This window comes from Notolepis coatsorum, assembly GCF_963971535.1.
Source record: "Notolepis coatsorum genome assembly, chromosome: 3".
NCBI lineage: Eukaryota > Metazoa > Chordata > Actinopteri > Aulopiformes > Paralepididae > Notolepis > Notolepis coatsorum.
In genome coordinates, this window is record NC_140167.1 from 197,049,700 (window position 1) to 197,193,878 (window position 144,179).

General features: G+C 44.2%; 1 protein-coding gene across 1 annotated transcript; it reads right to left on the reverse strand.

Moving 5' to 3' along the window:
• Nucleotides 1-9,241: 9,241 nt before the first annotated feature.
• il1rl2 (interleukin 1 receptor-like 2) lies at nt 9,242-119,518 on the reverse strand. The gene is made up of 11 exons (XM_084311041.1): nt 119,382-119,518; nt 55,273-55,474; nt 54,156-54,318; nt 52,855-53,014; nt 51,858-51,920; nt 51,588-51,714; nt 50,509-50,651; nt 47,438-47,581; nt 20,373-20,537; nt 14,301-14,507; nt 9,242-10,505 (listed from the first exon to the last, which is right to left on the reverse strand). Exons 1-11 carry the CDS (start codon nt 119,446-119,448, stop codon nt 10,285-10,287), a joined length of 1,662 nt encoding a protein of 553 aa, XP_084167167.1. The 5' UTR covers nt 119,449-119,518; the 3' UTR covers nt 9,242-10,284.
• Nucleotides 119,519-144,179: the final 24,661 nt, after the last annotated feature.

The following is a 144,179-nucleotide window of genomic DNA, read 5'->3' on the forward strand; positions in this document are numbered from 1 at the left end:
AGATTGCAGAATGGGTACAATACAGTACGGCTCAATACATACAATTGTTAAGGGGATGCAGACCTGAGAAAGACGTTTGTCTTGTTTCCATCAGGGTCCCCCATTTTCAATTCATATAGACATATATGACATACATGACATACAGATAGTCAGTACTGCTACATCTATACATTTATGACATACCAGATTTGCAAATACAGTACTGTTTGTGATACAGAAGGAGTCAAGAAAAGGGAGTATATACATTTGACGTAGAAACTGTACATTGGAGGAGGTTGGGTGGGGGGGGTTGGGTACATTGGGATATTGACAACCATACTGGGTAATTTACATTGGAGGTGGTTGGGGGGGGGGGGGGGGGGGGGGGGGGGCGGGGGGCACACTGTATAAACAAGTAACACTGTACATTGAGGGGGGGGGGGAGGAGACACTGTACAAACAAACACAATTGTACATTGAACTATTGACAAAACCATACTAGGTAAATGACTGTACATTGGAGGGGGTTGGAATGATTGGGTTAGGATATTTACAGGGGCCAGTGTTGAATTGCAGTCTCCCGTAGGTGTCCCTTGAGAGAGGTTTTGAAAGTGGGTAGTGATCCACATTCCTTTACAGCTTTGGGTAGGGCGTTCCACATTGATGTGGCATAATTGCGAAACGTGTTTAGTCCCTTATTTGAGCCGAATCTGGGTTTAACATGATTTGTGGAGCTCCCTCTGGTGTTGTGATCGTGGTATTCACTGACCTTTGGGAAGTATTTTGACATGTACATGGGTACCTTGGTCGTGTAGTGTATCTTGTAGACCAGGCCCATTGCAAGTTGTTGTACTCTGTCGTCTACTCTAAGCCATCCTAGGTTGTCGAAGTGGGCAGGGGTGAGGTGGGTTCTAGGAGTAAGGTCAAGCAGTAGTCTGACCAGTTTGTTTTGAGATGTTTGTAATTTTGTTTTTAGCGCCTTTAAGGTGCTTTGGTACCATGAGGTGCAAGCATAGTCGTAGTACCCCTGAATGAGTGCTCCTGCCAGAGTCTTCAGGGTGTTCTTGTTTACCAGAGAGGAGATCCGGTACAAGAATCGAGTTCGTTGGTTGACTTTTTTTATTACATTGGATGCCATTTTGTCACAGGAGAGATTAGCCTCTAGGATGGACCCCAGGTAGGTAATTTCATCTTTCCTTGTGACAATATTGTCACCCACTGTAACTGAGAAGCCGTCGGTCTTGCTGAGTTTGTTATTTGAACCGAAGAGAATGGACTCTGTTTTGCCCATGTGTAATGATAGTTTGTTATCAGCGAGCCATATGCAGATTCTGCCTAGTTCCGAGCTGAGGGTTTTTTCAACCTGTAACTTGTTCTTGTCAGAGACCAGCAGGGCTGAGTCGTCCGCAAACAGGAACAAGTTGCAGTCACAAGCTGACGACATGTCATTTGCATAAATTAGGAACAGTAGCGGTCCTAGTATGCTTCCTTGTGGAACACCACAGCTCACTGTGAGGGGGGGGGATAGGGTACCGTTTACCTCCACCATCTGTTCCCTCCCCTCAAGGTAGGATTGCATCCAGCTCACTGATAGACTATCAAAACCAATTGCTTTTAGCTTGTCAATCAGAATGGAGTGATTGACCGTGTCGGGGCAATATTCGGCCCGTGGGAACAGTTACGGGTTAATACAATGTTCAGAGTGCAGAGGGGAAAATATGCTGAGTGTTTTCCTCTCAGCCCCGTTTTAAACTTTTAGGGTGTGGCAGTCAGCTCGAATCTGATTGGCTAGGATCGGATTTGGACTCTATAATGCTGGAAGCCTGGAGAAAGAGACCTACCATCTGCCTCCTCTCCTGCTGCAGTGAGCATAGTGAGGCTGACAGTGTGTTAGAGGGAGTGAGAAGGAGAAGAGGGAGACATTTAAAAAAATAATAATAATAATTATAACACACAGATGAAAAAGAATGTAAACTATATATATTTATTTTTTATTTTTTTTCCATATTTCATATTTGATATTAATTCATATTTTAATATTAGGGAGGCATGGCTTCCGTTGGCTTCCATAAGGATTCGCCACTGCGCGGTACACACCTGCCGCAGCGCGCGCACACACACGCGCAGTACTGTATATGAATGAATGAATGACATAATATATAAAGCCTACGGCGGGCGTAATGAATGAACGCAGTATGGCTTATTATTCCATAATTAAGCCTATAGGCTACTGTTCATTCGTAGGCGCACACAAGACTTGTTATGGAATATTAATGCAGTCTATTTCCACCGATTAGCTTTAGTTCTTATTTATTTATCCACTGTCATTTCAGTGTTGGTGTATAGGCTAGTGTATTTCAATATACATTTAATTGATTAATGATATATTCGAAGGAATGCAGGTTTATAGCTATATCAACCCCCTCCAATGTACAGTAAATGACCAAGTCTGGTTTTGTCAATATTCCAATGTACAGTTTTGCTTGTACAGTGTAAGTCTATCCCCCACACACCCCTCCTACCCAACCTCCTCCAACAGTTTCTACGTCAAATGTACTCTCTTTTCTGGACTCTTTTTGTATCACAAACAGTACTGTATTTGCAAATCTGGTATGTCATAAATGTATAGATGTAGCAGTACTGTCTATCTGTGTCGTGTGTGTCATACAGTACTGTATATGTTATGATGAATTGAAAATGGGGGACCCTGATGTAAACAAGACGAAATTCTTTCTCTGGTCTGCATCCCCTTATGTAATTGAGCTGTACTGTACTGTACCCATTCTGCAATCTGTTAATAAAGTTTTCAATCAATCAATCAATCAATCAATCAAACAAAGGTCTGTCCCATTGTATACCAATCAATGGGATACATTGCATGTTGACCTGCATTCTTTCAAATGTATATAATTAATCATTAAAACAGATGTGTAACAAATAAGAAATACAAATTCCACAGAAGGCATTAAATTATTATTATTTTCAATCATTTCACAATAATTGCATAATTGTGTTTGAATATCTGAGTAATTAAAGTAATTATACATTTGTCCAAAATAGCTGGTTCAGATATGGTTAATCCAGCTGCCCTGTGATCAGATGAATCCATATTATTTATTTTTCCGACATCAAATGCGTAATTTCTTATCGTACAAATATTGTCATATTTATTTTAATTATGATTAAGTAATTAATTCCAAGGAGGCCTGTAGCGTTGACGTGAAGGAATCACTATGAGAACACAGTCTGTCAAGTTATAATAACATTTTAAATTAGTCAATCAATCATGAGATTTGATCGTGGGCTGAGAGCATATTTAAGTGTGCTCCTCAGCACTCTTAAATCTGCTCTCAGCCACGATCAAATAAGATCTCAGGAAAGTTTGGGGACTCCCACTCCCAGCCCTAATATGTCTTAAATGGGCCGAAATCTGGCTAAGACGAAATATTTTGTCGTAACTTCGTTCGGGAATGAGACCCAAATTGTTCCTTATTTTACAATATGTCTGCCATTCAGATGAACTGCCAGACTTAATTGCTGCCACTTTTGCTTTATCTCTCTCACCCATACATTTCTTTAGCTCCTCATCCATCCACAGTGCAGGAGTAGTGCACTAACGGTCCTGACAGTTTGCTTCCTGACAGGGGCATGTTTATCAATAACTGGAAGCAGCAATTTCATGAATACATCAAGTGCAGCATCTGGTTCCCTCTCTTTACACACATCTGACCAACAAATGTTTTTTTTTTCATATTTAAAGTTTTTATTTTTCACAAGCAAGACAATACATACATGACAAGACAAACTAAGACAAAAATAATAATAATAAGAGACTCCAAGGTAATCTCCCCAGCCAGCCAAAGCAAGGTTATTATTACTTCCCATAGCTGGGAACCATTTTTTATTTACTTTCATCATCATATCTGATGTATAATGTTACGTCTTGCAAGTGTGTATTAAACTATGTTCTGCCCAAACCTCTTGGTCACTTTATGGCCAGATGCTACTGTGTGAACATGATGTATCTGTCTGTAAACTGTCCTTTCATTGTGGCCACGGTGAAATAAACGTTTCTATTATTAATAATGACTCAGAATGATTTATAAATGGCTCATCGTTTTGTCCTTTAATATTTCCCATTACAAGTGTTACAAAGGTTCAGTAGTACACAAACATTCAAGATAGTGATCTAATAAAGTTCCAGGGACCTTGAAGGCCATCGGGCCTATCACTCTCTTGAAGAGATAGAGCAGCCTGTTCCATTGATATCAAGTCCATGAAGTCCTTGCGCCACTGCTCCAAACTGAAGCAGTTCGGTCCGCGTTCTTTCCAGTTCATTAAAATAATCTGTTTGCATGCTAGAAAAGCCAGTGCTACAATATTATTTACAATCTTTGCTTGAGCAGTGTCCATTTTTACGCCCAATATACAAGTTATAGGGCAAGGATTAATGTCAATTTGGAGAGTAACTGACAGGTCCTCAGCAATGTCCAACCAAAATTGCCTAACAAGCAGGCAGCGCCACAGCAAGTGCATGAGCGTACCCTCTACTCCACACCTATGCCAGCACAATTTGGATAGGGTGTGATTAATTGTATTCAATGTACAGGGCGTTATATAGGCCCTGTGTAGTATCTTTAATTGTAAAATTTTATATCTAACACATTTTGATATTTTAGTACTATTCCTAAGTGCTGCTTCCCATTGTGTTTCAGATATGGGTATACCCATGTCTCGCTCCCATTGGACTTTAGTTTGGGTATTGGTATCAGGAGTGGTTGAACATGATAGTTTATACATTGCAGAGACAATGCCTTTCCTGCCTGTAATTCCCCTTAATGTCTCTTCCAAGACTCTGTTTGTTCCTATAGCTATGCCTTTAGACAACAATGATTTAATAACTGATTGTATTTGTAAATAAGATACAAATTCTGTGTCTTTCAGCCCAAACTGTGTTTTAAGTTCATTAAAAGGTAGCATATTTCCACTTTCGATCACTTGCCCCACCTGTGTTATTATTATGTTGTTGCCATATATTATTTTTAAGGGTTTTACCTCCTGCAGAGAGCAACAGGTTTTTCCATAATGGACATGATGGTAAGGAATATCCACTAATGGCGGCTGAGTGGCGCAGTGGGCAAGGCGCTCGCCACTAATGCAGGAGATGCTGGTATCGAGCCCAGCTCTCGGCGTTGCTACCGGCTTGGCCGGTCGTCATACTAACACAATTGGCAGTGTTAGGGGTGGGAAAGCCGGTGGGTGGGGATTGGACGTTGTGGACAGCGACTCCTACAGGTCGGTTGGTGCGCCTGTACAGCAGAATCAGGAAGTATCGGGGGCAGCGTGAGCCTCCCACGCGTTACTCCTCACCACTGAGAGATTGCGCTGTTCAGGTGAAAAGATGCGACAGCTGCCTCCTCGTGTACCGGAGGGGACACGTGATGCAAGGCATGGTCCTCACTGCAGCCGACCAGTGGAGGCACAGTCTAGCAACGTTCGAGACAGGGGAGGGGAGAATTGAAGGGAGAATTGGCGAGGCGAAATTGGGATGGGAGAAAAATAGAAAATAAGGAGAAAAGGTGGATAAAACAAAAAAAGGAATATCCACTAAAGGTCAGGCGTTTATGTTTATGTAAGATTTTCACAATTTCACATGAAAATTCTAAAAGCGGATTGTCCAGTCTGGGAGTGATTTTTGGGTTATACCACAACATTGAAAGAGATACATCTTTGTTATGTTCTTCTATAATTTGTTCTTCAAGCCATTCCCAGCTGCCAATCTGTCTCACACTATTGTAAGCCCACTGCAAGGGGTATCTTGAGTTATATGTTATGTAATACTGGTGGATATCTGGTAGTCCTATTCCTCCACTACTTCTCGGTTTTATGTTTTTTTTTAAATTATTTTTTAAACACACATATAAACAAACATGACAACACACGATAAGATACACAAGCATTAATATACAGTGTATATCCAACGAAATTACCATTTATACCAATGTCTTATACAGGATATACCCCTAATACCTGTTATCTAAAAACCTACACACATATGCTCCAGCTCGAACCCCCCCCCCCCCCCCTCCCGGACCCCTCTTTGGATAGTACCTCCATTATCCCCCGCTCCTAACCAGACACTACCATTATAAGCTAGCTTTTATTCTCTCCACCACTTCTAACCACATTGACATTTTGGATTCATTGAGACCCAGAATTCTTGCTGTAGATATTTCTTGATAAATCACATCGAGATATGTAAGAAACCAAACTTTCTGGCACATTTTTTCCGGTTGAAACCAGCATGATGTGATCAGCTTTTTAGCTACTGTGATACCCGATAAAACCAATCTCTTTAGCTGTGGATTTACTGCAAACTCAAAAACATCATTCAATAGTAATACAGAGGGGTGTACAGGTATATTCCAAGATACGAGTTTTGATAATTGTTGGGTCACATCTTTCCAGAATGTCTTAACTGGTGGGCAGTCCCAATACATGTGCATAAATGTCCCTTCATCCCAATTTGTACATTGGGAGCATTTGGAGTCTTGTTTAAGACCCATTCTGTTCAGTCTTATATGAGTCAAGTATGTCCTGTGAATATAGTTAAGATTGATTTGTTGATGGTCCGGGTTCCTTGATGTAAGTCGGACATTTGCCCAGGCTCCTTGCCAATCAAAGTCACTTTCCAGGTCTGGTATATCCCTCCTCCAGACAGAGTCTAGTTGGAGGGTTTCATACGAGGACGTTAGTAATTGATGATACAAATCTGAAACAAAACCTCTCGATGTCTCTCTTTCATAGAAGAATTTGTGGTATCTGTGGTGTTCAATTGGTATGTCTAATGGAACACCGTGAGACTTCAAACATAGCCGTAACTGTATGTAAAAAAGCAATGTGGACTTGAGATTACATTTTTTGCATATTTCTCCATAACTACAAAAACCCTGTTTGTTAAAAACGTCCCCTAATGAGTGTATGCCTTGCTCTTCCCATATAGGGAATCTTATAAGTCGTTTTTCAATTAAGAGTGCATTGTTATTGAATAAGGGAGTATGATTGTGCCATTTATGTGGGTTAGGATATTTTTTTTGTGTTTCACGCCATATCCGGATCGCATGGGTAATTATGGGGCCAAATTTCCGTTCACAGTGTTTGATTGGTAGTTTAGTGTATGCTATGTCCTTCAGTCTATGTGGGGCTACTATGTTTTCTTCTAATTTTCTCCAGGATACGAATGCTTGGGGATCAAACCATGTTGTCAATGGTCTTAATGTGTACGCCTTAAAATAGTGGAAAAAATCTGGAAATGCCATGCCACCGTCTGCTTTATTTCTCTGTGCGGTGGATCTTTTTATACGTGGTGGTTTGTTATTCCAAATAAATTTGTATGTGGAGGAGTGTAATCTTTTCCAGTAACCCTCTGGAGGGGGTAACGGTAGCATTGAACTGAAGAAGTTGATTCTAGGTAGTACATCCATCTTAACTATTGATATCCGTGCCTGTACTGAGTTTTTAAGTTTTGCCCACCTATCAAGGTCGTCTTTGATTTTGTTTTGGATTTTTGTGTAATTGTGCTTCACCGTTTGTCTTATGGTGGGGAATATTTCCACTCCCAAGCATCTAAAATGTTTTACCATAGGTATCTCTCCTGGGAGGGTTATATCTTTTTTGCAGGGGTGTTAAGTGGAAGGAAAGCCGACTTCGGCCAATTTATCTTAAATCCCGATAAATCACCAAAGTTCTCAATCAACTTGAGCAGATGAGGCAATGTGGTGTTGGGGTTTTGCATGAACAATATTACGTCGTCCGCATATAAACAAATTTTATGTTGTGTGCCCTTGATTACGATTGGTTCTATGGATTGGGATTGTCTTATATATTGTGCTAAAGGCTCTAATGATAGATCGAATAGTCTGGCTGAGCGTGATACCGGAAAGATTTTGGAGATGATCGTTAATAGTCATCAGCAAACAGGCTGGCCTTATACTCACAACTACCAATACGAATACCACTGATTTCCTTATGAGCACGTATAGCACAGGCAAGTGGTTCGAGGGAAAGAATAAAAATGTGCGGTGAAACCGGACATCCTTGGCGGGTAGATCGATAGATGGAATGGATTAGACCTTATACCATTTGTTCTGACTGACGTAACCGGTTCATGGTAAAGTGCCTTTATCCAGTTCATGAGAACCGGTCCAAATCCGTATTTAGGAAGTACATAAAACAGATATTTCCACTCTACTCGATCAAAGGCTTTCTCAGCATCCAGCGATATTGCCATCGCTGGATGCTGGGAAGCCCCCGCCCTTGACATAACATGCATTAGCCTCCTCATGTTATTTGAAGCTAAGCGACCCTGTACAAAGCCGGCCTGATCAATATGAATCAATGAGGCTATAACATTTTCCAATCGCCCTCCAAGGACTTTCGCAAACAACTTATAATCATTATTTAAAATACTCAAATGTCTGAGATTGCACATTTGCAAGTGATCCTTGCCAGGTTTTGGAATCAATGAAATAGTAGCTTGCCGCATGGTTAGCGGCATGGATTGATTAGCCACTATATCTAAACAGCAATATTAGAAGTGGTGTAAGAGTGACTTGGAAACACTTAAGAAATTCACTATAGCCATCATCACCCGGCGTTTTACCGGTTGAGAGGGATTTGATAGCCGATTTAATTTCATTTTCCAGGATAGGTGCATCCAATGATTCCCTTTCTTCTTCAGAGGGTTGGGAGATTTATATCTCTGAAAATGTTTTCCATTTCCTCTTCACTCGTACAACATTCTGATTTATACAGTGTGCTATAACATTTTGTGAATGCTTGATTCATTTGAAGTTGATCACAAATCAAAGAGCCATCTTCATCATATATCAACTTCAACTTCAAACTTCACTTTATTTTCCTTTCGGAACTTAATTTGTGCAGTGGTTGAAAGACAAACATACATATATAAAAAAACACCAACTACATTAAAACTACAGTACTTAAAGCATGATATATTAAAAACCATGTGGAGCAGTTCTATATGTATATAAATAATAAATAATAGTAGTACAGGTACATAGTATATGTCCATCAGGTGGAAGGGGGAGTCTATTTTAAGTAGTCCAAAGTCCTTGGGGGGGGGGGGGGGGGGGGGGGGGGCAGTCCGGCCTCCACCAGACCTAGGTGTTCAGCAGTCTGATGGAGGTTGGCACGAAGCTACCTACTGTAAGCCCCTTTTGTTCAATGATGAAGCACTGTATCGACAGCCTGAGGGCATTCGTTTGTAATGGGTGTGAAGGGTGTGTGTGTGTTATCTTCAACTATTTGGGAGGCCTTTTTAACTGTCCGTTTCTTGTGGATGCTGCTGAGTGGCTCCTGGTCCTTCCCAATTATCTTGCCGCTGATCTTAACGACCCTGTCGAGAGGTTTCCGGTTGATGGCACGCATCACTCCAAACCATGATGTGATGTTAAAGGACATTATCGATTCCACAAAGGAGTTGTAGAAAGCCTGCAGGATTGATGGTCGCACCTGAAGCTTCCTCATCTTCCTGAGGAAGAACAGTCGCTGTTGGCACTTAGAGTGGATGTTATCTGTGTTGGTCTTGAAGGTGAGCTTATGGTCGATGGTGGTGCCAAGATATTTATACTCCTCAACGCGCTCTATTTTCTGGCCATTTATCTCCAGAGCTGGGGGAGTTGTGGGGTCACGCCTGAAGTCCACCAGTTTATATATGCTAGAGATTGATTGACGGTTGACGATTTCCTTGCTGCTTCAGTCTGAGAGAAACCATTTTACCAGCCTTATCGCCAGATTCATAATATTTTCGACGCAACTGAAAGAGGGCAAATGCATTTTCCTCATGTAGAATTGCTTGTAATTCTGTTTTTATAACCAGCACTGCGTTTTTTTTTTCTAAATTTAGAACTAGTTCCAACAAATGTTTTTAACATCATCCACATACGAATGACAGCAGAATTACTTATGATCTCTTAAACACTATTTTAGGCCCAGCTTTTGGGACTTTGGCTTTCCTGGATATAGCTACTAGATTATGATCACTGAATCCAATGGATACAGCTTTTGAGCACAGTTCCCCACACAAATTATCCAGGTGTTGACTATCAGATCTTGGTGGCCTGTAACAACATCCCAGCAACAAAGGTTTTAAATGAGGTGTGATCTCGCCCCAACACACACACACGCACGCACGCATGCACACACACAGTGATGTTAACTGTCACTTTTTATAACCAAGAGACTTGCCCAAGAATCCACACCCAAAATACAAATCCAAATTCTTTAGAAGGGCAAATCCAGTGGCTCAGAGGTTGTTTTGACAGTCACGGGTGTCCCTCCAGGAACAGAAGGCATGTGGTACCTCAGGCACTTCCAGAAGTGTCTGTTCTGAAGCCCCCTGCTAAGATCCGTGTTCCCAGAGGCGTTCCTCCACCTCAGGGCTCCCTGCTTCTTCTTGATGTAACGTAGTGACTCTGGCAGGCCACCGTAGTCCACCAGGCCACCTGTGTACGTCGGGGATCAAATCAATGGTAATCAAGTTTCAAGTTTCAAGTTTCTTTAATAGTTGTCATACAGAAGTACAGAATACTTTTATACAAAATACTTCTTACTGTTACGCTCCAGAGACTGTGCTAGACAAGATAAGTATGAAATAAAATAGTATAGCATGTAAAATAGAAGTAAAAATAGAGGTCACAGTGTTCAGTATAGACATATGTACAATGTTCGATGCAGAATAGAAGTAACTGAGTTACCATACAATATACTATGCAATGTACTAATATACAATACTATATAGTGCAAAGCAGAAATGGGATGAGGTACAATTTAGGTACAATTTACAGTAAGGTGTACGAGTTGTAGTGCAAATCCTTTACCAATAAATATAAAGTGTGTTTAGGTGATCTAAAGTGTGGAGAGTGGGTGCTGCAGTGTGTTGTTTGTTTAAAGTGAGTGTGTGCGTGTGGGTGTGTGTGCTGTGTGCATTTGATGGTTGTTGCATAGTGTTTATTGTTCATTGAGCAGCCTGATGGCCTGGGGATAGAAGCTTCTTCCGAGTCTTTCTGTGCTCGCCTTAAGACTCCGGTATCGCTTGCCTGACCGCAGCAGTTCAAAGAGGCAGTTGTTCAGTTGGGTGGCTGGAGTCCTTGATGATTCTCTTAGCCTTACCCATGCACCGCTTGTTGTAAATGTTACTAGCTACTAGATTATGATCACTGAATCCAATGGATACAGCTTTTGAGCACAGTTCCCCACACAAATTATCCAGGTGTTATTTATTTGTGTTATTATTGAATTTTATTCACAATGCCCTTTTATTGCTCCTGTTATGTACCGTTTTCAATAGAGACCTACTGACAAAGAGAGACCTACTGACAAAGAGAGACTTACTGACAAAGAGAGACAAAGGAGAGTGTTGTTTGTTGCTGTTCCGTTAGGGTTAGTAAGATAAGAATGCGTCTGAATAATTTACCCATCTCAAGCTCTGCCCTCTTTTCGTGATACTAGTGGTCTGCAAGGGCCTTGAAATTAAGCCTGTGCCCAGCCCGAGCCCATGACATTCAGGCCCTGCCCGACAATAAGCCCGATGCAACGTTGGAAACGGGATATGATGTGCTGCCAATGCATTAAACCTATGGAGTCGCTCACCTTGTTTGCAGGGCTATAACTATTTAAATATTATAGCTATATATATGCAATACTATGGCTCATTTGGCATCGAGTATCTATCGTTCAAGATGTGAAAAAGGAATATTTTTCCATCCATACATTCCCGCTTTATACCGTGGTGAATATAAGTATGGATTTAGAGCGGTTTAGGGTAATTCCTGGAAGGCCAGTAATAGGCTGCGACGCATATTATACTTAATCCATTGGCATTTCGTCCCTATACACGCTACAATAAAAAATTCAAATGCATATGATCGGTATATTATGGTCCATCATGCATGCATGAAAGGGGGGGGGGGTCGTTTCTGATTAATTGATTGTCAATAACAGCATTTGTTAGTACAACAGCATATGCTGATCAGGGCGATGGCTATGAAAAAAATGCACAACCAAGCTGAAATTGACGTTAAATTGCTCTTACCTGTGGCCGGTGAGATTACAAAAAGAATATTCCAATTATTTGATTGCCATCTGCTAGATCGTATGTCCATTTGGCCCATGCCATAACCCCCCACAGCATAATGAATCTGGTGTCCCGAAAGCGATTCAATGCGATCGGGTATACCCCTCGGTCCACGTTTCTCAAAAACTCCGCCCGGAGGAATTTCAATGATACACAGAGCCATACACAAAGTCAGAAAGGAAGTGCGACATCAGCCGCATACCACCAGGCGGCGGTATTGGACCTTTGCGATCTCAGACACATTGCATATGGTACCACAGCCATCCTGGGTGATTTATGAATGGAAATAGCGAATAAAAGAAATAACGATCCAATAACGTATTGTGGTTGGCTTTGATTGATTGATTGATTGAAAACTTTATTAACAGATTGCAGAATGGGTACAATACAGTACAGCTCAATACACACAATTGTTAAGGGGATGCAGACCAGAGAAAGACTTTCGTCTTGTTTACATCAGGGTCCCCCATTTTCAATTCATCAGGACATATATGACATACATGACATACAGATAGACAGTACTGCTACATCTATACATTTATGACGTACCAGATTTGCAAATACAGTACTGTTTGTGATACAAAAAGAGTCAAGAAAAGGGAGTATATACATTTGACGTAGAAACTGTACATTGGAGGAGGTTGGGTGGGGTTGTGTGGGGGGGGGGTTGGGTACATTGGGATATTGACAACCATACTAGGGTAATTTACATTAGAGGTGGTTGGGGGGGGGGGGAGAAACACTGTATAAACAAGCAAAACTGTACATTGGGGGGGACACACACTGTACAAACAAGCACAATTGTACATTGGAATATTGACAAAACCATACTAGGTAAATTACTGTACATTGGAGGGGGTTGGGTTAGGACATTTACAGGGGCCAGTTTCGAATTGCAGTCTCCCGTAGGTGTCCCTTGAGAGTGGTTTTGAAAGTGGGTAGTGATTCACATTCCTTTACAGTTTTGGGTAGGGCGTTCCACATTGATGTGGCATAATTGCGAAACGTGTTTAGTCCCTTGTTTGAGCCGAATCTGGGTTTAACATGATTTGTGGAGCTCCCTCTGGTGTTGTGATCGTGGTATTCACTGACCTTTGGGAAGTATTTTGACATGTACATGGGTACCTTGGTCGTGTAGTGTATCTTGTAGACCAGGCCCATTGCAAGTTGCTGTACTCTGTCGTCTACTCTAAGCCATCCTAGGTTGTCAAAGTGGGCAGGGGTGAGGTGGGTTCTAGGAGTAAGGTCAAGCAGTAGTCTGACCAGTTTGTTTTGAGATGTTTGTAATTTTGTTTTTAGCGCCTTTGAGGTGCTTTGGTACCATGAGGTGCAAGCATAGTCGTAGTACCCTTCTCCTGCCAGAGTCTTCAGGGTATTCTTGTTTACCAGAGAGGCGATCCGGTACAAGAATCGAGTTCGTTGGTTGACTTTTTTTATTACATTGGATGCCATTTTGTCACAGGAGAGATTAGCCTCTAGGATGGAACCCAGGTAGGTAATTTCATCTTTCCTTGTGACAATATTGTCACCCACTGTAACTGAGAAGCCGTCGGTCTTGCTGAGTTTGTTATTTGAACCGAAGAGAATGGACTCTGTTTTGCCCATGTGTAATGATAGTTTGTTATCAGCAAGCCATATGCAGATTTTGCCTAGTTCCGAGCTGAGGGTTTTTTCAACCTGTAACTTGTTCTTGTCAGAGACCAGCAGGGCTGAGTCGTCCGCAAACAGGAACAAGTTGCAGTCACAAGCTGACGACATGTCATTTGCATAAATTAGGAACAGTAGCGGTCCTAGTATGCTTCCTTGTGGAACACCACAGCTCACTGTGAGGGGAGGGGATAGGGTACCGTTTACCTCCACCATCTGTTCCCTCCCCTCAAGGTAGGATTGCATCCAGCTCACTGATAGACTATCAAAACCAATTGCTTTTAGCTTGTCAATCAGAATGGAGTGATTGACAGTGTCGAAGGCCTTTTGTAGATCCAGCATGACCATGCCGCAGTATTTGCCCGCGTCCACCTCTTGTTTGATGTGGTCGTTCAAATAGAGAAGGCATATTGGCGTTATTCGATTGGTGGACAAACACGTATTAAATCACTGTTGGCGGCCATTGAGTTAAGCATAGAATAGATCAATAAGCAGGAAAAAGGAAATATGCAATCACCTGTTTCTACCAGGATCACACGGGGGCCATTTTGGGTCAAAGCATCATATAGGCCTATCCTCTGCTCATAGCCCAGTTGATTTCTGGTGTGTTGTAATGATAATGCCTCCTCCATTTTGGGGTCCGTGGAAGATTTGGTTGAGGCTGACAGGACAATGATCAGTCTGCGGCTCTGAGGGACCATCTCAGCAATGACATCATGCATTGCTGTAAACATGAATGATTTGATTCAGCCGCATGTAGGTGTTAAAAGGTGATATTGATGCATGTAGCTGTTTAAAGGTTATATATTGAAGCATGTAGTTCTTTAAAGGTTATATTGAAGCATGTAGCTGTTTATAGGATATATTGAAGCATGTAGTTCTTTAAATGTTATATCGAAGCATGTAGTGGTTTAAATGTTATATTGAAGCATGCAGCTGTTTAAAGGTTATATTGAAGCATGTGGATGTTTAAAGGTTATATTGAAGCATGTAGCTGGTTAAATGTTATATTGAAGCATGTAGCCGTTTAAAGGTTATATTGAAGCATGTAGCTGTTTAAAGGTTATATTGAAGCATGTATCTTTTTAAATGTTATATTGAAGCATGTAGCTGTTTAAAGGTTATATTGAAGCATGTAGCTGCTTCAATGTTATATTGAAGCATGTAGCTGTTTAACTCATTCAACGCCAGACCCGATGATAGTCAGGTTAACTAGCCAACCGTTCAGCGGCAATCACGAGTATAGTCGGGTTTTAATCGTTATTTCTTTTATTAGCGATATCCATTAATTTTCATCCATCCAGCCTGATGTTATCATTGGGAATGGGTCTGAGCTCACAAAAGGGCAAATACCGCCGCCTACGCCTTCCAGCTGGTATTGCACTCCATTAGAAATTGTGTAGTTTATTTTCTGGGACGATCCGAGCCGTGTGGGCGGGTTTAAATACTCAGACGAGGCAGGCCTTTACAACGATGGCATGGTACACTAACCCCGCCCGCCCGTTCATGTGTAACGCTCAGTAATGTGGGACGGACCTCCACAAGCAGTATTTGGAATGGCGATCAGATAATTGGATTATTTATTTTGCATTACATCAGATACCAGGTAAGGACTCTATATATAAAATCTTGCGTTGATCTGATATTTCTTTCTACCCCGATCAAAGCTGTGTGTGTGGACTCTGTCCATGCCGTTTACCGCATGCGCCCCGCGGTCGAAGCAACATCCCATATATACACGAGGAGACATAATAATAATAATCTAGCGTTGATTTCAGGAAGATTCGATAATCAGGCGAAAAATGACAACGTTTTTAGTGTATTCCACTAAAGGGCTATTATCGCGTCTTTTCCTGGAATTACTCAGAAGCACCCAAACTATATTCAAAAAGGAAAAAAACGGATATAAAACGGAAATGTACAGATGAAAAAACATTACTTTTTGTACATGTTGACTGGAAGCAACTCACTGACAATCGACAGGTGTATTAGACCCATAGCTATAATATAAGATATATTTTAAGCACTCGCAAATCTCGCAGTCCCCCCATTGATTAAAGCGATGGCGTAATAGCACCCTCTGGCGCATTAAGCGATGGCGCAGAATGAGTTAAAGGTTATATTGAAGCATGTAGCTGTTTAAAGGTTATATTGAAGCATGTGGATGTTTAAAGGTTATATTGAAGCATGTATCTTTTTAAATGTTATATTGAAGCATGTAGCTGTTTAAATGTTATTGAAGCATGTAGCTGTTTAAAGGTTATATTGAAGCATGTAGCTGTTTAACGGTTATATTGAAGCATGTAGCTGTTTAAACAAACACTCACCTTAGCACTCGAGGGTCGAGGGTCAGAGAAAGAGTTTGACACAATTGGCAGACGTCATGAAGATGCGGGGGCATACTCTCGGGCAGCCGGGGTCAGATCCGGGCTCAACCTGAGAGTCGACTCTGCTACCAACACACCGGGGAGACAACCACGCCCCTATGTTTACCTTAACAGGAGGTGATTGCTCCCTGAACCCACTAAGAAACCCCAGAAACATAACTGCGTGTATACACAGGCTATACAATGCAGTTCAAGCGTTTCAGGTTTAAAAAGGGTTAACCCAGGCCAACAGGTCATTGAGGGCAAGGCCCGACCTGGGCCTGGTGGACCGGGACCTACACAGGGATGTATAGAGGAGTTGACAGAAGCAGCCTCCCTGACAGCCCCCTCCCACCCCCGGTTTAGCAGGGAGGGGAGGGGTGAAAACAAATGGAGAAGGACCAACCCCCTAACATCGTGAAAAAGGTACAACACAGTATGGACCAATGCACGCCACTGTTAACACTTTGATTGCCCAACCCGAGTTTTCTCGGGTTTACCCCCCGCGGGTTGAATGCCCACTCACGAGAATTCTTGTTTTTTTTTTTTTTTTTTTATTTATTTATTAGCGATCTGAAATCATATTTCATCAACCAAGTCTACCGTTGGAAAATCAGCCACTCCAGGCGCTCAGATGTGAAAAAAGCGCCCCCTATCGTCTCCCAGATGGTAATTCAGCCTTTTGGATGGGATTCAATGAAAATGAATGAGAAACTGAGAGAATCGATTTTCAGCGTGCGCCACTAGCGTGCACACGTACACATATACTATCGATAATCTAGCGTTTATTTTAAAACGATTCATAAATAGGCTGCAAAATGACAACGTTCTAGAATATTCCAGTAAAGGGCGATTATCATAGAATGTCTTCTTTTTTCCGTGAAACCGAGTGCTTTTCAAAATGCTATCAAACGGAAATGAACCGATAAAAAAACAATCTGCTTCGACAATGTTGACTGGAAATGGGTCATTGATAATGCGACGGGCAGATTAGACACATAGCCATAATTTTTAACATAGATTAGGCGATATTAACGTTAACATTGGAGTGGATGTGGGCATTCAAGCACTAAATCGTGCGCCCCCTGCTGGCACTGAAAGTGTTAAGGGAAACTCGTGGTGGCATCTATATGACACACACATTCATGACATCAACCCCTGTGATGTCCGGCCCGACCTGGCAAAAGCACAGAGTCCTTCGGGGTACCAGAACCTGTCTGCGCCCCGGTGGACAACGGGTTAACTGATCTGGTCCGGCGCGACCAGGACCAGTCCCGTGCCCTAGTCACGCCGCCGCCCCCAGTCCTAAGAGGGGGGTAGGTACGCGTGTCGATCCAAAACATCACAGAGGGCGCCACCAAGACGGTCAGTACGCGAACGCACTACTCCTGGTGGCCCACCCAATGGGCGTGAGACCCCCCTGCCAATGTTTTGATCTACTCCGTCATCTCACCCCGGAGATGTACGTGAGCCACCGAGTCTAACCCAGTGCACTGGCGCTCGGTAGAGACAAAAATCTCCATCCCAACCGACCGCATAAAAAAACGCTGTTTTTATGATGTTGGGCAACTAAGGCGCGCCGGACCCACAAAGCATATTCAATCATTGAAAAAACACCCTGGGCCAGTGGGCCAGCGCTGATCGGTCTCGTAAGACCATACGCTGATTCATAAAACAGCGCATATGCTCGCAAAGAACCCGAGAACAGTGACGGCGAATTTCTAACAAGAAATAGCCTCAGAACGTTTCCCCTTGCTGTCTGGGACGAGCAGCAGGGAGCCGGTCTACAAAAGACACAAACACAGGTCCTCACATGACGAGCCTGGGAATAACAACCGCGTCAATTCTGCACTTTACTGTAGGTAAGAGGGGAAGACAGCGATTCTCCCGGAGAGACCTCAACATGAGTAAACAATTGAAAAAGGTTCATGTAACAATTGGACTAAGACTCTCTGAGGAGGAGGCTCTGAAACTCTGAGGAGGCTCTCTCACTGAGAGGGAGGTTCTGAAACACAGAGGAAGCTCTGAAACTTCCTGAGGAGGAGGCTCTGACCCAATATACACTACTGGTAGGGAGCAGAGTAGAAGACAAATTGTCTCTACTGCATTGCATCACCTATCCTTTAAAATGACAGCGGTCTGTAGTACAGGCCCTGTAACTCACGGACATGTCTCTTGGCCAGCAAGAAAAAGCGCCTGTGAGGTTTTCAAATGGCCGGGGGAAACCCCACCTATCCTGATTTGGTGTGGGAGACAGGTCATATGCCACATTGCTAAGCTATACACAATAGCGACCAACACAATTTTCAAAGAAAAGTTCACAACACTCCAAGCAAGAAACGCAACCCCAGCATTTGTAGCTGTGAGTTCACATAGCACACGTCGTATCCCCCAAAATGCAGTGAAGTAACACGTTTTGTTAAACAAAAAACATTGTTATTAACCAAAAACATTCGGGGGGCGGAGGAAGAGTGGGGCATAGTGTAATGTCCTCCCTGACCTGACCCCCGGACGCAGAATGAATGGCCGCAACAAATGGCTGGTCCACCATGTTGACGAGGCCTCTTGCTGGCGGGGCCAGAATTTGCGACGACTGGAGCTTCGCTCCGGCGTTTCGCCCACATCCTGCAGCCGGTCATGGTGCAGGCCGACGACATCTTCTGCCAGAGATGACGCCGAGTCAGAGTGCTCAGGGCCCGCTACTTCCCCACGGCTAACGCCAACGGTTTAGCACAAGCTAACAGCTAACTCCAGGTTGACGGTTAGCACCAAGCTAACGTTTCTAGCCTTCATAGGCCCACCGTCGGCACTGACCAACGGCCAGCTACGGGCTAATAGCTAGCTCTTACCGGCCTACCGATAGCTACCGGCTAACGCAGCAGCAAGCTAACGGCTAGCACTCACGGGCCCACTGTTTAGCTAACGGCTACTACTACTGAAGCTGTGTAATGTGAGGAATAGCGTTGCAGGCCTGACCACTTCAGACAGCCAACTGTCTCTTCTTCAGCCCACTCTTAAGAAAAAAGGGGGCAGACAACATCCGTCCCTCTCACAGAACGGTGTTACCAGAGCTACAGTGGCATCGGCAGCAAGCTCCGTTTTATGCGGGCTGCTGCCGTCTTGAGCTCTGGGATATTCCCCTAACGAAACACCAAGCTTGCATCCTCTGCGCCGGGAGCTTCACTCGTCTTGAAGGCGGGGCATCGTCCAGCGCGGTAGCAGAGGGCATCCCTCTTCAGAGACCCGGGACTCAAACCCTAGACTCGAAATCGGGGCCCCAGGAAAACAAAGCTCGTACTCTCTGAGGAGGAGCACTGCGTTAATGTGGGGCATCAAACAAGAATCCCCTCCATACCGCTATGGAGAGGTAACGAAGGGATTCCTGCTCGGAGCCGGCTGTTGAGCGGGGACGCAAGCTGTGCAGCTGCCCCCGCGCAACTCTCTCTGACACACCTGAGGCTCGCGTCACAAAACACCACCCGCCCTAGAGAGACCGTCAGCTCTCCCACAGCCAACCGCCTCTCGAGGCATAGTATCCAGCTGCACAGCCGGAGCACAACGCCAGCGGGGGAACTGCTCAGCGACGTGCACCCCAAATGCGAAGCGCCGGTGGAGGTCAGAATGGATCATCATCCTCTAGACTCTCCGGTGGTGACGACATTATCCTTTCTTTCTCCCGTAAATTAGTGAGAGAGGGAGAAACAAAAGACAATGCCAACACAGCTCCTATAACTAACTAACTACTTTATCACTAAACTTAAAGCGGTGCTTTACACGGGCTTCGGTGGTGAAAGTAGGGAAGGAGCTGTAGTATGGCCATGACCGCGCTTATATAGGAGAGGATGTGGGAGTGGTCAGGCAGGTGGGCAGGTGCGTACACGTGGTGAAAGTTTTCATTATAGAATATGATTAAAGGGATAGTTCCAATAGAGCAAAGCGTAAGCTTTATACGAAATATAACATTTAAACAGCTACATGCTTCAATATAACCTTTAAACAGCTACATGCTTCAATATAACCTTTAAACAGCTACTTAAACAGCTACATGCTTCAATATAACATTTAAACAGCTACTGTACATGCTTCAATATATCCTTTAAACAGCTACATGCTTCAATATAACATTTAAACAGCTAAGCTTGTGTGTGTGTGTGTGTGTGTGTGTGTGTGTGTGCGCGTGTGTGTGTGTGTGTGTGCGTGCGCGCGCGCGTGTGTGTGTGTACCTTCCCCTGGAGAGTCATCCCTTCCTCTGATGTAGAGCCTGTAGCCATGCTGTCTCTCCAGCATCCCAGGCAGAACCTGGAGGGCAAAGGTTTCTGCCTCTGGTGAGCTCAGCTCATTACCATGGAGATAGCTCACATAGGCATCATACAGTTTCCCATCCTGAACTGTAGAATAGAATAGAATAGAATACATCAGGCGGCACAGTGGTGTAGTGGTTAACACTGTCACCTAGAACACGCCCTCTTTTTGAGAGTTCGGTTTGAATTTGACAGCGCGTGGAAGCTTTGAGTTTGATAGTGAGATAGTTGGTTAAAGTGAGTATAGAGTAAGTAGTAGAGTGTTATATTGTTTTTTGTATAGTGTAGTTTCCCCCAACGGCTTTTAGCTGTTTGGGGGAAATTGACGTTTGTCTCGAGGCTCGGACGGGAAATCATGGCAACAAACATTTCGAACGGCGGGCGGATTCCGAGACAGACGGATGAAATGAATGAATGAAAATATGAGTTAAGATTAACAGTTGAGGTGGACATTGAGGGGCCTGATAGAGTCACAATGATGGAGCTTTTGAGGGCGATAAAGTCGGAGTGTGGGACCGTCATTGGATGTCGATACAAGACGCCCAAGAAGTATGAAATCATGTTGATGGATGAGAAGGTGAAGGAGAAACTGATGGACGGTTTTAAAATCAAGGACAGTAGGATAATGGCAACAGAACTGTCGAACGATGAGGTTGTCGTCTCTTTTTTGGGTCTGCCTTTATACATAACGGATGAGGACATTCTCGAGAAACGGAAGCAATGGGGAGCGGCGGCGGTAACGCAGATCAAGAGAAGGACGTGGCCTGGAACTGACATTATAGACGGCACAAGGTTCGTAAAAGTGAAGTTCACTGAGTATGTCAAATCCCTGCCATATTCGACCCGGTTTGAGACTCAACAGGGGATGGAACACTTTAGAGTGATTCATAATAGGCAGGTGAGAGTTTGTAGGCTGTGTCTTCAGCCTGGTCACGTCCTGAGAGATTGCCCGGACTTTAAATGCCACAAATGTGCCCAGCAAGGACACTATGCTAGAGAGTGTGACACTGAACAAAAGTGCAGGGGATGTGATGAAAAGTATGCGCAGTGTACAGATGAAGCTTTTAGTTTTCCTGGGCGCTTTGCCGCGACGTGCGCACGGTTATATCACGTCGTGGAAATGAATTAGGAACCCAGGCTGCTGTTCTATTTTATGCCGCCAGGAGGCGCAAAGTCATTAGACGGACGCTACAACGTCCTACACAGTATACTGTATAACGATCTGTATATGTTTTGTTGTCTAAAATAAATACCATACCATATGTCTAAAGCAATGTTGCTGAATAAAATAATTAACCAGTTAAAACCTGTCGATTGCTAGTGGAGGTTCATATAAGGGATATATAATGGATATTTTTTGTCTAGTACCGTGGTCTAGTGGTTAATGCCCATTCCTTTCAAGCCGACGCCCCGGGTTTGGATCCCACCGGGTCTAATATATATATTTTTTTTTTATTATTTATAAAATGAAATTGCCCGCAACGATGTGCATAATACAATAGTAATAATATATAATAAGAATCCAACCAATAGAGCGACATTGTGCAATAAACAAGTAAACAAAGTAGGGCATATTTTACAGTAGGGCACTTTGAAACAACCAATCACGTTGCGCGATAGCACGAGCGATGCATAGTCAGGAAGTAATGTTAGAGCTGAGTTCACTCATTCCGAACGGCGAAATGTAAAATGCTACCCACCCAGGATTGTTGCGTTTCGTTATAAAAACTATGCGGTGATAAACAAAAAACGAATCGCAGTATGGAGATGCAATCATGCAACGTCCAACTTCGTTCGACACTTGAACTAAGAAGGTGCACAAAGATCGGTAAGTGAATGAACGAATGAATGAAAACTTTATTTAACAGATTGCAGAATGGGTACAATACAGTACAGCTCAATATACACAATTGTTAAGGGGATGCAGACCAGAGAAAGACTTTCGTCTTGTTTACATCAGGGTCCCCCATAGTAACTTGGCTTGCTACTGTACAGGAGCTACAGTTAAATCAATGAGCCATCGACAGTGTGCTAACGTTATCATATACTCTCTTTTTTAGACTCTTTTTGTATCACAAACAGTACTGTATTTGTAAATCTGGTATGTCATAAATGTATAGATGTAGCAGTACTGTATCTGTATGTCATGTATGTCATGTTATGATGAATTGAAAATGGGGGACCCTGATGTAAACAAGACGAAAGTCTTTCTCTGGTCTGCATCCCTTTAACAATTGTGTTTATTGAGCTGTACTGTACCCATTCTGCAATCTGTTAATTTTCTTTCAATCAATCAATCAATCAATCAATCAATCAATCAATCAATCATTACATCCAAGATACACGGCTGCTGTAGTCTTGTCTTATAAAATACATAAATAATCAGCAATGTCTCGCTTGATGAATGGCCAGCAGTAGCCTAATTAATATTAATAAAAGTATTATCATTTTAATAATTGCGAAACGTGTTTAGTCCCTTGTTTGAGCCGAATCTGGGTTGAACATGATTTGTGGAACTCCCTCTGGTGTTGTGGTCGTGGTATTCACTGACCTTTGGGAAGTATTTCGACATGTACATGGGTATCTTAGTGGTGTAGTGTACAGTATCTTGTAGACCAGGCCCATTGCAAGTTGCTGTACTCTGTCGTCTACTCTAAGCCATCCTAGGTAGTCAAAGTGGGCAGGGGTGAGGTGGGTTCTAGGAGTAAGGTCAAGCAGTAGTCTGACCAGTTTGTTTTGTGATGTTTGTAATTTAGTTTTTAGCGCTTTTGAGGTGCTTTGGTACCATGAGGTGCAAGCATAGTCGTAGTACCCTTGAATGAGTGCTCCTGCCAGAGTCTTCAGGGTATTCTTGTTTACCAGAGAGGAGATCCGGTACAAGAATCTTGTTCGTTGGTTGACTTTTTTTTATTACATTGGTTGCCATTTTGTCACAGGAAAGATTTGCCTCTAGGATGGAACCCAGGTAGGTAATTTCATCTTTCCTTGTGACAATATTGTCACCCACTGTAACAGAGAAGCCGTTGGCCTTGCTGAGTTTGTTATTTGATCCAAGAGAGAGAGAGAGAACTCGCATGGGGGACCCTGATGTAAACGAGACGAAAGTCTTTCTCTGGTCTGCATCCCCTTAACAATTGTGTGTATTGAGCCGTACTGTATTGTACCCATTCTGCAATCTGTTAATAACGTTTTCATTCATTCATTCAGGAGCAAAGGTCAATGACCAAACAGACTACATACCATCTGTATTCCCTTCAACATCACAGTCTACACCATCTACGTCAACAAACATCAGTCGCCATGAGCGGCGTGAAAAAAGGACAGTGATGCAGCCAAGGAGGATGGTGACCAACAGACCTGGCCAGTGCTTCAGCACTTGTTTTCTTTCTTGCACACAGAGAAGACAAGGAGCACCATAATCTCACCCATAGATCAGCTATTTATCACCCTTGTCAAACTGCGTCACGACATGTCCTTTGACCTCATCTCCCACATCAGAGGTGTGTCAAAGGCAACAGTCAGTGATGTGCCCAACGGATCATTTCAGTGAGTGAGCGATTCGATACACGCTCACGGCAATGAACCGATTCACTGATTCGACTCACGGTTCAGTGGCGCTTCCGGATCCCGCTGCGAATCAAAAACTATAAAAAAATTTGGCAGATGTTATACATACAATTACATACAATTATACATACAATTGTTAAGGGGATGCAAACCAGAGAAAGACTTTCATCTTGTTTACATCAGGATCCCCCTGTTTACATCAGTAATCATCGGTAACATTTAGAATTGATTTCAAGGTCCTCCTCCTTATATACAAAGTATAAACATTGCGATCATCTACTATTTGATTTGATTTGATTTTATTAGGGATCCCCATTAGCTGGTGCGATAGCAACCAGCTAGTCTTCCTGGGGTCCACGCACAAAAAAACACAAAAACAATCACCATTACAAAAAAACAAAATTATTAAAAGTCAGTACACACAATGCATAATGAACCTACTTTAACAATTAATAGCTAAAATTACATTAGTGTAAAACAAAAACAAAAAACCACTTTACAGTGTTAAAAACAATTTAAAAACAATTTAAGATTCTTTTTAAAAGTGAATCTACTGTAAATGCAGCAGAGGTTCCGAGGCAGGCCATTCCACAGAGTTAATGCTCTAAAAATAAAAGATCTCCCCAGAGCGCTGGTTCTAGGACCTGGCAATTCAAGCTGCCCACTACTGGAACCTCTAGTGTAATGCTCGTGCACAGTATTACTAAAAACAATCTGATTATGTATAAAAACAGGAGTCTTACTGCTCATGACCAACTTGAACAGCACAAGTATATTAAAAGACAATCTATTTTCAACGTTAAGCCAAGAGAGGCGGGCATGCATACGGCTCACATTAGACCATAGTGAGCAGCCCAGTACCAACCGTGCTGCCCTGTTCTGGACCACCTGGAGCTTCCTGAGGTCACCACTGGCAGCAGATGACCACATCGCAGAGCAATAGTCAAGATGACATAAAACTAAACTTTGCACTATCTGACATAAAAGGGGACGGGCAACAAAAGAAGCACATTTCCTGGAAATACCAATTGCTCTTCCCATTTTTAAAACAATATAATTAATATGCTGAGACCAAGACAGAGTGCAATCCAGCATCACTCCAAGGAGTTTAGTACTTTCAACTTGTTGAACTGCTGAATTACACAAGTTTAAATGAAGCTTTGGATTTGTAGATAACCTGTGCCTTGTTCCCAGCACAATACATTTAGTCTTGGAGATATTAAGGACAAGTCTATTACATACTACCCAGTCATGCACAACTTTAAGTTCTCTACTCAAAACTTCATTAAGTACATTGCATGATGGTGCCGCGTAATACAATGTTGAATCATCTGCATAAAGAACTGTTGTAGCACATTTGGTAGCCCAAGATAGGTCATTCGTAAATACAGAGAAGAGCAAAGGTCCTAGGCAACTTCCTTGCGGCACGCCACACTCTAGACCTCTGCTACTGGACAGGCTGCCATTTAGATACACCTTCTGTGATCTAGAGGACAAATAACTTAGTATCCACTTTAAAGCAGAAGAGTTAAAACCATAACATTTAAGTTTATCAACCAGTAGAGAATGGTCCAGCACATCAAATGCAGCACTAAAATCTAACAGCACAGCTCCCACCAACATAGAGTTATCTATAGCTTTAAGCCAGTCATCAGTCATCTGTATCAAGGCAGTAGAAGTAGAGTGACCAGCTCTATAGGCATGTTGAGAATCTGTTGCAAGCTTGTTTGAAACAAAATACTCTTGAATTTGTGAATGCACCAACTTTTCCATGATTTTGCTCAAGACAGGTAAAATACTTATAGGTCTAGAATTTCCCTCATTAAAAGCAGATTTGGTATCCTTAGGTAAAGGAAAAACCTTAGCCTCCTTCCACATCTTTGGAAATAGACCCACATCCAAACATCTATTCATAATATGACATATAGGAGATGCTATAATACCAGCAGTCATTCTCAGCACTTTACTATCCAGGTTATCTAGGCCTGCTAACTTACTATCAGGAAGAGAGCGGAGTAACCGCTCCACCTCACTGACTTCAGCCTGATGAAATTCAAATTCATACATTTTGTCTTTCATTATAATATACTTAATACAGTCATTTGTTTTCAGGTTGTTTGACATATTCATAGCATGCCTTAGTTTAGATACTTTACCCACATAATATTAATTAAAATGATTTGCAATCTCACCTGGTTTCGTGAGAACAAATCCATTTGATTCCACTAAGGGTGTGCACACAGTTGTCTTTCGACCCATCATTTCATTAAAAACATTCCATATTTGTTTGCTATCATTTCTCGCATCATATAACCTTTGTTTAAAATAGTCCCTTTTTTTTTTCCTTGTTTAGTTTTGTCACCTGATTGCGTAAAGCACAGTATTTATGCCTGTCATCAATTGAACCAGAACTAACTGAGGCTTTTTTGGCCATGTCTCTCTCTTTCATTAGGGTCCTGAGACTGCTGTCAAGCCATGGGGCAGATCTATTCTTGACCGTGAATTTTTTTAAAGGAGCATACTTGTTTACAACACTCATATATCTTGACATAAATAAATCCAGGGCAGCTTCAGGGTCATCCTCACTACACACCATGTTCCAATCTATACTGGATATTTCATCAATAAATGAATCTTCATTAAATCTTTTATAGGACCGTGTTAATATGATTTTAGCTTTAAGTTTTGGAACCCTTGTCTTTCTAGTGACAGCTATTATATTGTGGTCACTGAACCCTACAGGGACAGAGACAGCCTTAGAGCTTAGACAGAGACAACCTACTATTGAAGGTTCCGAGTCACAGTCTAAAGAAAATCAGTGATGCAGCCTTTGCTAACTATGCACCAAAGTTATGGAACACACTATGGACATTAGGGAAGCTAGATCTCTTAATATTTTCAGAAATAAGCTAAAAACGTACCTCTTCACCATAGCCTTCTAATACACCCCGCTGTTGATTGTACTGTAGCACTATTTTACTCTGGCCATTCTATTGCATAATTTTACTATCTATTCTACTATTCTATTATTGCACTGTATTATTGGTGTGCAAACCAGTCAACTTACAAAAAAGAGCCTGTTGGAGGATTTCAACAAGATAAATGCGACAACATTGCAAAATATTTCACTATAATATTTCAAAGTGAAGTAAAAAATATTATAATAATTATTTGATCATGTTAAATAAGTGTGACTGACTGAGTCCACATTACAGTTCTACTTTTGTTTTGATGTGAAAAGTGATGCTGCATAAGAGGACTGCATTTAGCACTGACTGAGAAAGTACATATTACAGTTCTACTTTGCATTGCATGTAATTTAGAATACAGGCAAATAAAAGTAATTTAGTTTAAAGTACAATCTTGGCTGTCTTTTTCTCTCAACGCTTCAATAGGTAGATGACTAAATGTAAATGTAATATCAATTTTAACAGATTGCAGAATGGGTACAGTACAGTCCAGCTCAATACATACAATTGTTAAGGGGGTGCAGACCTGAGAAATACTTTCGTCTTGTTTACATCAGGGTCCCCCAACAATTAGCATTTCAATGGTGTGTGGGGGGGTTGCCAATCCAATGTCACACCTACACAGGTTAGTCACTACCCCCCTGTTGGGACGTAGTGCCAGTCTAAGTGAGAGAAGCTCTCTCATTTCATGGAAGAGTAGAAGACAACCAACAGTTGCACTTTCTACCTGCGAGGCAGGATACATGGCCTTAGCATCAGCCATACAGGAGTGTATGTATTTGCAACAGCTACTCAAGGGTATTGATGGATGTCAGTATGCACAAACCAAGGTTTATGATGATAACCAAGGAGCTATTGCACTAGCCAGGAATCCTGTAAACAGGCAAAGATGTAAACATATTGATATAAAATATCACTTCATAAGAGAAACTGTGAATAGTGGGAGGATATGTTTGGAATATTGTCCTACTGACAACATGATTGCTGATGTGATGACAAAACCAGCCACTAAGCTACAACTGAAGAAGTTTGCTCAGTATTTGTTTGGCACTTAGTTAGAGTGAAAGAAAAGCATGGATGTGCCAATATGTTTTTTTTGTTGTTGTTGTTTATTTTGTATTGAAGGCCAAAGAGGGAGAATATATATATATATATATTTGTTTTGTACCACAATAAGCTAAGTTCGAGTGGGGGTGTTAAATATATTATTATTATTATGTGCGCCCTTGCTCATTTGTGTTCTACAGAGGGCGATGTAGTAAATCCAGTATGTGACGTCACTGACGTTTCCTTTCCATTCCTGTTCCGGTCTATTATTTGTGAATGATTGTTGTTGATATATATCTCGGCACCGCAAGGAGAAGAAGAAGAAGGTTGACATAGGCAAAGTGTTCATCAACATCTCCATCGGCCTGTGCATCTTCAGCCTCGTCTGGTTCTTCTATGCCCTCTACATGCGCTCTGCCCTAGCTAAACAGGTGGTGACAATCCACCCCTCACCTCCTGTGCTTGACGCCAACAGCACCATGTTTGGGAAAATGTATGCCGCAATTCATATCTTACAAGAGATGCATTGATGTATGTGCAGGCTATTCTGCCTCCGTCTGATCAGTATGTAAAAATCACAAAGTTGGGGATATGGATGGGAATATAATTCACTGATTAAAAGAAAAACCAAAAAAAGAAGCAAAACTCATTCTGTCTCTAGTATTATTTGTTCACGCCAACTGTTTTGGAGATGAGGGTGGAAGTAATTTGGCAGTATGTTTTTATGGGGGGGGGGGCATTCATTCTGTGTTTATTGTGTCATACTGGGGAATAATATTAATATTATGTCCTATTGGGGACATAATTTATAATTCTGAGCAATTCAATCGTTTTTTTTATGGAGAGGACGTCTGACAGGGGTGGGTGGGGGACACTGTACAACTGTACAAACAACACTGTACATTGCAGACCAGAGAAAGACTTTCGTCTTGTTTACATCAGGGTCCCCCCCCTTATCTGTCACCATAGTACATCTGTGATCCTCGAACCGCACGTTTTGCATACTGCGATTCGTTTTTTGTTTATCACCGCATATTTTTTATAACGAAACGCAACAATCCTGGGTAGCATTTTACATTTCGCCGTTCGGAATGAGTGAACTCAGCTCTAACATTACTTCCTGACTGTGCACCGCTCGTGCTATCGCGCAACGTGATTGGTTGTTTCAAAGTGCCCTACTGTAAAATATGCCCTACTTTGTTTACTTGTTTATTGCACAATGTCGCTCTATTGGTTGGATTCTTATTATATATTATTACTATTGTATTATGCACATCGTTGCGGGCAATTTCATTTTATAAATAATAAAAAAAAAATATATATATTAGACCCAGTGGGAATCGAACCCCGGGCGTCAGATTGAAAGGAATAACCTTAAACCACTAGACCACGGTACTAGACAAAATATATCAATTATAAAGAGAGCCCACCTGGCACTACACAAAATATACACATTGACTGCTAATTCGACAGGTCTTAACGGTTTAATTATTTTATTCAGCAACATTGCGTACACAAACTTATTGTTACCAAGAAGCATTACACTAACGCTTTCTTTTGATGAAATGAATGGACAAGAGAGCCGTACGTCGGCCATCTAATGAAGTTAGATTTGACACGTTTTAATATATACACTTTGACTGCTGAATTGACACGTTTAACTTATTCATTCTTTAATTCAGCAACATTCATTCATGCAGTCTGTAGACATACTGTAGGACGTTGTAGCATCCTATGAATGAAGTCACCAGCTGTAATGGAATTGAATGGAACTCGAGCTTAGTCCAGCGCGGAGCTCCTCCAATGAATGAACAAAAAGCCGGCGCGTCGGGCAGTTGTCACCAGCTGTATGAGAGCGCCCCCGCTGGTCATTGTTAACATTAACCATGCCAAACGACGTCATAACGGCAGGCAAACAGCTGTTCCTGGACTTTTCCCGGCTGTATCTGTACATGCAGCGATGGAGGGCGACGAGGCGGCATTGCGTATCTAGAAGCGTGCAGCGAAAGAGACGCGGTAGAGGGACCGTCTACATGCGCGGAGGAGAGGAAGAAGAGGGAAGAGTCTATAGGAGACTCAGAGGGGTTGCCAGGGACCGGGGAAGAGGTGGGGGCTACATCAGAGGACTCTGAGGAGATGGACACCAGCCCATCTGCTATCAACCTACTGAAAAGAAAATCAAGAGAGGACAGAGGTGCTAAAGGGAGGTGTATTAAGAAGGTATGATAAGGTTATATAGGATAATCAATATATTTTTCGTCATGTGTGCTGCCATCACTGTAACATCGCTTAATGTGAATGGACTGAGGAACAAAACAAAAATTGAGCAGGTTATATCGATTTTTAATACGGATATAGTGATGCTGCAGGAAACGTGGTGGACGGAAAATATAATGAATGATGTGAAAAGAAAATGGACTGATGTATTATATGTAAATCATAGTACAGAGCGATCATGTGGTGTAGCAGTATTATTTAAAAAAGACGTAGTGGAAAATATAAAGGTAATATATGAGGACGCAGAAGGGAGGGTGATTATATTAGAATTTGAACATCAGGGAGTGTTGTTTAGATTAGGGAATATATATTCGCCCAATGCAGAGAAAATTAGGATGTTTTTTTTTGAAGGGCTAAAGGTGCACATGAAGGGGAATTGTTTGTTTGTCGGTGACTTTAACACTTTGCGAAGTAGGTTAGATACTACGAGTAAGATTTTCAAGTGTGACACAGCTAGAAATACACTAACAGAAATAATGTCTGGTGTGGATCTAGTGGATATGTGGAGAGAGGAGAATTCTGGGAAAAGAGGGTTTACAAGGAAACAAGTGGTGGCGGGCTGCTTAAGGCAAAGCCGGATTGATCTATGTCTGGTTAAACGGGAAATACGGAATTACATTAACAATATAGAACATAAGTAAAAAAAATTTAGTGACCATGCGGCTGTGTGTTTTGATTTAGGAATAGAAATACAAGGGAGAGATGGGGGTGTGTGGTGTTTAAATACAAGTGTACTGAGTGAGGAGAAATATCAAAAAAAGATATATGGGTATGTGAAAGCTGAAATGGAAAACCCAATGTTTAATGAAAATGTGGGTATGTGGTGGGAACAAGTTAAAATGAATGTAAAAAAGATAAGTATAAGATATACAAAGGCCAGAAATTATAAAAACAAAAGAGAAGAATGGGAATTAAAAGGTTTGCTAGCGGAAGAAGAGGAAAAATTTAAAGAAAATCCAGAACACAGTGCAGAGAAGTATACAGAGCTAGAGGCAAAGTGGGCAGAGAATGAAAGAAGAAAGTGCATGGGAGCAATAATGAGGAGCAAGGCGAAATATGCCCTTGAAGGAGAAAGGAGCACCTCGTTTTTTCTAGGCCTAGAAAAAAGTAAACAGAGAAGGACATACATAAGAGAGCTAGAAAACGAAAAAGGGGAAAAAGTTAATGACTTAGTTGGAATATTGGATACAGTGGAATCTTTTTATAAAATTTTTTACAAGAGTGAAGGAGTGGATATTGAATGTGTAAACAATGTACTGGAAACTGTGGAAATGAGATTAGATGAAGGGGATAGAGTGATGTGTGATGGTGAAATCACTGAAAAAGAAGTGAGGGAAGCGATTCAGGGCTTGCAGACTAACAAAAGTCCTGGGCTTGATGGTTTGTCAGGAGAATTTTACAGGGCTTTTGTTGGTCTGCTAGCACCTATTTTGTTGAAAGTGTACAGAGAAATAGAGAGGAATGGTGAGTGTAATGAAGCAATGACCACTGGTGTCTTGACAATTTTATTTAAAAACAAAGGGTGTAAAACAAAGTTAGAAGGATATAGGCCTATAAGTTTGTTGAATTCCGATTATAAGGTGCTTACCAAAATTCTGGCCAACAGGGTCAAGAAAGTAATTGGGAGCATAGTGGCGCCAACCCAGGCCTACAGTGTTCCGGGTAGGGACATCACAGAAACTGTAAGAACGATTAAGGATGTAGTAAATTATGTAAATTATAATAATGATGATTGTGCAGTACTCAGTGTGGACTTTAACAAGGCTTTTGACCGGGTTGAGAATTTTTTCCTGATCAGGGTCATGGAGGTTTTTGGTTTTGGGGAGAGGATGGTCAACTGGGTACGTGTTTTGTATAAAGATGCAAAAAGCTGTGTGAAATGTAACGGGTGTATTACAGATGTGTTTAGGGGGGAGCGGTCTGTTAGGCAAGGGTGTCCTCTTTCAGCTTTGCTCTATGCGATTTCCGCAGAGCCTATGGCCACATACATAAAAAGTAAAAAGGAAATAATTGGAATAGGAATACCCTACGGGGAGCAGAGTTTGATCCACCAATATGCGGATGACACTACCTTTACGGTGAGAGACATGGAGAGCATACATAGAATTATGAAGTGCTTAGAGATATATGGTAAGGCATCTGGAGCCAAAATTAATGTTGATAAGACTGAGTTATTGTGTGTAGGTAAAATAAAAATGAGTGATTGTGTGGTTCCGCTGAAAAAAGCAGAGGGGCACATAATGATATTGGGTGTGTGGATAGGGATAGAGGAGAAAATTTTTACGTGGGTAGGTATAATTAATAAGATTAAACAGGTGCTCCAATTTTGGAAGCAACGCACACCAAAATTGAAGGGTAAGGTTGTGGTGATAAATAGCTTATTGATGTCTAAACTGACATATGTGTTAGGTGCCTTGGATATGCCAGAGGCAATAGAAAATGAGATTAATAGGGTTGTGGCAGACTTTCTGTGGTGGGGGAAGTCACCAAAAATCGCCCACAAAGTCTTAATAGGTAAGTGTAATGAGGGTGGTTTGAATTTAATTGACATAAAGGTAAAGAAGAAAACTGTAAGATTGAAATGTGTACAGAAATATATTTACGATGAGACCAAATACGGATGGGAGTGGTTTTTTAAAGAGAGCCTAGAGAAGGTAGGTAGGTGTGGTGACAATAGCTTATTTATGGGCTTTAAGCCTTTAATGATGGAAAATATACCGGAGATATATAGAGAGGTATTACAGGTTTGGGCAGAGTACCTGCCCAACATTGTATATGATTGTGTGGGACTGGATATGGTTTTAAATCAGCCAGTATTCCTGAACCCCAGGATATAATAATAATAATAATAATAATAATAATAATAATAATAATAATATAATAATGCAGGACCTGTTGCAGAGGTTGCCACAATAACAATGTATTGTATAGTAAAATCTTCCTGAGAGCAGGGATGACACAGATAAAGGATTTTGTATATGAGTATGTGCCAGGTTTTCTCCCGGTGCAGGCCATTTATGACAATGTAATCGAGGTAGATGATGAATATCGTTTTGCAACTGTCGTGTCAAACTTTGAAAAAATTTAAACTGGCTTGCCGAAGGAATGGAGAGAGATAATAGAGAGAGAGAGTGTGTGGAGAATAGGAGCTGTAGTCTTCCAGAATTAAAGGTAGGAAAGGGGGATGAGCAGAAAGGTTTGGAAAGTGTGAGGAGTAAAGATATTTATAGATTTTTTGTAACAAAAGAAAGAAGGGTGCCAGCATCGGAACAGGTGTGGGAGAAAGTGTTTCCGGGGTTGGTGGGAGGATCAATATGGGAAAATGTGAATATAAAGTTTAATAATATCGAATGTGATCATAATGATTTCATGGTAAGACAGAATAGGGTCTATACAAAAACAGTGTTACATCATATAGATACACAGATAAGTAGAACATGCGATGTGTGCAAATTAAAAGATGAACGTTTTATGCACATGTTCATTGAGTGTGAATGCAGAGCTGAAAGAGGGCATGAGGGCGAGCTGGGGAATAATCAAATAAACAGATTGGAAGAGATATTTTTTGTTTGGTGCATTAGATGGAAAGAAGGAGGAGAAAAATCTCATCAATTATGTATTGAGTCATGCCAGGTATGCGGTTGTCTTGAGAAGGCGAATTGCTTTTTCTGAGCAGAGAAAGGTGGAAGTATGGCCAATCTTTTTGAATTTAATGAAAAAGGATGTTATGTTGACAGAGAAATGGCTGAGTAAGGAGATATTTAAGAGATGGTTCATTAACAGTGGTAAATGTGTTAAGTTTGGAAAAGGTAAAGTAGAGTTTGGTTTTGGATAGGTTTTTTTTGGTTTTGTTTGGGTGGGATAGGGGAGGTTTTTTGGTTATGCTTGATTTGTTTAGGAAATAAGTATATATAACACTGTTTTCTTTGTGGCTTGTTCTGTTTTTGTTGGTTGATTTAGGGAATCGCAAAAGAAGGGGGTGGGCTATGCCTGGGAAATGTGAGTAAGACATTTAAATAATATAGTGTGTATATATATAGAAAATGCATAAAATGTAAACTGATAATTTTTTGATAATAAAAAGATTTAAAAAAAAAACACTGTCGCCTCACAGCTAGAAGTCCTGGGTTCGATTCCCGCTTGTGAACCGGGTTGCCGCATTGCCAGGTGGGGTATCTCCCGGACCTTTCTGTGTGGAGTTTGCATATTCTCCCAATGATTGCAAGGGTTTCCCCTCCCAATAAGATAAACCCCATGGAAAAACATACAGAACAGAACGCTAACGCTGTCGCGTCCCTGAAGAAGACGGGCAGGAGCACTTGGTTTGGTCCCTGGGTGTGGCCCACGCCGCAGCTCTTGTCTGCTCCCGGCTATACTTGGGGGGAAGGACGACGGGGTGTGTCAAGTGCAGACAATTCATCGGCGACTCAATGCATGTGTGTTCGTTCCTGTGTGTCGCCCATCTCGCATGTGTGTGTGTGTATCTGCATGACAAATAAAGACTTCTTCTTCTTCTTCTTCATCTTCATCATCAAGACAGAGGCTTCTCAGTTAGGCCGGGGTTCCCAAAGTTTTCAGGCCGCGACCCCCGAAATAACAGTGTCAGAGAGCCGCGACCCCCACTATTATAGGGGTGGTATATTAAAAAAAATTTTAAAAAATATTTTTTATTTTTGTTTATGGTTGAAACATGCAAATGTTCAAACGCACACGCACTAATAAGCATTGGAGGCTTTTAACTAGGGCCGGACTGGAGAAATCAGTCAGGCCAGGAAATATAGTGCGAAATATAGCCCAAAAAAATTAAACACAAAAAGTTAAATATTTGCAATATATCAAATGCAAAGTAGATTTTTCTGGGGGGCATTATTACAGTCTAGCATGTGTCAATGATTAGCAACAACACTGGTTTTGATGGATTTTTTGTTTTTTCTTTGTGTGTGTGAGCGTGAGAGAGAGAGAGATAGTTCTCCAACTTGAGTGAGTTTAGACTGCGTTACCCTCTGTTGCAGTGATCTCCTGGTTGTTCCCCACCTATGTTATCTAACTCTCACGCCGCTGCAACTAGAAACACTGGCCTGGCCTGCTTCTAAGTTCAGTGGCCTGACTGCATGATTTTTCTTATATATATATTTTTTTAAATCAATACATTCTGGAAATCATCTCGCGACCCCCACTTTGGGAACCACTGAGTTAGGGCACCTGTGCTTTGGAATAAACACATTTAAATGTCTTTTAAATCATATTTCAAGGTGCTATAGATAAAGCACTTTATAAAGCACAGGCTTTTAGAAAGGTGTAGAATAAAAGTATCGCTTTTCCCCCAAGGAAATAATAGATTTTAGAATTGATCATTGATCAAAAATATTGGCTGGTCCAAAATGAATGTTGTTATTTACATGTTGCGTGCATGTATCCCCCCCCCCCCCTACCTCCCATTTCCCCTCGAATGATTGTGTGGGACTGGATATGGTTTTAAATCAGCCAGTATTCCTGAACCCCAGGATATAATAATAATAATAATAATAATAATAATAATAATAATAATAATAATAATAATAATAATAATAATAATAATAATAATAATATAATAATGCAGGACCTGTTGCAGAGGTTGCCACAATAACAATGTATTGTATAGTAAAATCTTCCTGAGAGCAGGGATGACACAGATAAAGGATTTTGTATATGAGTATGTGCCAGGTTTTCTCCCGGTGCAGGCCATTTATGACAATGTAATCGAGGTAGATGATGAATATCGTTTTGCAACTGTCGTGTCAAACTTTGAAAAAATTTAAACTGGCTTGCCGAAGGAATGGAGAGAGATAATAGAGAGAGAGTGTGTGGAGAATAGGAGCTGTAGTCTTCCAGAATTAAAGGTAGGAAAGGGGGATGAGCAGAAGGGTTTGGAAAGTGTGAGGAGTAAAGATATTTATAGATTTTTTGTAACAAAAGAAAGAAGGGTGCCAGCATCGGAACAGGTGTGGGAGAAAGTGTTTCCGGGGTTGGTGGGAGGATCAATATGGGAAAATGTGAATATAAAGTTTAATAATATCGAATGTGATCATAATGATTTCATGGTAAGACAGAATAGGGTCTATACAAAAACAGTGTTACATCATATAGATACACAGATAAGTAGAACATGCGATGTGTGCAAATTAAAAGATGAAAGTTTTATGCACATGTTCATTGAGTGTGAATGCAGAGCTGAAAGAGGGCATGAGGGCGAGCTGGGGAATAATCAAATAAACAGATTGGAAGAGATATTTTTTGTTTGGTGCATTAGATGGAAAGAAGGAGGAGAAAAATCTCATCAATTATGTATTGAGTCATGCCAGGTATGCGGTTGTCTTGAGAAGGCGAATTGCTTTTTCTGAGCAGAGAAAGGTGGAAGTATGGCCAATCTTTTTGAATTTAATGAAAAAGGATGTTATGTTGACAGAGAAATGGCTGAGTAAGGAGATATTTAAGAGATGGTTCATTAACAGTGGTAAATGTGTTAAGTTTGGAAAAGGTAAAGTAGAGTTTGGTTTTGGATAGGTTTTTTTTGGTTTTGTTTGGGTGGGATAGGGGAGGTTTTTTGGTTATGCTTGATTTGTTTAGGAAATAAGTATATATAACACTGTTTTCTTTGTGGCTTGTTCTGTTTTTGTTGGTTGATTTAGGGAATCGCAAAAGAAGGGGGTGGGCTATGCCTGGGAAATGTGAGTAAGACATTTAAATAATATAGTGTGTATATATATAGAAAATGCATAAAATGTAAACTGATAATTTTTTGATAATAAAAAGATTAAAAAAAAAAACACTGTCGCCTCACAGCTAGAAGTCCTGGGTTCGATTCCCGCTTGTGAACCGGGTTGCCGCATTGCCAGGTGGGGTATCTCCCGGACCTTTCTGTGTGGAGTTTGCATATTCTCCCAATGATTGCAAGGGTTTCCCCTCCCAATAAGATAAACCCCATGGAAAAACATACAGAACAGAACGCTAACGCTGTCGCGTCCCTGAAGAAGACGGGCAGGAGCACTTGGTTTGGTCCCTGGGTGTGGCCCACGCCGCAGCTCTTGTCTGCTCCCGGCTATACTTGGGGGGAAGGACGACGGGGTGTGTCAAGTGCAGACAATTCATCGGCGACTCAATGCATGTGTGTTCGTTCCTGTGTGTCGCCCATCTCGCATGTGTGTGTGTGTATCTGCATGACAAATAAAGACTTCTTCTTCTTCTTCTTCATCTTCATCATCAAGACAGAGGCTTCTCAGTTAGGCCGGGGTTCCCAAAGTTTTCAGGCCGCGACCCCCGAAATAACAGTGTCAGAGAGCCGCGACCCCCACTATTATAGGGGTGGTATATTAAAAAAAAATTTAAAAAAGATTTTTTATTTTTGTTTATGGTTGAAACATGCAAATGTTCAAACGCACACGCACTAATAAGCATTGGAGGCTTTTAACTAGGGCCGGACTGGAGAAATCAGTCAGGCCAGGAAATATAGTGCGAAATATAGCCCAAAAAAATTAAACACAAAAAGTTAAATATTTGCAATATATCAAATGCAAAGTAGATTTTTCTGGGGGGCATTATTACAGTCTAGCATGTGTCAATGATTAGCAACAACACTGGTTTTGATGGATTTTTTGTTTTTTCTTTGTGTGTGTGAGCGTGAGAGAGAGAGAGATAGTTCTCCAACTTGAGTGAGTTTAGACTGCGTTACCCTCTGTTGCAGTGATCTCCTGGTTGTTCCCCACCTATGTTATCTAACTCTCACGCCGCTGCAACTAGAAACACTGGCCTGGCCTGCTTCTAAGTTCAGTGGCCTGACTGCATGATTTTTCTTATATATATATTTTTTTAAATCAATACATTCTGGAAATCATCTCGCGACCCCCACTTTGGGAACCACTGAGTTAGGGCACCTGTGCTTTGGAATAAACACATTTAAATGTCTTTTAAATTATATTTCAAGGTGCTATAGATAAAGCACTTTATAAAGCACAGGCTTTTAGAAAGGTGTAGAATAAAAGTATCGCTTTTCCCCCAAGGAAATAATAGATTTTAGAATTGATCATTGATCAAAAATATTGGCTGGTCCAAAATGAATGTTGTTATTTACATGTTGCGTGCATGTATCCCCCCCCCCCCTACCTCCCATTTCCCCATGTGGAATGCCCCTGATTGGATAAAGGTGTTGCTAGTTGAGACATGCTGGTGCTCTAGTGGGACATCTATTGGCTCAATGTTATATAGCACCTTTAAAGACATGTAGCAACAACAGTACAACATATAACTTTTCATACAATTCCTTTATTTCCCCCTTCCAGCTGTATATAGTACTTGCATACACCAAATGCAAATATTAAACGAAATAGCATCCTAAACACACACAAAAGAAACTATATACAGTGTAACTGTTTTGAAGAGTGTTCTACACATAAAGTGTATTATCATTTGTGTTAAATCTGCACATGTGAAATGAGCATCCCACTACTAGAAGCACGCCATTTTCCCTTTTTGGGCGACAGTGGCTCAGGAGGTAGAGTGGCCGCCTGGTCGTCGGAAGGTTCCTGGTTCGATTCCTGCTCCTCCCGGGCCGCGTGTCGAAGTGTCCTTGAGCAAGACACATAACTCCTAATGTCTCCTGGGCCCTATTCCCCGTACCTGGTTCAACTAAGTCGATCAAAAGTCCCATTAGCCAGATTCAATTAACCCGATGTTTGAAACCAGGCTTTCCCTGTTCCCTCGAACGTTGATTCACTCTCGTTAATTCGAACCAGACTTGATACTCAGGATAATTGCGCGCGGCCGCCTCACCTGAAAAGACAGCAGGTGTCGATCGCAGAAATCCTGATTTTCTAACGGCATTGATTGATTGAAAACTTTATTAACAGATTGCAGAATGGGTACAATACAGTACGGCTCAATCGCCTTGCCGACAGGCTTTCTCTTCACCTAGGTAACACAGAGGCAGTACTATTAGGCTCCAAGCCCAAACTCAGGAAAGCACGGGAGTTTAACATCCAGTTAGGAGCTGTAACCCTAAAACAGCAAAAAAAAAGCGAAGTATCTAGGCTTTATGATAGACGGAAGCCTAGATGGGGAGGCTATGGCCTCCCAAGTACTGGGCAAAGTCAACGCCCGCACCAGGTACCTAGCTAGGAAAGCCAACCTCCTTGGCAGAGATAGCCTCAGGCTACTATCAAATAGCCTAGTACTCTGCCAATTTGACTATGGTAGCGTGTTGTGGTTCGAGGGCCTGACAGTGACCATAAAAAAGAAGCTTCAGGTTTCCCAAAAAAAGCTGGTAAGGGTGGTAATGGGTCTTGGCCCTCGCACCCACATAGGGAGGAGTCACTTTCAGGAGCTAAACTGGCTTCCTGTGGAGGCCAGAGTTACCCAGCTCAGACTGAACATAGTGCACAATATTATAAATCAAAGGTCCCCTAGATACCTCCAGAACTACTTCACCCCGGTCAACGAATCCCACAACCACAGAACTAGAGCAAGCATAGCAAACCTGAAGCCTGCTTCTTTCCGATCCAAACTGGGCCAGTGCTCCCTTACTTTCTCTGGAGCCCAGGATTGGAACAAGCTGCCTATCCCCATCAAGCAGAGCTTGAGCCTCCACAGCGTCAGGAAGTGGCTCATGGACAGAATAGAGGAATAGCCCCCTATAGTTTGAATGGGTTTCCAACCAGTTTTTAGTTATTGTGGGGTATACAATTTTAGCGATAGGTTAGTCTTATAATGTTTTAAATGTATGTGTTTTGTGTTATTGTCGTGTTTTTGTTGTGGCCTAACAGCCCTGGGACCATGACGGAAATAAGGGTTTTACTCTTTCTCATGTTATCCTTTGGATCCTTGTTGTGTGTTTTTAATCCATTAATAAAATCAATCAATCAATCAGACAAGTTATATATCGTATTTGCTTATCGCGTCCCGCTCTGAGCCTTATGAGATACCCCTTATCTCCTATGATACTTACTGTATCCCCAACGAACAACTACATGCACCCACACATGTATGGGGCCCCGCCCCTATGGAGGCGTAGCCCATATAACCATGACTCTGGTCACCAAACACCCTTCCTCTATTTTCGTTCCAGCGTACTGGCTGCGTGCACCATACGTAACTAGCAGGATGAAAAAGATCAGAGTCATAATGTTGAAAGCTTACCGGAGGTTGCTGGCCCCTGGCATCTTCGACGCATGTTTTCGGCGACACGACGGGCCTATGTTGATGTTCCTCGTCTGATGATGTTGTGTGTTGGCGCCGGGGGCAGGATGGTTTGGTGAACGTTCACTGCAGGGAACGGTTTCCAAGCTGTCTTGGGCGTGCTACTAAACATCTAATGCTATGCTACATGCTATCGCTAATGCCGCATGCTATCACTACTGCTAACTGCTACGCTGTTCTAATGTCTCCGCCGTGAGATGTTGTCACTTCTCCCTCCTCTTGCCCGGTTCATCAATGAAGGTCAGTCGGTAGCTGTTGTGGTATTACTGCAGGATGGGACTTAACGGCGGGTTATGGCTCAGCTGGCTAGTTCCTATCCACATTGGCGTCGGGTAGTGGGGCTATGGGTCCAGCCGACATGGTAAACATGTTGCGTGTCTGTGCGCAGGCGGTTGTTGATCTGGGTCCCACATCGCCTCATGCTAGGCTGTAGTGGTATAGGGGCAGGGCACAGACGCGAGGCCCCCCACCCCCTGAGGCGGCCCTGTGTAGTGGGCTATTGTTTCGTTCTGTCACTCTGCTATGAGAAGGTCTGTCTTGCTACAGTTTTCTCTCCTCTCAACCATTCATACTGACGGTCAATCGGTATACTGGGGGAGTAGTGCGGGGGGGGGCTTTGTTTCCCTTTTTTGGTAAATGGGCTAAGCTAGGGCTGGTGTGCTGTTGTGAATATTTTGAATGAAGGCGGGACTAGTTCGCTCTGGTCCGCCTCCCCTTAACGTTGTGTGTATGGGTTTGCTCATTCTACAGTATTTTGTGGTTTAGTTCTTTTATTCATTTAACCCTTTCATGGTGCACACCACAGTGGAGGTTGCTGTTTGCAACCACCACTGGTGCTCCGTGTTAACATCAGTCCTTTGGTTTTGACATATTGAAACAGTGCCCCGCCCGGCCGACGCCATGGGTGGGTCGGCCTGGCGAGTGGCTGGTGGGCTGTTAAAGCTTGTACCGCCACGGTATGGAATTGGCAACGATTAGAACTGTGTTCGAATTGCTGTTTTTTTCTATTAAAAAAATTGTGTCTGGTGGCGGGGCCTTGAGGGCCAGCCGACGTCGACACATTGCGCGAGGTTGTTGACGTTATTAGCTTTGACCCAGCCGCAAGCTATAACCGCTCAGGGTTCCCCTCTCCGCAGGGGATTTTGGTCTTCTGCTGGAGCGCGGGCGGTATTGTCCTAGGCCCTACACCGCCTCACACCGCGCAGCCAGAAGAAGAGAGAGCACGGCCTCGTCAGCGGCGATGACGAGGCCCTCGACAGGCGGCCATGTTTTCCCCCGCCGGAGGTATCCTGGGCGTTGATTCGACAGGTGTCCACAAGGCCGACAGCCTTGGCGGCCGAGGGATCGGCCATGTAGGATGGGTTCGGCTTGAACAAACAAGCCGTCACCGTCCTGCCGCGAGCAGCCCGCTCTCCGATCACTCCCTTCCCCAACACCAGCGGAAAAAGTGGGCTCTGATTGTTTCCTTTGGCTGCGGGCCGCGTGCCTTCGTTGATGCGCGGGCGGCCCCCCTTTCGCTTCTCATGGGGACAGGGGCTGACACCCAGTTGATGGCTGAGCCTGGGTCTGTCCATGAGAATGTTGTGCTGTCAAGCGGCTCCCACACCTTGAGCTGTGTTGGTTGAGCCTGGTGTTACGTCTGTCAACTTAAGTGTTGTCAGCAGGGGGGCTCGAAACCTTTTGAGGCACACAGTGCGGGCTTCCCCGGCCTCGCCTTCGCCAGGCCAGGTATCATGTTGGTGCCTCCCACTCCTGAAATATTGGCAAGTGGTCGCAGGCACACGTGATTTGGGGTGGTAGTAATATCACTGCAGGGCTACGGTGTGTAGGAACCCATGGGGGCCTTACACCTTGCATGTCCGGCTGCAGAACAACTCCTCAGCATGTTCTGGAGGGGTGTTCAGTGGGGGGGCTTTTTTCATCGGAAGCCCCCCGTATCAGACCGGCCCTTTCTGTCAGGGTTCCCCCTTGGGTGCGATTGCCTCGTGGGTGGTGTCAGGGTCAGATGTTCCGACACGGAACGCGCTGCTCGCACGGTTCCAGGGTTGGCTACGCACAGCGGGGGGACCGGGCCAACTATCTACAGTTCCTGGCGGACCTGCGCCACGTGACGGCGGGTGCGTTGGGAGTGTCATCACATATGACTACGGCAGTACCATATGTCGAGGTGGATGGAGAGAACGCTGAGGCGGGGACTTGTGTTTACACAACCCCACCCGTTTTCAGGTTTGGTACAGACCCTATTGTCAGGGTCTCCAGCAGTGACAGCTCTGGTCAACGAGATTCAATCTCTGTGGACGAAGCAAGCCATCGTCGTGGCGTTCTCCTCCCGGTGTTCTCTGCCTGAGAAGTCGGGAGGGAGGGGTGTAAGACCCAGGCTGGACCTGTCCCATGGGAAGGTTCAGCATTTTTTGGATCGTCTCCTACCTGTTGAACACTGTCAGGTGGGGGTCTGGTTCTCCTCCATAGACCTGTAGGATGCGTATGCGCATCTCCGATCTTCCATCCTAGGGCTTACCTACGCTTCCTTTGCAGGGTTAGCGTATGAGTACCAGAGGCTGCCGTTCGGTTTTCTCTGGCTCCCCGCATCTTCACCAAGTGCGTGGAGGCCGCACTGGGGCCTCTGCGTCGTCAGGGGTTACGGAGTGTTCTGCCCTGATGACGTTCTGGTCCTTCGCGGTCAAGGTGGATCGTCAGGTCTCGTACCAGGCAGGTCTCTACCAGCCTGGGGTTGCTGTAGACTGGATGTAGAGTACTCCTCTTCCCAGTCAACGGTTGGAGGGCTATGGGCATCCATCTCAGAGCGTGTTGTCAACACTCTCGGGAGGTTCCGTCCTAGGACGGTTACGGCGCTGTCTCACGTCGCGTTTTCACCGACGCCTCCCTCGCTGGTGACGCGTCGGGCCAACGCAGTAGGGGGCAGCTGGCAAACCATGCTGCCCGGTCTGCGCTACGTTCAATGTGTTGGTGTTGAAAGCGGTCCTTCTGGTCCACAAATGGTGTTGATCAGGACGGACGATACAACGTCAGTGTCGTGTATCGACAGACAGGGAGGAGTACGCTCCCCCTGTCTGCACCAGGCGGCGGGCGGCTGGCTATGGGCGTCCTCCATCTGCGCGGCCTGAGGGCTCCCCACATCCCCGGCAGGGAGAATGTGGGTGCAGGTGTACTGTCGCGGGGCGGTCTTCATCCTGACGGGTGAGGATTATGTCTGGACATGGCCAGGCAGGTCTGGGACCGATGCCGTGCCGCCAGGGATTCTTCCCCATACATCTGTTAGGTCAGTTGTTTGGACGGGTACGTTGAGGGGCGCAGGTTCTTGATCCTGATGGTGTTACCATCTGGAATGCGCATGCTCCCTCCACTGTCGCGCTTACGCGGGCAGATGACGTATGTTCCAAGTGTGGTGTAAGGCAGGGGGCCGGGACTCAGTCTCCTGCCCCCTGGATGCTGTCCTTAGTTACCTCCAGTCTCTCCTTGATAGACTGCCGGCTTCGACGGTGAGGGTATATGCAGCAGCTATATCCTCCTATCATGAGGGGTTTGAGGGGATGTCTTGTTCAGCCACCCTCTTGTGAAGCGTTTCCTGCTTGGCGCTCGACGCGTTAAGCCGGTGCAACGCTCCTTGGCTCCGACTTGGGATCTTCAATTGGTCCTCGGTCGGTTGTCCTTGGCCCCGTTTGAGCCGCTCGAGCAGGCGCCGTTGGGACAGCTGTCCTTCAAGACCGCGTTCCTACTGGCTGTCACTTCCGCTAAACGCGTAGGTGAGCTCTGTGCTCTCTCGGTACGTCCAGAGTGCCTGTCTTTTCGGACCGATTGCGGTGCCACTCTGCGACCTAATCCTGCTTTCGTGCCTAAGAATATCCGGAGTTCCTTCCGCTCCCGGGATATTGTGGTTCAGGCGTTTCGTCCTCCTCCTCACACTAGTGAGTTAGATGCGGGCCTTCACCTGTCATGTCCAGTCCGTGCTTTGGGGATTTACCTCAGCCGTACTCAGGACTTCAGGGTTACCGACCAGCTTTTTGTCTGTTACGGTGGGGCTCGTGCTGGTAAGGCACTGTCGAAGCAGCGCCTGTCCCATTGATTGTGCGAGGGCATTACCCTCTGCTACACGTTGGCTGGGCAGGATGCCCCTGGGGGCGTCAGGGCGCACTCCACTCGTGGAGTGGCTGCTTCTGCCGCTCTCCTGGGTGGGGCCTCGGTGGAGGACATCTGTGCTGCAGCTTCATGGTCCTCCCCGGGTCCCTTTGTAAGGTTTTACCTCATGGACATGACCGGGGGTTCTGTCTCCCAGGCGGTTCTGGGGTCTGTGGCCTTTCCTGCTTCCCGTCCTTGGTCGGGTAGCAGGAGTGTATGGGTATGGGCCACAGTGTGTTGAGTCACACATGGTTCCGCCTGTACGGTGTGTTCAAGGGGTTCTGGTTCCCTCTTGTTCGCATTCAGGTGGAGTTGACTGCGCCCCCCCTTCATTAGGAAGGATGGGGTGACAGGGCTCCCCGCACCCCTTGATGTGGGCTTACGGGTCCTCAGGGGGTACATCTGTCGGGTCTCGCGTCCGCTCTTCCCCATATCTCATAAGGCTCAGAGCGGGACGCGATAAGCAAATACGATATATAATGATAGGTTATATAGATAACCTAGTTATATTAGTATTGGCTGAGCGTCCCGCTCTGCGCGGCCCTGAGTTCCCTCTTGAGGGATCTTTTCCTGGAACGGGATTTGGCGAGGAAGGGTGTTTGGTGACCAGAGTCATGGTTATATGGGCTACTCCTCCATAGGGGCGGGGCCCCATACAGGTGTGGGTGCATGTAGTTGTTCGTTGGGGATACAGTAGGTATCATAGGAGATAAGGGGTATCTCATAAGGCTCAGAGCGGGACGCTCAGCCAATACTAATATAACTAGGTTATCTACATAACCTATCGTTAAATGCATATCTATAGGCACATTTTAAGTCCCTCATTACCCCAATCAATCAGATTATATTTAGTAGGCAGTAGGCTTAATGGAATGAATAATCGAATGAGATCTTGCTAGCGAAAATAATTAGTTAAACTCTTTCAGAATAAGTAGATAAAAACAAGCCCAAAGAGTATCTAATTGATACGAATGAATAGATACTTATGAGGATATCTGTACTGTATGCGCTTAGGTATCATGTACTATATAAATACATGGTTCCCAAAGTTTTCAAGGCGCGACCACCAAAATAACGTGTCAGAGAGGCTTGGAGGCTATACAGTTTCAATATTAATCAGGTTTTAATCTGTTTAATCGGACATCATCCATACATGCATTGAATTGATTAACCTTTGGTTTATACGAGTGACACCAGTCATGTTCATCACCCTCTTGTTCATCATCAGATAACAGTGCGGGCGCTCCGTTAAGCAAATACATCCACAGCGGAGAATATGAAACGAATCAGAGCCAAACGCCCGATAAGTTTCATTCATTAAAAATATCCCCGTTATTAACACTTTCAGTGCCTGCAGGGGGCGCACTATTTAGTGCTTGAATGCCCACCATCCACTTCAATGTTAGCGTTAATAACGCCTAATCTATGTTTTAAATTATGGCTATGTGTCTAATCTGCCCATCGCTTATCAATGACTCGTTTTCCAGTCAACATTGTCGAAGCAGATTGTTTTTTTATCGGTTCATTTTCGTTTTATAGCATTTTGAAAAGCCCTCGTTTTCACGGAAAATTTAAAGATTCCATGATAAACGCCCTGTACTGGAATATTCTAGAATACACAAAAATGCTAGATTATCGATAGTATATGTGTACGTATGCACGCTATATAGCGATCTGAAAAATCGATTCTCTGATTTCCTCAAAGCCATCGCCCACACACACACACACATAGGGCGAACGCTGAGATCTCAGCGAATACAACTCTGATTATCCCAAGACTTGTAAAATAGATTCCTTACCTCAGATCAGATGTTCTCCAAAAAGATCATTCCAATTCCTGATCGCCATTCCAAAAATCGATCGCTTTTATTGATCAAACGCTGGGTACTGGAAACACATATTCCACGCTGTTCTGAGGGACCAGAATGACTGCAATCAGCTCGGGTTACATGCCTGAGAAGTAAAATGTGGATTCCGGATTTTTCTTTTCTCATCCATTTTCATTGAGTCCATTCCAAAAGGGTGCATTACCATCTGGGAGACGATAGGGGGCGCTTTTTCACATCTGAGCTCCTGATGGGGCTGGTTTACCAACGAGAGACTCGGTTGATGAAATATGAATTCAGATTGCTAATAAAAAAATAACACGCTAATTGTCGTGGTGGGCATTCAGGCGTCGGGCTGATAACACGTGTTATCACGTGGTGGGCACTGAAAGTGTTAAAATAACCACATAGTGTGTGTCGCGACTCGCAAGCGCCGTATAGCTATGACGTGCATTATTTAGCACAAAGTAAATCCATAGGCTGAATATGATTTATTATCAGCATTTTAGGTCTATTGTTTTACATTTCAAAAGCCCCCTCTAGAAAAACGAAGCACAAAAACATAATTCATTATGGTATAACGGGATCTGTGAGGAAGGGAGCTGGCATTTTTTTGCGAGGGCGTGGTCAGTTTATCCAGCTAACTGAACTAAACCCTGCGCTGGAGCAGGTTCAAACTTTTTGATCTGTTGCCATAGTGATTTAGACAAACGTGCTTCAGGGAACCGAAACGTCTGACTTTTGTCAAGTTATCCTGAAAATTATCCGGCTAACTCAGTTAGCCAGGTACGAGGAACAGGGCCCTGATGTGCAGGTTGGCACCTTGCATGGTTGCCTCTGCCATCTGTGTGTGAATAGGTGAGTGAATGGGTGAGTAACAAAAATAGGAAAGCCCTATATAATGCAATATTTACCATTTTCTTTATAAAACACTCACCTCTTTGTTTGGCCAGATGGGGCCGCAGTTTCCTGTAAATCAACACCAAGTCCACCTTGAAGACAACAGCGGTGATCACAGCCACAAGGACCAATGAGAAGGCCAGGCTGAGAGCCAGGCAGGTGTAGAAGGCACTGTGCTCAACTAGGAGGAAGAGAGAGAAGAAGAATTGATCAAACTATGGTGTATTATTTCAAACTAAGCCAAAACAGAAAGGTTACCACAGCATCCAGTCTTTGATAAGCAACAGAGCATCCATCGTTACTCCATTAAAGGAAAGACAGTTATGAAGAGAGAAGGAATGTCTAATAGCTCCCAATGAGAATGTATTGTATTTAGCACCTGTCACACTTTATCTGGGATGTGAACAGTGAATGTATTTAGCAACTGTCGCACTTTATCTTGGATGTGCATTTTCCCTGCGTGTGTGTGTGTGTGTGTGTGTGATAGTTTGTTATCAGCGAGCCAGGACTGTGTGTGTGTGCGTGCGTGCGTGCATGCGTGCGCATATACATACGGTGTGTGTGTGTGTGAGTGAGTGAGTGAGTGAGTGAATGAATGAATGAATGAAAACTTTATTTAACAGATTGCAGAATGTGTACAATACAGTATGGCTCAATACATACAATTGTTAAGGGGATGCAGACCAGAGAAAGACGTTTGTCTTGTTTACATCAGGGTCCCCCATTTTCAATTCATAGTGACATTTATGACATACACATATGACATCATGACATTTATGGCATAGGGACATACATGACATACAGGTATATAGTACTGTTACATTTGTGACATATACGATATGCAAATATACAGTACTGTTACCCATAGATCCTGACAGAGTATATGATGGGGAGGGGACTGTACATTAGGAGGGGGTGGGTGGGAGAGAAATATACATACGGTGGGGAGAGAATATATACATACGGTGGGGAGGAGACTGTACATAGGAGGGGGTGGGTGGGTGGGAGAGAAATATACATACGGTGGGGAGAGAATATATACATACGGTGGGGAGGAGGCTGACTATTAGGAGGGGGTGGGGGTGGTTTGGACATTTACGGTGGCCAGTTTAGAATTGCAGCCTCCCGTAGGTGCTCTTTAAGAGCGGTTTTGAATGTGGGTAGGGATTCACATTCCTTTACAGCTTTGGGTAGGGCGTTCCACATTGATGTGGCATAATTGCGAAACGTGTTTAGTCCCTTGTTTGAGCCGAATCTGGGTTTAACATGATTTGTTGAGCTTCCTCTGGTGTTGTGGTCGTGGTATTCACTGACCTTTGGGAAGTATTTTGATATGTACATGGGTACCTTAGTCGTATAGTGTATCTTGTAGACCAGGCCCATTGCAAGTTGCTGTACTCTGTGTCGTCTACTCTAAGCCATCCTAGGTAGTCAAAGTGGGCAGGGGTGAGGTGGGTTCTAGGAGTAAGGTCAAGCAGTAGTCTGACCAGTTTGTTTTGAGATGTTTGTAATCTTGTTTTTAGCGCCTTTGGGGTACTTTGGTACCATGAGGTACCGTACAAGCATAGTCGTAGTACCCTTGAACGAGTGCTCCTGCCAGAGTCTTCAGGGTATTCTTGTTTACCAGAGAGGAGAATCTAGTTTGTTGGTTGACTTTTTTTATTACCTTGGATGCCATTTTGTCACAGGAAAGATTTGCCTCTAGGATGGAACCTAGGTATGTAATTTCATCTTTCAACATCTCAGCCAACACCCCTGACGTTGTGGTGGTTAATGAGAGTAGTAGAGAGGTGTTTATTCTAGAGGTTGGCTGTACCGTCAACCACAGCCTGGAGGAAGCCTTTATTGATCCCCTTGGTAAACAAAGGTGCAGATGAGGGTCTGTATGCCCTATCGGTTATACCATACGTTACAATAAATATAGGCAATAAAACTAAATTGTATCTGAATATATACTATGAGTACAAATAAACAGTATACACAAGGTGCAGGTGAAGGTCTGTACCCTATCTGGCATGATATACGTTGTAGTCTGTGCAGGCTTTGGTGGTTAACACAATCCCGCCCAACAAGGTATATCTCTGTGTTTCGATTCCACCCGTTGTGGACAGAAGCACGGATATCTCCGTGGCAAGTTGTTTTGGCTTTTATTCCATTTTAATAACCTATTCAAGGTCGCCGAGCGGCACTGCAGATGTACCCTACTCTTTGAATTCGAGAAAGTGCAATACCGGCCAGATCCTCTTAGGGGCGCTATCGCGATAATGCAGTGTGCCCTGTGGCTGAACGGAGCATTATTTTTTTTTTACTTTCAATAGAGTTTTCAGTTAGCTGGATTCTGGATGTGCAGCATGTAGCTTGGATTACGTTTTGGATTGCGGATTTCACTATGCAATAAGGGGATTTATCATCAGCCAATGGACATATCGATCTACCAGATGGCGATCGATAACGGGGAAATGCTCGCGGGGATCCAACCGGCTCATGGTAAGATCTTTTTCACGTAAATTACAGCCCGATCGAGCCTTGTTATGATACAATACGATACGATCGGCCTATGTAGACGAACACGGTTATTGGTAATCAATAATACGAAACAACGTCCCCCGCCCCCCCCCTTTCATGCATACATGCTTGAGGATTGTGCCGATCATATGCAGTTTGAGTTTTAACTGTAGAATCTGTATAACGGAAATGCCATTGGATATAACGTTAGTAACTATTAGCCCTTTATCTCGCCTTCCAGGAAATATACTAGACCAAATGCCGTATAACGCTTATATTAACAGCGCTATAAAATGAGAACGTATTGATGAAAAAATTATTTCTTTAATCCATTTTGAAGGGACGGTTTATGGTCCCAATTGACAATGAGAATGGACAGATAGCAATACTATAAAGTATAGATTTAGCTCTACAAACAGCCCCACGTCTGTTTACATTTGCCGGTCCTCTAGAGATTTATTAGACGCATCCCAATGGCCCCGAATGTGTTAAGAGTCAGACACACATGAGCAAGATAAGAGCAAGATAAATAAAGAAAAATAAAAACATGTCACAAGTACACATCTGGCCCACTAAACCACAGAGACGACTGAAGAGCTGTACCTCTCTGAAGCCAAACCAGGCCTTCATTCTGCCCGGTGGGGTTCGCCACGCGGCAGCGTATGGGCACATCCAGGAACTTAGGAAGGACCTCTGAGATGGAGAGAGTGCACTGGCCATAGACCTCCTGGTTCTCCTGGGGAACGCTGATCCAGGGAAGTAATGTGAATGTATATGATCAGCAGGGCTGTCTTAAATACTTCGAAGCTTCATTCGATGGCACAAGCTTCGAACATTAAAAAAAAAATCGAAGTAAAAAAAATAAAAATATTAATATTTTCAATATTTTCAGATTTCAATCTCGTTTGAACCCTTTCACTGCCACACTACAGAAGGTTAACCCTTTCACTACCACACTGGTTAAGCTTCTGTAGTGTGGTTGTGAAAGGGTTAACCCTTTGTCGTGTGGCAGTGAAAGGGTTAACCGTCTGTATTGTCACAGTGAAAGGGTTAACCCTTTGGTAGTGTGGTAGTGAAATGGTTAAATACATGGTTCCATCAAGCACAAAATAAATATGTGTAATTTAGCAATGGAATTAAATATATCAGGTATACAGAACAATGTATCACAGCATCAGCTACAATTTATTCTGCCATGGTAGTGATCACAAATTACACCGCTTGTACAGCAGAGGGCGCAATTACCATTTTGAATGCAAAACATTTGCTTGATGTAAAACGTCAATACATTACTAAGACCCAAAACACTGCACATTTTTGTTCAAACAAATAAGCCTCCTTTACTTTTGCTGGTATCAGCTATTTTACACTTCATTCCGTGAATGCAAACACTCACATGCTTTCTCTCGCGCACGCACACACACACACACACACACACACACACACACACACACACACACACACACACACACACACACACACACACACACACACACACACACACACCTAATTGAGAAAGAGAGAGACCAACATACAGACTGATGGGCACAGACCAAGAGAGAAAGACAGAGGTACAGTATACACAGACAGACAGGCACATCCCGAGAGAGAGAGAGAGAGAGAGAGAGAGAGAGGAGAGAGAGAGAGAGAGAGAGGGAGGGAGAGAGAGAATAGGTACTCACTATTTTATTTCACAAATATTCAACTCTTTGTAATTGTCACTAAAGCTTCCATTAACAATCCAGTCCATGGAGTTTTCCTCATCACTGAAACCAAAGTTTGCAAGACAGCTGATCTCCACTTTCGAACCTGGAATTTATTAGTAGAATGAAACATCACTTTGTCAAAGAATTCATAATTCAACTCTTGAAATTAATTATCTTTAGATTCAAATTATTAATGGACTGGAATGTGTGAATTTTGCGATTTGATATTAATCTCACAATACTTGCCCAGCTCAACAACTATTGTTTCCCGAACAGGATACACCACAGTGGGTGGAGAGAAAACTGGATCTGACAACAGCAAACAGAGTTGTACTAGTTATTGTTATACACAGCGATTCAAATAGAAGAAGATTTACTGTAAATTTACATGAGGCAACTGAAAACCGTCTTCCTGTATTATCTCCTAGTTCAGACAGACAGACAGACAGACAGACAGACAGATATTCCTTCCATTTTAGTTAGATAGACTGTTACAGTTCCTGTTCTTACCATAATTTGGTCTCATACAGTGCTGACCCTCAACCATCACCCCTGAGGGTACTCACTGCGGCACACAAACACTGTTTATAGTAATAATAATAATAATAATAATAATAATAATAATTTCTTGGATTTGTATAGCGCCTTTCAGGAAACCCAAGGCGCTTAACAGGGGGGGGGGGCAGCTAAGGGGAAGGATGAGCTAAGGGGAAGGAGTGGCTAAGGGGAAGGAGCGGCTAAGGGGAAGGAGCAGCTAAGGGGAAAGAGATCAGAGGAACAAGGTAACAACAAAGCAAAAAAGAAAAGAAAAGAAAAAGAGGGGAATCAGGTAATTTATACATTTGGTGAAGAGGTGAAATTTGAGTTGGGATTTGAAAGAGTCCAGGGATGTAGCGTTGCAGATGTTTGGAGGGAGGGAGTTCCAGAGGGTGTGGCAACAGAGAAGGCTCTGGGACCGACAGTGCGCAGGTTGGTGGTGGGGATGGAAAGGAGACTGGAGTCAGAGGACCACAGCCTCCGGGGCGGGATGTAGGGATGGAGGAGGTCAGCTAGGTACCGGGGGGCAAGGGAGTGAAGGGATTTGTAGGTGATGAGGAGGATCTTAAAAATGTATGCAGGACTTGACTGGAAGCCAGTGGAGGTGGATGAGGGTGGGGGTGATGTGATGCCAGGACTTGGTGCGGGTGAGAACCCTAGCAGCAGAGTTATGGACAAGTAATAGTAACAATCTATTTAATTTTACCGTGATTGATGTTAAGCCGGATGCTGCGTGCTGTGGTGTAGTGCCTCCCATCCAGAGTGAAGTTTACCAGACAAGTGTAGACTCCAGCATCGGTGTCTGTGGCGGCGTGAAACCTCTGGTGACCCAGCTGGTCCGTATGTTGTTCCACAGGACCACAGTCCTACTCGGACAATGACAGAGACTGTCGCTTTGCTTTCACTATGCCACATAAAAGAGCAGTTGTCTATCTAGTAAGAGTCGTGCCTGTGAAATCAGCAAGGCTTAAATAGACCTCATTTCTGACAGAATGTTCACTCGATGTATAAAATAGTTCCAGATCGCATAATGTGACAACTTTTTGGAGATATGAGGCTTTGATTAAAAAGTATTATATATATTGCCTCAACATCAGTAGTTACATTTAATTTTTTTTATCTATTTTTTCTCCCCTCTTTTTTCCGTATTTTCTCCCATCCCAATTTAGTCGTTATGCCAAGTCCCTTCCTGGTCGCTGCACGCATTTCCCCCCCACTTGCCGGCCTAGGGAGGGTTGAAGACTATCACATGTCTCCTCCGATACATGTGGAGTCAGCCAGCCGCTTCTTTTCACCTGACAGCGAGGACTCTCACTGGGGGAGTGTAATGCGTGGGAGGATCACACTACCTCGCCCAGATTCTTTCCCTGCTGAACAGGCGACCAGTAGGAGTCACTATTTACAACGACCAGGATACACACCCCACCAGCTTCCCACCCGCTAACACTGCCAATTGTGTTAGTATGGACGACCGACCAAGCCGGAGGTACCGCTGATAGCTGGATTCGATACCAGAGTATCTGCGGTGGTAGGCAGGCGCTTAGTCCGCTGCGCTACCCAGCCGCCCCTAGTTACATTTAATTTATAATAAAACACAAGATACTTTTGCCCTAATGACGAGGATAAGCACTCAATGAAGGAACCCACTCCCATTGCCAAGATAAAGTCTAACATGCCTTTAAATACTGACTGGAATTACACACTATGAATGTATTACGTGGCCCATAATGGCCCTCACACAGCATTGCCAACTTCATGAATCTCCTTACGGATATATAAAATAGTTCCAGATCCCTTGATGTAACAACTTGTAGAGAGGCTTTGATAAAGAGGCCTTTTTGATTTATCTCTACATTGGTTGTCAGTTGTCACATATTAGAGTACAACAAGAATCTCCCCACTATGACGCGGGTTGAATACAGCGTTGGTGAAGTAGGCTCATCATCCTAAACCTACATCCAGTTTTACAACATAGCAACAGGACGGTAAACACGGGGCCTGTCCTACCTTAAGCCACTGAAAGTGTGCCGTGTTGTCCAGCTTGAGGATGTGGTCCTGTTTGCAGGGTATAGTGCTGTGAGTTCCCTCTGTGATGGACCTGTTCTCAACAGGAGCAGGACAGCGCCCGCTGGACACCAACATTTCAAACTCCCATGATCTGCCAGAGTCACTTTATCAGTGCAGACAGGATAGGATGTTGTTACTGTACTATATTAAATACTGTTTTACCAAGGAGGTCAATCCAATGTCTTACAAATAATCTCTGTGTTTAGAAGGAGATTCACAGCCCAGATCCTAAAGAGTATCATAGTATTTCCAAAAAAAGTATAATGTATGATGATCGCAGTGACTGACATATGACGACAATACCATGATATTACCATCGGTATGATGGTTTACATTGGATTATACCATGGTATTATTTAAGTGTAAAAGTGGTACCATGGGGGCGCCAGGGTGGCGCACCACGTACAGCGCTGCCTGCGGTGCAATGCGGCCATCCCGGGTTCAACTCCCGGACCCGGCGACCTTTGCCGAATGTCTTCCCCCCTCTATCTCCCATACTTCCTCTCTCTCTCTGCCGGACTGCCCGGAGAAAAAACTATAAAAATCTACCAAAAACCTAATTTAAAAAAGTGGTACCATGGTGATAAATAACTTTTACCATGGTAGTAGCATGGTAAAAAAGAAAAAAGCCAGTACCATGGTAAAAACTTAAATTTTCGATTCCCTCTTCTCCCGGGCAGCGTGTCCTTGAGCAAGACACTATACCTAACTGCTACCGATGAGCAGGTTGGCACCTTGAATGGTTGCCTCTGCCGTCTGTGTGTGAATGTGTGAGTGAATGGGTAAAATGTGAGTAACAAATTGTAAAGCGCTTTAGATTAAAGCGCTATATAAATGCAGCCATTTACCATTTATGATACTACCACCGTACTACCATCATACTGCCACCATACTACCATCATACTACTCTACCATCATACTTTTTTTTATAAGGGGAACCCTCCTTTCATGTCATGGTCAGGTCTAGGACACGGGTGCATTGAGGGAAGCTAAACCTGAGTCATCAAATTATTCTGGAGGTCATCATTAAATGTTCTTCTTTCATGTTTCATCTTACCTGCTACAGATGTATGTTCCATTATGGGAAGATTCCACGGGTAAGAACCACAACGCTCCCTCATGGAACTCCACCCCAGACGTCAAGTTGTCATTCCCCTTTCTGCTCCAGCTCACATTGGAATGACATCCAGTGATGTCACACTTCAGCTGGAAGAAGTACCCAGCACTCACATAATAGGTCTCTATCGCCCCTGTGTGGCCTGGGTGGGACAGTGCAAAAGGAGATTAATCAGATTATTCAATGCAGTATACAGTACAAGGATGAGGATAGATACAAGTACTGAGGCAGTATAGATGATTGATTAATTGATTAATTGAAAACTTTATTAACAGATTGCAGAATGGGTACAATATAGTACAGCTCAATACACACAATTGTTAAGGGGATGCAGACCAGAGAAAGACTTTCGTCTTGTTTACATCAGGGTCCCCCATTTTCAATTCATCAGTACATATATGACATACATGACATACAGATAGACAGTACTGCTACATCTATACATTTATGACATACCAGATTTGCAAATACAGTACTGTTTGTGATACAAAAAGAGTCCAGAAAAGAGAGTATATACATTTGACGTAAAAACTGTACATTAGGGGAGGTTGGGTAGGTGGGGTGCGGTTGGGTGGGTGGGGGCTGTACATTGGAGGTGGTTGGGTGGGGTAGGAGGGGTGGGTGGGGAACACTGTACAACTGTACAAGCAAAACTGTACATTGGAATATTGACAAAACCATACTTGGTAATTTACTGTACATTGGAGGGGGTTGGGTTAGGACATTTACAGGGGCCAGTTTCTAATTGCAGCCCCCGTAGGTGTTCTTTGAGAGTGGTTTTGAAAGTGGGTAGCGATTCACATTCCTTTACAGCTTTGGGTAGGGCGTTCCACATTGACGTGGCATAATTGCTAAACGTGTTTAGTCCCTTGTTTGAGCCGAATCTGGGTTTAACATGATTTGTGGAGCTCCCTCTGGTGTTGTGATCGTGGTATTCACTGACCTTTGGGAAGTATTTTGACATGTACATGGGTACCTTGGTCGTGTAGTAGTGTATCTTGTAGACCAGGCCCATTGCAAGTTGCTGTACTCTGTCGTCTACTCTAAGCCATCCTAGGTTGTTAAAGTGGGCAGGGGTGAGGTGGGTTCTAGGAGTAAGGTCAAGCAGTAGTCTGACCAGTTTGTTTTGAGATGTTTGTAATTTTGTTTTTAGCGCCTTTGAGGTGCTTTGGTACCATGAGGTGCAAGCATAGTCGTAGTACCCTTGAATGAGTGCTCCTGCCATCGAGTTCGTTGGTTGACTTTTTTTTATTACATTGGATGCCATTTTGTCACAGGAAATTAGCCTCTAGGATGGAACCCAGGTAGGTAATTTCATCTTTCCAGGCCTGTCACCGTTGCGGTAAGAAAGGCCATATTGCACGTACATGCAGAGAGAGCAAGCAGGAAAATAAAGCAGCAAGTGACACAAGATGGGAGCAAAGAGACAGAGGGGGGATTAACACAAGATGGGAGCAAAGAGACAGAGGGGGAGAAAGGTCAAAAAGGCGGATAAATAAGATGAACACCAGGGGGATGCAGAGTGATACGGGGTCTGATTCAGATGGGGAATTAGCCCTGCACAGGGTGGATGCAGCAGGTGATGTGTCTCAGCAGGGCGGTTCAGCCTCATCAGTGATTTGGGTTAGGCCAAAAGTGGAGGGGCAAATGATTGACATGGAGCTTGACACGGGGGCAGCCGTTTCACTTATATCAGAGAAAATGTATAGTGAAAAGTTCAGTCATATTCGCCTGCGCCACACCCACATTCTGCTGAAAACATATACAGGTGAAGTGATCGCACCAGTGGGGGTGGTAAAGGTGAAGGTTCAAATGAACAGAGACCAAGCACGGCTCCCACTATATGTGGTGAAAGGCGATGCACCCCCCTTGTTCGGCCGACAGCTTCTTCAAATCCGCAATATACTGGGCTATTGTCTCCCCCTCCGATTGATGTCTTTTATGGAAACGGAATCTTTCCGCAATCACAATGGGCTTGGGAGAAAAATGGCTTTGCAATGCTCGCACAGTCTGAGTATAAGTTATATCCCCCGGTTTATCCGGAGCAATCAAACTGCGCAGTAACCCGTATGTTGTTGCCCCTAGTAGACTCAAAAACACCGGAAGCCTCTTCTCATCGGAAATGTCATTTGCAGCCACAAAATGTTCAAACCGTTCCACATAAGTCGGCCACTGCTCCGTCGATTCATCAAAAGCCACGATATGCCCGATGATACCAGCCATCCCTCTGTGTGATTGTCCCGCAGCAGATCCGCCGACGTTAGCCCCTTCGCTAACCGGCGTCAGTGTAGATTCCTCTTCCACTCGTTCCGTCATCAAATAAACGTTAGCGTGGATTCTTTTCAACCAGTGCCGTCACTGGATGAACCGTACTCGTCGCCATTTATTATATATGTGACCCCGTACAATGGTAGCATATTAATCACACTGGATACGCTGTTTACAGGGACTACAGACCATGGCTGTAGCTATCTTTATTGCCATAACAACGAACCCGGAAGCGGGCTGAGCTGTCACCTTAAGAAGTGCTCGCTCTTCCCCTAGAGGGCAGGAATAGGAATGGTGAGGTCGTAACACACCAACAGCCACATACATCACACTCGTGACAATATTGTCACCCACTGTAACTGAGAAGCCGTCGGTCTTGCTGAGTTTGTTATTTGAACCGAAGAGAATGGACTCTGTTTTGCCCATGTGTAATGATAGTTTGTTATCAGCGAGCCATATGCAGATCTTGCCTAGTTCCGAGCTGAGGGTGGAAGCATTGAGACAAATAACCACATGTTTGTATTGAAATGTTTTGAATAATCAACATAATTCAAATATAGTACTGTCTGTAAATATGAATTTATCAAACAGTCATATAATGGCACAGTCATATTTGAAATCCATAACTCAAAAACAGACATGCATGTTTCTTCATCTGAAGGTTTTTATTTGTATTTTGTATTTGTATTTATTTATTAACACAAAGAGTTAAACTAAAGTAAAAAGAATACATAATAACCATATTGTGTAGGAGAAGTTTAGAAGCCTAGACTAGGCTTATCGAGAACTTCCCCTGTTTTGTAAAATCAAACATACAAGAATATACATATTATAATTTTTTTTGTTAAAGTTCAATCATACTGTAGAATATCCTGTTTTGATTCAGTGTGGGTTTGGGTCAAATGATGGACCAGCAGTATTTATTCATTATAGTCTTGTTCTTCAGTATTTATTCATTTTAGTCTTGTTCTTCAGTATTTATTCATTTTAGTCTTGTTCTTCAGTATTTATTCATTTTAGTCTTGTTCTTCAGTATTTATTCATTTTAGTCTTGTTCTTTTCATCCCTTTTCCGCTACATTTTTTTTGTCTCGTCTGCAATTTTGAAACTATTGGAAATCAACATTGCCCTGTAGTGGAGATATGATTAGAGTATATCATTAGTTATTACATGAGATAATCACAGTTATGATATGAGACAATCACAGTTATTACATGAGATAATCACAGTTATTACATGAGATCATCACAGTTATTACATGAGATCATCACAGTTATTATATGAGATAATCACAGTTATTTTGTATGTTTATGTTTTATTTTCCCCTTTTGACATTTTCTTCCTACATATTCATTTTCAAATAAAAGCAAATATGTTTGCAAATTGGTAAAAATTCATATCCTATTACCCACTGGGCCATTACTTGTATTCAGATAAATCTGCTGCATATTAAATACTGTACATGTCTAAAGGTCACAGAGAGGTGCTTGTTTCTCATGATATTGTTGCAAAGCAGCACAGTGAGCAACACGGACCTCGTTGGATTTAAAAGAACACAGTACACCAACATTTTGCGGACATGACCAGTTAGCCTTCGGGAGAGGTGTTAGTTGGACAATGCCTAGGCTAACCGGTCATGTCCGCTTCCATTCATTGTGCTAAGCTAGGCTACCATGCAGCCAGATAGCTTTCTACTGAATGCACAGAGAGGAAACTGGTATCTATCTTCTTGTCTCTCTCTCTGGAGAAGATGGTAAGCTAATGTGTTCCTTTAAGCCCAATGAGACACTGTGAGACACTTAAATCATTCATCACAATCATTTTCATTACAAAATGTTGTGATTGCAGCAGCCCTAGATTAGAGTGTAACAGTATGTAATCTTCATTGAGAGGGAGATTTACCAACACACTTCTATCTCTCTCTCTCTGTCTCTCTGACTATATCTCTCTGTCTCTCTTACTATCCCGAGATTTGTGAAACAATAATTGTCATTACAAAATGTTATGATTGCAGCAGCCCTAGATTATAGCATCGGCATATTTAGACCACTATCAGTAGGGCACTGATGATCATCGTCTTTTTTTTCTTTTTTTTTTTTAAACAAATGTTTTTTATTTTCCCTTTTTTAACATGATCAAATGATAATTTAACATGATCAAATAATTATTATAATATTTTTTACTTCGCTTTGAAATATTATAGTGAAATATTTTGCACTGTTGTCACATTTATCTTGTTGAAATCCTCCAACAGGCTCTTTTTTGTAAGTTGACTGGTTTGCACACCAATAATACAGTGCAATAATAGAATAGTAGAATAGATAGTAAAATTATGCAATAGAATGGCCAGAGTAAAATAGTGCTACAGTACAATCAACAGTGGGGTGTATTAGAAGGCTATGGTGAAGAGGTACGTTTTTAGCTTATTTCTGAAAATATTAAGAGATCTAGCTTCCCTAATGTCCATAGGTAGTGTGTTCCATAACTTTGGTGCATATGTAACGGGTGTAAAACTCACTCCCCAGAGGCATCCAAACTGAGCGCTTAGAAGGGAATTCCTTTCTTGGCGCAGCGGTTTGTGATGTCGCCCGCAGTGCGGACGCCTGGGGTTCGACTCCCACTCAAGGCATGGTCGAATTCGTGGCAGGGGCGAGTTGTCTCTGTTACACTGGTGCCGTGACCCGGATGCCTTGGGTGGTGTGAGTTTAGGGGGGGTGAGTGTAACGGGTGTAAAACTCACTCCCCAGAGGCATCCAAACTGAGCGCTTAGAAGGGAATTCCTTTCTTGGCGCAGCGGTTTGTGATGTCGCCCGCAGTGCGGACGCCTGGGGTTCGACTCCCACTCAAGGCATGGTCGAATTCGTGGCAGGGGCGAGTTGTCTCTGTTACACATAGTTAGCAAAGGCTGCATCCCCGATTTTCTTTAGACTGTGGCTTGGAACCTTCAATAGACCAGTAGTAGATGATCGCAATGTTTATACTTTGTATATAAGGAGGAGGACCTTGAAATCAATTCTAAATGTTACCGGAAGCCAGTGTAGGTTACTTACTTGTAACTTCGGGTTTGATCCAAGGAGTAAGTTGCCCCATATTGCTCTGTAACATTTCTCTTTTTGTTATAGGACGACTAGTAGGATTTCAGTTCTGCCCTCATTTAATTTTAGGAAGTTGTTCGTCATCCATTTGTTTATTGCTAAGAGACAGGCGGAAATGGAGTTTATAGCTGTGTGATAATTTGGTTCAGCAGAGATGTACAATTGTGTCATCTGCGTAACTATGGAAACATACAGTGTGCTTTCTAATGATGTCTCCTCAATGTTCAATGTTCAATGCAATGTTCAATGCAAGTAAAGCACTTTAAACTTTAAGTATGACTAAATGCTTTCTGGACTATATATATAGTAACTGTTCCAAAATGCATAGATTTCTATGTATTTTAGGGGTTTGGGGGGCTAGCTCTTTTTAATATAAATGTCAGATTGTTTTATTTATTTCATAGATTTCTATGCATTTCAGGAGTTTGGGGGGCTGGCTCCCCAAAATAATTAAATAACATAACCCTAAAACCGAAATAAAGTAAATTCTTTTTTTTTTACAAAATCCACCCATTTTCGGCCAAAACCGGCCAAAACCGTCAAAAAAAATACTTCATATACTTTTGTGCCCCCCTGTGCCCCAGTAGAGTGCTGGGTCTAGATACGCCCCTGGATTATAGTGTAACAGCAGTGTTTCCCCTACCATTGCCTTGGCGGGGCGGGCTTTAATCACAGTAACGTTGGCGAGCTAGCTAAATTATACATACATTCGTTTTCATATAAATCAATCAATTAACTAAGACTTTAAAACGGTGGTGCGGCACGGTCTACGGAGACGCAGACAAAAACTACCAAATCCATTCCGAGGAAATCCTGTGGGAAACACTGTCCCTGTATTAGTTCATATGTGTGTTGTCACTACTGTATGTAAAATTGTAAATAAGTTAATTTATGTGTTAATATTTATTTACCTAATTTATGTGCAATCGTTTCATTTCAGCTCAGTGTAGAGAAATGCACCGATATTAACAACCGCCTTACTGCGCGCGTCTATGACGACACTGTTGACACCACGTATCTGTGACACACGCGCCCCGCGACAACACTAGTAGTTTTGGGGGGCCTACCACCCCCCCTGAAAAAAATCCTAGGGGAAACACTGAATCTTCATTGAGAGGAAGGTTTACCAACATACTTCTATATCTCTCTGTCTCTCTCTCTCTATCTCTCTGTTTCTCTCTGTCTCTATCTCTGTCTCTCTGTTTCTCACTGTGTCTCTCTCTCTCTGTCTCACTCTGTCTCTATCTCGGCCTCCCTCTGTTGCTATCTTTGTCTCTATCTCTTATCTTATCATTTAATTGAGCTGTAATGAACACAACACAATAATTAAATGTCCCTGATTACACCACTGGTGGTCATATTCAAACTAATTTACTCGTAATAACAACATAACAAAAATAATTTGTGCAAAACTGTTCAGAGCTTTTGGATGTGTGCAAAATAAATCATAATATCTTCACTTTAGAACCAGAATTGTATTTATGCAATCATGAAAGATCTGATTCAAACTCTTTGTGACATTGATAATATCTCTGACACAAAAATGTTTAACGTGTAGCATTTTACAAAACCTTCATGGACCTAAAGTCAATTGATTCTGTATCAATCAGTCCCACATTCGCCAATTCAATACACCATTTGTTCTAAAATGAGTGATTTCAGGGATTTCCCTAAATGACTATAGAAGGGTGCAGCCCTAAATGACTGTAGAGGGGTGCAGTCTAAATGACTGTAGAGGGGTGCAGTCTAAATAACTGTAGAGGGGTGCCGTCTAAATTACTGTAGAGGGGTGCAGTCTAAATGACTGTAGAGGGGTGCAGTCTAAATTACTGTAGAGGGGTGCAGTCTAAATAACTGTAGAGGGGTGCCGTCTAAATTACTGTAGAGGGGTGCAGTCTAAATTACTGTAGAGGGGTGCAGTCTAAATTACTGTAGCGGGGTGCCGTCTAAATTACTGTAGAGGGGTGCAGTCTAAATTACTGTAGCGGGGTGCAGTCTAAATTACTGTAGAGGGGTGCAGTGTAAATTACTGTAGAGGGGTGCAGTCTAAATTACTGTAGAGGGGTGTAGCCCCAAATTACTGTAGAGGGGTGCAGCCCTAAATGACTGTAGAGGGGTGCAGTCTAAATGACTGTAGAGGGGTGCAGTCTAAATGACTGTAGATGGGTGCAGTCTAAATTACTGTAGAGGGGTGCAGTCTAAATTACTGTAGAGGGGTGCAACCCTAAATTACTGTAGAGGGGTGCAGTCTAAATGACTGTAGAGGGGTGCCGCCCTAAATAACTGTAGAGAGGTGCAGTCTAAATTACTGTATAATGGGTGCAGCGCCACTATGACAGCGGCATGCAGGGCTTTCCTTAAATGTGACAGCGGCAGCATGTGTTTCTTAAAAAATAAATATATAGCCTACAGTATATATATATATATATTTTTTTTTTATAAATATAAATTGTTTTACAGTGAAAGCTTGGGGCCAGCTTAGAAACAGACACATCACCTAATACGTGATTGCTCGGTCCTCTGTTCCACTGTGTGTGTGTTACAGGAAATTACAGCAAATGTCTTTCTTTATTGACCACCTTGTTGACCATTATGCACATGTCCAGAGTTAATTATGTTATGTTAAGCATATTGATGTTATATTGTGTACACTGCTTTTTACTAACTGTACCTGCTCTCCCCCTCCCCCATGCTGCTATGATGCCTGAATTTCCCCAAGGGAAACTCACCTTATCGCTAATATTTTTGCCACCCTCCGGACCACCCCCTATAGTTGAGACTCAGCACCATCTTGATTGAAGATCCTGGGGGAAGCCCTGGTCTGTCTATTCATGATGTTGTTAACTCTTAACATGAAGCAACAAGTCTACTGTTATAGTGATTAATCCCACACACTTTAAGAGACAGTGGAGGAGGAAATGAAAGCACTGCCGTCAGACAAAAGAGCCCTTGACGTGAATGAGCCACAGAGGCCCACCAGTGTTTGCCTACAGCGTATTATGGTTTACATTGCAACATGTGGGAAATCCCAGCCCTCTTCGCTGCCTCTTGACTGGCAGACTATAGTGCTACAATATAGTGTAGGTTTTATAGAGCTGTGAACTGGAACACAAATCAAATCAAATCAAATTTATTTATAGGGCCCGACAACACACGTTAATGTCCCCATGGGCCGTACAGGTCTTCTTTAAACAAGTCAAGAAGAAAACATAACAATAAGTCAAGAACAGAACAAGAACACCATAAGGTCCAAACATTTTTAGATGAATGCAAATAAATGAAAGAATGCAAGCACTCCCAGACATACCCCACGTGAAGGTAAGGAAAAACTCACTAAAACCTAACAATAGGGAAAAAAGCTCCACAGGCAGTGTGGAGGAGAGAAACCTTAGAAGGGCCATTCAAGGGGGGATCTCCCTTCTTAGATGTTGGTGATAGTAGTGTTGCAGTTGGACAGTTGGTAAGCATGCACTCATGTGTGTGGTGAAACACAGATGAGTGCATGCAATAGCAACTGTACATTTTGAAAGATTAAAGATAGAGTTGATAGCGGATCTATTTGAGGCACAGGGGCGGCGCAAAGAGGGTCACGCCCTCCCCGTCTTAGTCACGGGACATTCAACACTCTCACCACTACGAGACCTCCGGAGACAGGGGGGCACGCAGAGGGGGTCGCAATCTCCCGGCCTTCGTCACGGGACGTCCAACACTCCGGTCAACACTCCAGGACAGCAAGTCATAGGGAGACAGGGAGACGGGACAGGCGTTAGACAGCTCATGAGATTGTAGTAGGCGGACATAGCAATAGATACAAGTGGTAGGCATATATGTGAATGGAGTAGATATATGAAGTAAGCGTATTATGTGAATAGAATAGAAGTACTTAACCCAGCAATGAAACCGCGTTGACTGTTAATCTGTTAACAGTCTGTTAATACTGTTAATCAGTTGACAGGACCACGGACAGGCGGCGGTGAATAACTGATCCAAGGCCTCGGAGGTGCATGTAGAGCAGTCACTACAATCTTGGCCAAGACCCCGAGGCATCCATCACCTTAGTCAGCGCCAGGAGACACACATTACCTTTGCAAATAAAAAACACAGATAAGTAGTCTGGGGCCAAACCTCAATAAGATCATGCTACAATTACTCTAATTATAAAGGAAAGCACTAGAAACAGGTCTTTAAAATCATTTGGGATCATTTTAAAAGCTCATAGGGAGGTGTAGTGGTTACGTCATTGGTGTTTCCCGCCTGGTCCACCCTCCTTGAAATTGCCATGTATTTCCAATGGACCCATTTCTAAATCGTCTCGTTTAAAACAAATAAAGCATGAACATTGGCATGGTGTACCTTTCTGTGTGTATTCATCCACAATCTATAGCTCAACATGAAATAATTCGCAATTCATCGTAAAAGTAGCAAAATAACAACGTTTATGTTTTTGTTCACTGAGGAAGTGAGGAACTACACTTCACTTTGGCGCTGCTGACTGACGTCACCACAGCGTAGACTCCTGGCTGTATTAGGCGACAGCACTGAATGACAGGCGTTCTACTGGTAAGTGTAGTTCTTTTTTAATTTTTTTTATCATCTTTTTCTCCCTTCTTTTTCTGTTTTTCTCCCATCCCAATGTTAGTCATTATGCCAATTCCCACTCCCCTTCCTGGTCGTTGCGCACTCTACCCCCTACCGTCGGTCTGGGAGGGCGGAGACTATCACATGCTTCCTCCGACACATGTGTAGCCAGCCCACCGCTTCTTCTCACTGGGGGAGTGTAACGTGTGGAAGGTCACACTACCTCTCCCAGATCCTTCCCTTGCTGTTCAGCGCCCCGACCGAACTGTAGGAGTCGCTGTTTACAACGACCAGGACCCACCCACGCCGGCTTCCCACCCGCTAACACTGCCAAATGTGTTAGTATGGACGGTCGGCCAAGCCGGAGGCACCACAGTCGGATTCGATCCCACTGGCTCTGCGGTGGTATACAGACGCTTAGTCTGCTGCGCTACCCGGCCGCCCTAGTGTAGTTCTTTTTTAACGACAAATTAAAAATCTTATAACTACGTTTATTTCAACCAAAAATGCTTAAACAATAATGGGAACAAGCATGTGAGATGTCACAGACACTTTCAATTAATACCAGATGTAAACTCCTACAATATAAGTGGATACATAGGTTAGTGATAGAAGGGAACTCATTTTGTGCAAAAATGGAAAGCTTGCCGATGTTCATGAGGCAGAATTATTACAATAGCCGATAATACATTTCCCCAATGATAAATCCCTATACGGGTGGACCGCGCAGGAAACTAAAGTGACGTCAGACTACATCTCCCTGTTGTGGCTTAGAGTGAATAACATCTTAACACATTCCCTGCCATTGGTTATATCCATCAATATAGCCAGTCTGCCACCACTCTAAGCCTATGGAGATGTTCACCATCTTTGCAGGGCTATAACTTTTTTAATTGTATTGCTAAATTGACATTACTATGGCCCATTCAACATCGATTATCTATCGTTCAGGATGTAGGAACGTTATACTTTTTCATTCAAACAAAAATACCTTCTAGAATATAAGTATGTTTTTATCGTTTTCTGCAGTAATTCCTAGAACGTGAGTTATAGGCCTAAACGATATAGATTATCGATTGCCGTTTATTCCCGATACACGCTATATTAAAAAATTCAACTGTATATGATCCTATACGTTATGCGTCATCATGCGCGGAGGAAAGGGGGGGGGGGTCGTTTATAATTCTGTGATCTTCAGTAAATGCTTTATGTAGTATGGGTGATTGATCAGATCGGTTTGCAGTGAAATTAATGAACAATTGGGCTGAAAATGACGTTAGCGTCCTCTTACCGTGAGTCAATAAGACTGGCGGTGAAAGATCCCAGGTATACGACGCCGATCGCCTAGGTCCATTTCCGGTTTGTATGTCGCAATAAACGCTGAAATCATAGCGATTATTAAGTTTATGTCAGGAGTCATGCAACAATGTCTGACGGCCGGATGAATTTAATCGACGCACTAGGGGTGGACGGTATGGTCTAAAATTTATATCACGGTATAATTTGAAGCATAGACGGTAACGGTATATATCACGGTATCAGTGTTTCCGTTAGAATAATTTTTTTGCCTGATAGGCAGGCTATATAAAGAATGACATCCTCAAGGCATGTAGATTTATAATATTTTAACTTAAAACTAGGCTACTTTTGCGTATAGTCATTATATTCCAAATAAAATAAGTCCCGAGTCGAGACTCTGTGCTGCTTCCAACGAATCCCAATAGTATGCAACTGCAGAGCCGCAGAGTAGGGGCGCTTTCAGGTCCGGTCACAGGCCCGCTCAACAGCACCCCCCACCCAACGGCTGAATTGCCAATGGCTGAATTGGAGTATTGCAGCACAGTATTCAGACCGGACCTGAAAGCGCCCCTACTCTGCGGCTCTGCAGCTGCATATGCTTCTCGCAAAAGCCAGCATCCAGCTCGCGCTGCCCAGCCGTCCGAACACTACACACACATATCATAATGTTCACAGCAAACTGTAGTTGATCACCAGGTATGTTTTATTAACGTAGAATAATTCATATAAGAAAAACGATAGGGAAATCTCTTACCTTTCTCCACTGGTTAAAAATGCCAGGAACTGAAATTGAAACTTGCTGTGCGCCGCGGTGATATGTGTTTACTATGAAATGACAATTGCGTGTTGACACGCCCACTGCGCGAAGCCTCCTAAATAACTTTTTCCAGTTTGCACATATCTATTATCTATGACTAATTCTATCTATTTTTAGGGGCAAATGCGAGTGAAATAGTCGCGCTGTGGTTACATGACATCATTGCTATTTTAGAGCTGCTCTACCGGTTACAAGGTATAGTCAAAATCCATACCGTAGAGCAAATTCATACCGTTTATACCGTATACCGTTTATACCGTCCACCCTTAACGCACACCTTTCACTTCCTGTTGTTCGAGTGTAACTCGCCTGACCATCCACCAGGCGGCGGTATTGAGCCGTCGTTGTATTGAGCCGTAGGGTCCAGCTGCAGCGCCGGAGGTGTATATATGAATTATGAATGCCATGGCGAAAAAATGAAATATTGATCTCAATATCGCTGTACAGCGTGGTGTGGCAGACAACGCATGGCGGGCAATAACGCTGTACAGCGTGAACGGCGGTGGATGTGTTAAGAGCATGCAGATCATGCATTAAAGGTCCCCTGTTGTAAAAATGGCAGTTTCCAGTGTTTTGCATTGTTTTCAAGCAATGTGGGGTTGTACCAACACTGACTAAATGTGAAATCTGTACCACGTCCCATTCCTGCAGTTCAGCTGAGACAATAACGCCCCCCCACTGAAACAAGCTATTCTGAATTTACTCTATGTGACGTGTAAGAATTCTGATCTGCCACCGCCTGCCCACAATCAACTGTGATTGGAGTAGCATAACATTGAATGATGAGGAGCGAGTGGAAATAATGCGGAAGCGGTTTTGACAGCAGAGTTGCCACCTTCAGCTGTTCACTGTCAGCACTTCCTCAAAAGTGTTTGACAGTGTTCCTAATCGTTTCCTAATGATATCTAGGGATGGGAATCGAAAACCGGTTCCTAATTGGCCGATGCCTGGAACCGTGTGGCTCCCGTGACTTTCGATTCCCTTATCGCTGCCAGGTTTTTCCTACAGTTGCGCAATAACGTTAGCATGTAGCCATGGCAGACTCTATTTGATTCCTTAAGGGCTCGAAATTGCCTGGGTTTTGGTAATATGCTCCCGAAATGCTCCCGCTGTTTGGCTACTTCTATGTGCAGTGAAAACTACTTGAATGCTTTAGAACCTAGTCATTGATTTAGTTCAGGGTGAGCTAAAATTAGCCGCGGAGCTAACGCTAGCTAACGTGAGCTAACGCTATTTAATCAAGCTCACAAAGAGAGATAAACAGCTGACAGCGGATAGTACAGGTACAAATACAATAAAACAGCATGTGGGGGCTGTTGTGTAAACCTTGTACTCTTTAGTTCACATATAATAAGAGACGGAGTGTTTGTTTACTAGTCTGTACACTGTAAGCCAGGAAGTACCGTGGTGGTGCAACATACAAATGTGTCCATGTAGCAACACAAGCCAATACCTTATAGGACAGGGGCCCGGGGAGGGAGCTCTGTGTGTGTGTGTGTGTGTGTGTGTGTGTGTGTGTGTGTGTGTGTGTGTGTGTGAGACAGAAGTCAGAGGAATAACGACCTGTTATTCAATAGATTAAATTAGTTTAAGAATAAAAAAATAAATACATTTTAAGAGAATCTCAAATACATTATTTTATTTAAGTGTAGGCTATAGTTAATGTTTTATTTTTTACAGTTCTTGTATTTTTCTGACATGGGGGCTCAACAATAAATGACAATCAGAAATGTCAAGTTGCATGTTGTTATTCTAACCAGCTTAGACCCCTACGCTCTGCATCTTCTGGCCGCCTCAGACCTACTCCTATCCAAGCTCCGGGAGGGTCATCAAAGAGAAGTCGCCTATTCTCAGTCCTTGCCCCACAATGGTGGAATGAACTACCCACCCCAGTTAGGACAGCCGAATCACGTCCAATCTTTCGCCGTCGACTAAAGACGCACTTCTTCAACCATTATCTGAATAAAAAAAAATATATCCAACCCTAACTAACCGTACTGTCATGCACTTGTCCTAATAAACTAACCTACACTGTAGCACTCAACACTTTGATGAACATTGTTGCTCAGCTGATAGAGTTGTGCCCTTCCTGATGGCTTGTCGTACAGAACTTGTAAGTCGCTTTGGATAAAAGCGTCAGCTAAATGCCTAAATGTAAATGTAAATGTAGTTCCGTTGCATTTCCAATTTATTTATGTAAATTATAAAGTGATCAGGTATCGATAAGGGTATCGATAAAGAATCGAATCGATAAGCAGAATCGATAATGGAATCATATCGATAAAATCCTATCAATTCCCATCCCTAATGATATCGTGCTCCACGAGCAATGAGCCAGGGCAGTGGCAGTTTTTGGGCTACACGCTGTTGTTCAGGAGATACCGTGGCTGAGATGAGACTCTTGCTTTACCGGCAGCGCTTCTCTCCCCTCGTCTCTCTCACAGACACACACACATACACGCACACACAGTCAATTTCGCAGAGTAAATTTTACTCAAACTGAGTAAAATTTTACTCAGTTTGAGCTAAATGTACTCAGTTTGAGTACAATTTACTCTGCGAAATTTACTGTGCACACACACACCCAGAGACGGAGCGGGTGTGTGTGCGCTTTGAAAAGGTTCCTCCATCCTAGCGTATCTGCCAGTGCAGTGGGTGACTGTCAATTAGGGCTGCAACGATTAGTCGACATAATCGACGACGTCGATTATAAAAAATCGTCGACGAGAAATTGTTGCGTCGATTAGTCATTAAAAAAAAAAAAAAAAAAAATTATTTAATTTTTTTTTTTTTGCACTACCTATCTTTGTGAGAGTGGCTTCTCAGGGTTCCAGACAACATCATAACATGATGATCCCATAGCAAATTTTTGACATTGAAAACATTGTTCCCCTGCAGGAGATGATGATCAGACTAGACACACAATACATTACACACGCACTCCTCTCACTCACACACAGCGATCAGAGTAAGACACACACATACACACTCCTCTCACTCACACACAGCGATCAGAGTAAGACACACACACATACACACTCCTCTCACTCACACACAGCGATCAGAGTAAGACACACACACATTCACACTCCTCTCTCTCACACACAGCGATCAGAGTAAGACACACACACATTCACACTCCTCTCACTCACACACAGCGATCAGAGTAAGACACACACACATACACAAATTACACAGTACACACACTCCTCTCACTCACACAGCGATCAGAGTAAGACACTAGTGTTGTCAAAAATATCGAAGTATCGATACATATCGATACTGAATATTTAAAACGGCTTCAATACTCATTTCCCGAAGTACCGATACTTTCTGCAGTATCGGTACCAGCTTGCTCCCGCAAGTTGTTGACAGACAGACGCGCTGCCAGAGCGCCCTTCCGCCTCCTCCTCCTCCTCCTCCTCGCTCAGAGCAACAGACACAAGCTTGAAGCTGCTGCAGCCTCCTCGTTGGAAACGGGGTAGTTGTGTCGAGTTCATGCGTGTACTGGTGTAGTGGGCTCGGCTTGACGTTACTCCGTTTCCATGAAGTAATGGGTGGCCAGCTAGCTAGCATTAAGCTAACGGAGGAACGACAGCTAACGTTAGCTAATAATAGCGTTGTTTACAAACTGAAGACAGGGCTGCGCTGCCCGGCTGTGAGGGGGAGGAGGAAGAGAGAGAGAGAGATTTCTCCGGAGCTATGCTATGCTATGTAACGTCAATAAATGCGCCGAGCATAGCTCCGGAGAAATCTCTCTCTCTCTTCCTCCTCCCCCTCACAGCCGGGCAGGCACTGGCAGCCCTGTCTTCAGTTTGTAAACAACGCTATTATTAGCTAACGTTAGCTGTCGTTCCTCCGTTAGCTTAATGCTAGCTAGCTGGCCACCCATTACTTCATGGAAACGGAGTAACGTCAAGCCGAGCCCACTACACCAGTACACGCATGAACTCGACACAACTACCCCGTTGCCAACGTTCGGTCGAGCGGAGCCCATCCTACACCAGTACACGCGTAACGTTAATAAATGCTCCGAGCATCTCTCTCTCTCTCTCTCTCTCTCTCTCTCTCTCTCTCTCTCTCTCTCTCTCTCTCTCTCGTCATAACTAGGAAGGTGCGCTCAGTAGACCTAAAATCTCCAGCAGCCTCTTTCTCTCTCTCTCTCTCTCTCTGATCTAAAGATAAACAAAGGGTTTTAAAAGTGTATTTATCTTCTCGTATAGTACCAGAGAGAAGCTGGGGAGAATCAACCAGCAACAAAAGCAAAATTTGTTAAAAAAAAAATATAATAATTATAATAAAAAAAAAATATTATAATTTTTTTTTTTTGTATCGAAATGGTATCGAAGTATCGATACTTTTCAAGGTATCGTATCGAAGTCGAAATTCCAGTATCGTGACAACACTATAAGACACACACATACACACACACACGGACTCCTCTCACACACAGCAAACAAACGTTATTTAAAGTACACTTCCACTTTAATTTGTATTATTTAATTTATTTATCTTGTTATGAGAGATTGCTGTATTGTTCTTCAAATACATTTTCATTTAAAGTGGCTTAAAGATCCAAATTCAAATGTTTCATGAGTCATTATTTTAATTTGCTATGGGATCATCATGTTATGATGTTGTTGTTTGGTCCTGACAAGAGTCTCAAAGTCTGGGGTGATGGTAGACAAGCAACTCTGAGGTCATGCTCAATGTCCAATCTGTTCCTCTGCTCTGTCTTCAGCTGGACCAGAGCTGAGAAGCCACTTTCACAAAGATAGGTAATTATAAAAAAAAAAAAAAAAAAAAAAAAATCATTTTTTTTGTTGTTGTTGTTGTTGTTGTTTACATTGGTTTTCGATTAGTCGACTAATCGAAAAAATAATCGGCAGATTAGTCGACTACCAAATTAGTCATTAGTTGCAGCCCTACTGTCAATTAAAGCGATTTGCGAGTATGGGCGGAGCCCAGCCAAGAACAGCTTGTACTTTGGAAGGGGAGAAAGTGGTGCACCAAAGTACTTGATTAAAAATACAAAACAATGAATTTTATTGAAAAAAACCTTGTGTGTGTTCCATAGGAATTGTGTAAAATTGCCCAAATAGGTGCGGACGTGTAGCGCAGCGGACTAAGCGTCTGTCTACCACCACAGAGACAGTGGGATCGAATCCAGCTGTGGTGCTTCCGGGTTGGCCGACCGTCCATACTAACACAATTGGCAGTGTCAGCGGTGGGAAACCCGGCGAGGGTGGGTCCTGGTCGTTGTAAACAGCGACTCCTACAGTTCGGTCGGGGCGCCTGCACAGCGAGGGAAGGATCTGGGAGAGGTAGTGTGACCTTCCACACGTTACACTCCCCCAGTGAGAGTCCGCGCTGCCAGGTGAAAAGAAGCGGTGGGCTGGCTACACTGTAAACCCGCATGTTCAAAATAATCAATTAGTTTGAGTAGGGTATACTCAATATTCTATGAAAGTTCTACTAACTTGAATGTCTTGAGTTCGTGTGACGTGTTCTTATGTTTTGAGTAAATAAAACTCATAGTTTTTGATTGACTTGGAACTATTCACTTATTAAGTAAGTATAATGTAAAAGCATAACTTAAGTACAACTTAAGATAATTAAGTAGATACAGACTGTAAACCGCATTATGTTTTGAGTAAATAAAACTCATTGTTTTTGATTGACTTGGAATTATTCACTTATTAAGTAAGTATAATGTAAAAGCATAACTTAAGTACAACTTAAGATAATTAAGTAGATACAGACTGTACACCGCATTATGTTTTGAGTAAATAAAACTCATCGTTTTTGATTGACTTGGAACTATTCACTTATTAAGTAAGTATAATGTAAAAGCATAACTTAAGTACAACTTAAGATAATTAAGTAGATACAGACTGTAAACCGCATTATGTTTTGAGTAAATAAAACTCATAGTTTTTGATTGACTTGGAATTATTCACTTATTAAGTAAGTATAATGTAAAAGCATAACTTAAGTACAACTTAAGATAATTAAGTAGATACAGACTGTAAACCGCATTATGTTTTGAGTAAATAAAACTCGTAGTTTTTGATTGACTTGGAACTATTCACTTATTAAGTAAGTATAATGTAAAAGCATAACTTAAGTACAACTTAAGATAATTAAGTAGATACAGACTGTAAACCGCATTATGTTTTGAGTAAATAAAACTCAGTTTTTTATTGACTTGGAACTATTCACTTATTAAGTAAGTATAATGTAAAAGCATAACTTAAGTACAACTTAAGATAATTAAGTAGATACAGACTGTAAACCGCATTATGTTTTGAGTAAATAAAACTCATAGTTTTTGATTGACTTGGAACTATTAAGTAAGTATAATGTAAAAGCATAACTTAAGTACAACTTTATTAACAGATTGCAGAATGGGTATAGAGGTGTGATAGGTGTGATAGGTGGGATTGGTGTGAGAGGTGTGATAGGTGTGAGAGGTGTGATAGGTGTGAGAGGTGTGAGAGGTGTGATAGGTGTGAGAGGAGTGATAGGTGTGAGAGGTGTGAGAGGTGTGATAGGTGTGAGAGGTGTGATAGGTGTGAGAGGCGTGATAGGTGTGAGAGGCGTGAGAGGTGTGATAGGTGTAATATGTGGGATCGGTGTGATAGGTGTGAGAGGTGTGAGAGGTGTGATAGGTGTGAGAGGTGTGATAGGTGTGAGAGGAGTGATAGGTGTGAGAGGTGTGATAGGTGTGATAGGTGTGATAGGTGTGATAGGTGTGAGAGGTGTGAGGTGTGAGATGTGCGATAGGTGTGATAGGTGTGATAGGTGGGATCGGTGTGAGAGGTGTGAGGTGTGAGAGGTGTGAGATGTGTGATAAGTGTGATAAGTGTGATAGGTGTGAGAGGTGTGAGAGGAGTGATAGGTGTGAGAGGTGTGATAGGTGTGAGAGGTGTGAGAGGTGTGATAGGTGTGAGAGGTGTGATAGGTGTGATAGTTTCAAGTTTTCAAGTTTCTTTAATAGTTGTCATACAGAAGTACAGAATACTTTCATACAGGTGTGAGAGGTGTGATAGGTGTGAGAGGAGTGATAGGTGTGAGAGGTGTGATAGGTGTGAGAGGTGTGATAGGTGTGATAGGTGTGAGAGGAGTGATATGTGTGAGAGGTGTGATAGGTGTGAGAGGTGTGATAGGTGTGAGAGGTGTGATAGGTGTGATAGGTGTGAGAGGTGTGATAGGTGTGATAGGTGTGATAGGTGGGATCGGTGTGAGAGGTGTGATAGGTGTGAGAGGTGTGATAGGTGTGATATGTGTGAGAGGTGTGAGAGGTGTGATAGGTGTGATCGGTGTGAGATGTGTGATAGGTGTGATCGGTGTGAGAGGTGTGATCGGTGTGAGAGGTGTGATAGGTGTGAGAGGTGTGAGATGTGTGATAGGTGTGAGAGGAGTGATAGGTGTGAGAGGTGTGATAGGTGGGATCGGTGTGAGAGGTGTGATATGTGTGAGAGGTTCTGTGAGAGGTGTGATAGGTGTGAGAAGAGGTGTGAGAGGTGTGATAGGTGTGAGAGGTGTGATAGGTGTGAGAGGTGTGATAGGTGTGATAGGTGTGAGAGGTGTGAGATGTGTGATAGGTGTGAGAGGAGTGATAGGTGTGAGAGGTGTGATAGGTGTGAGAGGTGTGATAGGTGGGATCGGTGTGAGAGGTGTGATAGGTGTGAGAGGTGTGATAGGTGTGATAGGTGTGAGAGGTGTGATAGGTGTGAGAGGTGTGAGAGGTGTGAGATGTGTGATAGGTGTGAGAGGAGTGATAGGTGTGAGAGGTGTGATAGGTGTGAGAGGTGTGATAGGTGGGATCGGTGTGAGAGGTGTGATAGGTGTGAGAGGTGTGAGAGGTTCTGTGAGAGGTGTGATAGGTGTGATAGGTGTGAGAGGTGTGATAGGTGTGAGAGGTGTGATAGGTGTGAGAGGAGTGATATGTGTGAGAGGTGTGATATGTGTGAGAGGTGTGATAGGTGTGATAGGTGTGATAGGTGTGAGAGGTGTGATAGGTGTGAGAGGTGTGAGAGCTGTGAGAGGTGTGAGAGGAGTGATAGGTGTGAGAGGTGTGATAGGTGTGAGAGGTGTGAGAGGTGTGATAGGTGGGATCGGTGTGAGAGGTGTGAGAGGTGTGATAGGTGTGATATGTGTGATAGGTGTGAGAGGTGTGATAGGTGTGATAGGTGTGAGAGGTGTGATAGGTGTGATAGGTGTGATAGGTGTGATAGGTGTGAGAGGTGTAATAGGTGTGAGAGGTGTGAGAGGTGTGATAGGTGTGAGAGGTGTGATAGGTGGGATCGGTGTGATAGGTGGGATCGGTGTGAGAGGTGTGATAGGTGTGAGAGGTGTTTTTATGGGTTTTCTTGCTAATGTCCTGTCATGCCTCCGGTCTAGCGGATACGGTGACGCGTCATACAGGAGTCATACAGGCATACATGCATATAGTTGCATATAGCATGTTCTCAATGAAGATATGACCTGTGCCTGTATGCTAGCATGATATGGTTGGTATCTATGACCTGTGCCTGTATAATGACACGGTTGGTATCTATGACATGTGCCTGTATGCTAGCATGACACGGTTGGTATCTATGACCTGTGCCTGTATGCTAGCATGACATGGTTGGTATCTATGACCTGTGCCTGTATGCTAGCATGACATGGTTGGTATCTATGACCTGTGCCTGTATGCTAGCATGACACGGTTGGTATCTATGACCTGTGCCTAGAGCTGCCGCGGTATTGATATTTTCCTTACCGCACGAATTTGCGAAATATTTCCTACCGCCGCGGTAATTACCGCACAGTGCGCACAAAAAAAAAAAAAAGTTTGAATGAATTTTTTTTTTCTTTAGTAGTCTACTCTTATAGCCTGCCTCTAGTCTAATGGCGCTTTTCCACTGCATATTACCTACTCGACTCGACCCGCTTTAGGCACCTGGTACTTCGTTCCTTTTCCACTGCAGCCAGGTACTACTCCGTTTGTCTCCGTGTGGGGAATGGGGATGCAGGCGGGGCCGCCGCCGCTCGCTTGTGTACACTGAAAGCTCCATGGGCATAGATGTCCGAGGGCTTGCAGCAAGCCAGAGTTTAACACAGTTTCAATCAATCAATCAATAACAACATTAACCAGACTCTCGTTGCGTCTATTCTGCCAAAGCTAACGTTACCTCTCATTGTGTATTCTACCAAGCAAACCCGGGTTTAACGTTACCTCTCGTGTATATCGGCTGACTGTAGTATTAGGCTAATAACAACAACAAACTTATTAACACATCAGCGATCTTGTTGTGACACTAAACTCTCCGCTCGGTGGTAAATTGGGTTGATGTCGGTTTTGTTTCATCAATAAATAAGGCAGAATACACAGTGAATCCATTCTTTTTTGTTTATTGCACTTGGTTCTGTCGCAAACAAATCCTGAATGAAATGCATCCTTAGCGAGGCAGTAAAGATGGCGGCGTTCTGTTTTCGTTCAGAGGCTACAAAGTGTGACGCGTCTCTCTTCTGACCAGTCAGTGGTCTGCAATGTTTCACATGTTTTTTCTGGTACCACTTCTACCCAATAGGGTCGCTTGGAACCGAGTAGGGTATATCTGCAGAGCCGCAAGCCGCAAGCCAACTTTATTATTATGATAAAAAACAGCGGTGACGCGGTATTCAGCCTAACTCTGCGGTGAGCGTGATGCAACAGCGATACCGCGGTAATGCGGTTATCGCGGCAGCTCTACCTGTGCCTGTATGCTAGCATGACATGGTTGGTATCTATGACCTGTGCCTGTATGCTAGCATGACATGGTTGGTATATATGACCTGTGCCTGTATGCTAGCATGACATGGTTGGTATCTATGACCTGTGCCTGTATGCTAGCATGACATGGTTGGTATCTATGACCTGTGCCTGTATGCTAGCATGACATGGTTGGTATCTATGAACTGTGCCTGTATAGCATGACACGGTTGGTATCTATGACCTGTGCCTGTATGCTAGCATGACATGGTTGGTATCTATGACCTGTGCCTGTATGCTAGCATGACACGGTTGGTATCTATGACCTGTATGCTAGCATGACATGGTTGGTATCTATGACCTGTGCCTGTATGCTAGCATGACATGGATGGTATCTATGACCTGTGCCTGTATAGCATGACACGGTTGGTATCTATGACCTGTGCCTGTATGCTAGCATGACATGGTTGGTATCTATGACCTGTGCCTGTATGCTAGCATGACACGGTTGGTATCTATGACCTGTATGCTAGCATGACATGGTTGGTATCTATGACCTGTGCCTGTATGCTAGCATGACACGGTTGGTATCTATGACCTGTGCCTGTATGCTAGCATGACACGGCTGGTATATATGGACTCAAGACTGTAGCACTCAAGTTTGACACTGTTTAACAAACAATCTTACTTATACGCAGAGTTGTACCCTTCCTGCAGACTTGACAGAACTTGTAAGTCATTTTGGATAAAAGCAGCTAAATGACTAAATGGAAATGTCATGGATTTCAAAAATAGATATGAATATGAGACATTTCTTTCGTCTTTCTTTCATTCCTGATTTTTATTTTTATATTTTTTTTAGGAGATACAAGATTGTTGGTTCCATATTCCAGCCCAGGTCTGTTTTCTTCAATATTAGGCCACTGGGTGTAGAGTGATTTTCCGAGTATTCAACTCTTTTACATTAATACAGAGAGAGACAGAGACAGAGAGAGAGAGAGAGACAGAGAGAGAGAGACAGAGAGAGAGACAGAGAGAGAGAGACAGAGAGAGAGAAACAGACAGACAGAGAGAGAGACAGAGACAGAGAGAGAGACAGAGACAGAGAGAGAGAGAGAAACAGAGAGACAGAGAGAGAGACAGACAGAGGGAGAGACAGAGATAGAGAGAGAAACAGACAGACAGAGAAAGAGAGACAGAGAGAGAGACAGAGAGAGAGAGAGAGAGAGAGAGAGAGAGAGCGAGAGAGAGAGCGAGATAGAGAGAGAGAGGGGGGGAGAGAGGGAGATAGAGAGAGAGAGGGAGAGAGAGAGAGGGAGAGAGAGACAGAGAGAGTGAGAGAGATGTTAATAAAGTTATTATATTATATATTAAGTCCAATTATATTAAAGAATTCGTTTAGAGAATTAGCTCAGCTCTGAGAAGTGAGAAATAACGGCATGTGAAAATAATATTTCTGCAAGCAAGCAACAGGAAACCACTGTTGTGCGCAGCTGCGGAGGAATTCTGGGATGATACCTGTATACCCCATGTCGTGAGATGCAGCAGCAGCAGCCGTCAAGTTAGCAGAAGCAGCGCACGTCAAGTTTCTTTCATATAGTGAGTATAAATATATATGTAAATTTGCCAATTTGCGGTTATCTGTGGTCATTTAATCTGTTCGGATATGCAATTTGTAGATGCAAATTGCGTGAGCTGCTAGCGCATATTTTAATAGTTTAGTTATAGTTAATGGCTGTTCAGTATAATTAAGCTAACTCGGTCTCCATTGTCTTCTTAAACAACTGCCTGCATGCATGCTGTGTGCAATTAAAACATTATGGCACACCGAAATGATGCATTATGGTTGTTTCATGCAAAATATTAAGAGTTCGATATTGGGTCAAGTGCAAGTGTGAGTTATAGTGCAGGTAAAGATGGCTTCGCCCTCGTGCGTGCATCATGCATGGTGCATGTCAAGCCGCATCTCCATTTTAGGTTTGTTTGCACATTCTGTCCTATTATCGGGTTTGAGGGAGATTAATTTGGTTATATTGGTTGAGTGTCATGCAGGCGTCGCGTCCTCATGGCATGCATGGTCGAAGCCACATATCTCCATTTCTTTGAGCTTGTAAATTGATGTTTGTAATAGATATATGTTTGACAAAAGGAGGTTTGAGAGAGATATTAATTCACGCTCTCATTCATCTCCGCTCTCTCTCTCCCTCCCTCTCTCTCTATCTCCTCTCTCTCTCGCTCTCCTGCGCTCTCTCTATATCTCCTTCTGATTGATGGTTAAACATTCAAACTGTGAAAATTATGATCATGTTTTTGTAAGCTAATAGTATGAACTTGTTATATTGAGTTGTAAGTTATTCTGGTATATGTTTCATGGAGGTCTAAACGTTGTATTTTTTCCCTTGCCTTTCAGGTAGCAAGTGCTGCTGGGAAATATTCAAATGAGCCAAACAGTAAGCTGATTATTTGTAAATATAAAAACATATTTGTGAGATGGGACTGTATCGTTGAGACCAGAACATAGTTTATTAATCTGTTTCCACAGAGCTCAGTTTTTTCCTCATAGTTCCAATATGGTAGTCTGGCAGTGTAAATTGTGTGCAGCTTCTTTGACTTCTAGAATACAGTTATTTAAACACTACAGACTGCAACACAGCCACTTTTCCAGAGTCAGTCCTCTTCCATGCCTCCATACTGATTGTATCTGTAAATTTAAGACGCTAAATGCATTGAGTACTCATTTGTCAAGATATCATACTGCACAACTTAGCAGTAGACCAGAACAGAGTCAGAGCCCTGTGGTAATAAAATGCCCTTTGTGCGCATTTCGGGAACCCTTTTCTGAATCAATTTTCTTAAGTCATCTCAGAAAGCATTTAAAAAATAATGAAACAGTGACATGCCCATATAAGGATTGTAGCTATAGCACAAATGTTTACTCTTCATTCAATTGCCATAAAAGCAGAGAACACCAATTAAGTCTTGCATCAGACTTAAAAGCTGTTGTTGTTGAGGATCCCCAAGACAGAATTTCTGAGGTCACTAGTGATTTGCATGAAGAATGTCCAGGCCAGAGCATAGAAGTGGTGGATGATGATGATCAATGTGACACTGACAATCTAAGAAATCAACTTAAAATGAACGTATCTTCCTTGTTCCTAAAGATGCAGGCTATCCTCCATGTCTCAAACACAGCTATTCAAGAAATAGTAGACCACTTGAATCAGGTCTTCTCCTTATCTCAGCCATTGATCAAGGAGTCAGTTAATGACATATTGCAGAGAAATGGTCACAATATTGCAGAACCTACACTGGATGAAGTTGTTGGCGCTGTCATGAACTGCAATGTTCTGTCTACATCTACCTCTGAAGGTGCAGAGTTGTGTTCAACCAAGCGCAGAAAAAGCTTTATGGAGCGCAACTATCCATGTGTAATGCCAGTAGAGTATCAGTTGGAGCAACCAGGACATACCAGCATGTATGTTCCCATCCTTTCAATGATTCAAGAGTTGTTTAAAAACACAGACATCCTTGACAAGATTACAGAACCAAATACTACATCTGGTCAATATGTGTCATGCTCTGATGGCTCCCATTTCCTTGAAAATGAGTTACTGTCAACAGGGAATCTCATCCTACCACTTCAGCTATATATAGATGATCTGGAAATTGCCAATCCGCTTGGCACATCACGTAAAATTCACAAACGTTGTGCTATATATTGGGTCCTTGCCAATGTGCCACCAAAATACCGATCAGCATTACACGCTATACAGCTGGCAATGCAGGTAAAAGTGACAGACCTCCGTAGGTATGGATATGCAGCTGTACTTGCTCCATTGCTGCGTGATGTTCATACTCTGGAACAAGATGGTGTTTTCATTGAAAGAGTTGGTCAGAATGTCAAAGGCACAATCTGGTGTGTTTCTGCCGACAATCTGGGCGCTCATGGATTCGGTGGCTTTGTGGAGTCAAACAACTGAAGTCAGAGAGGGAGAGTTTTCTCTGAGAACCAAAGTCAGCCATGACCTGCATGTACAAACTGCACATGACACTTCGAGCAGCCATTTTGGTGTTAAAGGTGGCTGTGTCTTACGTGAATCCCTGAATTACTTTCATACAATCACAGGATTTCCTCCAGATATACTTCACGATCTTCTGGAAGGTATGGTTCCCGTGGAGCTTTCTCTCTGTGTTAAAGAGATGATTCGGCGAAAGTACTTCACTTTAGAGTATTTGAACCAAAAGATTGCATCATTCCCGTATCAGCACGCTGATAAAGTGGATAGACCTCACCCAATTCCCCAAACATTTGTTTCTCGAGGAACAATAGGAGGCAATGGGCATGAAAATGCCACTCTGCTCCGACTGCTTCCATTACTTGTAGGCAGTGTAGTACCAGTGGGTGATGCAGCATGGGCAGTTTTGATGGAGCTGAAAGAGGTGCTAGAGTTAGCATTGTGCCCATCATATACTGATGAAACCTTAGACTATTTTCAGTGCAAAATCAGTGATCATACTCAGACAGGTACTATTAGAGGTTTTCCCTGCAGTTAAACTCCGTCCTAAACATCACTTTGTGGAGCATTATCCCGCTCTAGTTAAGTGCTTTGGACCCCTGCTGCATGTTTGGACCATGCGATTTGAGGCCAAGCACCGCTTTTTCAAAAGAGTGGTGCATGACACTCAAAACTTCAAAAATATCTTGAAGACGATGGCAATCAGACACCAACACATGATGGCATATCATCTTGCTTCACCATCATATTTCAAGCCAAAAACCCAGGCATCCAGGGTTGACTCTGTTCTGGTTTCATCTCTACCAGCAGTAGCTCAGGTACACATTAGAGGACACACAGTTAGTGACACAATCTACCAGACATCAAAGGTAACCATTGATGGCACAGACTATGTCTGTGGAATGTTTCTCTCCGTCAGAGTCAGTGGTGGACTGTCTACATTTAGCCAAATAGAACAGATCTACCTTGTGAATAACGAGGTTTCTTTTCTGTGTCGAGACTATGACTCCTGGTATATAGAACATCTTAGGTCCTATGAGCTGTCAACCACACAACCACATCTGTCCATCTACCTACAGTCTGGTCTCAATGATACAGTCCCACTCTCAGCATACAAGATCGATGGTCTGCTGCTGCTTACTCCCAAGCGATTCATTCAAGTGAAACGGAACTGAGTCCAGCTAATGATGAATAGTTATTTTATTAATCAATTATTGTGTCTTTATTCACTCGTTGTGTAATTGACCAGTTTATATTCTGTATAAGTTCATATTCTGTATATGTTAATAATGACGCTTTCTGTGTTGTGTTTATGACTACTCCTTAGGTCCTTGAGCTGCTGTCTGTCGACCGGACCACATCTGTCCACTGTCCATCTACCTGCAGTCTGGTCACAACGATACAGTCCCACTCTCAGCATACAAGATCGATGGTCTGCTGCTGCTGCTGCTGCTGCTGACTCCCAAGCGATTCATTCAAGTTTCCATAGCACAATGGCAGCTGCCTCCCCACAACCCATGATCCTTCGTGTTGTTGAGACAGACCGGGCTAGAAAATTAAAACTCAGTTCACGCCCCGCCTCTGTTGATGCACTGATCACGATTATAAAAGAACAGTTGGAAATAGACCTTGACTTCAGTTTGCTGTATGAAGATCCAGACTTTGATGGGAAACTTACTTCCCTTGATGACATTACGGAATTGCCACAAAAAGCTGTTGTGCACATTTCACTTTCGCTCGACTCCAGCTCTCTCGCATCTACTGATATACTTTCAGATATGTCATCTCCAGAACGTCTAAGCAGATGGCCTCCAGGTCCTTTTCCAGTTCCTACATTTGCATTCGATGTTGAGCTGAAACTTAGAGACGGAAACAACGAATTTGAGAAGAACAAGAGACACCTTAAGTTGACAAGAGACCTAAAGCACGACATCTTAGAAAAGCTTGCATCTACAATGTATGCTTTCAAGGCTTATCCAAGTGATAAAGAGATAGCAGTGGCTTCTGCGGCTCTTGTCGCCAAACATCCCTGCTTGAAGGAAGCAGGATCTGAGACCGGCTGCAATGGATGGAAGAACAGCATCAAATTCAAGATGGGCAATTTCAGGAACAAGCTGAGACGGGCAGGATGTGAGGTCACTGTAAATGCTGGAAAAAGAGGTAGAAGCAATCCTGATGGCGAACCTTCACATTCCAACATTAAAAGACCCAAGCGAGCAGAAGTAAACTTCCTACCCAACTATCCCCAAGGAGAGGATTCCTTGAGGCTTGAGCAGTTGAGGCAGACAATTGCTGAAGAAGTCAAGAAGACTGAGAAGAACCTGCCCCTCATTAGAAAGCTGATGCAGACCACATTTGCCCTGCGCCGACAGACCATAGTGAAGTCCAGCCCACCAGTGAAAGAGCTCATGGACCTCTGGCCTGCTCTCAAAATAGAGTCTGAGGTAATATAGATCAGCTCTCTCTTTCCTGTATTAACATTTGGCACATTCTGTGTGTTTTAAAGTGAAACTTGTGATTCTTAAGCCTGGTTTATATACTCTAGCGGCGCATCTGCGTGTGTGTTCTGTGCGCCCCCGTGAGCTAGTCATCAGCGACCGATTCCGCAAAGCATGTAATGACATGGTTGACCAGAAATCCCGCCGTCATGCTCTGAAGCCCAAACCAAACAAAGTAAGAGATCCACCAAGTTGAAGTGACTAATTGATGTTGATATACTATATTGTCCTGCTGTTTTTAAATATAGGTGTATGCAGAGTTCCAGCTGATTACCAACCAGAACCTGCCCAACACATTCTACGCTGAGCTTGACCGCCATCTTCCTCGACTGATGACGTTATTCAGACAGAAGGTGTCCAAAACTGGGAACACAGCAGATGCTTTGGCTCACATTTTAAAAATCCACGATGAACAGGTGAATAGATTATTATACATGTCATAGGTCGAACCTCTGTAACATTGAACAGGTTCAATGATTCAAATGAGCTTTTGAATTTTACAATTAGTCCACCATTGTGTTTGCCATTTTTCTGATTGCATTAAAGATGTGAACATGTTATTTGTGGACATATCTGATTGGCTGTTTAAAATCCGCTTTGTTCAGTAAACATTTCCATATAATACAATTCTTTTTCTTCTTCTTAATCTTACATCTTAATAGGAAATCCATGATGTTCACACCAGGCGTACCACTGTTCTCCATGCCCTGCCTGTGTATCTGCATGAGGAAGTCTCTGGATTTTTCAAAACCTGCACAGTGAGTCCGAGTGAAAATAATTTACAGTACAACTGTATATTAAGTGAACAGTTAATCAAAATGCAAAGTATCAGTCTTCCTTCCTTCCAGGTCTCCCTTGTGAAAGAGATATTTGATCTCGACGGGACTAACCTGGTTAAACAAAAATAACCTTCTCACCAAAAAAATTGTTCTAACTAAAATATAAACAACTTACAAACACAACTCCATATACTTAGCTTTGTGCTGCACTTTGTAGAAACCATGGATTTATTTGTGATTATTATGTCTCTTTCATTCCTTCAGGACACGCCTGATGAGCCAGAGCTTCAGGGTGTTGCAGTGGCCCTCCTTACTGTCATCAGTGACCATGACACAAGTCCAGTTCACTACCAGCCTGTGACAATCTCTGTTGTCATTGAAAGTCACATCATGATCAGCCTCCCCAGATTTGGTGATTCCTTCCTGGTAATGTTTGGACTAATCTATGCACTACACCTCAGCTACCCCAAGGGACTTACCAACACTTTTGAATTCATTCAGAAGATTTTACTAGGTCTAGAAGCTGGTAAACTGTCGCCCAGGTTGCAGACTCAAGAATGACTTGATGATGCAATAATTTTTTTTTTCTTCTGATTTTTCAATGGATCTTCTCCCCGTCCCAATTAGTCGTTGTGCCAATTACCCCCCCCCCCTCCCCTACCTGGTGCTGTATGCATGTTCTCCTACGAGTCGGTATAAGGGCGTCCCGAGTCGATCGCACGCTTCCCCCGAGACGTGCGCCGACAGCCAGTGACGTCTTTTCACTTGGCAGCGAGGGCTCTCATTGGTGAAGTGTAACGTGTGGGAGGGCACGCTATCTCCACCAAGTCCTGCCCCGCTTAGCAAGCGCCGAGACCTGACCTGTAGGCATCGCTGTCCACAACGCCAGATTCCCACCCGCCAGCTTCCCCACCCCCTAATACTGCCAAATTGTATTAGTGTGAACGGCCAGCCAAGCTGGTGACAACGCAGGGAGTTGGATTCGAACACGCGAATCCAGTGTCTCCAGCGTTGGTGACGAACGTAATCTCCGCTACGTCACCTGACCGCTCTTGCATTAAACTTTTGAAGGTATTATTTTGACATGACAAGGAAATTAATACCTCACCCCACATCCTTCTTTCAGATGAGTTTCTATTCCTTACTGTAATCAGTGATCATGACACAAGTCCAGTTCACTACCAGCCTGTGACAATCTCTATTGTCATTGAAAGTCATATCATGATCAGCCTCCCCAGATTTGGTGATTCCTTCCTGTAATGTTTGGACTAATCTATGCACTACCCCAAAGCACTTACCAACACCTCAAAAGTGTGTCTATAGAAACTCATCTGAAATGTCTTGTCATGTCAAAATAATACCTTCAAAAGTTGCTGTACTACTTTGCAGATGTTCAGCCAATAGGTCCAAACTACTCAATGTACCTTGTTCTTTATTTTTTATGTAATATGTTTACATTTGAGAGTTTTACAGTTTGAATTTTCTTAACCGTCTATAGCTGGCATTATTGTAATTTCATCCAAGTAAGTTTTAGAGTTGAAAAGAGTTTATCAGAATCTCAAAGGCAACATCCAAGTCCCAAACGTTTGTTTCTCGAGGAACAATAGGAGGCAATGGGCATAAATGCCACTCTGCTCTGACTGCTTCCATTGCTTGTAGGCAGTGGTAGAGTTAGTGTTCTCAGTACAGAGTACAAGGCGATATACCAGGAGCCATAAACGCAACACAGAAGCGTTATTATTAACATATACAGAATATGAACTTATACAGAATATGAACTGGTCAATTACACAACTAGAGTGAATAAAGACACAATAATTGATTAATAAAATAACTATTCACCATTAGCTGGACTCAGTTCCGTTTCACTTGAATGAATCGCTTGGGAGTCAGCAGCAGCAGACCATCGATCTTGTATGCTGAGAGTGGGACTGTATCCTTGAGACCTTGTAGGCAGTAGTATACTGCCCTGTCAAGGCTAACCGCAGTAACTTGAAAAAAGTTAAAATTTAGTTATGAGTGAAATTGACCTTGTCAATAAATGTTTTATCTTGTGACCAAGTTTCAGATGTTAATGTCGCTCAGTTTTGGAGATATGGGGTTTTAAAAACTGCAGTAACTACAAAATCACACTCAAAACCCAGGCAGACCGCAGTAACTTCCAAACAGTGAAAAATGGCTTTAAAGTGTTTTGACTTGCCATCCAAAATGTGTTATAGGTAAATAGATGATAGTACCCAGATTTAACATGTATTAATGAAGTAATCTTTAGGCATACAAAAATATGACATAATTATTTTAATTAACCCCAAAAAAGCAGATATTGCACTCTTCTGCACGATTTCCTTAAATAATTATACAGGTAATGTACAGGCAAAGTGCAGTAACTTCAAATACAATGTTGTTTTCCCTCCAGCTTTCATAACTTAACCTAGCCATTTTGAAAATGAAATTTAATACCTGAATATATTGGAATGATGATGATCCAAATAAAATGGCTAGGTGAAGTTATGAAAGCTGGAGGGAAAACAACATTGTATTTGAAGTTACTGCACTTTGCCTGTACATTACCTGTATAATTATTTAAGGAAATCGTGCAGCAGAGTGCAGTATCTGCTTTTTTGGGGTTAATTAAAATAACTACGTCATATTTTTGTATGCCTAAAGATTACTTCATTAATACATGTTAAATCTGGGTACTATCATCTATCTACCTATAACACATTTTGGATGGCAAGTCAAAAAACTTTAAAGCCATTTTTCTCAGTTTCACTGTTTGGAAGTTACTGCGGTCTGCCTTGACAGGGCAGTATAGTTAGTGTACTGTATAGTGTTCTTAGTACAGAGTACTGTAGTGTTCTAGTTATCATTCTGCAAACATAGCCTGCTCTAAATGACGGATGGTGCCTCTGACATTCTGTCTAACTCTTTCAATGAAAACACCATCTTGTTCCATGATACATCATGGAGCAAATACAGCTGCATTTCCATATGTAGGTATGTGCACTATTAACAGTATTGCCAGCTGTATAGCATGTAATGTGGATTGGTATTTTGGTTCCACATTGGCAGGACCCAATATACAGCACAACGTTTGTGAATTTTACATGTGCCAAGCGGATTGACAATTTTCAGATAATCTATACATTTTATTCTGTACTGTACATAGATACACTGTGTTATCCCAACGGTCACATAGTTGCCGTCAACATGTTTGCTCATTCTATGACCACACTATACAAATTTGAGTAATTCAGCCAGGATGTAAACGGCTCTGGTCATGTGCACTGCACATATTGAGACCCTTTATTATTTCAATATTTGCTGGAAATACATTGATACATCATTCAGTAACATTTTCAGAGCCTTATAACAAACATTATTACACTATTGTGACCAGTGGGATTAAATGTGTAATATACATTACATTGCATGTTATAACATGCATGTATTTATTTTCTATATATATTTTCAGATAATCTATACATTTTATTCTGTACTGTACATAGATACACTGCGTTATCCCAACGGTCACAATAGTTGCCGTCAACATGTTTGCTCATTCTATGACCACACTATACAAATTTGAGTAATTCAGCCAGGATGTAAACAGCTCTGGTCATGTGCACTGCACATATTGAGACCCTTTATTATTTCAATATTTGCTGGAAATACATTGATACATCATTCAGTAACATTTTCAGAGCCTTATAACAAACATTATTACACTATTGTGACCAGTGGGATTAAATGTGTAATATACATTACATTGTGTACATGTTATAACATGCATGTATTTATTTTCTATATATATTTTCTATATATATATTTTCAATTTTAACATTGCCATAATGTTGGAGAGGGCAACACAATGTTTTTGTAAGATAAATAGATGTATACTCTTTGAATAGAAATACATATAAAGAGTTTGAAGTTGTAACACAATGTTTTTGTAAGATAAATAGTTTCGATGAAGAACAAAACCTCCTAAATGCATACAAAAAAAGGGGAAAACTTCATATCTGCACTTTGCGAGGCACTAATACCTGGTCGGTATTGTTAACATACGTGTAATATAGTCCAAAAACAGTGTATACAGTGTTTACAGTGTTATTGTACATTGCTAACATACAGATTATATATGTATACTCTTTGAATAGAAAAAAATATAAGAGTTGTTTGAAGTTGATATAATGTGCTTGTGTAGTTATTTTTCTGTTAACTTATTCACATGGATTTTAAAACTGAACCTTAAGTTATAGTAACTGCAAATATTTGAGTTGATTAACTTACAAATTTGAGTTGATTAACTTAAAAGTAATGAGGCATTAGATTGCCTCAATGTCTTTGAGTTCTGTTAACTTAATCACATGGATTTAAGGTTGAACCTTAAGTCACAGTAACTGAACATATTTGAGTTGCCTCCACTTGAGAACCTTAAGTCACAGTAACTGAACATATTTGAACTGCCTTAATTGAGAACTGTAAGTCACAGTAACTGAACATATTTGAGTTGACACCACTTGAGAACCTTAAGTCACAGTAACTGAATATATTTGAATTGCCTTAACTGAGAACTGTAAGTCACAGTAACTGAACATATTTGAGGCGACTCCACTAGAGAACCTTAAGTCACAGTAACTGAACATATTTGAACTGCCTTAACTGAGAACTGTAAGTCACAGTAACTGAATATATTTGAGTTGCCTCCACTAGAGAACCTTAAGTCACAGTAACTGAACATATTTGAACTGCCTTAACTGAGAACTGTAAGTCACAGTAACTGAACATATTTGAGTTGACACCACTTGAGAACCTTAAGTCACAGTAACTGAACATATTTGAATTGCCTTAACTGAGAACTGTAAGTCACAGTAACTGAACATATTTGAGGTGACTCCACTAGAGAACCTTAAGTCACAGTAACTGAACATATTTGAATTGCCTTAGCTGAGAACTGTAAGTCACAGTAACTGAACATATTTGAGTTGCCTCCACTTGAGAACCTTAAGTCACAGTAACTGAACATATTTGAACTGCCTTAACTGAGAACTGTAAGTCACAGTAACTGAACATATTTGAGTTGACTCCACTTGAGAACTGTAAGTCAGAGTAACTGACCATATTTGATTTGACTTAACTGAGAACCTTAAGTCACAGTAACAGACCATATTTGAGTTGCCTTAACTGAGAATTGTAAGTCTTAGCCAACTGAAAACATTTGAGTTTATCAACTTAAAAAAATTGAGGCATGGGATTGCCTCAATTTTTTTAAGTTCTGGAAACTTATTCGGGTTTACAGTGTACACATGTGTCGGAGGAAGCATGTGATAGTCTCCGCCCTCCCAGACCGACGGTAGGGGGTAGAGTGCGCAACGACCAGGAAGGGGATTGGGAATTGGCATAACGACTAACATTGGGAGGGGGGAAAAGATCATTTAAAAAAATAAATAGAAAATTGCCCAAATAGTGAACAATAGGGGACCTTTAAATAGGCCATGTGGCTTTCTGGAGTCCCAACCACAAAACTAGGCCTGTGTGTGCGTGTGCGTGTCTCTCTCTCTCTCTCTCTCTCTCTCTCTCTCTCTCTCTCTCTCTCGGGATGTGCCTGTCTGTCTATGTATACTGTACCTCTGTCTTTCTCTCTTGGTCTGTGCCCATCAGTCTGTATGTTGGTCTCTCTCTTTCTCTCTTTCTGTGTGTGTGTGTGTGTGTGTGTGTGTGCGCGCGCCGCATTTACAGTAATGAACAGTAGAGACAGGATGCAGGGTAGGTTTCTCAATAAAGAGGCATACGGGAAGAGAGAGACAGAGAGAGAGTTGTATATGTAGAGGGTTGAACAATAGAGATGTAGAGGTTGAACAATATAGATATGTAGAGGGTTGAACAATATATATTGTATATGTAGAGGGTTGAACAATATATATTGTATATGTAGAGAGTTGAACAATATATATTGTATATGTAGAGGATGGAACAATATAGATTGTATATGTAGAGGCTTGAACAATATATATTGTATATGTAGAGGCTTGAACAATATAGATTGTAGAGGATTGAACAGTGCTTAAGAGATATTGTCATTCTTAATGACTAGGAGGCACATTAATAGTTTTTTTTACTGCCCCTGTATGAACCCTGATGTTGGTGGCTTGTGACAAATATTGATGACCTACAGCGTCTAACCATGCCCACTCTACTAACCATGCCGTCGCTCTGATCACATCACCCCTGTCCTCCACTGGCTTCCAATCAAATACAGGATACATTTTAAAATACTACTCATCACATTTAAAGCCCTCAACAACCTTGCCCCTCCCTACCTGTCCGACCTCCTCCACCGTCACACGCCCAACCCGTCGCCTTAGGTCTGCAGATGCCAACCTCCTAACACCTCCCACGACCAAGCTCCGGACCTGGGGCGACAGGGCCTTTGCTGCTGCTGCCCCCTCCCTCTGGAATGCCCTCCCCAGCCATATCCGTGATGCAAACACCCTGACATCTTTTAAATCAGCCCTCAAAACTCACCTTTTCAATCTTGCTTTTGACCTCTAATTCTGTTGGTTTTATTTTATTTTGTCATGTATTATTTTGTTCTGTTTTGTTCTGTTTTTTGTTTTGCCATAGTTTGTCTCTCCTGCCCATGTAAAGCGTCTTTGAGCACCTGGAAAAGCGCTATATAAAATAGATGTATTATTATTATTATTATTATTACTAACCATGCCCACTCTACTAACCATGCCCGCTCTACTAACCATGCCCACTCTACTAACCATGCCCGCTCTACTAACCATGCCCACTCTACTAACCATGCCCGCTCTACTAACCATGCCCGCTCTACTAACCATGCCCACTCTATTAACCATGCCCACTCTACTAACCATGCCCACTCTACTAACCATGCCCACACTACTAACCATGCCCACTCTACTAACCATGCCCGCTCCACTAACCATACCCACTCTACTAACCATGCCCGCTCTACTAACCATGCCCGCTCTACTAACCATGCCCGCTCTACTAACCATGCCCACTCTACTAACCATGCCCGCTATACTAACCATGCCCGCTCTACTAACCATGCCCACTCTACTAACCATGCCCGCTCTACTAACCATACCCACTCTACTAACCATGCCCACTCTACTAACCATGCCCACTCTACTAACCATGCCCGCTCTACTAACCATGCCCGCTCTACTAACCATGCCCGCTCTACTAACCATGCCCACTCTACTAACCATGCCCGCTATACTAACCATGCCCGCTCTACTAACCATGCCCACTCTACTAACCATGCCCGCTCTACTAACCATACCCACTCTACTAACCATGCCCACTCTACTAACCATGCCCACTCTACTAACCATGCCCACTCTACTAACCATGCCCGCTCTACTTCAACTGGATCTGAGTGTTTCTCCTGCCCCCTGAGGAGAGTGACCTTGAGTCATCATCCTATTTTTCATAATAGCGCTTGTATTCCCATGCTATTATTATTGGCCAGGTCTTGCTCGAAAAAGAGATCTTTGATCTCAAGTGACTACCTGGTAAAATAAAGGTAAAATAAAAATTAGAATTTTTTAATGTTCTTAAATACTTTCGATACTATTGCTAGTATGTTGTAGTAGTAGTAGTATCAGTAGTAGTAGTAGTAGTAGTAGTAGTGGTAGTGGTAGTGGTAGTGGTAGTAGTAGTAGTATTAGTAGTAGTATTAGTATTAGTAGTAGTAGTAGTAGTAGTAGTAGTTAGGGATGCCCCGATCGATCGGCCACCGATCGTTATCGGCCGATACTCAGTATAAATATGCAATCTGTGAATTCCGATAATTAGTCATATTCGCCGATAGCGGAAACCGATCAAGCGAAGCTCTCACTCGCTGTCTGTCTCAGACACACACAACCTGCAAACTGCCGCTGCTCCTCCTCCCTAGCCCCGCCCGCCCCCGTGTAGAGTTTGTAAACAAAGAGGTGCGGCTCCTCTGCTCGAGTCTGTAGTGCACTGCATTCGACCTGCGCTAACGTTAGCTACCTAGCTATCGTTACTGTTTAAACAAAATTACCCAGTCAACTATTCACGTTTAGTAGGCATTGTCTAACGGTATTTAGCCGGCTAGCTACCGATAGCTCCTGATATCAACAAATGATCCAGAAAGTCTAGTAGTTCATGTTCATACCTCAGTTAGCTTGCGTTAGCTGACGTTCGTTTACTGTTCAAAACGAAATGTCCCATTGAAATAAAGTTCTGTCTTAACGTCATCTAGCCGGCTAGCAGTAGCTACAGATAGCTCTTGATATCAATGTCTTATAACATTGATTTAATGCATATTCGAGCTGAGGGCTTGCTGAATGTGAAATGACCAAAGCACTTAACGTTACCAATGGGGTCCCGCTGCAGCACAGGATAATCCTTTTTGGAGCTGGGCTACTAGAGTACACACAGACAGTGGAGCTGTTTGCAGATAGTGAGCATTTTGACTTGTTGCGTGGTGGCGATGTCTCGCAGTCGCAGATAATACAAGTACAAGTCTAATTATATAATATATATATTTTATAAAAAAAAAAAAAAAAATTTATATAAAATAATTTTTAATTTCTTTTTAATCAAAAACAATCGGTATCGGATCGGTATCGGCCGATATGGCTCACGACGATCGGTGATCGGTATCGGTGGCAAAAAACGTGATCGGGGCATCCCTAGTAGTAGTAGTAGTAGTTTATTCAGTCATCACACAATACAATATACACAATCTGTTATGGTTTGTAACCGACCCCAAACACAAGACAGGTATGAGAGTAAGCCAAAAACAGGGCAAATCTTTATTATAGAACAATATGGGAGTCCCTTTATGGGAGAACACAAAAACACTAGAGTCAAAGAAAACGGGGAAATGCGGCACTGTGCCTTTAAGAGGCGAACAGGCTAAGGGACTAGGGCTAAAGGACAGGGCCAGGGCTAAATGTCAAGGATCAGGACCAGGGGCACTGGAGAGGGGAACAGGGGAGAACACAAAAACACTAGAGTCAAGGAAATAAGGAAAATGCGGCTCTGTGCCTTTAAGAGGCGAACAGGCTAATGGACTAGGGCTAAGGGACAGGGCCAGGGCTAAATGTCAAGGACCAGGACCAGGGGCACTGGGGAGGGGAACAGGGGAGAACACAAAACACCAGAGTCAAGGAAAACTGGAAAATGCGGCACTGTGCCTTTAAGAGGCGAACAGGCTAAGGGACTAGGGCTAAAGGACAGGGCCAGGGCTAAATGTCAAGGACTAGGACCAGGGGCACTGGGGAGGGGAACAGGGGAGAACACAAAACACTAGAGTCAAGGAAAACTGGAAAATGTGGCACTGTGCCTTTAAGAGGCGAACAGGCTAAGGGACAGGCAGGGGGCGAAACTAAAGCCCGCCACCCGCCATTGGCGCTCAGTTTTTACGTTTGGCGCCTCCCACTGAGAGGTCTGCCCGCCGTGTGGCGGGCAATCAAATAGTCATGTGAAAACCGAAAATCATGATCCAATTATTTAGCGGAGTTCTTACTCGCCGTCTCAGCACAGACACGCAGCGCACTGCTGCTCCTACCCCTCCCGCACCTGTTTCTGTATGCTGCATGTAAACAGAGGCTATTGCCTCCGACAGTCACCGTGACGTTAGTCTAGTCAGTGGGACCTTCGTGAGATAACGTTAGCTACCGTTACAAAATGACCCAGTCAACTATTCACTTAGTTTAATACATGAGGCATTGTGTAACGTTATCCAGCCGGCTAGCTACTGATAGCTCCCGACATCAACAAATGCTCCAGCAATAGTTCAGTGCATAATACCTCCGTTGGCTAGGTAGCTCACTAGTCACTACGAAATGTTGCAGTAAACTAAATAGTTCACCGAGACGTTGTCCCAACGCCATCCAGCAGTAGCTACAGATAGCTCCTGACATCAATGTCCTACAACATGCGTATTCGAGTCCCTGGCTTACATCGCATGAGGGCTGCTGAATAGGGTCCAGCTGTAGCGCAGGAGAATCCTTTTGCATGCTGAATGTAGAGTTTAGGGTCCAGCTGCAGCGCCGGGGAATCCTTGCTGGAGCTGGAGGCCACTCGAGTATACACACAGACAATGGAGCTGTTTGCAGACAGCGAGGTGGCGATGTCTCGCAGATAATACAACTACAAGTATGATTATATAATATATATATTTTATTAAAAAAAAATTATATAAAATAATAATAATATTTTTTTTAATCAAAAAAAAGTTGGCAGGTAAGAAATATGCTTGGCGGGTAGATTCTTCCCATCTACCCGCCACTGGCCGGTGAGTCAAAAAGTTAATTTCGCTCCCTGGGGACAGGGCTAAGTGTCAGGGACAAAGGCTAAGGGCCAGGGCTACGGGCCAGGGCTGCTTACAGGGATGAGGACAGGGTTCCGACGGCGGAGGCCTGGCAAGGGGACAGGGGCCTGATGGCGGGGGCCGGGCACGGAGACAGGGGCCCGACAGCGGAGGCCGGGCACGGAGGCAGGGGCCCGACGGCGGAGGCCTGTCACGGGGACAGGGGCCCGACGGCGGAGGCCTGGTACGGAGACAGGGGCCCGACAGCGGAGGCCGGGCACGGAGGCAGGGGCCCGACGGCGGAGGCCTGTCACGGGGACAGGGGCCCGACGGCGGAGGCCTGGTACGGAGACAGGGGCCCGACAGCGGGGGCCGGGCACAGAGACAGGGGCCCGACGGCGGAGGCCTGTCACGGGGACAGGGGCCCGACGGCGGAGGCCTGGTACGGAGACAGGGGCCCGACAGCGGAGGCCGGGGGGAAGAGGCGCCATCCTCCCGTGGAAATAGGGAGCGATGACGCGCCGGCTTGACGTCTGGAGTGGGAACACTGGCAACCTCCCGTAGAGAATTAGAGAGCGAAGGCGGTGTCCCACTCCAGGCACGGAGATCCTCTTCCTCCTCCTCGGGGGGGCCGGGCACGGAGACTTGACTTGACTTGAGACAGGGGCCCGACATCGGAGGCCGGGGGGAAGAGGCGCCATCCTCCCGTGGAAATAGGGAGCGATGATGCGCCGGCTTGACGTCTGGAGTGGGAACACTGGCAACCTCCCGTAGAGAATTAGAGAGTGAAGGCGGTGTCCCACTCCAGGCACGGAGATCCTCTTCCTCCTCCTCGGGGGGGGGCGGGCACGGAGACTTGACTTGACTTGACTTGAGACAGGGGCCCGACAGCGGAGGCCGGGGGGAAGAGGCGCCATCCTCCCGTGGAAATAGGGAGCGATGACGCGCCGGCTTGACGTCTGGAGTGGCAACCTCCCGTAGAGAATTAGAGAGTGAAGGCGGTGTCCCACTCCAGGCACGGAGATCCTCTTCCTCCTCCTCGGGGGGGGGGCCGGGCACGGAGACTTGACTTGACTTTTTTTTTTTTTTTATTATTATCTTTTATTTGCTTTTAACATTTCATTTACATACAGTTGTAAAATGCAAGTTATAAATATATAAATTACATTTCCTAACTAAACAATTACTAACCCTTCCCCGACCCTTCCTAGTACCAAAAAAAAAAAAACTATCGAATGCATGATTTACTTTAAGACCATGATTGTCTGTGCTACTACCTGAATAAAATAATAAACATGACAACAAAAAAAAAAAAGAAAAACAGGCAGACAAATATAGAATATAAAAAGACAATATCCACAATCTCTATGCTTCAATTGGCTCTCTCCAGTTCTATACCCATATTTGGTATGTAATCCATTGCCCGACCCCAGATCTTCTGAAAGTGTATTATTTTTCCTTTCACACTATACATGATTTTTTCAGGTGTGCAATAGGATAGGAGTTCTGCCCACCATTGTTTAGTCGGGGGAGGGGGTTCAGATTTCCAATGACAAAGAATAAAAAATTTTGCAGCAGACATTCCTAACAGGATACATTTCTTTTCAAAGTTGTCAAAGTTACTCAGCATAGAGATATCACCCAAAATAGCTATTCGTGCGTCAGGAGTCATCGTCTTTCCAATAATTTTTGAAAGTTGTTCAAATATAAATTTCCAGTAATAATTTAACTTCCGGCAATTCCAGAACGTGTGGATTAGGTCCCCTTTAGCATGTTGACATCGAAGACAATTGGGTGATGTCTCGTGGCTAAATTGATATAATCTGTGAGGTGTATAATAAATTCTGTGTAGTATATTAAATTGTGTTAACCTATGGTTGGTATTTGTTAAAGTTGTTTGGGAGTTCTGGAGCAATGACTGCCATTCTTTCATGGTATATTTGTGTTTAATATCTTTTTCCCATTTATCTTTTTGATGTAGCATCCTATCATCTTTCTGTTCAGTGTTCATCAGTGTGTAGATTTTAGATATCAGGCCCTTTGATGTTTTTGTAGTGTTAAACAGTTTCTCTATTGGTGTTTCAGACATATGGGGATAGCTATAACTGTTATTTTTGACCCAGTTCCGTATCTGTAGGTATTTAAAAAAGATGGATGAAAGTAAATTATATTTCGCTCTCAGGGAATTAAAATCAGAAAAGATGCTTTGGTTATACAAGTCTCTTATTTCGCTGATTCCCTTGGTTCTCCAATTTTCAGATATTCCATCACTAATAATTTTGGGGACACAAGGGTTGTTCCACAGGGGCATGCTCATTAACAAGGTATTTTGATTTCCCATTAGTTTAATAGTTTCTTTCCAACATGCAAAGGTATGATGTATAATCTGGTTTTTAGTGATAGAGTCAAGGGTTTTTTGCGTGTCTATATAGGGGATTACCTGTAGTGGAGTAGGATGGATTATGTTCTCTTCCAGTTTAACCCATGCTGGTGTGGGCAGCCTCTCACTGTTGAGCCAACACCAAATAACACGTGATTGACAGGCTAGGTAGTACAGTCTGAAGTTGGGGAGGTTTAAGCCCCCTTTATTCAGGGGAGCCTGTAGTGCTTTTAATCTGATCCTAGCCCGTTTCTGGGACCACAAAAACATTGAAATGATTTTATTCAGTGATGTAAACAAGCGTGGTGGACAGCTGAGTGGAATTGACTGGAACAAATAAATTAATTTAGGCAGAACATTCATCTTGACCACATTAACACGTCCAATTAAAGAAATTGGTAGATCTTTCCATTTGTATAGGTCTGTTTTGATTTTTTCCATAATAGGTAGATAGTTATTTTGGTATGTTTGGTTCAGGTCGTTAGATATTTGGATTCCCAGGTATTTGAAGCTTTTTGGTGCCCATTTAAAATGGGAAATCATTGGGTGGGTATTCTGGGTGGTAACACTATTTAGTGGCATTATTTCACTCTTGTCATAATTTATCGTGTAACCAGATATGGCACTGTATGCCTCTAGTATGCTGAGTAATTGCGGCAAGGATATATCTGGTTGGGTAATATAAATTAGTAAATCATCACAATATAGTGAGAGTTTGGATTCGTTTGCTCCAGTCTTTATGCCACATATATTGTTGTTGTTCCGTATTGCCACCGCCAACGGTTCAATGGCTGCGGCGAACAGGTATACGGAGAGTGGGCAGCCCTGTCGTACTCCACGTCCCAATTGGAAGGGTTTGGAAAGTATACCATTTGTCAACACTTGTGCCTTCGGAGAGCAATAAAGCATCTTAATATAATTAATGAAAACATCACCAAAATTCATCCGTTTCAGAGTATAAAAAAGATATTCAAATTCTATTGTATCAAAAGCTTTTCGAGCATCCATCGAGATTACAAGTCTTGAGTCATTCGTTTGTTTAGAGAGCTCAATGATATGAAAAAGTTTTCTGATATTGTCAGATCCCCGTCGCTGCTGAATAAAACCCGTCTGATCCTCGTGGATTAAGAGAGACATCACAGGGTCCATTCTTAGTGCGAGTGCTTTAGAAAATATTTTATAATCCACATTTAACATTGACAGGGGCCTATAGGAGTCACAAAGTTGTTTATCCTTAGAGGGCTTAGGAAGTACATTGATTGTTGCTAATTCTAGACTTGGTGGTAATTTACCATTATTGAGACTGTCTTTGAGCATGTCCATATAAGGGCGGATTAATTTATTTATGAACAGTTTGTAAAATTCAGCAGGTAGGCCGTCGGGACCGGGTGCTTTGCCCGTTTGCAATGAGTTTATAGCCTTGGTGATTTCTTCCTTTGATATTTCTGTTTCAAGAGTAGTTCTCACTTCTACAGGAAGCTTAGTAATCGGTAAGTTTCCCAAGAATTCCTCGCATTTTGTAGCAGTTGAGTCTTGGTTTTCAGACATATATAGATTGTGGTAGAACATTTCAAAACGCTGGTTTATCTCTTCAGGTTTATGTAATACATCACCATCCTTAGATTTGATTGAGTCTATTGTTTTTGCCATCTCTTCTTTTCTTATTTGCCAGCTGAGTAGCTTGCCGGTTTTGTCCCCCTTTTCATAGTAGTGGTATTTAGTTCTGGCCATGTCTGCTTCTACTTGGCTAGTAGTTAAGTTGCTATATTCAAGCCGCTTTTTTACTAGTATGTGCAGAGTTTCTGCTCTATTGTATTCTGCGTGTTTTTTCTCTAGTTCATGAATTTCTTTGTCTAGTGTGTTTAGATACTGTCTACTTTTTCTTTGTTTAGAAGCTCCAAAAGACGTTATCTGACCTCTTAGGTAAGCTTTCAGTGTCTCCCAGATTATGCTTGGGGAGGCAGAGTTTACATTAATTATTAAAAAGTCATCGATTTGATTTTCTAGGAAGTTAACAAAATCTTGGTCGTTAAGGAGATATAGCTTGAATCTCCAACGCTTAGTTTTAGGTTTGTCCAAATATTGTTTCACCTTCAATTTCAAAGGACGGTGATCCGATATTGTAGAGGCTAGATATTTACATTCAATTACATTGTGAAGTAGTGATTTAGTTGTTAAAAACAAGTCTAATCTGGAATAAGTGTCATGTACCGCAGAATGAAATGAGTATTCCCTCTCCAGTGGGTTAAGTATTCTCCAAACATCGACCAAACCCATTTCAGACATACCATCCCTTACTACTTTGGCTGCGGCACTTAATGGCTGGGGGATGCTATTAGATCTATCTGATGTGCTCAGTGTTAAATTATAGTCACCTCCAAGGATACATGTGCCATAGTTTTGTGCAGAGGATAATAGAATATTCCTAAAAAAGGGTGCATCGTCTTTGTTGGGGCCATATAGATTAATAAGTGTAAAAGGTTCGTGATTTATGTCACATTTGAGGATTATCCATCTACCTGCAGTGTCTTTTTCTTGAGAACGTATTTTTAGGTTTAACTGTTTGTGACATAGTATGGCCACTCCTCTTGATCTGGAATTAAATGAGGATTAAAATACTGACCCAACCCAATCTCTTTGCAACTTCACATGCTCTGCATCAGTTAAGTGGCTTTCCTGAATAAATGCAATGCCGCAATCTTGATTCTTTAAATAGTTGAGAATCTTTTTCCTTTTAATGGGATTATTGATGCCCTTAACATTGAAGGACATAAATGTCAGAGTGCTAGTCATCTAGGATCATTTTCAATATCGACTTTAATAGGGGTTTAATTGTGGTTTTGTTATAGAGATTGCAGCATTCCATTTGAACATGAGCGCGTGCGTGTGTTTTTGCACACACACACACACACATGTTCGCAGTGCATATGCCTACCATTAGTCACTTCAGTTATATCATACAATCTATCATGGTTCACAAGATCACATGCATTGAGTTCGTGAAGATAATATGTATTTGTACTAGGTCCCCCCCCCACCCTTTTTCCCCCCCATACCCTCCCCAAACAGAAAGTAAACCATAACATAGGCTCACTAGTCCTATATTACCCTACTTGGCTCCCTGTTAACTCCCCCTTTAAATTGCCAGGTGGCACACCACTATTTGAACCAGGCTGTGAAGAGTTACTCCTTATAACAAAAAGAAAAAAGGAACAAAATTAAACTAAAAAACAAACAATACAGGCAAGCAATTGATTCAGTAATAAGGCAGAGAAATAAATGAATTAATGAAGAGAAATGAATAATGAATAAGAGGGGAAAGATAATAGGCTACCAATTTACTTGTCAGTTTTTTTTATTTTTGTTGTCCTTTTTTATAATTTTTTCTTTTTTCTTTATAAGCCTACATGGTCTAACTATCCTTTCCCCTTGCAAAGGCTACGAAAAGAAATAGAAATGCAAAGTTCTACAACTATAGTTGCCTACCAACACCCTAAAAAGTAAAACAATCAACCCAATCTATGTCAAATGTATATTCACTCTTCTTCTGGACTTTTTTAGTATCACAAACAGTACTGTACTTGAAAATCTGGCATGTCATAAATGTATAGATGTAGCAGTACTGTCCATCCGCATGTCACGCGTGTCATATGATGAATTGCAAATGGGGGACCCTGACGGAAACAAGACGAAAGTCCTTCTCTGGTCTGCATCCTCCCAACAACTGTATGTACCGAGCTGTACTGTACCCATTCTGCAATCCGCCAACAAACTTTTCCATCAATTCAATCAATCAAACCAAAGAAAGAAAAAATATATGAATGATTGGATGTAATAAAAAAGAGAAAATGGAAATATATATATAAACACCACAAAATCAAAAAAAAAACTAGAAATTATACACTGATGATTCAGTTTTGATACTTGTCCTTTAATTAACCACGTTCAGGGTTGTTTCTGGTTTTTCTAATAGCTCATAAGAGTCATTTGGTAGTGTGTGGGTCTTAGTTTTGGCTACTTATCTCGTCTCACGGTGTTTGTCTTGGTAGTAGGGGGATCCTCAGTTGCCCCCCCAGTCATTTCATCCTGGCGACGGGCTTGATCTGCCCGCTTTCAGCCTCGATCAAGTCCACGGATGAATTCTTGTGCGGCTTCTGGGGAATGAAAGTCACGGGAGGTCCCGCCGTGTTCGACTCTTAATATTGCTGGGTGTCTCATTGAGTAAGACAGGCTTTTAGATCTGAATATGCGTTTCACGTCGTCAAACAGCTTGCGTTTCTTCATCACCTCCTGGCTGAAGTGACTGTAAAAGTAGATCCTGCTTCTGGAGGTTTCCTCGGTCCCGCCGTAGTACAGTTCCACCTTCTCCCTCGCCAGGCGCATGATAGTGTCCTTTTGTTGTGCTCGCAGTAGTTTCAAGAGTATTGGTCTAGGCTTGCTGGGGTTTGGTTGTTTTAATTTCAAGCGATACGCGCTGTCGATCAGCACGGGTCCGCCGAGTTTATCTTCACCAAATAGCCATAGTAAAAAAGCGGCTAGGAAGCCGGCGAGGTCCTGTTTCTCCACTGACTCTGGAAGCCCCTCCAAACGAACGACCGACCGACCGAAATGATTACTTCATTTTAAACTAAACGACCCTACTCCTTTGTACACTTTGGAACTGACAAACAAGAAGCAAGGAACCTTCTGAGAAGCAGCAGACCCCGCCGTAACAAACGGCGCTACAAACACTGGTCTTCTACAGCCTACAGCACAACATGGCCGGTGAAATCACCCTACAAACATTGTGGAATGCCATCCAGCAAAGCAGAACTGAGCTGCTCCAAAAGACAACTGATATTCAAACTAGTTTGGAAACAATCAGAAACTCGATGACGACGCTTAACGAACAAGTGGAAGAAGTGCAGCAACGAGTCAGCCGCAACGAGGACAACATCCAGACGGCTCAAGAAACAATCACTAAACTAGAAAAAGAGATGACCACTGTAAAACTAAAAGTCCAACAGTATGAAGACAGCTCATTGCGCGCAGACTTGACTTGACTTGAGACAGGGGCCCGACAGCGGAGGCCGGGGGGAAGAGGCGCCATCCTCCCGTAGAGAATTAGGGAGCGATGACGCGCCGGCTTGACGTCTGGAGTGGGAACACTGGCAACCTCCCGTAGAGAATCAGAGAGCGAAGGCGGTGTCCCACTCCAGGCACGGAGATCCTCTTCCTCCTCCTCGGGGGGGGCCGGGCACGGAGACTTGACTTGACTTGACTTGAGACAGGGGCCCGACAGCGGAGGCCGGGGGGAAGAGGCGCCATCCTCCCGTAGAGAATTAGGGAGCGATGACGCGCCGGCTTGACGTCTGGAGTGGGAACACTGGCAACCTCCCGTAGAGAATTAGAGAGCGAAGACGGTGTCCCACTCCAGGCACGGAGATCCTCTTCCTCCTCCTCGGGGGGGCCGGGCACGGAGACTTGACTTGACTTGAGACAGGGGCCCGACAGCGGAGGCCGGGGGGAAGAGGCGCCATCCTCCCGTGGAAATAGGGAGCGATGACGCGCCAGCTTGACGTCTGGAGTGGGAACACTGGCAACCTCCCGTAGAGAATTAGAGAGCGAAGGCGGTGTCCCACTCCAGGCACGGAGATCCTCTTTTTCCTCCTCGGGGGGGCCGGGCAACGCAGAACAAAGGGGTCCCAGGGGACCGGGGCGAAGAGATGCCATCCTCCCGTGGAAAATAGGGAGCGATGACGCGCCGGCTTGACGTCTGGAGTGGGAACACTGGAAAACCTCCCGTAGAGAATTAGAGAGCGAAGACGGTGTCCCACTCCAGGCAAACGGCGACAGGTGGTGATGGCTGGCACGTCGTCTCACGCCGGAGACGCGGCAGGTGATGGTAACGTACAGGATGGTAACGTACAGAACTCCATGAACACAGAGTGAACACAGATACAGAACGACCCGACCAGGACTGGAAGGGAGGTCCAGGTATATAAAGCCCTCTGGGGCAGCGTTTCCGTTAGCCGGTAATTACCGGTTTTTGACCGGCAAAATCTGTTGAAGTCCGACATATTTAATCTCTCCGGTCATAGTGTCCGGTGAAAATAGTTCCCTCTGGGCACAGTTTGATTATTTGAATTGTATTTGGATGGGCTGGAGTTGGGTGGCCTATGCGATGAACGAAACAATCATTGCGTTTGTTGTCGTTGCTTCGCTCAGCGAGAGCTTGCTGCTGGATTTGCGGAAGGCATGCAGCTGCAGACCCACAGAACCCACCAGCTTTGCTGGCACAGTGCGGTCCCCAGACCTGGAAAGCTGCTCTGCGGGTCTGCAGCTGGATGCTTCTTGCAAACTAACTGCGACCGGCTCGCGCTGATAACAGCTTTCATTGTTGGACCGGCTGCTTGGTGGAGCAACGATGAAACGAATGTAATGAATCGTTCGTCGCATGGGCTATTTAATTTTGGCCTGTTTTGGTACGGTTCGGGTGGTCAAGTTGTGCTTGGAGGGAGTTGTTTTCACCGGACATTATGACCAGCACCAAGTCGTTGGGACTCGGAGGTGGAGATATACATCACGCAAACCCACGATAATGTTGCAGTCTCTCTCTGCAAAATTTCTCAGTTCTTCGCTTGATATAATTAATACAAATGTCCAATATAACGGAATTCGTTAGCTCATAAAAATGTGATTATAACAGACTGCTGTTTAGTGTCGGACCGACTGCCCACATACGCGGTCTATTTTATTTCAAGTCAGCAGCAGCACGGAGTATCGAGGGACTTATTTTATTTGGAATATATTAATGACTGTATACGCAAAAGTAGCCTATAGTTTTAAGTAATAATATTATAAATCTACATGCCTTGAGGATGACATTCTTTATTCAATTGTTTTAAAGCTCAATAAACTATGACCGGAATTAATCTCATTTGTCCGGTAGATTGAAATCTTGCAGGTCACGGAGACCGGCAACAATTTGTTCTAACGGAAACCCTGCTCTGGGGCGCTAATCATAAACTATGACAGCTGCGTGAAGGTAGTCCAAGGGTGGGGGCTGGTGAAGAGTAGAGGAGAGTAAATCATCGCAAGGGTGGGGGCTGGTGAGGGAGAGTAGACAGAAAAGTTCAGGGAACAGGCGAATCCTCACACAATCATTTAACAATCTTTGATTCAGGCAGTGACTGAAAAGGTACAGACTGAAGCATAATGGTTATATATGCCTGTCCAGCTGTCCTATATTCTTAACAAAATTAAGACTCCAAAACAGTATTCTAAAAGAAAATAACAAAAAGTATTCACATTTGTAATCTTCAAAAATAGCTATACAAACCATTTTCTTAAAAACCAAAAGCGAATTACTCATTCTTAAATGTATATCAGCATTGTTCCACAAGTTAACCCCTACAATAGAAATACACCTCCTTTTAATCCCTTTCTTAGCTTTTTGAACAGTACATTTACAAATGTATTGAAAAAAAAGACATGTATGTATGTATATGTGTTTATATTACATGTATGCATATACATACCAATTATTTGCTTGTTCTATTCTCCATCCATCCATCCATCTGAATGAATGAATGAATGAATGAAAACTTTATTTAACAGATTGCAGAATGGGTACAATACAGTACGGCTCAATACACACAATTGTTAAGGGGATGCAGACCAGAGAAAGACGTGTGTCTTGTTTACATCAGGGTCCCCCATTTTCAATTCATATCGACATTTATGACATAAACAACATACATGACATTTATGGCATAGGCAGGGCTGTACAGTGCGACGAGATGGTCGCGAATTGCCCCTTTAATTGGCCGTTGCGATTGGTAAATATTATCTGGGGGCGGGCTTGCGAGCAGTGCTTTCAAGCCTTGCATTCGCATTTCACTCCTAAATTATCCAAGGCGTGTGATGACGCCACTCACGCGAGCTGAGCAGTGAGCACTCAGCAGGTATGATCAGCAGGAACAATCGACTGAGCACTCACTCTGATAGACTGGCTGACTGTCTGATTTAGCTATGAAGAAAAGTAAAGTTAGTATTGCTTCATATTTTCGACGCGTTCGACCTCCTATAGTGAGCCGAACTGAACTGAACTCAGACACACGGAGAGAGCTGCAGCGTCTGCTCCTCCTCCCTCCCGCACCCGTGGCTGTTGTAAACACTAGTCTCTAGTGGGACACTGGGACCTCGGTGAGCCTGCCAGCCGGCTAGCTACTGATATCAACAAATCCTCCAGCAAGTCTAGTAGTGCATGATAGCTCGCGTTAGCTTACTGTTCAAAACGAAACGTCCCATTAAACTAAATAGTTCAGATAGCTCATGATATCAATGTCTTATAAGTTATAACACTGAGTCGATGCGTATTCGAGCTGAGGGCACGCTGAATATAGTCAATAGGGTCCAGCTGCAGCGCCGGAGAATCCTGGCCGTAGCTGGAGGCTACAGTATAGGGTCCAGCTTAGGGCTGGGCGATATGGCCTAAATATGATATCACGATATTTTCTGACCTTTTGGCGATACACGATACGCATCACGATGTTTTTCTTTTTTTCCCCAAACAATTCATTATGAGGCTTACCAAGACAGTATTTGAGTTTGCAAGCTAACATTAAAGACAAAATAAAATACCCATGCATTTAGCATTTTTATATTATATATTAGATTTAGATTATTGGATTATTAGATTATATATTGCATATATTTAGCAATGAGATATTATATGATTTAGATATGAAATATGATGAATTGAAAATGGGAGACCCTGATGTAAACAAGACGAAAGTCTTTCTCTGGTCTGCATCCCCTTAACAAATATGTATTGAGCTGTACTGTACCCATTCTGCAATATGTTAATAAAGTTTTAAATCAATCAATCAATCAATCAATAGGATTTTAGCATTTTTATGAAACTACTGTATATTTGTATGTCTCTAAATGTTTTGATGAATTGAAAATGGAGGACCCTTATGTAAAAAAGCCGAAAGTCTTTTTCTGGTCTTCATCCAGAAATGCTGTTGTTGTATTGAGCTGTACTGTATTGTACCCATTCTGCAATCGTTAATAACGTTCATTCATTCAATCATTCAGCCGGCAACAGAATAATTTTGATTGACAGTCGAGTCTGCCAATTACGTCACACCGCTTGTACCCGCCCTGCTGTTCTTAGCACCAATCGGCAAGCAGCGCTATTCTTTTTTTACATTCCTGAATGCCCTCCTTTGATTTTAACGAGAGCTCAGCTCAACGACAACAACAACAGCTCACCGCAGCCGACGAGTGATTACTAGCGCACCGCAGCATAACAACGAGGCATAATCAGTAGCGGCGCCAGAGAATTGGCCTCGCGGGAGCTTTGGAGGGGCTGGATTGTTTATAGCAGGGGCTAATGAATTTTAATGCAACAAACAAAAACAATGGCTAATTTAATATACTGATATTGAAAAGAAAAAAACGTTTTTCTCTGGTCTGCATCCCCTTAACAATTGTGTGTATTGCGCCGTACTGTATTGTACCCATTCTGCAATCTGTTTTTCATTCATTCATTCATTCATGAATAGCAGATCAGCTGTTGCAGTCAGATCACCGCGGCGGGTGACGAACAGATCAGAATGCATGCAAACACGACTCACCATACCTTGTTTGTTGTTAAGTCCTCCAAAATCCCTGCTAATGTTTGAAACATGTCACATATCCACTCGCCGCCCTCCAATTCCAGATTGGCGTTGAATGCAGCAGCTACTTTATCTGCCAACTTGCCTCGTTGTTGTTGTTGTTGTTGTTGTTGTTGTCGCCACATATTATGCAGAGAGGACGTCGGCTCGGCACGCAAGAATCACCGACCTGTTGCGATAAACCCGTATTTTATGTATGGCTCCTGTTTATTAAAAGAAGCGTTATATTTCCCCGTTCTATCCAAAGATGTTTGTTTTGTTTTTTGAACTTGCACGCAGCTCGAACGCGGAAGTGAAATAATATACATGCGGCCCGGTGGGACTATTCCATTGGTTCTCCCAGTCCACGTGACCATTTCTAGCATTTCAATTGGCTATAGTGACAGACATGCTTTTGATGACGTCCGGTAGATAGATACAGCTTCACAATAAAAGAGGTGGAGATACTCATCACACAAACCCACGAATGTCCAATATAACGGAATTCGTAATGTATTTTATATATAAATAAAATAAAAAACATAACTGGGAGGGGGGGCTTAGAGGGGGCTAAGCCTTTTTCAGAGGGTGCTTAAGACCCTGCTAGCCCCTCCCCCCCGCCGCCCCTGGGCATAATGATTTCACTGCAACAAATGTTATAATAAAAGCCATTCCATACATCTGTCTGATTGAAAACTTTATTAACAGACAGCAGAATGGGCACGCACAACTCGGCACGGACTGAGATATGAACAGTAACGCTTGCTATCTATGTGTCGTCATCGGACGTTGCTATGTTTGGGTAAATACGCTGATGTGTAACTATATAACGTGTAACTATATAATGTTGATGCCACAAAACGAATGCCTTTGTTAATCATAAGTACTAACTTTGATGCAGTAATGTGTGTGTGGGAGCGGCGTTGTTCAAAAGTTTGAACGGGGTGGACCAGATTGACGCGACACAATCCTCTTGGGCAAAACATCACGATATCCACGATATGTTAAAAAAGTGTATCGTTAATGAACTGTACCCGATATTTATATAATATTGTCATATCGCCCAGCCCTAGTCCAGCTGCAGCTCCGGAGAATCCTGGCCGTAGCTGGAGGCTACTCGAGTACACACAGACAGTGGAGCTGGTTGCATATAGCGAGCATTTTGACTTGTTGCATGGTGGCGATGTCTCGCAGATAATACAACTACAAGTATGATTATATAATATATATATTTTATTAAAAAAAATATAAAATATTTTTTTTCTTTTTTTTTAAATAAAAAACAAATTAATAAATAAACAAATAATGGTAAAATTGTTATTTAAAAATGTACCCCTAAAAAATATTTTTTGCCCCTAAATTTCTCGTTTAGGGGCAAGTGTGCCCCTAGTGAAAAAGCTTAGCCTACAGCCCTGATAGGGACATACAGGTATTTAGTACTGATACATTTGTGACATAAACGGTATTCAAATATACAGTACTGTTACCCATAGATCCTGACAGTGTATATACATATGATGGGGAGGGGACTGTACATTAGGAGGGGGTGGGTGGGTGGGAGAGAAATATACATACGGTGGGGTGGAGAGTGGAGACTGTACATTTGGAGGGGGTGGGTGGGTGGGAGAGAAATATACATACGGCGGGGAGAGAATATATACATGCGGTGGGGAGGAGACTGTCTATTAGGAGGTGGTGGGGGGTTTGGGCATTTACGGTGGCCAGTTTCGAATTGCAGCCTCCCGTAGGTGCTCTTTAAGAGCGGTTTTGAATGTGGGTAGGGATTCACATTCCTTTACAGCTTTGGGTAGGGCGTTCCACATTGATGTGGCATAATTGCGAAATGTGTTTAGTCCCTTGTTTGAGCCGAATCTGGGTTTAACATGATTTGTTGAGCTTCCTCTGGTGTAGTGGTTGTGGTATTCACTGACCTTTGGGAAGTATTTTGACATGTACATGGGTACCTTAGTCATATAGTGTATCTTGTAGACCAGGCCCATTGCAAGTTGCTGTACTCTGTCGTCTACTCTAAGCCATCCTAGGTTGTCAAAGTGGGCAGGGGTGAGGTGGGTTCTGGGGGTAAGGTCAATAGTAGTCTGACCAGTTTGTTTTGTGATGTTTGTAATCTTGTTTTTAGCGCCTTTGAGGTGCTTTGGTACCATGAGGTGCAAGCATAGTCGTAGTACCCTTGAATGAGTCTTCAGGGTATTCTTGTTTACCAGAGAGGAGATCCGGTACAAGAATCTAGTTCGTTGGTTGTCTTTTTTTATTACATTGGATGCCATTTTGTCACAGGACAGATTTGCCTCTAGGATGGAACCCAGGTAGGTAATTTCGTCTTTCCTTGTGACAATATTGTCACCCACTGTAACTGAGAAGCCGTCGGTCTTGCTGAGTTTGTTATTTGAACCGAAGATCTATCATCCATATAGCAACGACACACTGATGGAGGATCCCTTTTGAACTGCCCGTCTGAGGTTTCTCCCCCTTTTTTCCTATTGATTGGTTACAGGGAGTTGTTCCTTATCTTCATTGGGGAAAGTCTGGGGGTGTTGCAAAATTGTGGATTTTATGGTGTTATATACTCGTACTGGCAATCGCGTCTCGCTCTTCGCCATATTGAGATATACCTCATCTCCAGTACCTACTGTACTACATGAACGAAAACAAAGCACCCTTGCACTTGACCAGGCCCCGCCCCAGTGACCTCCTATAAGTCACCAGGTGTGGTCATACTCGCCCTTCCTCTTTTTCGTTTTCCATCATGGACGTGCTTTGCATCCAGCTGTGGGAAATTGAACAATGTTGGTTTTCGCCGGAGATTTGCCAGCCCCTGGAATCTTCTCGGCATGTTCCAACGCCGCGTCGGGCCTGTCCTGGGGTTTCCTCGTCTTTTGACAGCAGATCGAGGGACGTCACGCGATGTTTAGCTATCGGGCTAACTCGCGTCCAGGTAGGATCTGCACCACTAGGCATAACAAATGCTGGCGTTGGTGATGCTGCTCGAGTTGTCCCGGGAGACAACCGAGTTGTGTATTGGTGCAAGGGGCAGGATATCTGGGTAAACGTTGTTGTTTTCCCGGTTATCCTGGAGCGGACGGCTAACGCTATGCTATGTGCTGGGTTACTGTTTCTGTTTTTGATTCCCCGCTGAGGGCTGTCTTTCTAAAGTCTTCCCTCCTCTTAACCATTCATGCTGATGGTCAATCGGTGTCTACTGTTGGGAGTATTAAGCTTGTTTACCTTTTTCATGGGTGAATGGGCTGAGGCCTAGGGCTGGTGTGCTTTTTGTGAATATTATGAATGGTATGCGGGACTGGTGTTCTCTGGTCCGCATCCCCTTAACGTTGTGTGTATGGGCTAGCCCATTCTACAGTGTGTTGGTGGTGTTAAAGCCTATACCGCCACGGTATAGAATTAGCAGCGATTAGTAACTTTGTTCGAATTGCTGTTTTTTCTGTCAAAAATGGTGTCTGGTGGCAGGGCAATGAGGGCCAGCCGGCGTCGAAACATTGCGCAAGGTTTTTGACGTTATTAGCTTTGACCTAGCCGCAAGCTATAATAGCAGGGAGCGCTAGGATGCTGTCAACGCTTGTTTACAGACATCTTGGTTGGATTTAGTCTCCCTTTGAGGGGGTGAGAAGTTAAAAAGGATTTTTCCCTCAGGGCTCCCCTCTCCGCAGAGGATCTTTGGTCTTCCGCTGGGGCGCGGGCGGTATTTGACCTAGGCCCCATACTGCCTCACGCCACGCAGCCAGAGGTGAGAGCACGGCCTCGCCAGCGGCTGTGGCGAGGCCCTCGACCAGCGGCCATGTTTCCCCCGCCTGAGGTACCCTGGGCTCAATGTCAACAGGTGTCCACAAGGCCGACAGCCTTGGCGGCCGAGGGAGCGGCTACATTGGATGAGCACGCCCTAAAAAAACGTCGCCATCCGGCTGTGTGCAGCCCGCTCTCCGGTCACTCCCTCCCCCAACACCAGCGGAAAAGGGGCTCTGATTTGTTTTATTTGGCTGCGGGCCGCGTGTCTTCAATGAAGCGCAGGCGGCCCCACGTTCGCTTCTCATGGGGACAGGGGCTGACACCCAGTTGATGGCTGAGACTGGGTCTGTCCGTGAGAATGTTGTGCTGTCAAGCGGCTCCCACAGCATAAGCTGTGTTGGTTGAGCCTGGTGTTACGTCTGTCAAATACAAGGGTTGTCAGCAGGGGGGCTCGAGACCTTTTGAGGCAAACAGTGCAGGCTTCCCCGACCTCGCCAGGCCGGGTATCACGTTGGTGCCTCCCACTCCCGCAAGATCGGCAGTGGTCTGGCAGGCGCACGTGATTTGGGTGGTAGTAATATCACTGCAGGGCTACGGTGTGTAGGAACCCATGGGGGCCTCACACCTTGCATGTCCAGCTGCAGAACAACTGCTCAGCATGTTCTGGAGGGGTATTCAGTGGGGGAGCTTTTGTCACCTAGTATGATGTCAGCTTCCCCGTATCAAACCGGCCCTTTCTGTCGGGGTCCCCCCTTGGGTGCGATTGCCTCGTGGGTAGTGTCAGGGTCCGCTGTCCCGACTCCACGGAACGTTCTGCTCGCACGGTTAGCGGATCCAGGGTTGGCTACGCACAGCAGGTGGGACCGGGCTGCCTATCTACAGTTCCTAGCGGACCAGCGCCAAATGGCGGCGGGTGCGTTTGGGAGTATCATCACATATGGCTACAGCAGTACCATATGTCGAGGTAGATGGAGAGTACACTGAGGCGGGGACATGTATTTACACAACCCCACCCGTTTTCAGGTTTGGTACAGACCCTATTGTCAGGGTCACCAGCAGTGACAGCTCTGGTCAACGAGATCCAATCTCTGTGGGCGAAGCAAGCCATCGTCGTGGCGTTTTCCTCCCGGTATTCTCTGGTGCCCGAGAAATCGGGAGGGGGGGGGTGTCAGACCCATGCTGGACCTGTCCCATGGGAAGGTTCAGCATTTTGGACCGTCTCCTACCTGTTGAACACTGTCAGGTGGGGGCCTGGTTCTCCTCCATAGACCTGTAGGATGCATATTCGCATCCCTGATCTTCCATCCTAGGGCTTACCTACGCTTCCTTTGCAGGGTTTAGCGTTTGAGTACCAGAGGCTGCCGTTCGGCTTTTCTCTGGCTCCCCGCATCTTCACCAAGTGCATGGAGGCCGCACTGGGGCCTCTGCATCGTCAGGGGTTACGAAGTGTATTCTGCCCTGATGACATTCTGGTCCTTGGCGGTCAAGGTGGATCGTCAGGTCTCATACCAGGCAGGTGGTGGAATTCCTCACCAGCCTGGGGTTTGCTGTAGACAGGAAGTAGAGTACACGCTCGGGAGGTTCCGTCCTAGGACGGTTACGGCGCTGTCCATGATGCGCCTGCTCGGTATGATGGCATCTGCTCATTCCGTGGTCCCTCTTGGCCTCCTCTTCACCTCATGAGGAGGATACGGAGGTGGTTTTCCAGTATGGAAATAGACCCGGTGAGAGGCAAGTGGAAGCGGCTAAGGTTCCCGTGTCAGTACTGGGGGACCTCGCCCTCTGGGGAGGGCCTGGGGCCCTCACCAGGGGGGTCCCCATGGGCAGTAGGCTGTCACACGTCACGGTTTTTCACAGACGCCTCCCTCACTGGGGACGCGTTGGGCCAACGCAATAGGGGGCAGCTGGCAAGACCATGCTGCGCGGTCTGCGCTACGTTCAATGTGTTGGTATTGAAGACGGTCCTTCTGGTCCTCAAATGGTGTTTTGATCAGGACGGACAATACGACGTCAGCGTCGTATATCGACAGACAGGGAGGTGTACACTCCCCCCGTCTGCACCGGGCGGCGGTCGGCTGGCTATGGGCGTTCTCCATCTGCGCAGTCTGAGGGCTCTCCACATCCCCGGCAGGGTGAATGTGGGTACAGGTGTGATGTCGTGGGGCGGTCCTCACCCTGACGAGTGGGGATTACGTCTGGACATAGTCGGGCAGGTCTGGGACCGATGCCGTGGCCGCCTGGGATTCTTTCCCCCCATACATCGGGAGCGCAGGACCTTGGTCCTGTTTGCGCCGGACTGGGGCACAGCTGTGTGGTTCCCGGTCCTGATCCAGCTCTTGTTAGCCCCGCCGTGGCCTGTTCCTTGGTCGTCGCGGGCCCTCTCTCAGGCGCACTCTGTGTCAGTTCCCTGTGCTGGGCCAGCCTCTGATGGTTTGGCTGGTGAGAAGGTGAGTCTGGAGAGGATGGACCCTTCTGTGGTCGACACCATCCGGAACGTGCATGCTCCCTCCACTATCGTGAGTTACGCGGGTAGGTGGCGTATTTTCCAAGAGTGGTGTAAGGTGGGGGGCTGGGAACCGGTGTCCTGCCCCCTGGACGCTGTCCTTTTCCTTCCGTCAGTCTATTTTGGATAGACTGTCGGCTTCGACGATGAGGGTATATGCTGCGGCTATATCCTCTTGTCATGAGGGGTTTTGAGGGCGTTACGTTGTTCAGCCACCATCTTGTGAAGCGTTTCCTGCTTGGCGCTCTGCGAGTTGGGACCTCCAACTGGTCCTTGGCTGGTTGTCCGAATCCCCGTTTGAGCCTCTTGAGCAGGCGTCTTTGGAACAGCTGTCTTCAAGACTGCATTCCTGCTGGCCATCGCCTCCGCTAAGCGCGTGGGTGAGCTCTGTGCTCTCTCGGTGCGGCCTGAGTGCTTGTCTATTCGTGTCAATAGCGGTGCGACTCTGAGGCCTAATCCAGTCTTCGTGCCAAAAAATATCCTGAGCTCTTTTAGCGCCAGGGATATTGTGGTTCAGGCGTTTCATCCGCCTCCTCGCGCTGGTGAGTTAGAGGCGAGCCTTCACCTGTCGTGTCCAGTCCGGGCTTTGGGGGCTTACCTCAGCCGGACACAGGACCTCAGGGCTACCGATCTGCTCTTTGTTTGTTACGGTGGCTCTCGTGCTGGTGAGGCACTGTCGAAACAGCGCCTGTCACATTGGTTGTGCGAGGGCATTGCCCTTTGCTACACGTTGGCTGGGCTGGCCCCCCCCTGGCACTCCACTCGTGGAGTGGCGGCCTCTGCCGCCTTGTTAGGGGGGGCCTCAGTGGAGGACATCTGTGCTGCGGCCTCCTGGTCCTCCCCGGGTCCCTTCGTTAGGTTTTACCTCATGGACATGACTGGGGGTTCTGTCTCCCAGGCGGTTCTGAGGTCTGGGACCTCCACTGCGTCCCGCCCGTTGGTGGGTTAGCAGGGATGTGTGGGTGTGTGCCACGAGGTGATGTGTCACACGTGGTCCCGCCTGTGCTGTGCGTTTTAGGGGTTTCTAGTTCCCTCTTTTTCGCACTTGGGTGGAGTTGACTGCCGCCCCCTCTTCACTAGGAAGGGGGATGACGGGACTCCCCTCCCCCCTGGTGGTAGGGCTTGCGGGTCCTCAGGGGGTAAATTTTTCGGGCCTCGCGTCTGCTCTGCCCCATATCTCAATATGGGCGAAGAGCGAGACGCGATTGCCAGTACGAGTATATAACGATAGGTTATGTATATAACCTAGTTATATGAGTACTGGCTGAGCGTCTCGCTCTTAGCGCGCCCTGAGGTCCCTTGAGGGTTTTTTTTCCTGATGGAAAACTTTTCCCGAGGAAGGGCGAGTATGACCATGCCTGGTGACTTATAGGTGACTGGGGCGGGGCCTGGTCAAGTGCAAGGGTGCTTTGTTTTCGTTCATGTAGTACAGTAGGTAGACGCTCAGCCAGTACTCATATAACTAGGTTATATACATAACCTATCGTTTGTTATTGTGGATCTATTGTGATGTTACTTGATTGATCTGTGAAGCCCATTGAAGCAATTCGTTGTGATTTTGGGCTATTCTCGAAGTCAACTTCCTGCCTGTTGTTGCTACGCAACTGCAGCGTGGGGGGAAACTGCCCAGCCTGGTACATTGTGTACGGTTCATTTAGTGCAGAAACGGATCGTTAAAGCGGCAAATTAAAGACAATCAAGCGGAATTTTCTTCAGTCCTTCACAATGCCAAAGAGCTGCTGTGTTACGCGTTGTACTAATGACAAAAACAGAAATCCAAATCGCAAGTTTTATACCATCACGGAGGAAAAAGTGGCTGTGGCTAACGTTCGGCTAACTCGCTCTGCTGTTGTGGTCATGGTAGCTACATGCTAAGCTAACATTAATCACATCATATCGAACCGATAGGAGCTTATGTTATCTAATCTTACGTGGATGTTTGATCGGGTAGTGGCACACGTGGTACCACCACGTAAGATTAGATAAGATAAGCTCCTATCGGTTCGATATGATGTGATTAACGTTAGCTTAGAATGTAGCTACCACAACCACAACACCAGAGCTAGTTAGCCGAACGTTAGCCGCCAGCCACTTTTTCCTCCGTGATGGTATAAAACTTGCGATTTGGATTTCTGCGTTTGTTTTGTTATTAGTACAAAACGTAACATAGCAGCTTCAATTTGGGTATTCGAGAGATGGCCATGTCTGTATGTGTTTTGTATGGACATTATGTCAAGTCAATCAGGGGGAGCTTCTTTGAATCATATCTCGCCTTAGAATCACCAGAAAGGCTTTCGAAATAGTGAAATGCCATGTTGGCCTCAATATTTTCAAAACAAATCGTATGAAAATGTTATGAAATGAACAAGAATGTGATAAAACATGTAATAAAAACGGACCTCAACGCATGCATTTGATGGTATAAATCCGTATGGCCCCCCTATACCAAGATGGTGGCGGTCTCGTGACATCAGAGTGTCTTCGAGAATACAAATACATTTGATTTGATTAGATTCTTTTATATATTTATTATTGTATGATTCTGTAATTTTGTATTATTTTTTCTGTAAATAGTTTTTATGTCTGCAGCCCGTTAATTGTGCTGCTGTCTGTCTCGGTCCGGATACACTTGTAAAAACTTTATTTTTTTCCCCCTCATTGAGACTTTTTCACACAAAAAAAAACTAAAATAAATGTATAAAAAGATTTTAAATACAATTTGCTCATAAAAAAACTGACTACAGAGTCCATTAGATTAGCAGAGGTAGGCCTCCCCTACATTGCCTGAAACCTTGTTGTGTTTAACCCTCCTGTCGTGTTCATCTCACCGGTCTGTTTTAATTGCTCTTACCATTAATCATCACCAGATTTTATTTAACACCTTTTTAAGCTTTCTAAGACATTTACACAATGGCCCAGACTATAGGTTAACATGAAACACATATGATTGGGGCGGGATCATCCCTATGTTCCCCGGGGCCTATGTTCCCCGGGTTAGACCCAGACAACTACCGCCCTGTTTCTATCCTTACCTCCATCTCGAAAGTCATAGAAAAAATTGTTATACGAACAGGTCGAAAAATATCTCGCGGAAAAAAATCTAATCTACGAATTCCAATCTGGCTTCAGAACATCCCACTCCACTGACACATGCCTTCTCCATTTAAACGACCACATCAAACAAGAGGTGGACGCGGGCAAATACTGCGGCATGGTCATGCTGGACCTACAAAAGGCCTTCGACACTGTCAATCACACCATTCTGATTGACAAGCTAAAAGCAATTGGTTTTGATAGTCTATCAGTGAGCTGGATGCAATCCTACCTGGAGGGGAGAGAGCAGATGGTGGAGGTAAATGGTACCCTATCCCCCCCCCCTCACAGTAAGCTGTGGTGTTCCACAAGGAAGCATACTAGGTCTGCTACTGTTCCTAATTTATGCAAATGACATGTCGTCAGCTTGTGACTGCAACTTGTTCCTGTTTGCGGACGACTCAGCCCTGCTGGTCTCTGACAAGAACAGGTTACAGGTTGAAAAAACCCTCAGCTCGGAACTAGGCAAAATCTGCATATGGCTCGCTGATAACAAACTATCATTACACATGGGCAAAACAGAGTCCATTCTCTTCGGTTCAAATAACAAACTCAGCAAGACCGACGGTTTCTCAGTTACAGTGGGTGACAATATTGTCACAAGGAAAGAAGATATTACCTACCTGGGCTCAATCCTAGAGGCAAATCTTTCCTGTGACAAAATGGCATCCAATGTAATAAAAAAAGTCAACCAACGAACTCGATTCTTGTACCGGATCTCCTCACTGGTAAACAAGAATACCCTGAAGACTCTGGCAGGAGCACTCATTCAAGGGTACTACGACTATGCTTGCACCTCATGGTACCAAAGCACCTCAAATGCGCTAAAAACAAAATTACAAACATCTCAAAACAAACTGGTCAGACTACTGCTTGACCTTACTCCTAGAACCCACCTCACCCCTGCCCACTTTGACAATCTAGGATGGCTTATGGTAGACGACAGAGTACAGCAACTTGCAATGGGCCTGGTCTACAAGATACACTACACGACCAAGGTACCCATGTACATGTCAAAATACTTCCCAAAGGTCAGTGAATACCACAATCACAACACCAGAGGGAGCTCCACAAATCATGTTAAACCAAGATTCGGCTCAAACAAGGGACTAAACACGTTTCGCAATTATGCCACATCAATGTGGAATGCACTACCCAAAGCTGTAAAGGAATGTGAATCACTACCCACTTTCAAAAACACCCTCGAGGGGGGTGCGCCTCGCAGGGAGGAGTCGGACTGTCGGAGGATACTGTGATCGCAGACGTACTGTAGCCTGTAGTATACGCCTTGTGTATGTATGTATGTATGTGACAAATAAACCTCTTGAATCCTGTCATATATTCAATCAGTTTCAGTAACTACAGAACACATATTGTAAATTAATAGACAACTCACTTGTTGATGTTGTGGTCCGGCCGGCTGGGCTTCCACAGCACATTCCATGATAAAAAAGTATCCATTTAGTTAAATAGATGATAGATCCAACACTGTCTACAGTATCTTCTTCTTCTGTCGAGCAGTTACCCAAATTACCCCCATCTCCAGCTTCTTCTCTCTGCCTATCCTGTGTTCTGATACGACCGCAGGCGCCGGCACGGTCACCGGGCGTTGTCAGACATAATAGTCCCCACCGCAGCAGCAGGTGTAACGGCGTCGCCTGTAGATGATCCCTCCTCCTGCTGCTCTGTCAAGTCGATTGACTGCTTCACTTACTTGTTGCATTTTTCGTTTAGACATTATCCATTCCTGAGTGACCTTATTTACCTGTCAAAACTATCACTGTCAACAAGTCACAGGTTACAACGTGGGTCAAGTTTGATTTGTGGCGTGCGTGCAGGCTGCAGCGCCGCCACGCTCCAAATGGTAATTGCAAGAATAGCATGCATGTTGCCATATTACGCGTGTGAATTAGTGCGCAAATCACTACATCAAAATAGCATATGTTTATTATTATACACGATGATGATACAGAAAATTACAGAAAAATGAGAAATGCATGGCAAAAGTAGCATTTATTTTCAGTAATTTAGAGACCCCCCAAAAATTCACAAATCATGTTTTCAGGGGAGCTGGTGCCTGGCCTGGATCGCACCCTGAACACAACCCCCTCCAATGTACAGTAAAAATGACCAAGTATGGTCTTGTCAATATTCCAATGTACAGTGTTGCTTGTACAGTTGTACAGTGTCCCCCACCCACCCCTCCTACCAAACCTCCCCCACTCCTACCCAACCTCCCCCCACCCACCCAACCAACCACCCCCAATGTACAGTACCCCCCCCCCTCCCCCACCTACCCAACCTCCTCCAATGTACAGTTTCTACGTCAAATGTATATACTTCTTTTCTGGACTCTTTTCGTATCACAAACAGTACTGTATTGCAAATCTGGTATGTCATAAATGTATAGATGTAGCAGTACTGTCTATCTGTATGTCATATACAGTATGTTACGATTAATTGAAAATGGGGGACCCTGATGTAAACAAGACGAAAGTCTTTCTCTGGTCTGCATCCCCTTAACAATTGTATGTATTGAGCTGTACTGTACTGTACCCATTCTGCAATCTGTTAATAAAGTTTTCAATCAATCAATCAATCTATGTTCCCCGCTTTGATTGATTAATAGATTGAAAATCTTATACATTTTTATTATTTTATTAATTATTAATGTCCGCCTTGTTTCGAACGGTTAAGCTTAGGCCCTCGTTCGAACTGGTTAAGGTTAGAGTTTGGAATCAGGGCTGGTGGTCTAAAATGTTCAATCTATCAAATCAATCAATCAAAGCGGGGAACATAGAACCCGGGGAACATAGGACCCGGGGAACATAGACATGCTCCCATTGGGGCTGCTGTGTTTGCCATCCCGTCACGTACACATAATGTGGTGTGAATCACTTGGAAGAGTGGAGATATTTTACTAAATATACGTTGTCTGTCAGAACTTTCAAAAAAAGTCGATACTATTATGATAAGAATCCCCCCAACAAACTGTATGGAGTTCTATGGCTGCATGGGCTACGTACGACTGCCACTAAATTAAGGAGGCGACAACATATAAATATAAAGCAGATTATTATATTTTAAAGTTATTTATCTACTGTACTGGTATATTACGTGGGTATAGCCAAGACGCCCACCTCCAACTATTTACACGCAGCAAACTCAAACTCTCAAACTAGATACACCTGTTTTACACCTTGAAGATGTTGCGTCTAGTTTCATTTAACTTCTGTGTTTATTTTGTTACTTACCGTGTCCGAGAGAAGATGAGAAAAAGAGCACAATCATCCAAGGAAGGAAGAAGCTTCCCTCTGTCATGGTGCTTCACTGCGGGGTTAGACAGGTTCCTTTTTATACAGATAGATTCGATGACATGGCTTGTGTTGTTGTTAATATTATCCACTGCCCCCCTCAACAAGAAAGGCTTCTTTATATAAGTATTTCCCGGAAACGTCTGTCCCTCTCCTCTCTACCGTCTGACCCGACGTCCCATAAAGGGAAGCGAGAGTCGCTTGAGGTTTGTTTCACAGAATAAACATTTTCAAGAAAATCCAGAACGACCCGTTTTAAGAGGTCCCGATCGGGTCCGTGACCGTGTAGGTTGATAGTTCATGGTGTGACGGTGTAAAATTTTATTTTAAGGCCACATTACACTGAGCGCATGACAAAACGAATTTCACACTCTGGTGACGTGACAATGAATCTGAATATCAATCAGACGCTAATATTCATTTTTTTTTTTTTTTTATCTGTAACGATAAATGAGCTAAACGTTTACATCATTGGCTGTCAGGTTAAATCTATTGAGCATATACCGTACATTCATGCTATGCCCATGTTGATAATCCAAATTTACCACGACTGGATGGAGGTTGATTTACGTCGGTTATTGTCAGCTTTATTGTTGTAAGGATGTGACGCCGTCAGTGTTCGTTGTGAACTTTCCGTGTCCCACCCACCTTTTGCCCAATGATGAGTTTATGCAACTGTGGGGACATTTCCCCTCATCATCACATACAGGCACTAGGCAGGTGCTGCGCTTTGCACGATGTCAGTGTTCAGGCAGCTATAATGTATTGGGGTATATTTAATTTAGCCTATAATGGTAATATAGATGTAGCCTACTGTGCTCTATGATTAAATGACAATACCAGTCTTTTAGGTCACTAATTGTCTTGATACAAAAATCAAGTGGTGCTACTGACACATCAGATCAGTGTTTCTTGACCTACATACATAACATACTTAACCTGTCCTACATACTTAACCTACATACATTTCCCCCACAGTGAACACAGACTGCAGCGTTGTCGGCTCACAGACGCAAATATAGGTCACTCACTCACTTACTCAGTTACTCAGCAAAAGGTACATGGTGGTAGGTGGTTTTTTACTGTAATGTTAACACAAGCGTGGCCTACTAGGCCGAGGTACGGAACAGTTGTGCTTGTTTAAACAGTATACTTATTGGATTTTCCATTGTGCAGTACCTATATTCACAGAGCATGAACTTAAACACACAGTATCAACAGTAATTAACCTTCAATCCCCCCCCCCTGTTTGTCTCCCCCTGCTTTCTTACAAAGTACATATATTTGAAATTGAAATCAAATACAATTAAAAAGGGTGTGCCTTTTGTACATTTCTGGATATTCCACATATTTTGTTCATGCGTCACCTGGTTGTTCCTGCTGTGTGAGTAGATCTATGTTAGTCTATACAAAATGAGTCATATTTTTTGCTGTGACCAGCAGCTCTATATGGCTCACTCTGTTGGTTGGTTGGTCCACAAAGGTGTCCCCACCCTCTGGTGGCCACTGTTTTCACCCTAGGAGGCTGAAGAATGGCATGGAGGTCAAGTGTTTGTGTTTCGGTTACATCCAATTTTACTTTATCAAGGGGATTATTGCTATCATATTGCTCTGAAATCAAATCTGTGGAAATTATTGTTTTTTGTGCAAGATAAGTGAAAGCTATCGTAGAAAGATAATGCTGAGGTGAGAGATGTTTTCTGTGTGTTGCTTGTGTGTGTGTGTGTGTGTCTCTGTGTGTAGTGTGTGTGTGTGTGTGTGTGTGTGTGTGTGTGTGTGTGTGTGTGTGTGTGTGTGTGTGTGTGTGTGTGTGTGTGTGTGTGTGTGTGTGTGTGTGGAATATGGAAATAATAGTTTTGTGCAAGACCAGTGAAAGTGAGGTGTTGTTCTTCGTTCTCCAATAGTCCAGGACCAGTTTAGCCTACTGTACAACTGTAAACGTTTAGAATTGACTTCAAGGTCCTCCATACATACAAAGCCCTAAATGGACAGGGACCTAGCTACATTGCCAACACTCTAATAAATGACATGCCAGCAAGAACGCTGCGATTATCAGCTGCTGGACGAGGCTCCCAGAAACAGTCAAAAGAAGATAGGTGATGCAGCCTTTGTCAACTACGCCCCTATGGAACAAACTGCCCAAAAACATCAGGGAAGCCAACTCGCTGAATATCTTCAAAGACATCTCTTTGCTCAGGCATTTAAATGAGATATCAGGGAGACTTGATATCTTGACACAAACTGTATTTTATGCACTATTTTTATTCTGCCTACTTTTATGTACTTCCAGTCAAATTCATGTGTTAGTTCTATGCTAATTTTATCTTACTACCTCTTAGGCACTGTAATTTAGAACTGAACACCATTTCCGCTGCGTTAAGAGCAATGCACTGCTCTGTTGTTCTATAAAGTCATTTAGAACTGAACTTTGTAAAGAAACTCAAAGTGTTAAGAGCAATGCGCTGCTCTGTTAGGCCACCTAGACTCATTACATCAACACTGATTATTGTATTGTAAATTAGGGCTATTTTATTGTATTGCACTGCAGTACTGCATCATTTTACTGTCTATTCTATTTTACTAACTATTTTATTGCACTATTTTACTCTGTCTATTCTATTTTATCATTTTTTATTAAACTGTCTTTTTAAAACGGAATCAAATCGTAAAAACAACGAGGCCTATTGGGATGTAACTGTGATTTGCCTTACCTTGTCCACTTTGCTCCTATCTTTTTTATGCTTGTTTTATATGTCTGTGGAATAACGGTTATTAATATTATTATTATAAATCTTACAAACTCTTGTAGGTGAATAATCAATTAGATCCTAATATATGTAATGTATACAAATATGTATGTAAATCTATACAAATAAATCTCCAGTCCTTACCGACCTTTTAAACAGCCCTCATTGTATTTATGAGGCACCAGAGAATGAACAGAAGTGCATTTACAACATATTGAGCTGGTATATAACTGAATCGATAAACAAAATTACCTCAGGAATATATTTTTTTTTAGGTATTATGTGTCTGGCTGCAAAGTCATCTGTATTTTTTATTTTGGCCCCCTTGGTAATTGAGTTTGACACCCCTGGTATATATGAATATATATTCACAAAGAGGTTTGCAGATTATCTTGAGTAACTAACCATGTCATGCTCCTTTGTATTAGTGACAGCAGACAACTCCACAGCAGATATTTCCCAAACAAGGTAAATAACACAGAAACTATCTGGATGGATAGACAGCATGCTGGATAAGGGGGAATATCTATACTATATATTATATCATGTTTTTGTTTTTTTGGGGGGGGGGGGGGGGGTCACCCTTTAATTTATCCAATTGGGGGACTACGTATAAGGGCCTCAATTACTAAATTAGATCATTTTTGATTGTCATTGCACACAGCACAGCAAGTACAGTATCTAATCACATGGTTTACCACTACAGTTTATATGATATGGATGTAAACACCCTCAAAAAACACGTATGTGGAAACCTGAAACAAAGGTGAATTACTGATGTGAATATTTGTTGTTGTTGACATTGGGTGACCTGATCTGCAATGCTAAACTAGTTTTGTTTAGTGATTTTAACTGCCACTTCGAAATTCAAAACCCCCTGCCTTATCAGAAAGATACATGTTTATTAGAAGGCCTTGTTCACTGGAACCACAACCTGCATGCACCACATACAAAGCTAGGAGCGATCTATTAATAGTCCATTGATTTCCCTATACTATAATTTTCCTAATATTATCCTTTAGCTGTAGCACCCCAGTCATCACACACATAATAAACCTCTCCATAAAACAGGGACACGTCCCCAAAGACTTCAAAATTGCGAGAGTGACCCCCCTGCACAAAAAAGGCAGCAAATTATTCTTACCTCCATGGCCGCTCGAGGAAGTGTGTTGTGAGGAACCTTGAGACAATCTCTTCAAAATCTTGCTAATCCTCTGTTCTATCGACCAAAACCTCACCAGAGGTTTTTAGGTGTTTATTTTTAAATAGATCAAGTTGAATCTGTGAAATCTAGATTGAGACCAGACTCAGCTTTAACCAAACCAAGCCCAGCAGTGGTCCTGCTTCCACCAGGCCAGACCCAGGCTGCAGCAGTGGTTCTACATCCACCAGGCCAGGCCCATGCCTCAGTAGAGGCCCTACTTCCACCAAGCCCAGGCCTCAGCAGAGGATCTAATTCCACCAGGCGAGGCACAGGCTTCAGCAGAGGCCCTACTTCCACCAGGACCAGGTTTCAGCAGAGGCCCTACTTCCACCAGGACCAGGCTTCAGCAGAGGCCCTACTTCCACCAGGACCAGGCTTCAGCAAAAGCCCTACTTCCACCAGGACCAGGCTTCAGCAGAGGCCCTACTTCCACCAGGACCAGGTTTCAGCAGAGGCCCTACTTCCACCAGGACCAGGCTTCAGCAGAGGCCCTACTTCCACCAGGACCAGGCTTCAGCAGAGGCCCTACTTCCTCCAGGGCCAGGTTTCAGCAGAGGCCCAGCTACCACCATCAGGCCAGGACCAGGCTTCACCATAAGACCAGGACCTGGCCTCACCAGCCCAGCTACCACCATCAGGCCAGGCCCAGGCATCACCATCAAGCCAGGCCTAGGCTCCACCAGCACAGCTACCACCATCAGGCCCAGGCTGTACCATCAGGCCAGGCCCAGGCGTCACCATCAGGCCAGTTGTAACTGTTTAACGATAGGTTATGTAGATAACCTAGTTATATTAGTATTGGCTAAGCGTCCCGCTCTGAGCCTTACGAGATACTCCTATCTCCTGTGATACCTAATGTATCTCCCACGAACAAAAACACATGCACCCCACCTGTATGGGGCCCCGCCCCTTATGGTGGCACCGCCCATATAACCATGACCCTGGTCATGAAACACCCTTCCTCGCCAAAACCCGTCCCAGGAAAAGATCCCTCAAGAGGGAACTCAGGGCGCGCAGAGCGGGACGCTTAGCCAATACTAATATAACTAGGTTATCTACATAACCTATCGTTATATTTCGTATTGCATCGCGTCCCGCTCTGAGCCTTACGAGATAATGGGGAAGAGCGGGCGCGAGACCCGACAGATGTACCCCCTGAGGACCCGTAAGCCCACATCAAGGGGTGCGGGGAGCCCTGTCACCCCATCCTTCCTAACGAAGGGGGGGCGCAGTCAACTCCACCTGAATGCGAACAAGAGGGAGCCAGAACCCCTTGAACACACCGTACAGGCGGAACCACGTGTGACTCAACACACTGCGGCCCATACCCATACACTCCTGCTACCCGACCAAAGGACGGGAAGCAGGAAAGGCCACAGACCCCAGAACCGCCTGGGAGACAGAACCCCCGGTCATGTCCATGAGGAAAAACCTTACAAAGGAGCCCGGGGAGGACCATGAAGCTGCAGCACAGATGGCCTCCACCGAGGCCCCACCCAGGAGAGCGGCAGAGGCAGCCACCCCACGAGTGGAGTGCGCCCTGACGCCCCCAGGGGGATCCTGCCCAGCCAGCGTGTAGCAGAGGGTAACACCCTCGCACAACCAATGGGACAGGCGCTGCTCCGACAGTGCCTTACCAGCACGAGCCCCACCGTAACAGACAAAAAGCTGGTCGGTAACCCTGAAATCCTGAGTACGGCTGAGGTAAATCCCCAAGCACGGACTGGACATGACAGGTGAAGGCCCGCATCTAACTCACCAGTGTGAGGAGGAGGACGAAACGCCTGAACCACAATATCCCGGGAGCGGAAGGAACTCCGGATATTCTCAGGCACGAAAGCAGGATTAGGTCGCAGAGTGACACCGCAATCGGTCCGAAAAGACAGGCACTCTGGATGTACCGAGAGAGCACAGAGCTCACCTACGCGTTTAGCGGAAGTGACAGCCAGAAGGAACGCGGTCCTGAAGGACAGCTGTCCCAACGGCGCCCGCTCGAGCGGCTCAAACGGGGCCAAGGACAACCGACCGAGGACCAATTGAAGATCCCAAGTCGGAGCCAAGGAGCGTTGCACCGGCTCAACGCGTCGAGCGCCAAGCAGGAAACGCTTCACAAGAGGGTGGCTGAACAAGACATCCCCTCAAACCCCTCATGATAGGAGGATATAGCTGCTGCATATACCCTCACCGTCGAAGCCGACAGTCTATCAAGGAGAGACTGGAGGTAACTAAGGACAGCAACCAGGGGGCAGGAGACTGAGTCCAGGCCCCCCGCCTTACACCACACTTGGAACATACGTCATCTGCCCGCGTAAGCGCGACAGTGGAGGGAGCATGTGCAGTCCAGATGGTAACACCATCAGGATCAAGAACCTGCGCCCCTCAACGTACCCGTCCCAACAACTGACCTAACAGATGTATGGGGAAGAATCCCTGGCGGCACGGCATCGGTTCCAGACCTGCCTGGCCATGTCCAGACGCAATCCTCACCCGTCAGGATGAGGGCCGCCCCGCGACAGTACACCTGCACCCACATTCTCCCTGCCGGGGATGTGGGGAGCCCTTAGGCCGCGCAGATGGAGGACGCCCATAGCCAGCCGCCCGCCGCCTGGTGCAGACAGGGGGAGCGCACTCCTCCCTGTCTGTCGATACATGACACTGACGTCGTATCGTCCGTCCTGATCAACACCATTTGTGGACCAGAAGGACCGCTTTCAACACCAACACGTTGAACGTAGCGCAGACCGGGCAGCATGGTTTGCCAGCTGCCCCCTACTGCGTTGGCCCGACGCATCACCAGCGAGGGAGGCGTCGGTGAAAACGCGACGTGAGACAGCGCCGTAACCGTCCTAGGACGGAACCTCCCGAGCGTGTTGACAACACGCTCCGAGATGGATGCCCATAGCCCTCCAACCGTTGACTGGGAAGAGGAATACTCTACATCCAGTGTACAGCAACCCCAGGCTGGTAGAGACCTGCCTGGTACGAGACCTGACGATCCACCTTGACCGCGAAGGACCAGAACGTCATCAGGGCAGAACACTCCGTAACCCCGGATGACGCAGAGGCCCCAGTGCGGCCTCCACGCACTTGGTGAAGATGCGGGGAGCCAGAGAAAACCGAACGGCAGCCTCTGGTACTCATACGCTAACCCTGCAAAGGAAGCGTAGGTAAGCCCTAGGATGGAAGATCGGGGATGCGCATACGCATCCTACAGGTCTATGGAGGAGAACCAGACCCCCACCTGACAGTGTTCAACAGGTAGGAGACGATCCAAAAAATGCTGAACCTTCCCATGGGACAGGTCCAGCCTGGGTCTTACACCCCTCCCTCCCGACTTCTCGGGCAGAGAACACCGGGAGGAGAACGCCACGACGATGGCTTGCTTCGTCCACAGAGATTGGATCTCGTCGACCAGAGCTGTCCCTGCTGGAGACCCCGACAACAGGGTCTGTACCAAACCTGAAAACGGGTGGGGTTGTGTAAACACAAGTCCCCGCCTCACCATTCTCTCCATCTACCTCGACATATGGTACTGCCGTAGTCATATGTGACGATACTCCCAACGCACCCGCCGTCACGTGGCGCAGGGCCGCCAGGAACTGTAGATAGTTGGCCCGGTCCCCCCCGCTGTGCGAAGACAACCCTGGAATCGTGCGAGGAGCGCGTTCCGTGTCGGAACACCTGACCCTGACACCACCCATGAGGCAATCGCACCCAAGGGGGAACCCCGACAGAAAAAGGGCCTGTCTGATACGGGGGGCTTCCGATCAAAAAAGCCCCCCCACTGAACACCCCTCCAGAACATGCTGAAGGAGTCGTTCTGCAGCCGGACATGCAAGGTGTAAGGCCCCCATGGGTTCCTACACACCGTAGCCCTGCAGTGATATCACTACCACCCCAAACCATGTGAGCTGCGACCACTTGCCAATATTCCAGGAGTGGGAGCACCAACATGATACCTGGCCTGGCGAAGGCGAGGCCGGGGAAGCCCGCACTGTGTGCCTCAAAAGGTTTCGAGCCCCCCTGCTGACAACACTTAAGTTGACAGACGTAACACCAGGCTCAACCAACACAGTTCAAGGTGTGGGAGCCGCTTGACAGCACAACATTCTCACGGACAGACCCAGGCTCAGCCATCAACTGGGTGTCAGCCCCTGTCTCCATGAGAAGCGAAGAATGGGGCCGCATACGCTTCAATGAAGGTTCGCGGCCCGCAGCCAAAAGAGAACGCTCAGAGCCCCGCTTCTGGGGATACCAGAGAGAGGATTGAACGGGGAGCGGGCTGCTCGCGGCAAAATGACGACGGAGTGGTTTACCAACACCGAAATCACCCAAAATGGCCGATCCCTCGGCCGCCAAGACTGTCGGCCTCGCGATACCCTGTCGATTCTCCAACCAGGGCACCACTGGCGGGGGAAACATGGCCGCCTGTCGAGGGCCCCGTCATCGCCGCTGACGAGGCCGTGCTCTCTCTTATTCTGGCTGCGCGGTGTGAGGCGGTGTAGGGCCTAGGACAATACCGCCCGCGCTCCAGCAGAAGACCAAAATCCCCTGCGGAGAGGGGAACCCTGAGCGGTTATAGCTTGCGGCTGGGTCAAAGCTAATAACGTCAACATCCTCGACGGAGTGGTTTACCAACACCGTGCGCGATGTGTCGACGTCGGCCGGCCCTCAAGGCCCCTCCACCAGACACCATTTCTGTAATAGAAAAAACACCAATTCGAACACAGTTCTAATCGTTGCCAATTCCATACCGTGGCGGTACAAGCCTTAACAGCCCACCAGCCACTCGCCAGGCCGACCCATGGTGTCGGCCGGGCGGGGCATTGTTTCAATATATCAAAAACAAAGGACTGACGTTAACATGGAGCACCAGTGGTGATTGCAAACAGCACCCTCCACTGTGGTGTGGACCATGAAAAGGTTAAATGAATAAAAGAGCTAAACCACAAAAACTGTAGAATGAGCAAACCCATACACACAAAGTTTAAGGGGAGACGGACCAGACCCGTCTTCATTCAAAATATTCACAACAGAACACCAGCCCTAGTTTAGCCCATTTACCAAAAAAGGTAAACAAAGCCCCCCCCCCGCACTACTCCCCCAGTATACCGATTGACCGTCAGTATGAATGGTTTGAGAGGAGAGAAAGCTGTAGCAAGACAGACCTTCTCATAGCAGAGTGACAAAATGAAACAATAGCCCCCTACACAGGGCCGCCCCAGGAGATGGGGGGCCTCGCGTCTAAAAACGCACAGGGCCTCACATTTCTCCCAAGCGGCCCTGCCCTTATACTACTGCAGCCTAACGCCAGGCAATGTGGAACCCAAGACAACAATTGCCTGTGCACAGACACGCAACATGTTTACCATGTCGGCTGGACCCATAGCCCCACTACCCGACGCCAACCCAGATGGGAACACCGTTCAACAAACCCCGCCGGAACACAAGGTAATACCTGGCTAGAACCTAGCCACGACCTACCCCGTTGTCAACCCATTTACCCGAAAAAGGTAAATAGAACTCAAAACCCCACAACAGCTACCGACTGACCTTCATTGATGAACCGGGCAAGAGGCGGGAGAGTGACAACATCTCACGGCGGAGACATTAAAACAGCATAGCAATTAGCAGTAGTGATAGCATGCGGCAGTAGCGATAGCATGTTAGCATAGCTTTAGATGTTTTAGCAGCACGCCCAAGACAGCTTGGAAACCGTTCCCTGCAGAGAACGTTCACCAAACCATCTTGCCCCTGGCGCCAACACACAACAAGGTTGTGTTAACAACACAAACCAGCATTACTAACACTAATACCCATGCCTGAAGACACAGGGCCTACCTGAGTACAAGCTGGCCCGACAGCCAGCCTTGTACAGCTGAACCTCGATGTGCAGTCATCAAACGAGGAACATCACAGGCCTGTCGTGTCGCCGAAAACATGCGTCGAAGATGCCAGGGGCCAGCAACCTCCGGTAAGCTTCCAACATTATTAATCTTCCTTAATCTTTTCATTCCGCTAGCTCGTATGGTGCACGCATCCAACACGCTGGGACGAAAATAGAGGAAGGGTGTTTCGTGACCAGGGTCATGGTTATATGGGCGGTGGCCACCATAAGGGGCGGGGCCCCATACAGGTGGGGTGCATGTGTTTTTGTTCGTGGGAGATACATTAGGTATCACAGGAGATATGAGTATCTCGTAAGGCTCAGAGCGGGACGCGATGCTATACGATATATAACAGCCTGTCTTTGTAATTGTCAAGTTTTATCTTCTATTGTATGTTCGGACATTCTGATGAATGAAAGGTACTGTAATGGATCTCCTTTAAAGATGGGTATTTCTCTGGATGGGAGTAATGTTAAGCGTTGCTCCTTCAATCAATCGAATGTATTGTATAGCACATTTAAACATGGCACTTGTCAACTAAAGTGCTTCACAGTGAGTCGCATAGCAAAAAAAAAAAAAAAAAGTGCTCCTAAAGTATAAAATAAACAGAAAATATAAACAACCAACGGACAGACAAAGAAACGGAACAACACGTCAAAACAAACAAGGCATGAGTCAGGGAAGGCTAGGAGTATAGACAAGTTTAGATTTAAAAGACTCAATGGAGGGGGCCGATTTGATGTACATGGGGATGCTGTTCCAGAGGTCAGGGGCTGCAACAGCAAAAGCATGTCCCCCCTAGACTTGAAATTTGACCTACGGGTAGTTAGGAGACCCTTATCAGCCGATCTGAGGGCCCTGACGTTGGTATAGGGGGTGAGGAGGTTTGCTAGGTAAACAAGTTTCAAGTTCAAGTTTGTTTATTTGTCATAATAAAATACAGAATACTTTATGATGAAATGCTTGTTTCTGTATGATCCCCTGAGAGTGTGCTACATACAGTAAAAAAAGTAAGTAAAAGAAATAAAGTAATTAAATAAGTAAAAACTAAGTAAAGGAATGTTCAGTCAATATACATATTCAATACAGAGTAAAATGAGTAACAGTGAGGTACAATGCAGAAATTAGATGAGGTACAAAACTTAGGGTAGGGTGCAAATGAGGTATGATTCTGTAGTGCAATAATAGATACTTAAAGTGTCTAAAGTGAGTAGTAAGGTGAGTGTTTGTTTAAAGTGAGTGTGTGGATGTGTGTGCAGTGAGTGTAGATGATGGGTTGTTACATAGTGTAATTTTCATTGAGCATCATGATGGCCTGGGCCCAGGAGTTCAAAACATTGAATCCCTATTGATTGAAAATTCTAATGAACAGATTGCAGAATGGGTACAGTACAGTGTACAGTACAGCTCAATACACACAATTGTTAAGGGGATGCAGACCAGAGAAAGACTTTCGTCTTGTTTACATCAGGGTCTCCCATTTTCAATTCATAATGAGTTGAAATGAATGAATACAAATCTGATCCAATCAGATAGGGATTACAAGTTTTGAACTCCTGGGCCCTGGAGAGTGGGAAGCCCACCTCCAATTGTGCGTTCGGCTGAACGGGCCACTCTCTGTAGTCTGCTGCGGTCTTGTGCGGTGCTATTCCCAAACCAGGAGGTGATGTTACCAGTTAGGATGCTCTACTGTGCACGAGTAGACGTTCTTGAGGATCTTCTGACTCACTTTGAACTTCCTTAGGTGCCTAAGGAAGTAGAGGCGTTGCCGTGCCTTCTTCACTACACTGTCAATTTGTGTGGTCCATGTCAAGTCCTCGGATATGTGGACTCCGAGGTACTTAAAATTGTTCACTCTCTTGACCGCTGCCCCGTCGATGCTGAGAGGCCTGTAGTCCCTGGCCCCCGACCTCCTAAAGGCCACAATCATCTCTTTCGTTTAGCTGATGTTCAGGGAGAGGCTGTTCTCCCGACACCACCGCGCCAGGTCCTCTACCTCTTCCAGGTAGGCCCTCTCGTCGTTTGCAGAGATCAGGCCCACCACGACTGTGTCGTCAGCAAACTTGATTAGTGTTTTTATTCCGCTGTGCCACACAGTCATGTGTGTACAGCGAGTAGAGGAGGGGGCTCAGAACACAGCCCTGGGGGGCACCTGTGTTGAGAGTGATGGATGAGGAGGTGCAGTTGCCTGATCTCACCACCTAAGAGACAGACCATTCTCAATCTAGCGCCGGCCAAGTGAATACAGCGCATAGCCAATGAATTGGGAAAGATGTTGAAGGTGACAGTGAGCACCCAGGGGAATGTTCTGAGTATAATTATACATTGTCTCAAAACATTATGTGGGTCCACACAATCATCCATTCATTGTCTATAGAGCAGCTCCAGGCTTTATACTTGATTACATCACAAGATTGAGTCTTACTTCTCTGGTTTATGGCTTCATGAGAGAGTAGCTCATGCTCATAAATATTGATTGAACTTTTCTAGGACCATGGAAGTAACATATTTTATTCTTAATGTGGGTGATGTTCCCCCTTAAACCTGTATCATCCATTTATATTTGAACAGATATTGTATAGATCTGTAGAATACACCAACATTATTTTAAGAAAGAAAACCATGCATATGTTGTTGTGCTTCCCCAACTTGTATATTTTGTATACATATAATTTTTGTATGGTTTGTGAACCAAGGCAGGTTTTCTGGCACACACACACACTCACCTCATACTAGCTCATTTTCTGGGGTGTGCTGGTTTTTCTGTTACGTTATTATCTACTAATTGTAAGTTGGCAGACTGCTGCAAATAATATTGTTCTATTGACTTGGACATTGTTGACAGTCGCTGCCTTCATCGCCTTCCTTCTTCCTCTTGTCTTCACTGCCTACATTCCTAGAATATGACATGCCCACTGATGATGTCAGTGTTAGGGTTTGTAACCGACCTCAAACGCAACGGCACAGAGAGAGTTGTTCAGAGTTAGCCAAAGCAAGGGCGTATTTATTTTCAGAGTTACAAGATGGAATGAAGTTGAGCAACCGAACAAACGGGGAATCTGGCATGTGAAGATTGTTGCTGCTCTGCAGACACCCCCAGTAGGTGGTGGTGAGGAATTGGCTTGTGACGTCTGAAGCGGCTCTGCAGATCCTCCCAGCTTTCACTCCCGGTGGAAACGGAGAAAGAGAGAAATCAGAGTTAGCCCAGCGCACAACAGAAGCAGAGAGGTGACTGGTCCAGTAATAATCCAAGTGACTTGATCTTCGGTGTACCACACACAAGTTAGCAGAGTCCAGAGAAAAACAATACGGTAATCCACAGTGTAAATCCAACACAAAAATAGGTGAGTCCAGTACAAACAAAAACGGGATCTCTTCGGTGTTTCACAAACACACAAAAAACTGATGATCCAAAAAGACTGTTTCCAAAAACTCACCAGAGCGCAACGCGTAAAGCGGGCAGATAACGAGGCGTAGCTCCGAACGGGGAACCAGGTTCTCCACAGCAGTTCTCCACAAAATATCCTGGAGAGCAAAACAAACAGCAACAGCGACGGGGAAAGCAGGTATATGCAGGTGTAATTCAGAACAGTAGTACACAAAACGACCCAGGTCAGAGTATATGAAGCCTCTGGGGCGCTGATTAGAACACACATCAGGTGCGTGATGGCAATTGATACTTGACTTAGAAGTGTGCGTTCGGCAACGGACCAATCATCACAGTACTTTAAGAAGCCTGTGGTGGGGAAAGAACCAATCCTCACAGTCAGTTAGTGAAGAAAAACCAATTTTTTTTGGTTCCAGCTGAGAATCAACTTTTCAGGTTCCAAACCAATTTAACTGGTCAACTTAAATACAGCTCAGTGAAATTCTGAAAATGTAACTATTATTATTTTTCCATCATGTCAATTTCACTGAGCTGTATCTAAACACTTCCACATAATGACACCACACACCTCTTTTACTCAATAGCTTAAACCAAATTAATTTGTACAATACAGTTTATATTTTTGGGATATGTCAATTATGGGCATACTTTATTATTATTTTTTTTAGTTTTTTAAGTGTTCAGGCATTTCCTAGACCACTTATCGTCTCAACGTTAGGATTGCGAAGTGAGTTGTACAGGGAGAGTGGGGTCACTTTAACTCATCCACTCAGTAGTATTAGTGACATTTTGTGTGATTTACAATTGACTTGTTTAGCAGTGGGGTTCATCTGTCACACTTGTAGGTACAGAACTGATCAGAGCCAGATGGAGCCTGATCCTGATCCAGGACCCTTTGGTCATCTCGCGCCACAGAGCCAACGCCCTACAAAAGTCTGTTTCTCCGACCCAAACAGATGTCCCTGTCCGCACTTATGAACTTTTAGAGGTAATTAAACACAAGTACACAAAATCTCCACTGGAAAGAAATCTGCTGGTGAGAATTCAAGTAAGATTGAGAATTCAATTAATCTTTGATTTTGTTCCAGACATTTTTCCTTATAGACCTCTCGACCTTTGTAGGGTGAATGCTCTGGAGCTCGGCAGGACAGAGAAAGTCCCATGTCTGGGCTAGATATAATTATAGCCTAGTCCTTGCTAGCATCAATGAGGGTGTTTACATGCACGCTAATATTCCAGATACTCTCTGAAATCCCTGTTGAGGTCAGTGTTTATATACATTTGCTCATCTCCATTACCAGTAAGCCTGTATACATGAGTAAATTAATACTGTTAGTATTAGCATGGAAACAGAACTCGCACAGACCAAACTGTAAAAGGCTAATATCGGTATATACGAGCAGTCATATTCGGGTTTCAGTTAGTCGGGATACAAGTTTATCTCGGCTATTGTAAACAGGATATGCCATGATCATGACCTTTCCCCTCACCCAGTTGGAATACTTGAGTATCCTGAAGAATATTGCAATATTAATATGCATGTAAACAGTTTTTTACACCTTTTTTCCTTAGTTGTGTTTATTTTGTCTGCCGCGCTGCATCATCCTCTGATGATGTCACTAGTGTAATCACCCGGCTTGAGTAGGGGCAATGGGCGGCTTGAGTGACGTCTGTCATAGTGGTGTTTGTAGGCAGCCTTGGCTCTGGAGTCTGCTGCCCTCACCAGTCTGATGTCTGGCCACCGGGGAATAAGCTTTTCCTCCAATATGGGTTCAGGGGTACGTATCTGGCGGCCCAGCATCAATTGGGCTGGACTGTATCCTGTTGCCTGGATGGGAGTTGCTCTGTAGCTGAGAAGAGCAAGTGCTGGATCCTTCTGTTTCAGAATGTGTTTAGCCGTCCTCACTGCTCTCTCAGCAGCTCCATTTGCTTGTGGGAAATGTGGGCTCGTTGTGACATGGTGAAAGTCATAGTCCTTTGCAAACTGCTGAAACTGATGTCCACATAACTGAGGCCCATTATCAGTCACCAGCGTCGTGGGACAGCCCCACCTTGCAAAGATGGCGCTGAGGCGAGACCTCACTGTGGCGCTTGTCATGTTTGGTAGGTAGACGAGGTCGATATACCTTGAGAAGTAGTCGACTACAACCAGGTAGTTTCTTTTGTCCACTTCGCAGATATCCGCAGCCACTCTCGACCAGGGTCTGTCGGGTAGAGGCGTCGGCATGAGTTCTGGGTGGGTTTTGTCACCTGGCACTGTTTGCAGTGTTCAATCCACTTCTGCAGGGCTTTACCGACACCCGGCCACCAGACGCTCTGCTTGGCGCGTTCACGGCACTTCACAATGCCCATGTGGCCGTCGTGCAGTCGTTCCACTATTACTGCCCTCATGCATTTGGGAATAACGATTCTGTCGCCATAGATGAGCAGGTTGCGGCATACTGAAAGGGAATCTTTTACTGCATAGTATGGCAGGATGCTGCTTGGCACTTTGGATGCGTATCTTGGCCAGCCATTTCTCACAAACTGTATCACCATCTGTAGCTCTGGGTCTTCTTTTGTGTGCTCTTTAACCTCATCCAGACATGAACTTGACATTGGCCATGCTGCCTGTGTGGCTTCCTCTAGAGCCGCTATGTCGTCTGACAGCTCAACCGTCTCCAGGTCCAGCGCTGCAGAAGGATGCCTTGAGAGCGTGTCTGCTACTACAAGCAGTTTGCCTGGGACATACACTGCTTTTGCGTTGAATCGCATCATCCTCAGGAGCAGTCGTTGACAACGAAGTGGCACTGCATCAATGTCTTTGAGGTTGAAGAGTGGGACCAATGGCTTATGGTCCGTTTGAATGGTGAAGTTGTCCAGGCCGTATAGGTATTTGGAGAACTTTTCACATGCCCAGACTGCCGCCAGACACTCCTTCTCAATCTGAGCATATCTTGTCTCAGCATCTGTCAAGGTGCGAGAACAGTATGCGACTGGCAATAATTGTCCACTGTGATTTTGAAGGAGAACACCTCCTAATCCATAGCTGCTGGCGTCGGCACTTACAACTGTCGGCTTGCTGACATCGTAGAAGGCTAGTATGGGCGCCTCTGTCAACATCTGCTTGACTTTAGTGAAAGCCTTGTCTTGTGCCGGGCCCCACACCCATGCTGTGTCAGCTTTCAGTAGGTCATTGAGTGGGTGTGTGACATCTGCTAGGTTGGGCAGATAGCGTCCAAGATAGTGCACCATGCCCATGACCCGCTTCAGATCTGTGGTGTTTCCAGGTGGCTGGATGTTTCTTATGGCCTCCACTTTTCCCATGTCAGGCCTGACACCACGCTTGTCAACGATGTGGCCTAAAAACTGGACCGGTGACTGTCTCAGTTTGCATTTTTCTTCATTGAGCTTCAATCCAGCATCGCTTAGCGTTTTCAGTACCGTCTTCAGACGTTGGTCATGCACCTCTGTGGTTTCTCCATAGACTATTATGTCGTCCATGAAGGGTGCTGCACCTGCGTGGTCCTTGAGAAGATTATTCATCTCCCTCTGAAAGATTTCTGGAGCGCTGGATATACCAAACGGAAGGCGGTGGAAGAAATATCTTCCGAATGGCGTGATGAACGTTGTTAATTTGGCACAGTCTTTTTCCAGAGGAATTTGCCAAAATCCTGTAGCAGCGTCCAGCAGTGAGAACATGCTTGAACCGGCCAGCTTGGGGAGTATATCATCTAGAGTCGGTAAGATGTACTTCTCTCTCTGCACGGCTTCGTTGAGGCGATTTAGTCCCACACATATTCTCACTCGACCATTCTTTCGTAGCACAACCACCATCGGGGCACACCATTCAGTTGGTTCTGTTATTTCCTCAATAACTCCACATTTGACCATCCGCTGAAGCTCCTCCTTCACTTTAGGGAGTAAGGGTACAGAGACCCTGCGAGATATGTGGACAGAGTAGGGTACTGCACCTTCTCTCAGTTTTATTTTCACTGGAGTTGTTTTTAAAAGTCCCACTGATTCGCTGGGTACCACTGACTCACTGGGCACATTTGTCACATTTTCCATTCTCTGTATGAGACCCATGGCTACTGACATCTCTCTGCTCAGTAGGTTGTTGACTGTGGGACCTTCCAAGTGACAAGTGAATGTTTTGAACTTGCCTTTGTTAATTAGTCTGCCCCCTGGACCATCCAAAACAGTATATGTATACACCAGCTTCGGCCTTGTCACCAATGCGTCATAGGTGTGTTGAAAAATAACACTGGTGTCAGCTCCACTGTCTATCTTAAACTCAACCTCACCTTCCTGGAGTTGCAGTTTTATTGGCCATGGCTTTTTAGAGTCCTGCACAGTGATAGAGCCCAAGAAATAATAACCATCAGGTTCGGTTTGCTCTTCTGCATACACATCACTGACTTGTAGAGTGCGACACACAATAGCATAGTGGCCCCTCTTACCGCACTGGCGACACTCAGCACGTCTGGCTGCGCACATATCACTCTCGGCGTGCTGGTTGCCGCATCTGTCGCAGTTGCCTTGAGCTGCATGTCTTGTGCCCGCGTGCTGCTGCTGCCTGGGGGGTCTGTAGCTGCCTCTCCTCTCTGGTTGAAATGCGCCTCTCGGCCACGCGGAGTAGGCTTGTCTTTGTGTGTGCGTCACCTCACACAACTCTGTGGCTCCACTCTGTTCGGAAATCTGTCCTTTGATCTGTTCCGACTGCCTGGCGTGTCTGCATGCCCTCTCTAGGTTTAAATCCGACATCATTTGAAGCTTTTGTGACAATTCTTTATCCAATACTCCTATAACGATTCTGTCCCTTACATTTTCATCTTTCACAATTCCAAAGCTGCACGTGCTCGCCAACTTGTGTAAACAGCGGTGTTGTATCTTAATAGAAGAGACCGTGGTAGTGCTCAGTAGTGCTTTATTCACAGTTTGTATTAATGCAGGTAAACAGTACAACCGCAGGCAGTCCCTCTGGCGGCTGCCTCACACTGACTCAGAGCGCTCCGAGGCGCCTCTGGTTAACGTAACAGTAACCCATCATACGCAAGACACGTGACACAATAACATTGGGAGTTGTAGTCCTATACTACACTACACTCCTCCCCTACCCTGATTCCTGAGATTACAGATCTAATCTGTCTGCGGGTTTTGCATTTAGTTTTGGTCTACTACTTCCCATGACCTGAGGACCATCAGGCCCTAGTATTTCTTGCTCTTCCGTTTCAGGCTCTGGTAACTTAGTTGACACCATTTGATTCACATGTCTTTTACATACTTTGTTCTGAACCTCAACCATGTATGTAACCGGGCCTAATGGCCTCACAATCCTCCCATGAACACACTTTTCTCCTTCCCCTCCCCCATAGTTTTTCACCAACACCTGCTGGTGAGGTTGGAATGATCGGACCTTCTTCTGCGGTCCCTCCGGGCTCCGCTGTGTGCTCTGTTGTCCCATCTCTGCACCGCTGGGCTGTATCAGCGACAGTCTCGTTCTCAGTTTCCGTCCCAAGAACAGTTCTGCCGGTGTTTTACCCGTCACACAATGGGGGGTGCTACTGTAACAAAACAATAAGTCTTGAATAGAGTGCTGCGTTGTGATACTCTGACTCTTTGCTTTTTCCAGCGCCTTTTTCAGATTCTGCACCAGGCGCTCTGCAGCCCCATTAGAGGCAGGGTGCCACGGCGGTGACCGTGTGTGTTTCACCCCATTGTTCCTGAGAAAGTCCTGAAATGTCCGTGACTGAAATGGGGGGCCATTGTCTGACACCAGTTCCTCTGGCAGTCCATATGTTGCGAAGAACCCCCTCAAAACCTCCACTGTTTTCTCCGCTGTCGTTGTCATCATCAATGACACTTCCGGCCACTTAGAGAAACTGTCTGTTAACACCATGAACTTATGTTTGCCTTTGTCTGCAAAATCCACGTGGACCCTCTGCCACGGTCTCACTGCACCAGTCCATGCATGCACCGGAGCCGTCGGTGGTGTGTTTCTAGTCAGTTGACAAGGGTTACATGTGGCCACCAGGTTTTCAATGTCTCTGTCCAGGTTTGGCCACCAAAAATGGCTACGTGCTCTGGTCTTCATTCTCACTATACCCAGGTGATTGTCATGTAACTCTTTTAACATTTGTGACCTCAGTACGGGAGGAATGACCACTCTAAAACCCTACATCACACAATCACTCTCTACAGACAGTTCTGTACGTCTCACCCAGTATGGTTTTAGTTCCTCCTCTGTGACATGCTTAGGCCACCCTTTCTGTGTGAACTCTTTCACTGTTCTCATTACTGCATCACTCTTGGTGTGCTCTGCGATCTCTCTAGCAGAGATAGGGATCTCATCTAAGAACGAGACTCTGAAGTCCGGCTACACTCTAGTGCCTCTGCCTGCATCGGTAACCTAGATAATGTATCCGCATTCCCACGTGTCAGGGTGGCCTTATACTGAATATCGTACTGGTAGGCTGCTAGAATTAGGGCCCATCTCTGCAGTCTTGCTGCTGCTAATGTGGGAACACCTGTCTTAGGTCCTAAGATCTTGACCAGTGGCTGATGGTCTGTACAGAGGGTAAATTTTCGACCATACAAATATTCATGGAACTTTTGTACTCCAAAAATGATACTGAGGGCCTCCTTCTCTATTTGCGCATAATTTACCTCTGCCTTGGACAGGGTCCTTGAGGCATATGCTATTGGCTGCTCACTGCCATCTGGTAGCTTGTGTGATATCACCGCCCCTATCCCGTATGGGGAAGCGTCACAAGCCATTATCACTGGTAACTGGGGGTCAAAGTGCGCTAGCACTGGTGCTGCGGTCAGCATCTTCTTGGTTCTCTCAAAAGCCTCTTGACGCTGCTTTGACCAGACCCATTCCTGTCCTTTCTGTAGTAGTTCTGTCATAGGTTTTATCTGAGTAGATAAAGAAGGCATGAATTTCCCATAGTAGGTTAACAAAGACAGAAACGCCCTCAACTCTGTGGTGTTTTTGGGCACCGGGGCCTTTTCGATGGCCTCCGTTTTCTCCTGAAGGGGGTGTAACCCCTGTGCATCTATGCGATGGCCCAAATAGCATACTGTCCTGAAAGAAAGCACACTTTCCCTTGTTTACTCTCAGCCCATATTGATCCAACCTCTGCAGTACCCTTTCTAAGTTTTTCATATGACTGTCTGTGTCATTGCCTGTCACCAATATGTCGTCTAGAAAACAGACTACACCATCTAACCCCTGCAGCACTTGATCCATTGTTCGTTGAAATATGGCTGGAGAGCTGGCTACCCCATATGGCAAGCGATTGTATCTGTACAACCCTTTTGGTGTGTTGATTGTTAAGTATTGCTTGCTCTCCTCCTCTAACTCCATCTGCTGATATGCCTGTGTCAAATCTAGCTTTGTAAAGTGTTTCCCTCCTGCTAACTTGGCAAATAGGTCTTGTGTTTTGGGAAGAGGATATTGATCTACATCCAGAAATGGATTTACTGTTTCTTTGTAGTCCCCACATATGCAAACCGTGTTGTCTCTCTTTGGTATATTCACTATGGGTGCTGCCCACTCACTGTGTGGCACTGGAGAAATAACCCCTTGCTTGTCCAAGTCATCTAGCTGTTTGTTTACAGCTTCCCTCAAAGCATAAGGAACAGACCTGGCTTTGCAAAACCTAGGTTTTGCATGTGGGGACACATACATTTTAGCCTTAACCCCTGTCACTTTACCCAAACCATTGCCAAATACCTGCGTATATGTCTGACACAGGGACTCTACCGGATCCCCTATCCTGTTGACCTTAGACCAGTCTAGGTTTAATGGTCTTATCCAATTACGACCCATGAGTGCAGGACCCCGCCCCCTGGCAACTTCTGTTCCCCACTCTCAACTGTGACCATTATCTTCCCCATTAGCTCTAATGGCTCATCTGTGTACATTTTCAACTTAGTCATACATGGAAGTAATGTTACATTTTTGAACTTGGCATGGTACATACTCTCTGATATGACTGACAACGCGGCACCTGTATCCACCTCCATACATATTTTCTGATCATTACATTTCACAAACACATTGTATGGTTTCTCATACTCACAATCCATATTAGGTCAGAGTGTATACAGTCCCATGTGAGTCTGTTCCTCTGAACCGGACCCGTACTCTGCCTGTTCATGTTCAGTCTCTGAGATCATGTTGACTCCTCCTCCTCGCCCGCCTCTGTGCGTTGCTCTCCCTCGCTGATCTTGTCCGTTGAATTGGCCCCTCTTCCTGCAAGCCCTCTCCAGATGCCCCGTCGTCTTGCAAAACCGACACTGGAAGTCCTTGTAGCGACAATCCCCCGCCGAATGCCCTCTTCCGTTGCAGCGGTAACATTCCGACGCATTGCCGCTCCTCTGCTCTGTTTCTGCTCTCGGTGGTCGCTGTCCACCCGTGGCGTCATCACGTTGTCTTCCCGTCATCTCCACTGTGTCGGTTCTGAACTGCGGCTCTGGCGCAAACCTTTTCATGCTGACCACGGTGCATTCATAGTTGTTGGTGATCTCCAGCATCTTGGTCCACTAGGACCCTGTCACAAGCTGCATTCAGCAGCTTACTGCGCAGGTCGTTACTTGTGATACCGCAGATAAACTGGTCGCGAAGCTGCTCTTCCATTGATGTTCCAAAAGCACACCAAGAAGCCAATCCTTTCAATGCCGCCACATATTCCGTGAGCGACTCACCAGAGAGCTGTTTGCGATTTCTGAACGTATACCTCTCTGCTAGCACATTCTTCTTCGGTGAAAAATAGGCTCTCACTTCCGTTAACAAGTCTTTCAAGTCCACGTTGCCTGGCTTGTCTGGCGCCACCAAATCCTTGAGCAATGTAAACGTTTTTAGCTCCTACCACGGAGAGAAACACAGCCCTTTTCCGGCCTGCCGCGATGTTGTTTGCGATGAAAAACTGCTGAAGTCTCTCTTCATCGTCTCATCAAACACCAGTCCCGTTTCTAGACTGTACAGCGCCATTCCTTTTTGCACTTGCCCGCCACGAGTTCCAAGAAAAAAAAACGTGGAAGCTAGCTTGACTATTACTCTTTCTTCGGCTACACGCCTACAACCTCTATTTCCGAGGTGGACACAAACGTGTGTTTTCCTTTATCCTCGTCGCCACTGTTGTATCTTAATAGAAGAGACCGTGGTAGTGCTCAGTAGTGCTTTATTCACAGTTTGTATTAATGCAGGTAAACAGTACAACCGCAGGCAGTCCCTCATACTGACTCAGAGCGCTCCGAGGCGCCTCTGGTTAACGTAACAGTAACCCATCATACGCAAGACACGTGACACAATAACATTGGGAGTTGTAGTCCTACACTACACTACAAGCGGATGTATTCCTCCATGCTTTCTCCGTGCTTCTGTGCACGCTGGTGGAACTTTGCTCGCTCGTGTATGACGTTAACTTTCGGCACAAAATATTTGTCCAGTTTGTCCAGCACAATTGCATATACTTTTTCATCTCCGTCGGCTGTATAAACGATCAAGGTCTTGACGATCGATTCGGCTTCACTTCCGAGCGCGTACAGCAGAGTGCACACTTGCACTTCTTCCTCCTCCTTGTCTAATTTGGTTGCGATTCTATACCTGTGAAATCTGCGTTTCCATTCAGGCCACTGCTCCGGATGGCTGAAGTCCAAACTGCTCGGTGGTGGGAACTTTGCCATGGTTGACTTCTGACACCATGTAATGTTGAATAATCACTCGGTTGGTTTAGTAAACACTCTTTATTCAACATCAGGTATGGGTTGACTCGGAACACGACTGCATGCTTAGCCGGCTACTCCCGGGGTGGTCCTGCGCATGCTTCGTCCTGTTGTAGGCTGACTCGTATTACACAGGTATCCTGCACCGCGTAATTTCTGATGTTACTAGACATAACATTACAACTAGTAGCAGTGCAGTAGTGATTCCATTGAGTTACCATGGAAACCAAGTGTGACCTTATTAAGAATTAACTGTGGATGAGAGGAGTTAAAAAACTGACTGTACAATTACTTTTATTTTTATAAATATACTTTATTGAAAAAGACACGCTTTGTAATTTTCTTGGTGCTGTGGAATACATAAAGTGTGATAGATGAAGTTGCATATTTTTGAAGCGATCAAAGTGTAGTCTTATTCGAAGCAAACAGGAGGTACACATACAGGACGGCTACAGCCTCTACATTCAACAGCTGCTATGCCACCCATTTTAACAAGTCACATGTTATCACTGTGTCCCAGGACAGGTCTGTCTATATTAGGGAACACGCACTTCTCTAAAAAACAAAGAAATCTTTTTTAAAGGGGCACTTCACCAAAAAAACAATGCAGATTTATTAGATAAATTTAGTTTGACTGGTGCTGTAATTAACAACACAAAATAAAATTTAGATACAGTAGTTGTCTGGTAAGGGTCGGAGGTCAAGGTTCAGGGACATTAGCTGTCTGGTCAGGGGTCAGGCCTAAGAGCTTTAACAGAGTGAAATAAGAGTAAACCCAGGGTCTGGATATATCCTGAGTCTTCTCCAGACCTCCTGCCTCGACCAGGAAACCACGTCTGAAAGACAGTTGCTGCTCCAATAACAGCCTCTGTCTGGAGAGAGGGGGAAGGGTAGAAAAAGAGAATGAGGGATGAAGAGAATGAGGGGTGAGAGGGAGGGGGGAGTTAGAAGACTTAAATTAAGATTTAATCTCACTATCATTTCTCAATCAGAAGTCACTATGGCTCCTGTATGTCAAAGGCAAAACTCCAAAACCAAACTGCGCACATATGAGATATGTGCGCAGTAAAGAGTAAAGAGCTCCATAGTTACCATAAGTATAGACATTTCACTCAATGGAGCTTCAAACTAAACCTTTAGTATTATCTCACGGTTAAAATATATAAAAGCTTCTGCCTCAGGAAACACACAAACACGTAGATACCTTTCGAACAGCTGAGCTTGTAGTCTAGCCTGCTCCACAGCCCACTGTGCTGCCTCCTCCTCTCTCCTCCTCCTCTCCTCCTCTGCCCTCATCCTCTCCTCCTCTTCCTCCTTCAGTCTGCGGAGGTACTCCATCCTCTCGCTCTCCTCCATCCCCTCCAGCCTTCTCCTCTCCTCCTCTCTCCTCCCCTCCGCCTCCAGACGCAATCGATCCAACTCGACTGTAGAGGAAAAACGTAGCTTGCTGTGTCAGCAAAAGTAAAGTATAAAAGCGTTTGATATTGTACTTAACTATCCTAATTAAAAGCACTGGTTCTATGTGACATTCTCGTCTAAATGTAAAAAGGATTTTTGGTCCACTGATGCACGCTTTTGATTATTTCCTCTTAACTCAATGGGTGCCAATAACGAGTATACTAGTTTTTGGATCCTTTGATCTTTTTCCTTTGATCCCCGTTCTGAACATCCAGCCGGAGCTCTCTGGCACAACGTTGGAATTGCAATGACGATCGAAATCCGCCAGGTGGCAGTATCACCTACCTTATGAACATCATGGCCCAGCTAATAATGTGTTAGTAACCACCTTCCACAGCC

What these genes read in the sequence shown, in the direction of transcription:
- il1rl2 (XM_084311041.1), bottom strand. Translation starts at nt 119,448, where the DNA reads ATGACAGAGGGAAGCTTCTTCCTTCCTTGGATGATTGTGCTCTTTTTC. An exon ending in CTCATCTTCTCTCGGACACG is followed by an intron (nt 55,475 to 119,381) that starts GTAAGTAACAAA and finishes TGTCCCACCCAG; the next exon opens with GCCACACAGGGGCGATAGAG. An exon ending in CCTGGTTTGGCTTCAGAGAG is followed by an intron (nt 47,582 to 50,508) that starts GTACAGCTCTTC and finishes TCTTCCTCCTAG; the next exon opens with TTGAGCACAGTGCCTTCTAC.